This window comes from Vulpes lagopus, chromosome 1 (genome assembly GCF_018345385.1).
Source record: "Vulpes lagopus strain Blue_001 chromosome 1, ASM1834538v1, whole genome shotgun sequence".
Taxonomy (NCBI): Eukaryota; Metazoa; Chordata; class Mammalia; order Carnivora; family Canidae; genus Vulpes; species Vulpes lagopus.
In genome coordinates this window covers 120,754,001-120,892,556 of record NC_054824.1, presented here as the reverse complement: position 1 = coordinate 120,892,556, position 138,556 = coordinate 120,754,001, and the positions used below count along the sequence as shown (strand labels likewise).

General features: G+C 37.5%; 1 protein-coding gene and 1 non-coding gene across 11 annotated transcripts; one reads left to right on the top strand and one right to left on the bottom strand.

The window, feature by feature from the left end:
• The first annotated feature begins 4,258 nt into the window (after positions 1-4,258).
• Positions 4,259-4,363, top strand: LOC121474894. The gene has a single exon (XR_005983567.1). It is a non-coding gene; the product is annotated as a U6 spliceosomal RNA (small nuclear RNA).
• Positions 4,364-20,512: 16,149 nt separating this feature from the next.
• On the bottom strand, positions 20,513-123,354 carry RBBP8 (RB binding protein 8, endonuclease). Of its 10 annotated transcripts, XM_041754547.1 has the most exons (21): positions 123,118-123,354; positions 119,949-120,023; positions 105,659-105,760; positions 101,627-101,832; positions 85,563-85,605; positions 77,989-78,084; positions 67,297-67,409; positions 65,863-65,929; positions 57,030-57,205; positions 54,664-54,768; positions 49,868-49,965; positions 48,198-48,307; positions 44,639-45,539; positions 44,433-44,556; positions 38,915-39,003; positions 37,305-37,422; positions 34,208-34,351; positions 29,361-29,433; positions 25,142-25,238; positions 22,180-22,321; positions 20,513-20,909 (listed from the first exon to the last, which is right to left on the bottom strand). In XM_041754547.1, the coding sequence occupies exons 4-21, from the start codon at positions 101,733-101,735 to the stop codon at positions 20,812-20,814; spliced, it is 2,703 nt and encodes a 900-aa protein (XP_041610481.1). In that variant the 5' UTR covers positions 101,736-101,832; positions 105,659-105,760; positions 119,949-120,023; positions 123,118-123,354; the 3' UTR covers positions 20,513-20,811. The 10 variants fall into 10 exon arrangements, with proteins under 10 accessions (XP_041610481.1, XP_041610474.1, XP_041610507.1 ...); XM_041754540.1 differs by lacking the exon at positions 119,949-120,023; XM_041754573.1 differs by lacking the exons at positions 105,659-105,760; positions 119,949-120,023; positions 123,118-123,354 and adding an exon at positions 105,119-105,212.
• Positions 123,355-138,556: the final 15,202 nt, after the last annotated feature.

Here is a 138,556-nt window from a genome sequence, read left to right as displayed (position 1 = left end):
ATAGCCCCCAAACTGGGAACAGCCCAGATGTCTTACAACAGTTTAAACAAACTGTGGTAGATCCATACTATACCAGTAGCAATAAAAAGGAAGTACTGAGACGGGCAATAATTTGGATAAATTACACTGAGTGAAAAAAGGTAATCCCAAAGGTTACATACTGTACGCTTCCACTTATCTAACACTTGTGAGGTGACAAAACTTTAGAAATGGAAGACAGATTGTTGGCTGTTATGGTGACTGCAGTGGACACCCAAATGTGATAAAATTGTCTAGAATTAAATGCACACACAGAAATGGATACAGATAAGACTGGAGAAATCTGAGTAAGAGAGGCGCGGTATCAAAGGTTAAATCCTGGTGGTGATATTGTGCTACAGTTTTGCAAGATCCTACCATTGGGGGAAACTGGGTGAAGGATCCAGGAGCTCTTTCTGTATTATTTCTCACACCTGCATGTGAATCTATAATTCTCTCATTAAAAAACATGAATCACAAGCACAATACTTTCCTTAAAATGCTTTAAGTCGGGGAAAACTCCAGGCCAAACTCTCAGTTCTTTTATGTATGTATGTATGTATGTATGTATTTATTGATATTATTATTTTTCTTTTTTTTAAGATTTTATTTTTAAGTAATTTCTACACCTAACATGGGGCTTGGACTCACAATCCCAAGATCAAGAGTCACCTGCTCTATTGACTGAGCCAGCCAGGCGCCCTCCCCGCCCCAACTTTCAGTTCTATTATGGGATGCCACATGTCTTTCTCAGAACTTCACATTGCTTAGATTGTGTTTTTCACTACACTGCTCAGATGTATTTACATATTTTTCCCCTAAAACATTTTTTTTCTTTACAGTCCTCACTCCCACCTCCCCATACTAATTATAGTTCTGGATATCAGTCTTCAATGCCCCAACAAACCTATTGAACAAGTGGTAATTTCATTCTTTTTTGTTTTCAAGATTTTATTTATTTATTAGAGAGAGAGGGAAAGAAGGAGGGAGAGCACACAAGCAGAGGGAGCGGCAGAGGGAGAGAGATAGAGAAGTAGGCTCCCCACTGAGCAGGGAGCCTGACACTGGACTTTAGGTACTCTGCATGCTGGTGAATTGACCTGGAGAGAATATGACCCTGAGACTTATAGCCCTCAACTGCTCTCTGGCTCCTAAAATCTCTTCCAAAGAGATTTCCTTTCTTAGAGGTCTTGAAATGATCTAACAGATGATCCATGGAACATTAAAAAGACAATTATTTTTTTTAAGATTTTATTTATTTTAGAGAAAGCAAGAGAGAGAGAACATGAACAGGGTGGGTTGACCCATTTCAGTATATGGCGAAAAATCACATTCATTAATGCCACATCACCAGTCTCATCAAAAAAGTCTTTAAGTAGCAGATACAAGTTTCCCAAGATTCTAATTTTGACTTGAAAGTTCATGTTTTACCATTGGCAACAAATACCAGCCGTTGTTTTCCCTGAGGACACAGACTTACTTCATTTTAGAGAGACTGTGAAATAGTCGAGTCTGAAGAACCATTTCTCTTGGTCCTTTTTCTGAAATGCCACTTCATGCAGAGTTGCTAGTTCAGCTTGCAACTCCACTGTACAAGTGCTTTCCCTCAAGACAACCATCCCCATGCAGAATATGAAAAAGTTGTTGAAATTTAGAGCAATGCCTGGTCTGTCCACTCCGTGGGGAGTATGTGGTATCTTGGACTCTTCTCTCCTTTCTCGGACATTTCACTTTTTAGAAAATCCTTCTCCAAGACCCCGTCCTTCTTTAACAACATGGCAATTGATTACCTGAGAAATGAGTCACTGCCCAGGTGAGGATGACCCTTACACTGTTCAGTGTGGCAGGTAGGCATGTTCACATTTTATTTTTTTAAAAGACTTTATTTATTAATGAGAAACACACAGAGGCAGAGACACAGGCAGAGGGAGAAGCAGGCTCCATGCAGGCCGCCTGACATGGGACTCGATCCCAGGACCCCGGTATCAACCCCAAAGCCAAAGGCAGACGCTCAACCGCTGAGCCACCCAGGGGTCCCGCTTGCTCACATTTTAACAGGAGAGGTCTGGAGTTCTGTAGAACGCTTTAACGTGAGGAAATAGCTCTGTGATGAGGAGCATTTCAGTTTAGGGTCATAGGTAAATGGGGTGATTTCTGGAGCCCTGAAGTTACATCAAGGCTCTTTCCACTCAGCTGAGACAAAGTCAGAGGAATCGAATGATTAAACAATCAGAGGAAGGGGACAAAACCCACATAGCAGTGGTTTATCTCTTTGAGAGATGAAGGCTGTGGTTTTTTTTTTTTTTATCTCAGTTTCTAATGGATAAAAAATATGCAATGTTTACATTGTCAGAGGACAAATAGAGCCATGATACACATCTCAGTTTACACAGCTCATTTCACAGATAATTCTATTTCTAATGTTTCCATGTTGCTTCCCCTTGATGTTAGGACATTACTAAGTAGGTAATGTTTTGGTATTTTAGGGGGCAAGTCTCACCAAGACTCCCCACTGTACTGTTCTGTTTAAGGAGGCTTTCGTGAGTTTTCTAGGCAGAGAATGAAGAAGGGGTGTGCCAGGGAACATCTTTGGATAATTCAGCAGCTGTGTCAGGTTTGCCTGGCTTCTTCCTCTTGTCTGGAAAAAAAATGGGGTGTCCAGGAAGTAAGTTGGGAGGACGGGTAGTACTGCCAAGCAGATCTGTGTACCTGAAATACTCACCAGCTGAGCAATCAGGTTTTTTTTTTTTTTTTTTTAAGATTTTATTTATTTATTTAAGACACAGGGAGAGAGAGAGAGAGAGAGAGAGAGAGAGAGAGGCAGAGACACAGGCAGAGGGAGAAGCAGGCTCTATGCAGGGAGCCCAATGTGGGACTCGATCCTAGGTCTCCAGGATCAGGCTCTGGGCCAAAGGCAGACGCTAAACTGCTGAGCCACCCAGGGATTCCCAGCTATCAGCCTTTTGTGTGTTGCATCTGTAGATGATCAAACTGACTTCTCTTTCAAGTCCTGAAATATGAAACCACGTTGTGCACTTTTTGGAAAATCCTCTTGTGAGTGTTCTAGAATATTCTAGAAGTACTGATTTGGTCTTTCAGTTCTCATCTGGACCTAGGAAGCCTGTTTAATGTCTACCTCTAGTCTCTGCTAAATTCACTGTGAGTAAATAAGTAGTGGTCAATTAATATCTATGAAATAAAATTTATGGAGTTAAATTCACTTTTAAAAAATGATGGAGTCTTTAAAAAAATCACAGTGTATGAAATGACTCTATGGCCAAGTGTTGCTTGCTCTGTGGCCCTCCTCCAGAGTTTGAACGTTTGGAATGTAGGGAGGTTTCAGGGCCTTAGAGTTTTAGTGTCATTTGTTCAATTTTACTTAAAGATCCTGACTTAGGGGCATTCTTGTGTGTCCCATGGGCAGTGACTTCCCTATTGGACACTGCTACCTGGTTAATTGTCGTCTCCTTGCAGCCCTCATCACAACCTGGGACCCCTCCTCCTCTAGTGCTCCTGGGCCTTTGCTCATATGACCCCTTTTCCCTTATGAAAACCCCTTTCCCACTTTGCTCCTCAAGTCTGTCTATATACCTTAACTAGTCTTCAAGGCCCAGCTCAAATTCTGACTTCTCCAAGGAGCCTCCTTTCTGATTCATCCCCGCTGTCTCTTCAATATTCACAATAATGGTACCAACGACTATCAACGATTGAATAGTAACTGTGTGCCAGGCACAATAGGAGACTCCTGCAGCATCTCATTCAGTCCTCATAACTTTGTGGCTGGGAAGCACAGAATGCTCGGAGAGTCAGAGTGCACTGGCCATGTTATACTCTAAGTGACGGGGCTGGAACTCCTGTCCTGGTTTGTCTGGCCCTGACAGCCATGCTTTTAACCCCTTCCAATCTGCCCTCCTGAAAGGTGCTGATTATCTAACTGTGAGAAGCTGATGAAGCTGGGTGGGACCTCAAAGGTCATATTATATAATCCTCATTTATAGATGAGGATCTTAAAGCCCAAAGAGGCAAAGAGACAACAGGTAACACAGTGCGGTGTTAGCAGACTCGGGGTAAGTACCAGCTTTTCTGGTTCTCAGACTCAGTCATCACTCATTCATTCAACAAAAGTATATTAAAGCCTTCTATGTTTAAGGCACTATGTTGGGCCCTGAGCATCATTCCTGCTGTACTGTTTGTGAGTTTAATGAATCTACACAAAAAGCTGTCTTAAAACAGGATCAGAGTGCTCGCTTTGGCAGCATAAAATACTAAAATTGGAACCATACAGAGATTAGCATGGCCCCTGCACAAGGATGACTCGCAAATTCATAAAGTGTTTCATGTTTAAAAAACAAAACAGGGGATCCCTGGGTGGCTCAGCGGTTTAGCGCCTGCCTTTGGCCCAGGGCGTGATCCTGGAGTCCCGGGATCGAGTCCCGCATCGGGCTCCCGGCATGGAGCCTGCTTCTCCCTCCTCCTGCCTCTGCCTCTCTCTCTCTCTCTCTCTATCATAAATAAATAAATCTTTAAAACAAACAAACAAACAACAAAAAAAACAAAAAAACAAAACAAAAACAAAACAAAATGGGATCAGAAAGAGCAAGCCCTTGCCTCCTCCTAGTGTGGCTTTGTGCAGAAGCGCCACACACCACTGCCAGCTTCAACATGGTACCATTGTTGTTGGTCTGACCCACTCTCAGCAGCAGCAGTGTGTTAGAGACTGGAGGGCAGGGTGTTTGCAGGGTCATGTGGAGAGTGCAGAAAAGCACTGCTTATGAGGATAATTCTTTTTTTAAAAATATTTTATTTATTTATTCATGAGAGACACACAGAGGCAGAGACACAGGCAGAGGGAGAAGCAGACTCCATGCAGGAAGCCCGATGCGGGACTCCATCCTGGGACTCCAGGATCATGCCCTGAGCCGAAGGCAGACACTCAACTGCTGAGCCACCCAGGGATCCCATGAAGATAATTCAATATTGTTCAAGTAGCTGTTTTAAGGACAAGCATTAGAAAACAGGAAGCATAACTCCAAGTTTTGCCAACAAAGACTATCCAATTCCAAAAGACTTTATCCCTCTTTTGCTCTTGTGTATGCGTGTGTGTGTGTGTGTGTGTGTGTGTGTATAGAAGTCACCAAGCTTGTCTTAGCTGTCTCCCCTCCTGACATCACTACCTGACTGTATTATTGTCTTTTATTTCACGGTCAGGTATTGTCTAAGGATCCCTGGAAATGCCCAACAAACCCTCTCAAGTGAGCTGACAGGAGTTGGGGGCCACAGTGAGATCCTGTTTAGGAACTTGGAAGGAAAGGAAATGCCATTGTTCCTTGAGATTCAAACAGTAATGTCAGCACATACTAGATCAGAATAAAGATAGACACGCACACTGATGTAATGGAGAGAGCGGGCTACCGGGCCAGCAGTATTGGACTGCAACCTACCACATGCCACCCGAACAAGGCTGTCTGACCCAACTGCACACAAACAGGCCTTTTCCAAGTGTGTCTAGTACGGAAGCACAGGCACAGAAGCAGTAGCTGAGGGACAGGCTCCCTGTTGTTCATTCCATGCTGGTGCAGCCTATGGTGGTTTAGAAAGGCCAGACTTCAGCCTGTAGGGGAGGGAGCCTGACCCTTGGACTGGACCTCTTATGCCTCATGGTTGGGAAACCCAGTCTGCCAGGTAGAGCACATTCTATTTCCAACACCCCTCCAACCCTACCCACCCTCCATATAAACTTCCTGAGAGGTAGGGACAAGAAGGAGGCTATAATTACAACCAATTATCCACTTGCCCTAAGGGGCCATCAGGATTCCTGCCATCCTGTCCTATAATCTATTGTCTCTGTTACTAGAAGCCTCTGGTAATCCTTCCCATCCAGACTGTTCCGTGGGTACAGTTTGACACATCCATAATGTAACTCAAGCTTCCCAGACTCCTCTCTTTTCTATCTACAGCCAAAATTGGTGACCTCATGCACCAAAGGCTTTCAATAGTGCCTGGAGGTAGATGACTCCCAAGCTGGTTTTTCCCACCTTAACTTCTTCCCTGAACTTCAAAGTTGGAAGCCATTCAGTTGGCTACCTCATGCCTCATGCATCTCAATGTCCAAGACCAATTCCTGTCACGCCATCCCAAATTCACTTCTCCATTTTCACCTCGCTATGCAAGTTAGAAACTCTGGAGCCATCCTTGACTCGGTTTCCCTTGCACCCTTTTAAGTCACCTGGTGACTCCTACTGATGCTCAGCTCCATTGCTCAGCCTCGTAAACCACCACCTCTCACCACCAGCTGCATTCATCTAAGACGCCCCACTCCCACTTTTACCCCCTCTCAGCCTTTCCTCACATCAGCTTGAATAATCCTTTTAACAGGTCAGGTCACATCACACTCCATCCCCTAATGGTTTCTCATCTCAGACTAAAAATCTAGTCCTTTCTGGGCACAAAGCTCTACACCATCTTGTCGTTGCTTTCCTTTCTGACCATATTTCCCACCAGATACCCCCAGATATCTGCTCTGCTCCAGATAATGAGGGCTCAGCATACTACGTACTCCTACCTTAAAGCCTTTATGCTACTCTTCTGCTTGGAAACCTCTTCCCCACAGGTATTCCTGTGGCTCAGTGCCTCACTTCATTCTGATTTCCCTACTGAAGCCTTCCCTGAAGGCTCCTATCAAAAGAGCCTATACCACCTTTTAGAATGTAATTCAGAGATAGCAGGGACTTGCTTTCGCTTGCTCTCTGCTGAATCACCAGCACCTACAACAGTGACAGGGACATTGCCACTTACTAATTTTTTTTAGAAATATTTTATTTATTTATTCATGAGAGACACACAGAGCCAGAGTTAGACAGAGGGAGAAGCAGGCTCCCTGTGGGGAGCATGATGTGGGACTCGATCCCAGGACCCAGGAATCACGCCCTGAGCTAAAGGCAGACGCTCAACCACTGAGCCATGCAGGTGCCCACTAAATATTTGTTTTTTTTTTAATAAATTAATTTTTATTGGTGTTCAATTTACCAACATACAGAATAACACCCAGTGCTCATCCCGTCAAGTGCCCCTCTCAGTGCCCATCACCCACTCACCCCCACCCCCGCCCTCCTCCCCTTCCACTACCCCTAGTTCGTTTCCCCGAGTTAGGAGTCTTTATGTTCTGTCTCCCTTCCTGATATTTCCCACACATTTCTTCTCCCTTCCCTTATATTCCCTTTCACTATTATTTATATTCCCCAAATGAATGAGAACATACACTGTTTGTCCTTCTCCGATTGACTTACTTCACGCAGCATAATACCCTCCAGTTCCATCCACGTTGAAGCAAATGGTGGGTATTTGTCGTTTCTAATGGCTGAGTAATATTCCATTGTATACATAAACCACATCTTCTTTATCCATTCATCTTTCGATGGACACCGAGGCTCCTTCCACAGTTTGGCTATTGTGGCCATTGCTGATAGAAACATCGAGGTGCAGGTGTCCCGGCGTTTCACTGCATCTGTATCTTTAGGGTAAATCTCCAACAGTGCAATTGCTGGGTCGTAGGGCAGGTCTATTTTTAACTCTTTGAGGAACCTCCACACAGTTTTCCAGAGTGGCTGCACCAGTTCACATTCCCACCAACAGTGTAAGAGGGTTCCCCTTTCTCCGCATCCTCTCCAACATTTGTTGTTTCCTGCCTTGTTAATTTTCCCCATTCTCACTGGTGTGAGGTGGTACCTCATTGTGGTTTTGATCTGTATTTCCCTGATGGCAAGTGATGCAGAGAATTTTCTCATGTGCATGTTGGCCATGTCCATGTCTTCCTCTGTGAGATTTCTCTTCATGTCTTTAAATATTTGGTTTTTGCTTTTGAAGATTTTATTCCCACATTGGGCTTCCTGCATGGGGCCTGCTTCTCCCTCTGCCTGGTCTCTGCCTCTCTCTCGCTGTCTCTGAATGAATAAATAAATAAATCTTATAAGAAAAAAAAAAAAGTAATGAACCCTGGACTTCTGAGTAAAATAGGCGATATGTTGTGATTTTTTTTCACAATTTTGGTAATAAGTTCTTCAGTTTGAATTTCAGCTTTCAGATATTCTTATTTTAATTAATTAAGTAATATTTTATTTTATTTATTTTTTAAAAAGATTTTATTTTTAATAAGTAATCTCTACACCCATCATAGGGCTCGAACTTACAACTCTGAGATCAAGAGTTGCATGCTCCACCAACTAAGCCAGCCAGGTGCCCCTAATTAATTTTTCAATTTTACTTACTTATTTATTTTTTTAGGTAGGCTCCGTGCCCAACGTGGGGCTTGAATTATGATTCCGAGAGTAAGAGTCGCACACTCTACCAACTGAGCCAGCCAGGTGCCCCTAATTGATATTTTAAAAATTGTTATAAAAATGAAACAATAGTTTTCAAAAAGAATACAGGTATTTCAGGCTCCTAAGTGTTTAACTCTGACTTTATTTTTAAAAACCACATTTAAAACTATTAAAAGCTTGTAATTTAAAAAATGCCATGCAACCATGTTATATATAAAATTTTGATAAATTGAATAGCAAGGAGTTAACTTGTACTGCTAGATTTTTTTTTTAATTTATGATAATCACTCACAGAGAGAGAGAGAGAGAGAGAGGCAGAGACACAGGCAGAGGGAGAAGCAGGCTCCATGCACTAGGACGTGGGATTCGATCCTGGGTCTCCAGGATTGCGCCCTGGGCCAAAGGCAGGCACCAAACCGCTGCGCCACCCAGGGATCCCTGTACTGCTAGATTAACTCAAATTTTGTGGCAACTCACAATAAAGCTTTCCCTACTATCTCTGGGCATATATATTAGAAGTTCTTTAAAAAATGTGGAATTGGGATCCCTGGGTGGCGCAGCAGTTTGGCACCTGCCTTTGGCCCAGGGCGTGATCCTGGAGACCCGGGATCGAATCCCACATCGGGCTCCTGGTGCATGGGGCCTGCTTCTCCCTCTGCCTGTGTCTCTGCCTCTCTCTCTCTCTCACTGTGTGCCTATCATAAAAAAAAAAATAAAAAAAAATAAACTTAAAAAAAAATAAAAAATGTGGAATCAATTAGGAAGTTTACACAGCCATTTAAAAAATTTGGCCTGGTTATGTCTGCTCACAGATAACAGCACAACAAGGACGGTACCCGTCACAACTGTACCACGCATATTGAACAATAGTGAACAAGGCTCTGTTGCATTTGTTACCATCCTATAATCCGTTAGACAAGTGGGTATTAATACACACAGTTTTGGAAAGTTTTGGCTACTTATGTGACTTGTTCTATCTATGTAAGAAATATAAGCCCTTGTTTGGTATTTTTTTTTAAAGATTTTATTTATTTATTCATGAGACACACACACACACACACACACACACACACACACACACACACACAGAGGCAGAGACACAGGCAGAGGGAGAAGCAGGCTCCATGCAGGGAGCCCGATGTGGGACTCGATCCTGGGTCTCCAGGATCATGCCCTGGGCTGAAGGCAGGTGCTAAACCGCTGAGCCACTAGGGCTGCCCCCTTGTTTGGTATTATAAATGATTCACCTTTGCCCTGAAATTGCTTTATTCTTCTTCTTCAAGATTTTGGATTAGTTAATAGAATAGCGTCCTATGTGATACAAGAGAGATGTTAAAAATGTTTTCCATTAACAACAACTTACCTATGTGGATCAAGATAATCTTGATCCTGAGCAATGAAAATATGGAAATATCCTTAATTTTTATTCTTTTTCAAGATATTTATTTATTTATTTATCTATTTGAGACAGAGAGAGGGAGGGCAGAGTCATAGCCAGAGCGAGAAGCAGGCTCCCCGTGGGGAACCTGATGTGGGGACTGGATCCCAGGACTCCAGGATCATGCCCTGAGCCAAAGGCAGATGCTCAACCACTGAGCCACCCAGGCATCCCCAGAAATAACTTTTATACTAAATAAAGCTGGCATAACATTGCAACTGTTATTTATAACTCCAAATTTCAAAGTTTTCTCTTCACCTGTAGAAAAAAAGACAACTAATCACATACCCCCAAATTATTTATGAATGGTTGAATTAGATTATTTCCAGCATTCACTTTTTATCCAGTGATACTTTTTCCTAAATTTTAAGTGATCTCTACAGCCAATGGAGGTCTCGAACTTAAAGCCTTTGAAGAGTTTCATGCTTCACTGAATGAGCACCCCTATCAGGGGTGTGATACTTTGAAACTGCCCATCAGATACTTGCTCAGCAGGACATTTTGCAGTTTTTTAAAAAAAGATTTTATTTATTTATTCATGAGATGAGAGAGAGAGAGAGAGAGAGAGAGAGGGAGGGAGGGAGGGAGGGAGAGGGGCAAAGACACAGGCAGAGAGAGAAGCAGGCTCCACGCAGGGAGCTTGATGCGGGACTCGATCCCGGGACTCCAGGATCACGCCCTGGGCCGAAGGCGGCGCTAAACTGCTGAGCCGCCCAGGGATCCCCATTTTGCAGTTTTTTATCTGTGGTTTTCTTGAGCTTAATGCTAACTTCCTATAAAATCCACTTGATGGGGGTCCTGGGTGGCTCAACTGGTTAAGCAGCTGACTCTTGAATTCAGCTCAGGTCATGATCTCAGGGTTGTGAGATGGAGCCCCCATATTGGGCTCTGCACTGGGCATGGAGCCTGCTTAAGATTCTCTCTCTCCTTCTCCCTCTCCCTCTTCCTCTGCCCCTCCCATCCTCTATCTCTTAAAAAAGATCCACTTGTTAAAATGTCTGAAAATCAATATATTAAGTTCATATTTATCATTTCTGGTGCTCTTCATTCCTACCTGTATTTCCATGTTTTTGTTTGTAATCATTTTCCTTTGACCTCAAGGACTTAGGACACTATTTTAGTGCAAGTCTGCTGGTGATGAATTTTCTCAGCTTTTCTTTGAAACTTTTACTTTTGAAAGATGCTTTGAGCATAGAGTTCTAAGTTATCATTTATTTTCTCTCAGCAATTTAAATTAGTCATCCTACTGTCACCTGGATTCCAGTTTAAGAAATCAGCCATCTCATTGTGAATTATTTGAAGGTAATGAATTTTTCCCTCCTCTGGCTGCTTTTAGATTTTTCTCATGATTTCTGGTGTCTCACCATTATATGGCCAGCTGTGGTTGGATTTGTGTGTCTGCTGCTTGGGATTTGAAGAGTCTCTTGAATTTGTAGGTTAGTGTCATTTGTTCGTTTTAGGAAAGGCTCAACAGAGCTATGCTATGGCTTCTGCCCATTCTCTCCTGAGAGTCCATTTACATGTGCTCATTTGAATTATTCTCATAGCTCATTTGAATTATTCAATGAGTCCCAGGTCTCCTAGGCTCTTTATCTTCCTTTTTTTTTAAGATTTATTTTTTATTTGAGAGAGAGAGCGAGAGCAGGAGCGGGAGCGGGTGGAGGGAGAGGGAGAGAGAATCCCAAGTGGAGCATGGAGCCCTAAGTGGGACTTGATCTCACGACCCCAAGATCATGACCTGAGCTGAAAACAAGAGTAGACTGCTTAACTGACTGAGCCACCCAGGGGCCCCTACCCTTCTTGTTTTTTTAATATCTTTGCTTCAGTTTGGAAATTTTCTATTAACCTATATTCCAGTTTACTGATTTTATCTTTTGCTGTGTCTAAAGTGATCAAGTTCTTAATTTCAGGTATTATATGTTTCAATTCTAGAATTTTTTTGGGGTTTTTTTTAACATATATTTCAATTTTCTGGTGAAATTGTCTTTTTTAAAAAATTGATTTTCTCAGATTTCCTCTTTTCATCAGTGATCTTGAAGTCTTTATTCACTCTACTATCTGGATCACCTGTGAGTCTGTTTTTGCCACTGGGTTTCGGCTATAGGGTCCTGTCTTTTGGCTTGTCTAGAATTTGTTATTTTTTAAAGTAGTTTCCACACCCGCCTTGGGCTTGAACTCATGATTCTGAGATAGAGAGTTGTATGCTTTATGGATTAAGCCAGCCAGGGACCTGTCTAGAGTTTTTTTTTTTTTTTAATGGAATGCTGAACACTCTGAGGCTCCAGATATGATGTTATATTCCTCCACAGAGGACTCCCACTTTCCTCTGTCAGGCAGGGTGGGGACTGAGCATCTCAGTCCCACCAGGGACTAAGCGGAGGGCAAGTGGGGTTACAGTGCTGGCGAGGCAAAGCCTGCCTTTGTTAGCCGATTCCGACATCATAGCCCTCCTGGTCTTTCAATTAGAAGTCTGGAGCATTAACCAGGCACCTTCCTGTGGCAGGTCCTGAACTTTATTGTTGCTTTCTTTAGCAGAATGAGTCTGTTCAAAACTGTTTTTAAAATTTTCTCATTATGGTAAAATATAAATATACCATTTTAATAATTTTCCCCAAAAGAGGATTACAGTATAACTTTTAGCCTCTCATCCTGTATTATTTCAACATTTGATATACATCTTGAGGGAAAAGTTATAATGTAAAGCTTCCAGGGTTGTCCATCCAGCATTGTGAGACTACCAGCAGTTCCACTGGGTTCTCAGCCTCCTCTGATGGACGAAGCCTGGACTGCTCAGCCTCCCATCCCATAGAAACACTGTCAGCTTCCCTCTTCAAGGGATCTCCTCTCCCTGGAACCTTAGAGTCTCTATCTGGGGTTGTTTCAGCAGATCTCTCCTGCATTTAAAGAGTGATTTTTATTGAATGGATCCTGCCTGGAAACCTGAATACCTTTCTCTAAGTTAATTTTAGAGACTTTCTCTAGCTTGCCTTTATCTCTATTTTCCCGAGAATTATTGACTTAAGTTTTTAGGCCATTGCCTGGTCCACTGGAAATCCAAATCATCCTTCATATTTTGAGAGCACTTTTTCTCCCAAATATCTTGTCAAAATAGATTGATGGTCTGAGGTTGGTCTGAGTTTCACATTTATTAGTCCTGCCAGCCTTTGGTGGAAATGTTAATGGACAATGAAAAGGGCCCAGAGTCAGTAAACATGAATGAATGATTATCTGAGGGAATAAGTGAATAAAGGATAAAAGAAAAGAAAAAAAAGGCAGATCTCTTGGGCAAATCTCCAACTGGATGATAATGTGTACTCCTGAGCTTGAGTGGAGAGTAACAATACTAGGGAATGCATTAGGAGAGATATTCCAAGCCAACTGTTAACAGCCCAATAAAATTGTCCTATATTTTGTGGGGTTTTTCTTTTTTGGCCTATGATTCAATAAATTATTTTTTGTTGGGTAAATATCTATTATATCATTGTTGCTGAATTCTTTAATGTGTAAAAAAAGTTCACTTCAGAATTACAGACGAATTCATCTGTTTTTTAAAGTTTTACCATTATAAATACCATGTGGAGCAAGGGTCTCTTCTCATTTCCAGTGGGAGACATTGTCCAATTGATTCTTACTTCATGATATCCCTTCTAAGCACTAAGTTGGTGATAGGTATCATATTCATCTTTCTATCCTCAGCTGCCACAGTAAACTACAATCATGAAGTAGTTGCTTACATTCTCACCCCCATTCCTCCTGCCATCATCTTAGCCTAGCTGCTCTTTATTGTGCTTGGAATATTATAACAGATTACTGAATTTTTTTTCTTGTACACTTGATGCCTGACTACTCCTGACCAAAAAAAAAAAAAAAAAAAAAAAAAAAATCATCTTACAAATATTGCTAACTTGATAATTCTACCTAAATCAATGCATCATTAGCCAGCTCAAAACTTTTTAGTCAAGGGGATGCTGGAAGTTTAAAATTTTGCTTAGTTTTCTGTTGTTTAAGTGAACTTTCTTAGATTTGTCTCATCCTAATATCTGGAACTTTATATTTTTTCAAAGATTTTATTTATGGAACATGTAGGTGGCTCAGTCAGTTAAGTGTCTGCCTTCAGCTTAGGTCCTGAGCCCAGCTGAGCCTCCCATCAGGCTCCCTGCTCAGTGGGGAGTCCTTTTCCCTCTCCTTCTGCCTTTCCCCCTGCTTGTGTTCCTTTTCTCTCAAATAAATATCTGAAAAAATAATAAAAAGTCCTTATTCCTTTATTTTTTAAAAAATATTTTATTTATTTATTCATGAGAGACACAGAGAGAGAGAAAGAGAGGCAGAGACACAGGCAGAGGGAGAAGCAGGTTCCATGCAGGGAGCCTGACGTGGGACTCGATCTTGAGTCTCCAGGATCACGCCCTGAACTGAAGGTGGCGCTAAACCGCAAGCCACCCGGGCTGCCCAAAAGTCCTTATTCCTTTAAAAATATTTTATTTATATTAGTGAGACTGTGCATGTGCATGAGTGCATGCGTGAGTGGGGGGAGGGGTAGAGTGAGAGCATCTCAAGTAGACTCCTTGCTAAGCTGGGAGCCCCATAGAGGGTTTGATCTCACTATCCTAAGATCATGACTGGAGCTGAAACCAAGAGTCCTATGCTTAACTGATTGAACTACCCAGGTTCCCCCGGAACTTTTGAGATTTCTAAATGCTCAGGCTATACCCAAATCAAAATCCAGAAAGGAAGAACCTAAAAATCTCTATTTATTAAGCATCTGGGTGACTTCTTTGATTAAGTACTTGTGATCCTTGTACCAGCAGCATCAGCATCACCTGGGAGCAAGAAAAAAATGTTAATTTTGGGCCCCTCTCTGCTTTGTGGTGGGGTTGATAGTTTTGGTGTAAATATTCTTTCAGGGGATTTTGATGTATACGAAAGTTTGAATAACATCAAACTAACCTCCAACAGTGACATAGGGCAGTGGTTTTTAAATTTGGTTGCACACTAGAATCACCTAAGGAGCTTTTAAAAAAAAGTACTGATGCCTGGACCTTATCCCCAGCGAGTCTGATTCAATTGGTTTGGGGTATGGCAAAGGTTTTACTGGAATATCATGGATAATGAGGCTTATGTCCTCTGCCATCCATAATCATTTCACCATAATTTTGAATTTATTTAGTCTTGCTGATTGGATTTATACGCAAAGGTTTATTAAATTTGGATGCTTGAAATAAACTTATGACTTTAAAATATCATTGTTTATTGGGATTCTGTGTAAGATTTAATTTTAATAAAGGGATGTTACTAATGATTTGAAAACTACAGGACCCGCAGACTCAAGTCTAAACTCTTTAGTCTTTTTTAAAAATTCAATTAGCCAACACACAGAACATCATTATTTCAGATGTAGTGTTCAATGATTTATTAGTTCTGTGTAAACCCACTGCTCATCACATCATGTGCCCTCCTTAATGCCCATCACCCAGTTACTCCATCCCCCATGCCCCTCCCCTCTAGCAACCTTCAGTTTGTTTCCTATAGTTAAGAGTCTCACGATTTGTCCCTCTCTGATGACTGCTCAGTTCTTTCCCTTCCCCTATCATCCTCTGCGCTGTTTTTTATATTCCACATGAGCGAAACCATGTAATTGTCTTTCTCTGATTGACTTATTTCGCTCAGCATAATACCCTCCAGTTCCATCCATGTCAGCGTAAATGCTAACAAAGTATGCATCCTTTCTGATGGTTGTAAACTCTTTAGTCTTGCCTTTAGGACAGAGTGTACTGCTTCTCTTATTGATACCCCCTTAGCTCTGCTCTCTAGCTCTAACACATGTCTAGGAAGTATGCCTTCAGCACTTAGGAAGGGGAAAGAGCACCATAAGGATGTCCCAGACTACATTCTAGTTCTAGCCCACTGGAATCTTGGCAAGTCACTAATTCTCTTTGGGGTTCTGTTTCCTCATTATGAGGGGAGGAGATAAAACCAAGTCTGTCTAGGACCCCTTCTGAATTGGTATGTTATCATTTACACATTTAGGTGAATTTCCCAACTTGGAGTGCATTATCTTTTCCTTTCTGCTTCTCTGGGTTAATTTATCCTGAGGCATAGTTTGAATTCTAATTATCCTTACTATTTTTTTTTTCATTGTCTAAGTTTCTTCAACCTCTTAGGCATCTTTCTATGTTTATGTCTGGCTTCCTACTGAGTAATAACAAGGTCTCACATATTCCTTTGTATCCCCAAATACCTAACACATGGTAAATAAGCAAGGTTTGGTTTTTTTTTTTAGGACCATGAATTACTGCCGCTGCCCATTTTTGCCCAGTGAATCTTTCTTACTGTACCAAAGGTTCTAATTCATATCTTATTCATCTTAAAAAGTTTCTTTTATCAGTCCTTCCTATTTTTCCTCTACTTTCCAGGGAGTAGTCTCTAAAAACAGCTCTCTTCTGGCCTCTGCTGGTGTGACAGCAGACAACCATTTTGTTAATTCTTGTTTAAGTGCATGCTCAAGGACTCAGACGTAAGTAAAGACACTGGAGTTTTGAAAGGAACCATTCTAACAGTATCAATTCAGCAAAGTGAAAGATTTTGAGAGGTCTCTTAAACTGCCACGCTTGCTGAGCACAGACAGCTGGATGGTAAAAATTTGAGATGTATTTCAAAATGCTTATTTCTGAAGTGGTATTTTTCACAATTAAATTCCACAGTTAAAAAAAAAAAATTCCACTCTGTTAAATCAGGATTAACAGAGTAAGATTCTTAGGTGTAGGTTTCTTTTCCTTTTTAAAAGAGATTTTATTTATTTGAGAGGGTGCGTGCACAAGTCTGTGGGGGGATGGTGTAGAGAGGGAAAAGCAGACCCCACTGAGCAGGGAGCGCAATGTGGGACTCAGTCCCAGGACCCATGACCTGAGCTGAAGGCAGACGCTTAACTGACTGAGCTACCCAGGCACCCCAAAGTGTTTCTTTTTCTTAAAGATTTTATTTATTCATGAGAAACACAGAGAGAGGGAGAGACATAGGCAGAGGGAGAAGCAGGCTCCCCACAGGGAGCCCAATGTGGGACTCGATCTGGACTCTGGGATCATGCCCTGAGCCAAAGGCAGACACTCAACGATCAAAGGCTAAGCCATCCAGGCATCCCTATGCATTTTTATTTATTAAAGAGTTTTTAGGGATGCCTGGGTGGCTCAGTGGTTTGAGTGCTTTGGCTCAGGGCGTGATCTCAGAATCTCAGGATTGAGTCCCTCATTGGGCTTCCTGTATAGAAAACCTCAAATTTTAAAAAAGTGCATTTTAAAAACTCATTTAAAGGTAGAGTTGGTCAGGGGCGCCTGGGTGGCTCAGTGGGCTAAGCGTCTGCCTTTGGCTCAGGTCATGATCTCGGGGTCCTGGGATTGAGCCCCATATCAAGCTCCCTGTTCAGAAGGGGGCCTACTTTTCCCTCTCCCTCTGCCCTTCCCCATGACTTGTGTTCTCTCCCACTCACTCTGCTCTTTCTCTAATAATCTTTAAAAAATATAATAAATAAAGATAGAGCTGGTCAATAACAGATAAAAAGGGAGAGGAAAAAAAGGGAGAAGGACCTTAGTTTACCCAACCTCACAGGTTGACTGAAGAGAAAATGAAAAATGCTAGGTATAAATGGTTGGATAGGGCAGCCTGGTGGCTCAGCGGTTTAGTGCCGCCTTCAGCCCGGGGTGTGATCCTGGACCCCTGGGATCGAGTCCCATGTCGGGCTCCCTGCATGGAGCCTGCTTCTCTCTCTGCCTGTGTCTTTGCCTCTCTCTCTCTCTCTGTGTCTTTCATGAGTAAATAAATAAAATCTTTAAAAATAAAATAAATGGTTGGATAACTGTTAAGCTACAGGTTAGACTATCTCTTGCTTCCTGTCTCTGCTTAGGCTGCCTTTTATTTATTCTTTTATTTTTATTAAAAAATATTAAAAAAATTTGAGAGAGAAAGTACTTGAGCAAGTGCAGGGGATAGGGGCGGAGGGAATCTTTCAAGCTGACTCCATGCTGAGTGCAGAGCCTGATGCAGGGCTTGATCCCAGGACCCTGAGATCACAACCTGAATGGAAACCAAGAGTCGGCCACTCAACTGACTGGGCCGCTCAGGCACCCCTTAAGCTTCCTTTTATTTATTTATTTAAAAAAAAAAAAAAAGACTTTATTTATTCATGAGAGACACAGAGAGAGAGAGGCAGAGACACAGGCAGAGGGAGAAGCAAGCTCCATGCAGGGAGCCCGATGTGGACTCGATCCCCGGGTCTCCAGGATCATGCCCTGGGCTGAAGGCAGACGCTCAACCGCTGAGCCACCTGGGCTGCCCCTTAAGCTTCCTTTAAAAAGGGAAATCCATTGGAGATATAGAGCTCTAACTGCACATATGGTGCCTGTTCAAATCCAGGTGTCCCTCAGACTCCTTTAGAAGTACTGGCCTTTAGAAGTACTATACGATAATGGATACAGCTCTGATTCTGGAATTAGGCAATCCTGGGCTCTAATTTTCACCTCTTAGTTATTAGAGGTAGCCCAGTAACAATTAATTATGGTCATTGAGAAACAGGGGAGGTTATTAGGTGGGGCCTTCTGGAAATACTTTTATTTTTTTAAAGATTTTATTTATTTATTAGAGACAGAGAGAGGCAGGCAGAGGGAGAAGCAGGCTCCATCCAGGGAGCCCAACGCGGGACTTGATCCAGGGTCTCCAGGATAATGCCCTGGGCTGAAGGCGGCGCTAAACTGCTAAGCCACCAGGACTGCCATGGAAATAAACTTTTTAAGTTATTTATTTAAGTGATAAATCTCTACGGCCAATGTGGGGCTCGAACCCACCACCCCGAGGTCAAGAGTAACATGCTGTTCTGACTGAGCCAGCCAGGTACCACCTCAATCTAAGTTTATTTGAGTGGAAACTTTTTAAAGAGGGACAGAAACAAATGACATCTTTTTTTCTTTTCCCTTCCTTCTGTTTAGAACATGGACATGATGTTAGAGGTGGCATAGCTACTGCTACTTTATAGTGACAAGGATGAAGGCCACACACAAAGTACAAAAGAGCAGAAAGCTAAAAGAATCTGGGTCCCTGAGGGCATCATGCGGCTGCATTACCAGCCTTGGACTGCTGACCTCCAGACTTTTTAATGTGAGAAAAATAAAACCAGTCATTTGTTGTTTAATCTGTTTTTTAGGTCCATTTTTTTTTCAGCTTAATGTTAAGCTGACACATGAATTCACAAGATTATTTAAGGATTAAAAGAGAAAAATCTATGGAAGAGTATAACACAGTTCCTGGCATATAGCAAAGTTACCACTGAATGGGTGCTATTATTTTGGAGAGATTGGGGACTGCCAGCAGGGAACAAAAATCAAATATAGGATAAACAATTTGGGAAGGGAAGAAAAGTGCTGAATAGAAGCTACAATATGGGGGATGCCTGGGTAGCTCAGTGGTTGAGCATCTGCCTTTGGCTCAGGTGGTGATCTCAGGGTCCTAGGATTGAGTCCCACATCAAGGCTCCCTGCAAGGAGCCTACTTTCCCCTCTGCCTATGTCTCTCCTCTCTTTCTGTGTTTCTCATGAATAAATAAATAAAATCTTAAAAAAAAAACAAAAACAAAACAAGCTACGATAGGGTTGTAAAAAATTCAGATCATGTTTAGAGCCAGGCCATGTGTGTTCTTAAGGGGTCTTGGAGTAGATACTCAGTGTATGTAATTTCTTTTGCTATCCTCTCGGAGAACATAAATTGATATCATGTGTTCATGTGAGAACCTTGATCAACGAAGAAGATGAGACGAGGCAGAGATTTCTAGGAACTCTGAGAACAGTTTTATGTATGTGGTTAGATTTTAGTGAGGCATTCATTCCATTCCGTGTCTCATTTTCTCCTGCTTAAGCAATACTGTCAAAATATGGATTAAAGAAATATTCAAAAAAGACACTGATAAACAAAATGTCACCGAAAATGGGTGACACAAATGTGGTCTGTCATCTTGATGACTCAGACACTAGGTCCCAGAGGAACAGAAGTTTGCTGAATAGAGAAATCTATTTTACTGCCCACTTGGAAGTTAATTAATATCAGTCATTTCAGAAAGACAAATATTACTGAGCTTGAACACATTGGAAGAGAAGAACCTAACAAATTCAGCTTGCAAACTGCACTGGAAAAGTAAAAGTACGATGAAAATAGACTATGTGAAAACCTGGGATATTATGATCAGATCAAAGAATTATGTGAACTTATAGAATATGCAAAAAGAAGAAAGGTTGGTATTTGTGGCTGAGCCTCCAAAGGAATTCACTACAGAATAGTAGCTCATTTCAAGTAAACCAAAGAAGAATGCTGTAAAGTTAAAAGGATTACTAAAATTTAGACTTTTTTTTTTTTTTAAGACTTAAATGTCAGATAGTGGAAAGACCTAAAGAAGAGCAACTGATTGGGACGCCTGGGTGGCTCAGCGGTTAAGTGCCTGCCTTTGGCTCAGAGTGTGATCCTGGATTCCCAGGACTGAGTCCCACATCCTGCTCCTTGCATGGAGCCTGCGTCTCCTCCCTCTACCTGTGTCTCTCATGAATAAATAAATAAAAATCTTAAAAAAAAAAACAAAAAACAAACAACTGATTAAGAGAATGAAAATTTGTAGCGATTCACAAAGCCACTGCTGAATGTAAACACCAAGGGAAGATGGAGTAAAAAGATATGAAAGGCAACAAATCATAGACTACAACTATCATATTTTCAAAATTGTAATAAGGTATTACCAAATAAAGTAAATAAACAACTCTTAAGTTAGAGTGCAAATGAAAGCACCTTACTGTTTTAAAGGTGCAAAGCAAGACAATACAACATAAGCACATCCACATTTTAAATAGTTGTGTGGTGGGTAAATGCCATTTAAAAACACATTCAATAGAAAAATGATTTATAAGTCAGTTTATAGAAGATCAAACAAAATCAATGTTTAATACCAACTTTAACTATAAATAACTAAAAAGAAATGAACTGTCTTCCATCCTGTTTTTGCTTCAACATCTATGTCTTCTGCTCCTTGCCTTTTGGAGAAAACATTGCATTGTAAGGCTGCCGTCTTTTGGGACGAGGACAAGGATCAAGATCTTCCTTAATGTAACCTTAAAAACAAATGACAAATTTAGGAGACTGTATTTGCAACATGTATTTCTCTCAGCATGTACCCAGTAAACATATGACTTATTTAATGCCTTCTAGTTTACATGCTCCTGATTATTAGCCATGCAATGTTAATGAATGAATCATTTCACTACTTATCAAATGTGTTGTATACATTATCTCGGCTAATGCTCACACTCCTTTAAGTAGCCTCCACTATACCTCCTTCACAGATGAGGTAATGGAGACCCAAGGAAGTTAAAGAACTTGTTCAAGTTCACAAAGCCACGAAGTGGAAGAGGCTGACACTTTACTAAATAAATGGCTGTCAAACCTCCAGAACCAGAGCTCTTAAGTACTTTCCTAGTTTGCCTATCAGTTGCAAATGGGGAAAAACTGCTAAACGAGAACTCTTCACTATTACAATAATTCCAGGTGCTTATCAACAAGACTTTCTGTGGCAGTTACTTCTTTAGATGACGTGCCCCTATACTCTTCAATCATCCGATTCTCCTAAGGTATCCTGAATCATGTAGTTTGCACTTTGTCATAACCCCTTAAGGTCATAGTAGGTGTATAAACACAGGGTCTATCCAGATTGTTTAATTCTATTTGATGACCAGGCAGGGTCATCAAGTCAAAGGGAAGGTAATTTGGCTTATTAGTGGGGAAAGTGAAAATATGGTAATGGCTACAAGAGACTTTGCATCTTTTGGAAAAACTATCTTACTACTCAATATCTGGAGCTTCAGAGCTGTATACATTCTCAAGTCATATTAAATGTCAGTGCCAATTTGAAGGCGCTAGTTGCAGCAGTCTTCCAAACAATGGTCCTTTTAACTCAGATATGGTTTATAAATACCCAGCATTCTGGATTAAGTGAGGTTTTAAAATCTAAAATTCAGAGTAGTTGCTTTAAAAAGATACTCTCTTTTTAACGATATAACTTTGCTGGCAACTTTTGTAATGTCATTTTATTAAAAGTCATTTTGATGAAAGGAAAGGATAAACGAGAAATTAACTTTCTGAAATTTGAGTGATAAATGAGGATAATGAATACACAATCGTATTTAAGTGATTATACACAATCTCTGGTTTCAATGACATTACTCACAGTGTTAAAGGTAAGCCTTTTATCTTTAGGAATTTATTTTTACGTCCCAGAACTAGCCTCTGAACAGAAGGTAAAAGGAACCATAGGGAAAAGTCTAATGTTTAGACTTGCATATACACATTATAAAAAAGCCAAAATGTTATAATCTGTACTCTCACCTCTTTCCATACATGTCTGCGTGGAAGGAAAACCAACTTCCCAGAAATTCTCTGGTGTGTTGGGCGGAATGTAGCGGAATCGATGTCTTGAGCAGGAAGCCAATTTCTTTTCTCTTTCTTCTGCTGGAATATCTGCATAATACTAATAATAGAAACTGGTAAGTTTTTTCACTTAGAAATAATAAATGTACTGTTAGGCTTATTGATTACAAACTGGAAGCTAATAAAAAAGCTGTCAAAGTATTCAGCATGTTAAAGGGACGGCTGGGTGGCTCAGTGGTTGAGCATCTGCCTTCGGCTCAAAGAGTGATCCCGCGGTCCTGGGATCGAGTCCCACCATCAGGCTCCCTAGAGGGAGTCTGCTTCTCCTTCTGCCTATGTCTCTGCCTTTCTCTGTGTCTCTCATGAATAAATAAATAAAATCTTAAAACAACAACAACAAAGTATTCAGCATGTTAAGGAAACAACATCCACCGAAGATAATATTAGTAATTAATACTAACAGTAACTAGTGCTGGTCTGTGAAATCTTTGCTCCACAAATGAGAAAAGGAGCCAGGAGCTTGTATCGCAAGGTAAAAGCAATATGCTGCTTTTCTCATTGATAAAGTCTTACAATACAAAAACAAAAACTGCCAGCTTAATAGTGTGCTGAGTGATGTAGTTGATTTGTATACTGGCACAATCTCAACTGTCAGATGAATAACAAAATTGCACTTTGAACAGCACTTTTCTCAGTTGTTATTTGGATATAACATGTGTGTTCTGAAGTAATTTTCTTATTTAAGTAATTTTCTTATCTAAGTTTTTACAAATAAAAGTTTAGCTCTGCAGTTGCAGGTTTCATGACTTCCCCCTTCAGGCTATTTTTTCAATTAGGATCAACGATGTATTGTTTCTTAACAACTGCAAATAAAGAACTTGAACTTCATAAAAACAAGGCTAAAATTTATTTTTATTTTTAAAAAAGATTTTATTTATTTATTCATGAGAGATACAGAGAGAGAGAGGCAGAGACATAGGCAGAGGGAAAAGCAGGCTCCCTGCAGGAAGTATAAAAAAGAAAAGAAAAATTAGGACAGAGGTATATGGGAATTCTCTGTACTTTCTGCTCAATTTTGTTGTGGATCTTACACTTTCAAAAAACAGTTGATTAAAATAAAACAACAGAAGGAAAGCACATAGCAGCTATTTTAGTAGTCCAGAGTGATGAAATGGTGCCTTGGTCCAGGGGATTAGTGGTGGTGAAAGTTAAGTGGGTGGAAATGAGATACACTTTGAAGGTAGAACTGATGGGATTTGCTAATAGATCTGTTACTGAGATACGAAAAGAATAGAGGATAGTTATAAGAGCTTTGGTTTAAATAGCTAGAAGAATGGACTTATAGGAGATTCAGTTGAGTAGGGGATCAGTGGTAAAAACTCTGCTTTTGGAAATGGTGAAATTTGAGATGATTATTACACTTCCATATGTATATTACATATTCCACAGGTCGGAACAGACACTGGGATACATTTTAGCAACTGTCAGCATATAGATAATATTTAAATACACAGGACTGGCACTTTCACTCCTGGTCACGAGAGAGTAACAGAGAACAGATTTATCTCCTATCTTAAACAACAAAAATATTGGAATAAAATATAAGAGACAATGGTTTTTAGAGACTGAATAGCAGACAGCATAAGAAATGATTCCTGAGAAAAAGAAAGCAAATTAACAGTTTGCACTATACCTGTACTATACACTATCCATATGTAACTAACTTTGCTTGGTTATCAAATTTTCTTTCTTTTCTTTTTCTTTCCCCTTTTCTTTCCTTTTCTTTCCTTTCAAGATTTTATTTATTTATTTGAGATCGAGCAAGAGCAAGCATGAGTGGGAGGTGAGGGGTGGACAGAGGGAGAAGCAGACTCCCTGCTGAGCAGGGAGCCCAATGTGGAACTTGATCCCAGGGCTCCAGGATCACGCCCTGAGCCGAAGGCAGATGCTCAACTGCTGAACCACCCAGACGTCCCAAAAGAAAATTTTAAAGGGGGACTAAATCATTAGAGGCAGGCATCTAGTAGCTAACAGATAGCAAGGGAAGTAATTAAAAAAACATGTTTCAGAAAAACACAGAACCTGCATGAGATATTTAGTGATAGGATAATTAGTACTAATTCTACGTCATTAGTCCAAGATAGCCAATATATAAAAGGAAAATGTAATTGTGTTCAAGGATGACACAGAACCTGTTCATCACATTTTGTTTAGGAAGGAGTATTTGGGGAAAAAGTTAAGAGCTTATAGTTATCAATTATTTAGAAAAAAAAATTATGGATACATCTCATTTCCTGAGAGTACTGGTATAATAAATGTTAAAGATTCCTACTAAAATATCAGAATTTTCCCCAACAGCAATAGAATAAGGAAGGGTCTTTGCTATAATATAACACCAGGGGAAAGAAATTAAAACAAATACAAATAAACAGGGAAAAGAAAAACGGCACAAATGTCTTAAGCTGGTAAAATGAATGAGGGCTTAGGCTCCAAATTCACTTAGTGAAAGTCTGAGAGACTGAGGGCTTTCATTTCCATGTATTTAGATCTCTCAAGTCACAGCCAGTGTGCTCTTTAATTATGCATCCTGCTATTCCTGGCTCAAACTAGGTTTCTAGATACAAATATAGTCTCTATGATTTTTAAGTCATGCATTCTATGATCTATAAAGCCATATTTTTTTTTATTTTATTTTATTTTTTTTTTTAATTTTTTATTTATTTATGATAGTCACAGAGAGAGAGAGAGGCAGAGAGAGAAGCAGGCTCCATGCACTGGGAGCCTGATGTGGGATTCGATCCCGGGTCTCCAGGATCGCGCCCTGGGCCAAAGGCAGGCGCCAAACCGCTGCGCCACCCAGGGATCCCTATAAAGCCATATTTTAAAAAATCCACTGGACAGTATTTACATTAGTACTTACAATTTCACATTCCTTGCATGTGTGTCCAAGCAATTTCCTTCTCTCTTCTTTTTTCCGAACTACCTCAATATGAGGAAAATTTTGTAACCTAGTCTCTCTGGAAGAAAAAGGAATTAAATTTAAAAATTAATCCACTGTTACTACAAAGATCTTTGGTTTAGATTTTTAATTAATGAAGGTGAGAGCCTAGAGGAGAAATAATCCCAAAACATTTATTCATTTTACTTGAAATGTTTATTATGTTAGAAAAACATTTTGGGCAGCCCCAGTGGCGCAGTGGTTTAGCGCCGCCTGCAGCCCAGGGCGTGATCCTGGAGACCCTGGATGGAGTCCCACATCAGGCTCTCTGCATGGAGCCTGCTTCTCTCTCTGTGTCTCTATGAATAAATATATAAAATCTTAAAAAAAAAACAACACATTTTTTCATGCATTCTTCTCTAATTACTTATTAGATACCTACTATTTGTCAGGTATTTTTATGTATATTGTTCTCTAACTGAAAAGAAAAAACCCTATTACTTCATAGTTTTGGCTCTGGATGGCAGAAAATAATATATAAAACAACCTAATTTATTATTATTATTTAAAGATTTTATTTATTTATTTAGAGAGAGAACATGTGGGCAGTCGGGAGGAGTCGAGAAGGACAGAGATAATCCCAGGCAGCCTCTGTGCTGAGCATGGAACCTGATGTGGGGCTTGATCTCACAACCCTGAGATCATGACTTGTGCTGAGACCAAGAGTCAGATGCTTAACTGACTGAGCCACCCAGGAGCCCTGAAAATAACCTAATTTAAAAAGAAATGCTGTTCTATTAAAGTCAGGAATTGGTATTCCATAACATAACCAAGAAAGAGAATAACTGCCTGTTAATTCAGTTTTCTTTAAGAACCTGTATTTCTGGGCTAATCTACTCCCCTCCCTCAAAAAAGAGATTCAATGGGATGCCTGGGTGGCTCAGGGGTTGAGTGCCTGCCTTTGGCTCAGGTCGTGATCCCGGGGTCCTGGGACTGAGTTTCATATCGGGCTTCCCGCAGGGAGCTTGCTTCTTCTCCCTCTGCTTAGGTCTCTAGCTCTCTCTGTCTCTCACAAATAAATTAAAAAAAAAAAAAGAAAAGAAAAGATTCACCTGTTTGTATGTTATTTGTCATTTTCTCTAAAAATTCCTTTTGCTGCCTCCACCAACCCTAGATACTTCAAAATGTTAGGAATAATTATTTGTGCTTGTCCTTAAATGGATCAGATCCTACTGAGAACTACTGGGAACTGAAGAGGGTCAAAGCCATGAGGTATGTATTAATGAGGTATAGAGTGTTTTGGGAAGAAAGAGCAAGCAGAAAGTATGGAACTTTTTAATATACTGTATCCTGCTATAAATTTTAAAGCCAAATATAGAAAGTCCAAACTTACAAAATAGGTAAATGAAGAATTAAATGATGGTATATATATTTGTTTATAATAGAAATCTCCCCCAGGAGCTTCAACAGCCTGACTCACAAAATCTGATTTGTGAAACGATTTATTGGTAACATATCTACTCCTCTGAGGCATTCTGATCACATGCCCCTCTAGTTGACAAATACTTTCTCTCAAAAGGAAGCTTTAATTGCTCTAGATCAAAGTATATGAGGTTATAGGTTCTGGGGTGGGGCTAAAACCCAGGAACTCTCAACTTTAGAACAATCTGTAACTTAAAAGGACAGATAAAAATTGCTTTCTTTCAAATAGTTTATGGACTTTTAAAAGCTTTTGCAGAATACATTTTGGCCATATCCTCTCCTTTGTTGTTTATTCTGCTTTTGTTGTTAAAATGCTGTCAGGAATCTATTAGCACTCTGGCATCTGTAGCAGACCTTAAGCATCACCTAAAAGATTACTAAGCTTCTTGTTCTAAAAAACAACCCATCTTCCCAGGCTTTGCTAGTATTGTCTATGGGGAAAGGAATAATGCTAATCTTAAGACTTTTACCATCCTTATGCCTTATACTCAACTCTTAGGTCTCCAGCTATCTAATGGTTTCAGAATAAATAGAACTACACATGCTTTTAAAAAGTTAGTGAACCTTCAATATGAAAAATTTGAAATGACAGTTCTTACTCTGCAATCCTACTTCAAGGAATCTACCCCAAAGATACACAACAATACAAAAAGAGAATGTACGTTATTCACTGCAGTGTTCTGTGTTAGCAAAACTATAAACATCCCAAATACCCATTACTAAGGAAGAAACTATGGTACAAACATAAAATACTATGCAACTAAAAAGAGAAATGTGGAATACCATCATACAAAATTATGAGTGATTTCTAGCATATATACTTAAATGAAAAAATCAAAAGCAAAATGGAGAGAAATATATATAACACCCTACCATTTGTTTAAGGGGAGAGAAAACAAAAATATATTTCTGTATAGATATCTTTTATTTTTTAAAAAAGACTGAAAATCCTCATTTTTAATGAATGGTTACCTTTAGGGGTGGGAGCTGATACAGTAATGGGGACAATGACAGAAACTAGAGTATCTGAAAACACCTTGTTTTGTAGCCTCTGAAACCATGTACGTATTTTACATAATTAAAAAAAATATTTATTTATTCATGAGAGACACAGAGAGAGGCAGAGAGAGAAGCAGGCTCCATTCAGGGAGCCCAACACGGGACTTGATCCCGGGACTCTGGGATCAGGCCCCGAGCCAAAGACAGATGCCCAACCACTAAGCCACACAGGCATCCCTATTTTACATAATTTTTTTAAAAAGAATTAAGATAAAAAGAAAAAATTTCTACAAAATTCAAAAGCAAAATAAAGCAAACCAAAGACTGAATCAGTGACATACCTACACAAAAAATAATTATTTTTTGTGTATTTTTCCAAATGGCTTTAAAGCACAGTGACTGGACTGTACATTTATAATAGTCCTAACTTTTTTCATTTTTATAATTTTTATTGTATGAAAATTTGCAGATAACATGGTTGTTCTAATAGATCTTAAGAACAACCCCCCCCACAAAAACACATTAAACCATTTTCATAAATCATAATTATTGGTGATAATTTATGTTATTCTGAGATTGCTCAATATACTAAAGAATAAATAAAGTTAAAGAGAAATGTTGTTGATAGCATTGAGAGGTGGGATTCTCAGAAGGGGAAAGTAGGTACAGATGTGAGACAAAAGAGGTTATTACATAAAGATCTTGAAGTTGCAGCTATCAATATGAAAAAGTATCGTTATCTTAAAAATCAAAATGAAACAAAAACCTTATTCCTAACTCTGTCCACCCAAAAGATCTAGAAACAATGACTAATAGTAGCAATGAACAACCCTAGTGCTCAGAATAAAACACACAAAACATTTAAATCCATGAGTTCATAATAACACCATAAATAAAAACTCCCTACTCTCATAATCTTGGGATGGAGGCCTGCATTGGGCTCCCTGCTCAGTGGGGGTCTGCTTCTCCCTCTCACTCTGCCCCTCCCCCTGCTCATGCTCTCTCTCAAATAAACAAAATCTTTAAATAAAAAAAACCAAACAAACAGAATTTGCCACCTTTGAACAAAGGGCACAAAGCAGCATCATGGTTCAAAATCAAGATGTTCAGTTTTTCTTTTAAGGTTTAAAAACAAAACCCTCATGTGGGACGCCTGGGTGCAACGGTTTAGCGCCTGCCTTTGGCCCAGGGTGTGATCCTGGAGACTCAAGATCAAGTCCCACGTCAGGCTCCCTGCATGAAGCCTGCTTCTTTCTGCCTGTGTCTCTGCCTCTTTCTCTGGGTCTCTCATGATTACATAAATAAAATCTTTAATAAAACAAAAACAATAACAAAAAAAAACAACCCTCATGCAATAATTCTTAAGCACAACCTAAGGCTTGCCACCTAAAGTCTTATTACTATGTAAGTTACAGTATATAATTTAACAAATTCCTGAAATTTAAATAAAGTCCACAATAAAACAGAACCGGAATAACATTTGTTATAAAAAAGAGAAAATAACTATTGCCATTGTTAGAGTAGTGGTGATATCAATTGCCTTATTTGTAATATTAATTTTTATGCCTGACTCCATCTTTTTTTATGACGATAAAATAAAATAAGTGATCTGCACCTGTTTTTAACCAAAGTAGCAATTTAACAGTTCAGTGATACTCTGACAACGATAGCTCTGTTTTACTTCCAATCACATCACTAGTATTAATCAAGGCCAACTTACCTTTCATCATCCTTAAAATATAGCTCCACAGATGCTTTCTGCTTGACTTTATCTTGTTTATTATCATCATGAACTGTAAACAAAACACACATACCACACACTGAATGAAGAACTAAGAAAAAGTTTTTTTTGCAACAGGAATGACTTATATCAAAACTTCCATTCTTATTGGATTTCATACTGTAGGCTACTGGGCAATTCATTTAAATTTTCTGTAAATTTTTTTTTCGTCTGCTTAATGAGCTGATTATCTTGTTTACCTCAGAATTACTCGAGACAAAAATCTTACCTAGAAAACTATTTTAATTAAAAAAAATTAAAAAAAGATTTTATTTATTCATGAGAGACACACACAGAGAGAGAGGCAGAGACATAGGCAGAGGAGGAAGCAGGCCCCCCGCTGAGTAGGGAGCCCAGTGCGGGACTTGATACTTGAGTTCTGGGATCATGCCCTGAGCCAAAGGCAGATGCCCAACCACTGAGCTACCCAGGTGTCCCTAGAAAACTATTTTAGATTTAAAAACTATATATACGACATATATGTACATATGTGTAGATTACATATAAATATCAAGTATTTTAGACTTTATAAAAAGAGTTAGTCTGATGCCCATTATCATTTGGCATCAGACAAGACAGCTTTTAATAAGTTTCATTTTTAGTCTTGTTGATTTTTATTTTTAAAGTAAGCTCTATGCCCAACATAGGGTTCAAACTCACAACCCTGAGATCAAGAGTCACAAGCTCCAAGTAGGTGGTCCAGTCCTACTGATTTTTATAATGTGTCTTTGAGGTAGATTAACTAGGAAATAGAGGTTAAAAAGTTTTATCAGAAAATTGGTGACAAAATTAGAACAGAAGCTCAGGGAAATGAATCCCAAATTGTCTAGACCCAAATAGCCAACTGCTATTGTGTATTCAAATAATCAAAATTTATCAAGCATCTTGCTAAGTTCTGGCCATGTAATGTCCAACAGAAGAAACCAGGTCTCCTGTCCTCCTGGAGTATATGCCACAGTGAGGGAAAAAGGCATTAAGCAAGTAGATAGCTAAAGCTTATCTGAGGAAGTGGGAACTACTTCAGCCACAAAAAGCAAGAGTGGAGAATGGAGAAGGTTCCAGGTAAAGTTCTTGAGATGGGATAAAGTTTGGTATATTATAAGAACTAAGAAAAGGCCAGTGTGGTTGAGATTGAGTGAAGAAAGGTGTTAGGAAAGATGAGACTGAAGGGGTAGGCAAGTACCATATCATGATGTGCTCTGAAGACCAAAAATAGTTTCCCTGGAAGTTTCCTCCTGTTCTGCTTCTCAAACACATGTTCCCTGCTGTCTCTTCCCTTCCCCTCTAGAGGGATGATTTCTGCCACCACAGCTTAGTTATGCTGGTTTTAAAACTTTGTATCAATGGAATTACATAGTATGTATTCTTTTCCATCTTTTGGATTTTTCTAGCTCAATAGATTTTAGATTATTGCTGAGTCTAATACCCTCCTTTTTGTTGACAAGTAGATGAGTTTACCACAATTTGTATTTCGTTACCTGTTGATGGACATTTGGTTTATTTCTAGTTTTGAGCTCCTACAAATAGCACTATGAACATTCTTGAGCACAATGCTTTAAGAATGTGTTTTCATTTTTTTAAAAAAAAGATTTTATTTATTTATTTAAGAGAGAGAGCATGAGCAGTACGGGATGGGGGAAGAGAAGGAAAGAAAAGCAAGCACCCCACTGAGCAGGGAGCCTGATGTGGAGCTTGATCCCAGGACTCTGGGATCATGACCTGAGCTGAAGGCAGATGCTTAACCGATTAAGCCACCCATGTGCCTCTGTTTTCATTTTTCTTGTTTATATTATATACCTAGGAATGGAATTGCTAGGTACTATGGTGGGTATGTATATAACTTTATAAGAAACTGACAAACCTCAATAAAACTGTTAAAAAAAGCCTTGCTGAACTCTTTTCCATAGCACAATTTTATATTCCCACTAGCAAAGAATGAGAGTTCCAGTTGCTCTTCACTCTTGCTCATGTCAGATATTTTTTTTTCTCATGTCAGATATTACCAGTCTTTTTAACCATTTCAGTGGATGTGAAGTGGTATCTCAGTCCCTCATGTCCAATAATGTTGGGAATATATTTTATTTATTTATTTTTAATTTTTTTTTTTATGTTGAGCATATTTACATGTGTTTACTGGCCCTTCAAATATCTTTTCATTGAAGGTTTTTAAGTAAGAAGATAATACAATCCAACTTACATGTGAAATAAATGAATTTTAATTTTGTGCAGAGAATGGATTGAAAAGGAGAAACAACTGTCATAAAAAGACTAGTCAGGAGGCCTGCAGTTGAAGAGGTGGAGAGGAGAGTGGCTGAGACTAGAGCAGTGGCTACAAAGATGGAGAGAAGTGAAGTGATAGGAGACATTTTGGAGATAGTAGTGCCAGGGTATCAGACTGGGCATGATGAGGAGGTGAAAGGAGAAGTCAAATATGACTCCCACATTTCTATCTTTAGTAATCAGGACGATAGTAACTGAGGTTTAAGGAGACCAGGAAAGGCAGGGGTAGATCAAATTTCGGTAGGAAAATAAAGATTTCTAATTTGAATTTATTAAGTTCAAGGTGTTCATAAGATGTCCAAGAGGTAGCTGGATTCAAGCCTGGGGTTCAGAAGAGAGAGGACAAGGCTAGGAATAATGAATATATAGAAACGTCTTCACATGACTTCCACTACAACACATATTCCTGTTTCCTTCCTATTTCACTAGCTGTAGCTTCTTCCAACTTCCTTTGCTGGCTCTTCTTTCTTTCTCCGATCTTTTAAAGTTGTCATACCCTAGAGGTCAGAACTTGAAATGCTTCTCTGATCTCACTCAGTTTTGTGGCCTTAAGTACCATCATCTACTTGCTGTTGACCTCCTGCCCCCTAAATCATTTCTTTATCCTGGAGGTCCTGTCCAAACTCAACACCCTATCAATTACCTACTGATACTTCCACTTGAATATCTAGTAAAGTATTAACATGTCTGGAGCTAAGCTTTTGGTACCCTCCCTGAAACTTGTTCTTTCTAAAAAAGATGAGGTAGAATTTTGTGATATGACGGTCAAGAAAACGAAATAAATGGACAGTAAAATCCTAAACCATGTGACTGAGAAAAATGAAAAAGTCTGAAAGGTCATTTGGTAAGAAATAAATGGAACCTGGCCTGGATACGTTAAGCTTAAGTTGTTGAAGAGACACAAAAGTAGCATTTGCATTTATATTACATTTTCTCTAAGAATTGCAGGACTGGGATTCATCAGAGAGGTCAAACTAGAGATACAGAGGTAGTTAAGAAAAGCATGAGAAAAATATATGAGAAAGAAACAGAGTCCTGGGATACTCTAGGAAGCAGAAGTTCCCAGAGATCAAAAGAACAGTACAGCACTGACACAAATGATTAAGTGAGAAGAAACTTTGGGATGGTCAGTGTAAGATGTAACTTAAGAAAAAAAAGACAGAAATTAACAATTATGTCTAGTAAAAGAACCCCCCCGCCCCTTAAAGATTTTATTTACTCATGAAAGACACAGAAAGAGAGGCAGAGACACAGGCAGAGGGAGAAGCAGGCTCCATGTGGGAACCCGATGTGGGACTCGATCCCAGGTCTCCAGGATCACGCCCTGAGCTAAAGGCATATGATCAACCACTGGAGCCACCCAAGTGCCCCTTCCTCTCCCCCCCTAAAGTGAAAACAATTAGCAAAAGGCTCTTCTTGGGGGAAAAAAGTAAGCTGAACAGTTGTACATTTTTATTACAAAAGTTGGCCTGATCAAATTTTTGCTATGGACTGAACAAGCAAAAAACCCTGCTGTTTTGTACCTTTGGTTAAGGTCTTTCTCGCTTTGAGCTAATAAGGGCTGTATTTTTAAAAACCTGATGGAAGCACAAGGAAAACATAATCAAGAGAATGTACTATAGCAGAAGGTGTGCTCATTTATAACCTTTGCACTGGACTACAAATTCCCTTTTATTCACAAAAAGAAAATGAGACATTTAACTTTAACTTTCAATTCAGATTATCTACTTGGAGTTTCACTTATTCTTTTGATTGCTACCTTGCACTATAAACTACTGCTTCTAACATAAAGAGTTTTAAAAAGATTGATACATATAGTTACATTATGTTGTTTGGGAAGGAAGGTAAAGCATTCAAACAGAAAATGAGTCTGAATTTTCTATAAAACTTTCTCCTTCCACTGTATTACAATGATTAATTTATTACTTGACAAAAAAAATCTCAAAACTTTTATGAACTTTATGAGTAAGGTACAAAGAAATTTGTAGTATTCAATCAAGATTAATTTTTTAGTTTTTAAAGATTTTATTTATTTGAGAGAGTGAGAGCGCAAAACTGAGAGGGTGAGAGTGTACAAGAGAGCATGAGCGGAGGGAGGGGCAGAGGGAGCAGCAGACTCCCCACTGAGTAGGGAGCTGGACCTGGGGCTTAATCCCAGGACCCTGGGATCATGACCTGAACCAAAGGTAGCCACTTAACCAACCAAGCCACCCAGGCACCTCAATTTCTTAGTTTTGATGAATATTTTATGGTAGTATTTAATATAAGGGGAAACTGAATGAAAGGTACAGAGAATTCTCTTAATTATTTTTTTCCTTCTGAGCTATCTTTTGTAACTCTTTTACTGGTCTGAAATTATCTCACTATCTAAAAGAAATTTATGTAAGAAATATGAAATTTTAATTGTTAATATATACCTCATCAAGCCTTTGTTAACTAGCTCCTTGACTTGATTTACTAAACTGAGTGTAACTGAGGAGCCATAATTAGGAAGAAAATAGTCTTACTCTTTGGTTTCTTTGTGGTAGTTGACAATCCCTCTTCTTCATCTGCCACCTGGGGGAAGCTATCTGCCAAACAGGATTCATATTCTTCATGTGTTGTCCGATCAAACATATCTTCCAAGCTATCATTCATTTTTCTTTCTCCATCTGTGTAAAAGAGCATTGGCTTAGGGCAAGAAGCAAGCTTTTTGCTTTCTATGTAGACCAATGTGAAATGTGTAGTAACTGCCACAAAATACACTTGCCTCAGATGTACATGGGGCAACAATAAACCAAGTCTAGATAGTTACTGTATTTATAAAGACTTAGCGCTTTAAATGTCCCTTACTCATGTGCAGAGAATGCTACTTTTTTGTTGCTGTCATTACATACATAAAAATCTTTTTCTCCCTCTTAGCTCATGTATAATTCATACTATGCAGGGCAGTGCTGGTGGCTCAGTGGTTTAACACCACCTTCGGCCCAGGGCATGATTCTGGAGACCCAGGATCGAGTCCCACGTTGGGCTCCCTGCATGGAGCCTGCTTCTCCCTCTGCCTGTGCCTCATTCTCTCTTTCATGATTAAATAAATAAAATCTTTATAAAAAAAATAGTAATTCATACTATGCTAAAACGAGTCTTACCAAAAACTGTAAGGAATAGAATATGCATCATAATGAATGATGAAAAATACTAAGTTTAAATAAAATGTGTATAAACAGCTGACATTAAAATCTATAGAATCTTGCTCATCTGCTTTTTTTCTAATGTACTTGCAAAAAATGTAATTTCTTACATCATTATTAACCATTTCTTACCATCATTATTGGTAATTGAATACTGATAGAAATAATGAATTCAATTCCTCATTTGAAATGTTAAGTGCTAAATTCATCTTCAGAGTACTAACTACATTTCCTACTATATAATCACATTTTGAAAAACAGCAGTTAACTAAAAAACAGAAATAGATCCAACTGGCTAACAAAGATGATGGAGCAGAAGCCTGCTGAAATTCCTCTCTATAAAAGAATCACTTCCCCAACCCCCAATCCCTCTCTTTCTTTTTTAAACAGAAATAAGGAAAACATTATCAGGAGCTGATACCAGAACAAAATACTCTTAAAACCAAAATATCTTCTTCTTCTTCTTCTTCTTTTTTTTTTTTTTTTTTAAAGATTTTACTTATTTATTCATGAGAGACACAGAGAGAGGCAGAGACATAGGCAGAGGGAGAAGCAGGCTTCCCACAAGGGGCCCGATGCAGGACTCGATCCCGGGACTCTGGGATCATGCCCTGAGCTGAAGGCAGATGCTCAACCACTGAGCCACCCAGGCGTCCCAAAACCAAAGTATCTTCTTAAGAAGAAAGTTACTTAGGTGTCATTCACTATAAAAGGACAATAAATAACTGTTAAAGATTCTTTTAATAGGTATTGTCCTTTCCATGTAGACAGCCAGCTACTTGATCTTATAGTTACTTATTCCTAAAGAACAAAGAATTAAGGCAAAGACTACTACAATTTTTTCTTACATACTGCAGTTAGGGCAGCAAGAGATAGTGTTTATTCTTCTTCTTCTTCTTTTTTTTTTTTTAAAGATTTACTTATTTGAGAAAGAGAGAGAGAGAGAGAGAGTATGTGCATGAGCAGGGGTAGGGGCCAAAGGAGACAGAGAGATTGGGGCAGCAGATCCCTTTTGAGCGGGGAGCCTGACATAGGGCTCAATACAACAACTGTGAGATCACGACCTGAGGTGAAACCAAGAGACAAACGCTTAACAGCCATCCAGGTGCCCCAAGATAAAGTATTTCAAAAGAAGTGAGAATAAGGGACACCTAGGTGGCTCATGGTTGAGCATCTGCCTTTTGTTCAGGGCGCGATCCTGGGGTCCCAGGATCGAGTCCTGCATTGTGCTCCCCAGGGAGCCTGCTTCTCCCTATGCCTGTCTCTCTCCCTGTCTCTCTCATGAATGAATAAATAAAATCTTAAAAGGAGTGAGGACAAGACTGGCTTCAGCCCTGGGCAGGCACATATAGAATATTCAGAACAAGATAGGATATGTACATATAGTCTGATTGTCCTCAGCTACTAGCAGATGATCCCTGGAAAATGTCCTTGCTTTTGGCACTGCATTCTCTGTGGCAGATCCTAACCCCTCAATACATAAGGGTGTAAGTGACACTATTCCTGGGATATTGCTAAGATGGTGCCAACCAAAATCCTTCTGTTCCCGAGTCTTTTAGAAATTCAAGGCTTTATTTTATTTATTTGAGAGAGAGAATGAATGAGCATGAGAGAGACAGAGAGCGAGCATGAGCAGGGGGGAAGGGCAGAAGTAGAAGTAGACTCCCTGCTGAGCAGGGAGCCTGATGCAGGGCTCGATCCCAGGAGCCTGGGATCATGATCTGAGCTGAAAGCAGACGGTTAACCAACTGAGCCACCCAGGCACCACAAAATCAAGGCTTTAGATGAATAATTAATAGTTTGTCACCACAAAAGGCTAAATATCCTTTTCTGTAGAAGCAGAATATGGCAGAGTAACTCAGCATATACACGATTACTCTTAGTTTACTGTTAACTTACACTAATACTTATCAGTAGTCTCCCCTTTTCATACCTTATCAAATTGCTTTGGAAATTCTGCTTTCTCAAATAGGACTCTCAATATTCCCTTTTACAAAAAATTATCTAGGGATAATACTAGGGATCACAGCAAACATTTTCTTAAAAAGGTCAGACAGGAAATATTTTTGGTCTGGGGGCCCAAGAAGGTCTGCAACTACTACTCAGCTCTGCTGTGGTACCATGCATGCAGCCACAGGCAATACATAAACAAGTGAGCCTGTCTTCCAATAAAACTTTATTTATAAAACTGGCAGCTGGTTGTGGTTTGCTGAGCCCTGGACAATTTGAATTCTTTCTGGAAAAAAAAGATTTTGGCTAAAGATATTTTCCCCTTATAATACTGAAACTGAACTTTACTAAGAGAAATCTATTCATCAGAACAAGAAAAAACCCCTGGTTTATGGTGAAGAGGTCACTTCTGGTCATCAGTGCAATGGTATGACTATAAACTTCCCTCTACATTTTTATTAAATTAAAAGAAATCAAATCTTACTTGGACTTTTCTCTCCCTTCTGCTCTTGCTTCTTCATTTTTAAAAGCACAGTTTCACTAACCAATGTGCAGTCCATGTCCACTGTCTCTCCTCCTGCTAATCTTGACTGACTGCCATCCTAAATATTTAAAAATTCAAAAATTTTAACAATTATCCCATATGGCCTTATATTTACTTTTTAAAAATTCTGGTAAAATATACACAGCATGAAATTGACAAATTTTTACCATATTTTAAGTGTACACTTCAATAGCATTAAGTTATATTTATTTTTATTCTTTAGGAATATATATAGATTTAGGTTTTATTGCCTGTAAAACATTTTAGCTTCAATACACAAGTATCCTCTCTCAAGCCCACAAAAAGAAGGACTGCTGCCAAGGAAGGGAGAGATGCATACCACTGACCTCCCTGGGCTTCTCCTCCCTTTCTTCCCCATTTGGCTTCATAGTAATGAATGTCAGTGTACACAAAGAACAACAATTTCATACTGTACCAAGTTAAATACTTCATTAATATGCTCCCAAGTGAAAGAGTACTTTTCAAACTATATAAAACCTAAAAACAAGCCAAGAGTTATTTCCACTAGGAATTTTAATTTATCTTTTTTTTTTTTTTTAAGAGCAGGGGAGGGGCAGATGGAGAAGGAGAGAGAGAATCTTAAGCTGGCTCCATGCCCAGCATAAGGCCAATGTGAGGCCTGACTCATGACCCTGAAATTATCACCAGAGCTGAAATCTAGAGTTGGACATTTAACTGAGCACCCAGGAGCCTGGGAATTTTAATTTTTAGAGAAATATACAGTATTTAAAAAATAGCCACCTGGGAAAATAATTTTTTTCTTGATGGTATGTTATTTTAAAAGTTAATCAAGGCATATGATGAATTATTTTGATAAAACATAAAATTATTAAGGGGCCTGTGGCTGGCTCAGTTGATTAAGTGTCTGCCTACTGCTCAGGTCATGATTCCAGGGTCCTGGGATTGAGCACTGTTATCGGGTTCCCTGTTTAGCAGGGAAATCTGCTTGTCCCTCTGCTCCTCCTAGTTTGCGTGCGCACACTCTAATAAATAAATAAAATCTTTAAAATTATATGTGTAGAAAATTATTAAAATATGTAATTAGCATTTTTCGTTATTTAATACTATAATATTTTTCAGCAAAGGCCTTTCTTTTTCATTTTTTTTTGGGGGGGGAGAGAAAGAGAGAGAGGGAGAGAGACAGAGAGAGAAGAGGGGCAAAGGGAGAGGGAGAGAATCTTAAGTAGGTTCAAAGCCCAGCATGGAGCCTAATGTAGAGCTCAATCTCACAACCCTGAGATCATGACCTGAAATCAAGAGTCGGATGCTTAACCTACTGAGCCCCTTGGGTGTCTCAACAAAGGCCTTTAAAGTCAGAAGGTATTATTACCCTTTCAAAAACATCATAAAGTTAGAAGAATAAGCATTTTCATTTCTTAGTTTTCTGAATAAAGAAATGCAGGTTTTATTTGGAATAAATAAATGCAGGTATGTGATTATCTTAACGTCACAGAGTTAGTTAGGGGAGGAGGATGACTAACAACTTACTAGAATAACCACATGGGCCTTGGTTTTACTTTCTAACTTACCTTTGTATCTACTACAGTAGTATCCATTTTATATTGAGAGAGGTCTGCTCCTGGATCTATGCTCCACTGGATATTTTCAAAGGATCCATCTTCAATAAAGAGAAAAAAATACAATTAAAAATGGATTTTAAACATTCTTATCACTTTAAAACATTATGGGATCCAAAGAATGGGAAAAAAGATTTGCAAATTTTCTATCTGCTAAAGGGGCTGCATCCAGGACATAAAAAGAACTCTCACAACTCAATAAGACAAATACCCCAACTGAAAATAAGCAAAGAATCTAAACAGACAATCCTCAAAGATATACAAATGGCCAATAAGCATATGGAAAGACATTCAACAGCATTAGCTGTCAGGAAAAGGCAAATCAAAACCACAATGAGATAACACTTCATACCCGAAGTATGGCTAGAATAAAAAAGATAATAACAAGTATTGGTGAAAATGTAGAGAAATGGGAACTTTAAGTGCTGCTGATGGGAATGTGAAATACATAGATGCTCTGGAAAACAGTTCCTCAAAAGGTTAAATACAGTTAGCATATGGTCTAACAATTTTACTCCTATATATAACTCAAAAAAGATGAAAATATACATCTACATAAGATTGCACTCAATGTTCTGCTATGAACATTCATAGTAGTGAAAAAGTGAAAAGTCACAAAAAATCATATATGATTCTGTTCATATGAAAACACAATAGGCAAATCTATAGAGATAGAGGGTAGACTAGTTGCCTGGGATTGGGGAAGAGGGAAGAGGAATGCAGAATGATTGCTAATGGGTATTGTTCTTCATGTAGAAAATTCTTTCTTACTCAAGTATAATTAACATCCAATGTTATATTAGTTTCAGATGTACAATGTGATTCAATAGTTCTATACACTTCTCAGTGCTCATCAAGAAAGCGTACTCTTAATCCCCTTTATCTATTTCACTGATTCCCACTCCCCCACCTCCCCTCTGGCAACCATCAGTTTGTTCTATGTATTTAAGAGTCTGCTTTAGTTTTGCCTCTTCTGTTTGTTTCTTAAATTCCACATGTAAGGGAAATCATACAGTATCTGTCTTTCTCTATTTCACTTAGCATTATATACCCTCTAGGTCCATCCATGTTGTTGCAAAATGGCAAGATATTTTTCTTTTCTATGACTCGGTAATATCACACTGTATGTACATAACCGCATTTTTGATTTATCTATGGACACTTGGGTTGCTTTCATATCCTGGCTATGGTAAATAATGCTATAATGAAATATGGGGTACATATATCTTTCTGAATTAGTATTCTCTTTTTAAATTTTTATTTTTTAAATATTTTATTTATTCATGAGAGGCACAGAGAGAGAGAGAGGCAGAGACACAGGCAGAGGGAGAAGTAGGCTCTGTGCAGGGAGCCCGATGTGGGACTCAATCCCGAGACTCGGGATATGCCCTGAGCCAAAGGCAGATGCTCAACCATCGAGCCACTCAGGCACCCCATGAATTAGTATTCTCATACACAGTAGAATTATCGGATCATATGGTAATTCTATTTTTAATTTTTTGGAACCTCTACACTGTTTTCCATAGTAGCTGTACCAATCTGCATTCCTTTTTGTTTTTTTAAGATTTTTATTTATTTATTCATGAGAGATAGAGAGAGAGAGAGAGAGAGAGAGAGAGAGAGGGAGAGAAAGAGAGAGAGAAAAAAGCAGAGACACAGGCAGAGGGAGAAGCAGGCTCCATGCAGGGAGCCTGACGTGGGACTTGATCCCCGGTCTCCAGGATCAGGCCTTGGGCTGAAGGTGGCGCTAAACTGCTGAGCCACTGGGGCTGCCCACCCATCTGCATTCCTCCCCCCCCCCCCCCCCCCCCCCGGATATAAGTGATTTCTATTATTTTTAACCCTGAATGATTTTAGGAAAGTTGGAAAAACAACATTAGAGAAACAGCATTAGAACATTAGAAAAACAACAGAACAATGCCAGCTCTACATTTATCAAGCATGGCTTAGTTTTAAATCCATTATAAACCAATATTGTTTCACTCAGCTTTTTTTTTTTAAACAAATTTATTTTTTATTGGTGTTCAATTTACCAACATACAGAATAACACCCAGTGCTCATCCCGTCAAGTGCACCCCCCCCTTGCCCATCACCCATTCACCCCCCGCCCTCCTCCCCTTCCACCACCCCTAGTTCGTTTCCCAGAGTTAGGAGTCTTTATGTTCTGTCTCCCTTTCTGATATTTCCCCACACATTTCTTCTCCCTTCCCTTATATTCCCTTTCACTATTATTTTTTTTATAATAAATTTATTTTTTATTGGTGTTCACTTTGCCAACATACAGAATAACACCCAGTGCTCATCCCCTCAAATGCCCCCCTCAGTGCCCGTCACCCATTCACCCCCACCCCCCTCGTCCTCCTCCCCTTCCACTACCCCTAGTTTGTTTCCCAGAGTTAGGAGTCTCTATGTTCTGTCTCCCTTTCTGATATTTCCCACACATTTCTTCTCCCTTCCCTTATATTCCCTTTCACTATTATTTATATCCCCCAAATGAATGAGAACATACACTGTTTGTCCTTCTCCGATTGACTTACTTCACTCAGCATAATACCCTCCAGTTCCATCCACGTTGAAGCAAATGGTGGGTATTTGTCATTTCTAATGTCTGAGTAATATTCCATTGTATACATAGACCACATCTTCTTTATCCATTCATCTTTCGATGGACACCGAGGCTCCTTCCACAGTTTAGCTATTGTGGACATTGCTGCTATAAACATCGGGGTGCAAGTGTCCCGGCGTTTCATTGCATCTGTATCTTTGGGGTAAATCCCCAACAGTGCAATTGCTGGGTCATAGGGCAGGTCTATTTTTAACTCTTTGAGGAACCTCCACACAGTTTTCCAGAGTGGCTGCACCAGTTCACATTCCCACCAACAGTGGAAGAGGGTTCCCTTTTCTCCGCATCCTCTCCAACATCTGCGTTCCTAACAATACTGCGCAAGGCTTCCTTTTCCTCTACATCTTTGTCAACATTTGTTATTTGTGTTTTTGCTTTCAGTCATTCTGACAGGTGTAAAGTGATATCTCACTGTGGTTTTAATTTGCATTTTCCTGATGATTAGTGATGTGGAACATTTTTTCTTTTAAAGTCTACATTTTATTTATTTATTCACACACAGAGAGAGAACAAGCAAGTGGGGGGGAAGATAGGGGCAGAGGGAGAGAAAGAGTCTCAAGCAGGCTCCATCATTGTCCTGGGGCTCGATCTCACAAACCTGAAATCAAGACCTGAGTCTAAATCAAGATTCAGATGCTTAACTGACTGAGCCACCCACGTGCCCCATAGAACATCTTTTCATTATGTCTGCTGGCAATCTGTAAGTCTTCTTTGAAAAAAAGTGTCTGTTCAGGTCCTCTGCCCATTTTCAAATTGAATTATTTGTGTTTTTAGTGTTGTCTAAGTTCTTCACATATTTTCGATATTAATTTGATGTGTACTGTTCTTTTGAGGTGATAAAATGTTTTAAACTTAAGATTACAGTGATGGTTACACAACTGAGAATACAAAATAATGGACTTGTACACTTTAGTGAGTGATTTTTATATAACAGATTGTTTTAAAAAAGTTAAAATTGTAGGGACGCCTGGGTGGCTCAGGAGGTTGAGCGTCTGTCTTTGGCTCAGGGAGTGATCCCAGGGTCCCGGGATTGAGTCCCACATCAGGCTCCCTGCGACGAGCCTGCTTCTCTGCCTGTCTCTGCCTCTCTCTCTGTCTCTAATGAATAAATAAATAAAATCTTTAAAAAATAAAATGTTAAGATTCTAATACTGGAGGAGTTTTCAATGTATGTGGACATACATGACACCTATATAAAGCACAGTCACAGAACACAAAGTGGTGCAATATTAACTTTAAATAGGTCATGAAAGGTTAAGTATGTAAACTATAATCCTTAGAGCAACCATAAGAAAAGAACTCCAAAACCAAAAATGTAAAAAAAAAAAAAAAAAAAAAAAAAAATCAGAAATGAGAGTGAAAAAAAGTGTTTTTTTCATAGAAAGACTGAAACTCTTGCTGGAAAAACAATTAAAAGGAAAATAAACCCAGAATGAATGAAAAACTCCACAATGAAGAATAAAAGAAAAAATACTACCTATACAGTAGAGAAGCATTTGGTGGCCAAAAAACAAAGACTCATTTTAAATATAATTTTTCTTCTTCTTTTTTTTTTTAAATTTTTATTTATTTATGATAGTCACAGAGAGAGAGAGAGAGGCAGAGACACAGGCAGAGGGAGAAGCAGGCTCCATGCACCGGGAGCCCGACATGGGATTCGATCCCGGGTCTCCAGGATTGCGCCCTGGGCCAAAGGCAGGCGCCAAATCGCTGCGCCACCCAGGGATCCCTAAAGACTCATTTTAAACACAGCAAAATTATGAAAAGATTAACATACATATTAAGAGCAAAAAAAAGGGGATCCCTGGGTGGCTCAGTGGTTTGGAGCCTGCCTTCAGCCCAGGGCATGATCCTAGAGTCCCAGGATCGAGTACCACATAAGGCTTCCTGGATGGAGCCTGCTTCTCCTGTGTCTCTGCCTCTCTCTCTCTCTCTCTCCCCCTCTGTCTTTCATGAATAAATAAAATCTTAAAAAAAAAAAAGGAGCAAAAAAAGATTTCAAATAAGTTTAAGAACCCACATAAATGTATATATGTGTATGTTTATATAGATACATGTAAATGCAAAGAAAAAGGACAGGCTACCTGTGGACTGAGGAAAAAGGTTTGGATGATGGAGATTTTACTTTATGTACTTAAAAATTCCACATAGTTTAAAATTTGTAAAACTGGGGATGTCTGGGTGGCTCAGTGGTTGAGTCACTGCCTTTGGCTCAGGGTGTGATCCTGGGTCCGGGACTGAGTCCCACATTGGGCTCCCTGCAGCGAGCCTGCTTCTCTCTCTGCTTGTGTCTCTGCCCCTCTCTTTCTCTATCTCATGAATAAATAAAATCTCTTTTTTTCTTTAAAGATTTTATTTATTCATGAGAGACACAGAGAGAGAGAGAGAGATGCAGAGACACAGGCAGAGGGAGAAGCAGGGTCCCTGCAGGGAGCCTGACATGGGACTTGATCCCGGGTCTCCAGGATCATGCCTTGGGCTTAAGGCAGCGCTAAACCACTAAGCCACCCGGGCTTCCCAATAAATAAAATCTTTAAAAAAATTTGTAAAACTTTAGTAAAGAAAGTAAGAAATTACATAAAATAGGTAAATCCACAAAATCACCTATAAAAGTAGGTATTAAAGACTTTCATTCATTTTTTTCAAAAAGCATGAAAGCAGGAAAATTACATGTAAATGAAACCAGTGAGAACATTCTATAAACACAGAAATATGCAGGAAGAAATGTTTTTCCTAAAACAATTCAATATAGCCAAAGAATATATATAGTATAACACTCAAAGCCATTAAAAAAAGAGGGGAAATACTATTTTCTTTTTTGGAAATACTACTTCCACTAAACATACCTTGACTGTTTTGTACAGACTTTGTTTTAGTAACTCTACATGGATTTAACTGAAGAACGGATGTAAGTTCACATGCTCCACGGACCGACCTGGCTATTTTTGTTGGCTCGTGAGAATCAGCTCCCTAAAACAGAAAGAATTATTAGCATCTAGATGAAATCATGAGCAATAATTTTAATAAAAGTACTTGAACATTTAACACAAACCTTCACATCATCGGAAAGATTCTCTGTCTCCAAACTTTCACGTGGACGTAGAGGGATTTTAAAGATGGGATTTTCTTCCTTGATTTGTAATGGTGTTTTATTATCTGGATATGATTTCTCCAAGGACTGGAGGACGCACTCCTGTAAACAGGGCTCCTCTGGGGAATCTCTGGTAAACACAATGCTCCCACTCAAGCCCTTACGGCTTGAGGAAGAGCCCTTTGGAATGGGCTTCAAGGCCTCATAGAGAGTCACTTGCCTGAATCTGATTTTAGAGGTCTCACTTCCTTGGCTTTTCTCTTGACGCTGAATAGCTGAAAATCGATCAGACAGGTCTAGAGGTTTATCCATTACATAGTCTCCTCCGTTCATGGAAGAATGACTATCCAGTAAAAAAGGAAAAGCATTTTCTTTATCAAAAGAGCCTTGGGGGCAGCTTAGTTCATCTTCACTTTCTTCTTCAACTTTCCTCCTTTTGGATGTTCTGCTTCCCAATGATTTCAGGGGCACTGCATGTTTTTCTTTATCATTGACAGTATCTTTAATGTGATCAAAACTATCCTGTTCATTTTTGGATTCACTTATGTTTTTACTGATAAGCATCTGCTTAATTGAAGACGACTGGCTAATAATCTTGTTCACTTCAGACCCAAGATTATGATGTGTGAAAAGGGCACTATCTTCAGATTTTGATCTGTTTTTTTCTGATCTAGAAGTAGAAGTGTTGCTGAAGGGTGCTGTTTTCAGGAGGTTTTTTTTCCCAGTTTCTAAGAGAGAAGGGGATAAACTCGTATTCAAGCCTAAACTACGTTTCACATTAGAAGTAGCTCCAAATACAGGAGATGATACCCGAGCAGTCAATTCTTCTTGAGGAGGAGTCTTGGACTTAGAATCTGAAAATCTAAAAAAAATAAGGAGTGGTAAAACATTCTTCCTACTAAAGAAATAGGATAAACATTCTAAGACAAGCATATGAGAAAGCTTACACTAAAACAGAATCATTAAGAGTAAGGGTCTTAGCCATGTATCAGACTCATGATTAACCAACATTTGAGATAGGGTAGAGTTGTCAGCTTTTCTTCCTTTGGCTGACAAAAGGCAGAGAGAAATGATACAGTAAATATATCTTAATACCTTGATATTCCTATCCATAAATATTTTTCCTAAGTTATTTAAACTTAACTATATAAAAAAATCAAATTTAATAAATTCCACTGGAGACCCAAATTCTTTTGTTGATATGAAATCTCATCATAAGTAACTTCAAAACACAAAATTCTTATACTACAGAATTGAACATAACTTAAGACTGAGCCTCCTTGTAGCAGAGCAGACAGCTGATAGTAGAAAGAGTATTAGGTTAAAGTTTGAAGATGTGGAATGGGCAAGAGCTCTGGCTCTAGTCATTAACAGCTATATGGTATTAAAAAAGGCATTTAACCTCTGTGGACTTGTGTTTCTGTTGACTAAAAAACAGGAGTAATAAAACCTACTTTAATGAGTTACTTTGAGCAGCCACTCTGGAAAACTGTGTGGAGGTTCCTCAAAGAGTTAAAAATAGATCTGCCCTACGACCCAGCAATTGCACTGCTGGGGATTTACCCCAAAGATACAGATGCAGTGAAACGCCAGGACACCTGCACCCCGATGTTTATAGCAGCAATGTCCACAATAGCCAAACTGTGGAAGGAGCCTCGGTGTCCATCAAAAGACAAATGGATAAAGAAGATGTGGTCTATGTACACAATGGAATATTACTCAGCCATTAGAAACGACAAATACCCACCATTTGCTTCAACGTGGATGGAACTGGAGGGTATTATGCTGAGTGAAGTAAGTCAATCGGATAAGGACAAACATTATATGCTCTCATTCATTTGGGGAATATAAAAAAATAGTGAAAGGGAATAAAGGGGAAAGGAGAAAAAATGAGTGGGAAATAACAGAAAGGGAGACAGACCATGAGAGACTCCTAACTCTGGGAAACGAACAAGGGGTGGTGGAAAGGGAGGTGGGCGGGGGTGACTGGGTGACGGGCACCGAGGGGGGCACTTGATGGGATGAGCACTGGGTGTTATGCTGTATGTTGGCAAACTGAACTCCAATAAAAAAAAAAGTTACTTTGATGACAAATTAAATATATGTATCTAAAACCAAAAGCACTTTTAGAAAGCTAAAGTATTACATAAATATAGGTATTACTAGTTAGCGGATGTTCTGAAATTAGTAAATGAGTTACAACACAATCTTAAAAATTAATGTAAGCTTATAGATGCATTTTATACAACACCTAGTTTTTGGAAATACAAACACAGAAGGGATGATTGGGTCTTTATAGAGGTAGAGTAACAAGGCTGAAACTTAAATAATGCTTGATAGAAGAACAGAAAGAGGAACGCCTGGGTAGCTCAGCTGTTGAGCATCTGCCTTTAGCTTAGGGCGTGATCTTGGGATCCGGGATCAAGTCCTGTATCAGGCTCCCTGTAGGGAGCCTGTTTTTCCCTCTGCCTATGTCTCTGCCTCTCTCTGTGTGTTTCTCATGAATAAATAATAAATCTTAAAAAAAAAAAAAAAAGAAGAAAACCTAAAAAATAATATCTTTCTCTCTACAGCAATGCAAAAGGCCCTCAATTCATCATAAAGTAGGGAAAAAATATATAAAGATTTATTTGTTTGAGAGAGAGAGAGTGTGGGCAATTGTGAGGAGGGGAGGGGAGAGGTACAGAAGGAGTGAAAATCTCCAGCAGACTCCCCACTAGGCATGGAACCTGACTTGGGGCTCAATCCCATGACCCTGAGATCATGACCTGAGCTGAAATCCAGAGCAGGATGCTTAACTGACTTCATTACCCAGGCACCTCATGGGGAAATTTTTAAAAAAATTAATTTTTATTTATTTATTTTTTGAAGATTTTATTTATTCAAAACGGACATAGGGAGAGAGAGGGAGAGACACAAGCAGAGAGAGAAGTAGGCTCCATTCAGGGAACCTGAGGTGGGACTCAATCCTAGGACTCCAGGATCATACCCTGGGGTGAAGGCAGGTGCTCAACCACTGAGCCACCCAGACATCCCTGGGAAATTTTTTTTTAAATAAAAATTAAGGGACGCCTGGGTGGCTCAGTGGTTGAGTATCTGCCTTTAGCTCAGGGTGTGATTCCAGGCTCCTGGGATCGAGTTCCACATTGGGCTCCCCGCAGGAAGACTGTTTCTCCCTCTGCCTCTGTGCTTCTCTGTGTCTCTCATGAATAAATAAAATCTTAAAATAAAAATAAATAAATAAATAAATAAATAAATAAATAAATAAATAAATAAATAAAAAAAATTAATACAGGATGTCTGGCTGATGCAGTTGGTAGAGCATGCGACTTGATCTCATCAGGGACTTGAGTTCAAGTCCCAGGTTGGGAATGGAGCCTGCTTAAAAATAAGTAAATAAATATATATCACCAGAATGCCAAACTATATGCTGACAGACAGGAGCAGTTTGATTATATGGAACTCACTATAATGAGATCTCATCAGGAATCTGTAAGTTTTTACCAGTGTCCCAAATTACCTTAAATTATCTTCATTGTTTCTTATAGATTCCTCAAAAGGTTGTTTCTTGTGATCTTCTAGACAGTGATAGAGTTCATCATCAAGAGGGCTCACGGGACCCTGAGATTCCTTTAATAGTAAAACAAGAAGTACATAAATACAATGGAAGATTATTCATTCTTTTTTTTAAAAAAGTTTTATTTATTTATTTGAGAGAGAGAGAGAGAGAGAGAGAGAGAGCACAAGAAGGTGGAGTGGGAGAAGGAGAAGCAGTCTCTCTGTTCTATTGAGTAGGAAGCCCAACTCAGGGCCCGGTCCCAGGATCCTGGGATCATGATGGAGCCAAAGGCAGATGCTTTACTGACTGAGCCACCCAGGTGCCCCAGATTACTCATTAAAGAGGAATGAAATGTTGATATGTGCTGTGATGTGGATGAATCCCACAAACAGACTAAGTGAAAGTAGCCAGATTCAAAAGCCACATCATGTAGGCTTTGATTTACATGAATTATCCAGAATAGGTAAATCCATAAGGGACAAAAAACAGATTGGTGGTTGCCAGGGGCTGGAGATACTGAGGCATGAGGACTGAATGTTTAACAGTTATAGGTTTTATTTTGAGGTGATAAGAATGCTTTAGAACCAGAGAGGTGGTAGCTGTATAATACTGTGAATGTATTAAATGCCAATGAACTGTTAGAAATCATTAAAACACATTAAAAGTTCAAAGGTTAAAAACTACCCACTACCATTTGAAGAGTGATTTAAAACTAGAAAAAAAAAAAACCAGACAAATCCAAATGTAATGAAAAATCAATTCAATTTTTAAAAATTTAACAGCAAGACCATTTTTTAAAAAAGATTTTATTTATTTATTCAAGAAAGAGAGAGAGAAAGAAGCAGAGACACAGGCAGACAGGCAGAGGGAGAAGCAGGCTCCATGCAGGGAGCCCGATGTGGGACTCGATCCCGGGTCTCCAGGATCAGGCCTTGGACTGAAGGCGGCGCTATACTGCTGAGCCACCTCGGCTGCCCAGCAAGACCATTTTATAAGAGCAAATACACATTTACTGACTAAAGCAAAGGAATACTATACTAAAGTTGTATCAAAATAAAACCTAAGATAGAAGAATTCAAGTTTTCTATTTTTAGGGGTCAATTAAGAAAAAAAGTGAATGTGCCTGATGTAAGGAAGTACTAAAACAATGAAATGAAATTCATGTCCCAATCCCTAAGAATTAGATTGCACATGTAAGGACAAAGAACTAAAGCATCTACAGCAGTCCCAAGAATTCAGCCTGTTTTCCAAACCAAACCCCAGTTTGAAGAATATTGAAAAATTACAATAAATTCTGGCACCAACCTTAAGGTTTAAGTCTTCAGTTAGATGGAACAAGGTAGGGATAGGGAGGTTAGAGGAAGCAGGGAAGACAAACTTCCAAGCCATCATCACTTCCCTAAATTTTGACTCAACCCACAACCTTTAATACAAAGAATTCTAAAGACCCAGGTTTTGGGGATGCTGGGGTAGATAATATAAACGGGCCTTTCTAACCACATAAATTTTGTTCTAGGCCTTTATCCCATGATCTTTGGATAAAATAATTTTTCTCTCGCTCAATTCTCTAAAAACTGACCTAAAAAGACACCAATTAATTCATATTATCAACAAACTAAACAATTACTCACAGATTCTTCTTGAACACTAAATCCAAGTGTTTCAGCAACAACTGTAGCTAAATTAAAGGATGACTTAGCAGTAGGACAACTGCTTGTTCCATGTGTTTCTAAGAAAACAAAAACAAAAACCTGCAATTAATACAATTGTAGAAATGAGATGTATTGAAAAATACAAAAAAGAAAAAAAAAAGGCTCAAAAGAACCATTTTATAAGACGGCACTGGACAATTTTAAAATTCTGTGCAAAATATCTATCATAAATAGCAATAAAGTGCAGGTATCTAGCAACTACATTTGCCAAAATTTTTTCAGCTAAGATTTTCTATTTTTTCCTAAATGCACTGAATGCAACAGGCAGATTATTTTTCTTACTGACACTGAAACCCCCCCCCAATTATGTATATTTATGATGGCTTTCTTGTGATCTAAGATATAGCATATTTATAGTATCTTTCATGAAAACATAGTTTGTGGGAGAGATTTTCAAAATTTAAGCTAACATATATTTATACAGAAATTACCTATGTTCAAGTATTTTACAAATTTTTATGTATAGAGTTTCAAATCAACAGGTATTTGCAGAGCACATATTATATATTAGGCATTGTGCTAGGCACTAGATGAAAAAAGGTTCTTGTCCTCAAAAAGCTTAAGGGCTCATACAAGTGAAACAGGTAAAAAGAGAATTGCAATAAAATATGATAAACATTAAAGGCACATAAAAGAGGGGATTTAAACAGAGGAAGGACTCCTAAATCTGCCTTCGGTTATCAAGGAAAGCTATACCAAGTGATACCTAGGCTGACCCCTTGAGAGAAAGAGGAATTTGACAGGTCAACTGGGCTGGGGGAGAGAGGGTAGGCTCTTAAGTATGTGCTTAATACTTAAGCAGGGTTCAGATACATGAAACAAAATTGCATGTTTAGGGAACTACAGTACAGGTGTTTTAATTGCTGGAAATCAAAATGCAAAAGATGTAATAGTATTAGGACATAAGCCCAGCTAGGCTAGTGAGGGATCTCTCTCTCTCTCACAGAGATGTGGAGAGGTGAAGAGTGGAATCCCTACCCTACTGGATTCAACTGGAGTGAATGGGAGATAATACTGAAGAGCTACTGAACACAGACCACTTTTTCAGCTTTGAAGATAAGCTGTAGTTAATGATGGAGACAATAAAGAGAGGGGTTATTTTGAAAAGATGAAAGAAAACGTGCATATTTTGAAAAGAATGAACCTCCAGAGAAGCTGGAGATGTAAGAAAAGAGGACAACTTAAATTAAAAAAGGGGATCCCTGGGTGGCGCAGTGGTTTGGCGCTTGCCTTTGGCCCAGGGCGCGATCCTGGGGACCCGGGATCAAGTCCCACATCGGGCTCCTGGTGCATGGGGCCTGCTTCTCCTTCTGCCTCTCTCTCTCTCTGTGTGACTATCATAAATTAAAAAAAAAAAAAAAAAAAAAAAAAAGAAAGAGGACAACTGAGGGAGCAAAGTCCTGGCAGCAGCATAGGAGAATGGGCTCCAGAAGGCAGATAAGCAAGGATCTGCCACTCAGTGTTATGTCCTCAGCACCCTTTGCCTGACAGTGTGTCTGGACATATGTACACATACTCACACGCCCTAATATGAAATGACTTATCTTTTATTTTTTTATTTTTTAAAGATTTTATTTATTTATTCATGAGAGACAGAGAGAGAGAGAGAGAGAGAGGCACAGACACAGGCGGAGGGAGAAACAGACTCCATGCAGGGAGCCCGACACGGGACTCAATCCCAGGTCTCTAGGATCATACCCTGGGCTGAAGGTAGCAGTAAACCACTGAGCCACCTTGGCTGCCCAACTTATCTTTTATAGATTAAGTTTTGTACTCATATTAAGTGAATAAGTGATTATCCTTGACCAATCCTTCAACCACCAGACTCTGGATCCCAACTCCTCTCACCTTTTCTTTTTTTTTAAAGATTTTATTTATTTATTCATGAGAGAGAGAGAGAGAGAGAGAGAGAGAGAGAGAGAGAGAGAGAAGCAGGCTCCCTGTGGGGAGCCTGATGTGGGACTCGATCCCAGGACCCCAAGGATCATGCCCTGAGCCAAAGGCTCAACTACTGAGCCACCCAGGTGCCCCCCCTCACCTTTTCACGGATGTAGTTACTGTTCTCTTTCCTTAGAATTATTCATTGCTCTCTTTGTACTTGCCCATTCCATCAACATAAAAATATGCTGTAAAGGGGTGCCTATGTGACTCAGTTGACTCAGTGTCCGACTTTTGGTTTTGGCTCAGGTCATGATTTCAGGGTCCTGGGATTGAGCCCAGTGTCTGTTTGGCCCCTTGCTGGGTGGAGTCTGCTTGTCCCTCTCCCTCTGCTCCTTCTCCCTGCTTGCTCTCTCTCTATAAAATAAATTTTAAAAATATGCCGCATATGTTATAATATCTCATCTTTTAACATCCTTACTTGACCCATTTTCTAGCTACTGTCCCATTTTCCCATCCCCTTGGCCACAAAACACCTCGAAGGACCTGTTTACAAGTGCTTTCTCCCATTTCCCTGCTAGCTTCTTGACATTCAAAAGTCTAGCTGAATACCATTACAACCTAATAGTTCATGTTATGAGTTTTAACACTCAATGATCTGCATGTGACCAAATCCAATAGCCAATTTTCAGTCTTCATCTTCTCTGACTTATTGACAGTCTCTGCCACAGTTGACCACTCTCTCCTCTTTCCATGTGGCTTAAAGAACACTACTTTATCAGTTTTTTTTTTTAAAGGATTTATTTGAGAGAGAGAGAGAGACAGAGAGAGAGAGAGAGAACAGGGGGAGAGGGAGAGGGAGAGAAGCAGACTCCTCACTGAGCACAGAGCCTGATGTCAGGCTGGATCCCAAGACTCAAACATCATGACCTGAGCCGAAATCATGAGTTGGATGCTCAATCAACTGAGCCAACCAGGCACCCCTATCTCAGGGATGAGATATCACCTCACTGGCAGCTCCTTTTCTGGCTAATTACTTTGTTGGTTCTTTCTCATTTTCACAATCTCTAAATCACCATCTAGACAACTGTAAATACTGCCTTTAAAGAGATGAAAAATGGTTCTTTGAAGGCAAAAGAATCTTTTTATGCATAAAGCATTTATATGGATATACTCATACACTATATCTGTAGTACTGAAATTCATGGATAAGTAGTTAGGGAAAAAAACGTCTAAAAAGGCTAGTGTGATGGTGAGAAAAATAGCTACGAATCACTATTTTATACAATGAAGCACCCCAGAGCTAAGTACTTGAACTTCTCAATCTACATTCACTTGCTTGGTGATCTCATCCAGTTTCCTGGATTTGATACCACCTTTTTTTTTTTTTTAAAGATTTTATTTATTCATGAGAGACAGAGAGAGAGAGAGAGAGAGAGAGGCAGAGACACAGGCAGAGGGAGAAGCAGGCTCCATACAGGCAACCTGACGTGGGACTCGATCCCAGTCTCCAGGATCACACCCTGGCTGAAGGCAGTAGCTAAACCGCTGAGCCACCCGGGCTGCTCTAGATACCACCTTACATGCTAACAATTTCCAATCATATCTCTATCTTAGACCTTTCTAAACTCACATCCAATTACTCATTCAAAATCTTAACTGAAGTCTAACATGTCAGAATATTCTCAAAACCAAATTTCTGATTTCTAATCACTCCTATTCCTACCTCAATCTGTAAACCTGACACTCTTGGTTTCTTTCCTCTTAGTAAACAGCAGCTCCAAAGAACAGAGTTGCTCAAATCAATCTCCTCTGCACTCACTCTGCCCCAGCCAGAGGCTTCCTTGATGTTCTTCAGAAAGAACCAAACATCCTTATCCCAAGGCCTTTGTGCTCTGATTTCTCTACCTGAGGTGTCCCTTCCCCCAAATCCACATGACTCCCTTGTTTCCTGACCTATCTCTTCAAGTGTCACTTTTTAATTTTGTTGAAGATTAAATATATGTATATATATATATATATACACACACATACATGCACACATATATATTTATTATATATATATTTATTCATGAGAAACAAAGAGAGAGACAGAGACATAGGCAGAAGGAGAAGCAGGCTCCCTCAGGGGCTTGATTTGGGACTCAATCCTAGAAACCCCAGACCACGACCTGAGCTGAAGGCAGACGCTCAACTGCTGAGCCACCCAGGCATCCCGAAGATTTTATTTATTTATTTGAGAGAGAGAGAGAGAGCAAGCACAAGCAGAGGGAGAGAGAAAGGGAGAAGCAGACTCCTCAATGAGCAGGGAGCCCAATGCAGGGCTCGATCCCAGACCCCTGGGATCATGACCTGAGCTGAAGACAGATGCTTAACCAACTGAGCCACCCAGGTGCCCCAAGCCTAAGTGTTACTTTTTTAAAGTGAGGCTTTCTAATATCTCTTGTTACCCTGCTTTACTTTTCATAACACTTGCTTCTATCTAATATTTTCTTTCTCCCTCAACTAGATTGTATACTCTATGAGGTTAAAGGCTTTGTTTTATTCAGTGCCTGGTATACAGTAGGCACTCAGGTATTTGTTGGATGAATGAGTAAAGCACAGGAAAGCCTGTTTACTTAAAATTATTAGCAATTTATATTAATATGGACTGGGATAAATATGAATTAATAATAATAGGATAATATGACTTTCCAATATGAAAAAGATTATCATACAACCAATAATACAAACAAAATCATATGGAAAATACTGTCTAATTCAGATTGTTGGCCACTCTTGGCCACCAGTAACCACAAACTTTAAACTTATATAGTAAATCTCAGTATGTTGCTTACTAGCCACGGGGGATTGACTTTGATCACAAGTGTCAGCCACTAGAATTTCACTTTCATTGGGTTTAGGCTGTGGATGAGTTGAAGGCTTTGGAGCTTTTCCCAGTTCTAAGGGGAAAAAAGAGATAACATAAATAAATATTTATGATATAAAATACCAAAATATAATCCAATACAAACTTGTCTTTAAGTGCATTAGAAGTGATATTTTATTGATAAAATTTTCATATTCTAATAAAAGGTTCACTCTTTTAGTTTCCCTAAGAAACAAAGCCAGAAGTTAGGACAGTGGGAGAGAAAGGACTAGAATAGATAAGCTTCTTCTGACTTAAGTATCTTAGAGTTCTAATTTTTTTTTTGAGTTCTTATGTTTTAATATATCTTTTCCTTTTGTATTTGTTGCAAATCAGTAGGTTCATTTAAAATGAAAACTGCATTATATATCTCGATAATCTTTGTTTTTAGAGTTTTTATTTTCTGGGAAGAAATCCTGAAACATGCTTTATTAGAAATCATTCCAATGTTTAAGGATTTAATTTAAAGAAAACCAGAAGAAGAAGAAAGGGAAACAGACTTATTAATTACAACCAGAAAATAATATTATATCATACTATAAACTTTAAAATAAGCAAGGATAGTTAGAAAGAGATGACCAACTAGTCATTAAATAAGTTTTAAAATAATCTGCATGGCTCAAAAATGATATTTTATAATAAAAATTTTAGATTCCAAGTAAAAATGATCAGAGCAAGATTAAAACAGACAAGTTTTAAAATACTTACAGGTTATTCTCATTTGATGGATAAATAAACCAGAAGCATTTATACAAGATATAAAAAAAGACTTTCCTAATAAAGAAAACTGCTGTGATTTTTTTTTTTAGGTATTCTTACAGATGGATTTAAACATGAGCTAAATTATGTAGATATTTATTTGTAGTGATTCTGTCAGCAGACTAAAAGGCCAATGAATGTTCATTTTAGATTCAAGATCTTACATTTTACTTTAGTTCCTAATTACATGTAAGATTTGTAACAGTTCTTTTGTTTTCCACTAGATGGTGATGCAAGCTCATCTAAAATGGAAAAATAAAATGGTGCCAATTTTCCAACAAAGACTAAGATCTACTTATTATTTTATAAAAATAGCTACTATCAACAATTTATTTATATTATGAGAATACCTCTAGAAGTATGTATACCCCTTCCCTCCAAATGCTTTCCTTGTTACAATTTAGGTTAAAAATGAAAGATTTTGTCATTTATATCAGATCAATTTTTTTTAAGATTTTAAAAAAATTTATTCATTCATGAGAGACACACACACAGAGAGAGAGAGAGAGAGAGACAGGCAGAGGGAGAAGCAGGCTCCATGCAGGGAGCCTGATGTGGGACTCAATCCCGGGATTCCAGGATCATGTCCTGGGCCAAATAAACTGCTGAGCCACCCAGGGATCCCCTACTTCAGATCAATATTAAAAGAAATAAATCATTGCATCACATCACATGATAAATTTCAGGCTATATGCAAAGGTAGTCTCAAAGTATTTAGCAGTAATGGTAAATGTGCCTGGAATTAGAAATCTGTCATGGATAAGTCACAAGGTAGATGTCTCTAGGATCACATCCTGGACTGAAGGCAGTGCTAAACTGCTGAGCCACCCGAGCTGCCCAGTAGATACTTTATAAAGCCAATTTCTTGGTTACCATCAATTACTACAAATTATAACAATTTAGCTTTATACAAATGATAACATTTAGCTTTAACTGGCTAAAGCGCTTGGTAGGAGAAGTTATGGGTACATGGAAAGTACCTTTAGAGCCAGGATAATCTGTATTTGAATTCTGACTCATCTAGTTACTTGACAGGTGACCTTGCATGAGTTATTTAATTAATCCCTCCAAAGAGCATACCTTTCCTCATTATAAAATGAAGATACTGACAGCTACCTTCCAAGCTTGTCAGAAGAATTAAAAAATAGTAACAATGTACTCAAATCACTCACTTATCTGGCACACAGTAGGTGAAAATTAACATTAAGTTCTTTTCAAAAAAAAGTTCTTTCCTCTTTTCCTTCTAATCCTACTCATAGAAATATTTTTTAAATAAAAGCAGAAAACCTATACACTATATTTATATAATGTTGAGCGTTTACATATTCAGATAAGCAACACATGCCTATACATTACATAGGCAGAAAATGCCTTCCCAGTTCACCTCACTAATGGAAGTTAAACTTATAGTTGTGATGTGAATTCCCTGAACAATGGCTGTCTTTCTTCCACTTGATGGAAGAATGGAAAAACTCACCATTGTAGAATATGTTTTTATACAAAAACAGATAACTAAAAGAAAACTCCAATCCTTACCATTTGTACACACAGATTGCTCCAGTTTGGCTTGTGTTTGTTCTATGTACCGGACATGGAGGTTCTCCTTTCTTCGTAGCCGGTTAATGCCAGAAAATGAAAAGGCTGTTATCGGTGAATCTGGAATAACATTTTCCTCAGATTCAAGATCAGCTGGTTGGTGCTGTTGATCATTCCTAGACGAAAATGACAAACGAAAGAAAATAAATTCAACAAACATTTATTAAAACATCGCTATCTAGTATGGACTTATAAAAGAACACAGGTATGAAGCTGTAAGAGATGTAATTCCTTGCATTTAATGCTCCAAATCTAAATACAAGGACTAGAGAAGTATTCAAATGAATGATTAGAGCACCAAGTAGGGAATACTATTGCGAGAAGTGAAGTACAAGAACAAAAAAAGTGAAGTACAAAGTGTGATTGGTGGTACTCTGAGGTGAAATGAACTTCAAATGGCAGAGAAAATGAGCAGAGATTCCACACATTTGAGTAAAGGCATATATAATAATGTGCACCTGGTGTTAGAGAATGGCAAGTTGGAACTACATGAAAAAGAGCCTTGTTTAAGTGTGTTCATAATTTAGAAAGCAAGGAGAGTTAGAAGAGTTAATTAAGGTTTCAAAGCATGGAAGTAATGTGATAATCCAGCAGCAAGATCATAACATGGACTGGGACAGAGAGAAAGGAAGCAAGGAATCAACTAGGCAGTGGCTATAATGGTCCAGGCAAGAGTTTCTGTGGGTTTGGGATGCCTGGGGTGGCTCAGTGGTTGAACGTTTGCCTTAGGCTCAGGGCGTGATCCTGGGATCGAGTCCTACATCGGGCTCCCTCTGGGAAGCCTGCTTCTCCTTCTGCCTGTGTCTCTGCCTCTCTGTGTCTCTCATGAATAAATAAATACAATCTTTAAAACAAACAAGACAAAACAGAGTTTCTGGGGGTTTGAACTAGAAGGTTGAAAACAGCTATGGAAAGGAAGGCCTGATTCTGTGGTAGCAGAATCAACATGACTTGGCAAATGACAAATACAGAGTGATTAATATTAACACTGATAACTACCAACATTTGTTGAGGTTTATGTTGCCAGGCACTAAGTGCTACATGCATCAGTTTAATTATCACAACTGTATGAGCTATTAACATCATTTTCACTATACAAATGAGAAAAAATGAAGATATAGAGTAAAGCCACTTACTAAAATAATAAGTAACAGAAGCAGGATCTAAATCCAGACAGGCAGATTCCTAAGACAGTACCGAGAAGCATTCAATGTGTTATCCTTAGTATAGACCATGAGATAAATAACTGACTACAAGTAGGATTTAAATTTTGAGTTTCCACCACTGCTTCTACCCAGGCCCCTTTACAATCTACTCTCAACATATCAGTCAGAAAAGTCCTACAATTTAGTAATATCATATTACTCCTCCAATAAGCTGCTACCTCTCCCCATTTCTCTGGAAACACAAGACAAAGTCCTTTAAATTATTTACAAGGTCCTACATGATCCAATTGTCCCTTCCTCCTACTACCTCTCTGATCTATTTTTATATTAGACTCTATTCTAATCATCCTTGCTTCCTCAAGGTTCCTTGACCTACCCACCTTAGGTTCCTTGCTCTAGTTCTTCCACCTGCTTGGAATGCTCATCTCTAGATATCGCTTAGCTAGGTAACTCTCTCTTTTTAAAGATTTTATTTGTGTGTGTGAGAGAGAGAGAGAGAGAGAGAGAGAGAGAGAGAGGCAGAGACACAGGGAGAGAGAGAAATAGGCTCCCTGTGGGGAGCCGGATGGGGGGCTTCATCCCAGGACCTGGGATCATGACCTGAGTCAAGGGCAGACGCTCAACCACTAAGCCACCCAGGTGCCCTTAAATATCTCATTTCTTTCAAGTCTTTGCTGAAGTTTTATTTTCTCATCAGTGCCTACCCTGTACGTGCTATTTAAAATTGTAAATAGGCACACCTCTGGGGTGCCTGGCTGGCTCAGATGGTTGAGCATCAGACTCTTGGTTTTGGGCCTCAGGTCATGAGATTGAGCACCATGCATCAGGCTCTGCACTCAGCACCGAGTCTGCTTGAGATTCTCTCCCTCTGCCCTGCTCAGTATTTATGACTTTCAAACATAGTATGTAATTGATTTGTCTACTGCTCACCTGCCAGAATGTAAGCTCTAAGAGCATAAAGAATCTTTGGTTCACTGATGCATTATGTGTCTACAAGAGCAGGCACTTGGTATGTGCTCAATAAATTATTTGTTGAATGAATAAATATGAGAGAATCCCAGATTCCATTAGAAAAAAAATTTGTGCTGATCCAGGCATATGTTTCTGTCTAACTTGATTCAGGACCAATGGCATGTAAAGAGGGTTTGGACTGAATTGTGTTTATCAAGTAAATGATTAACTTGAACTCAATTGACTTTCCTGTGTGCAATGATTACTGACTTTATTGACCAATTCTTACCAGTCTGTCAGGCATATAAGGCTTTATGTGACAAAACCAGTCTATTATATTCATTATTAATTTGTAATATGATTTCAAACAAAAATTAATGAGAATTTTATAAATTATGACCAACAGAGGGTTCTGGGTGGCTCAGTTGGTTAAGCATCTGCCTTCAGCTCAGGTCATGATCCTAGGGTCCTGGGATCAAGTCCCATATCTGGGTCCCTGCTCAGTGGGGAGTCTGCTTCTCTTTCCCCCTCTGCTCCTCCCCTCTGCTTGTGTTCTCTCTTATGCTAATAAATAAATAAAATCTTAAAAAAAAATGACCAATAGAGATCTTTAAAAAATTACAAGATTAATTTTTCCTAACACAGATTTGTATCTTAATTTCCTGGGGAATATCAATATTACTTAGAGCCTATAATCCTATAATCTATATTGAGGAAAATCTTTAGAGCTAATATTTACTTTTAAACTGTCTTATTCGGGATCCCTGGGTGGCGCAGCGGTTTGGCGCCTGCCTTTGGCCCAGGGCGCGATCCTGGAGACCCGGGATCAAATCCCACATCAGGCTCCCAGTGCATGGAGCCTGCTTCTCCCTCCGCCTGCTTCTCCCTCCGCCTGTGTCTCTGCCTCTCTCTCTCTCTGTCTCTGTGACTATCATAAATAAATAAAAAAAAATAAAAAAAAAATAAACTGTCTTATTCTGGAAAAACAGAGTAAGCTAAGGTCATATGAGAAAGCCTTATAAATTAATGGAGTGTAAAATCTATCTGACCTTGCTTTAACTAATCACGTCACAGGCTATCTGCTTATTAGTCATGAAAATTCAACCTGGAACATGAATGAGTCATAAGAAATTGATTTCCTGGCATCATCTATAAGTAGTGAGGATCACAAAAGGAAAACCAAACAAACCCCAAAAACTCCTAGATCTAATTAGAGGAATAAGTAAACAAGTGCTGGCTTTGTTCTCTTTTGTCATAAAAAGGAAAAAAACCAAAATAAGTCCATGTATTAACCAAATAAATCTCTTCTTTAAAGCATTAGGTCTCTGATTTTCTGAGAAACTTTAAAAGTTCACGCTATAGCTTTAGTTATTATGCACACTCATCAGCTTTCTTCTACTTTTCTAACAGCAGAGTAAAATTTTTTTGATTGTTTTATTTGTTGGCTTCCCCTTAAATTCCTTTCAAAACAACTTTAGTTATTTATTCTAAAGACCTATAAAGATCCAGGGTCTCCCTCTGTATAGAGTCTACAAAAAAAGTTTTTAACATTGAGCTTTTCTCCTCTAAAGAACTTAGAGTGAAAACATAAACTTAATGAAGCAGTTACAGTCATCAAGTTTACTTCAATATTCTGATTTTCAGGGCACGTAGGTGGTTCAGTTGGTTGGGCATCTGCCTTTGGCTTGGGCTGTGATCCCACGGTCCTGGGATCAAACTCCACATCAGGCTCCCTGCTCAGTGGGGAGTCTGCTTCTCTTTCCCTCCACCCCTCACTCATGCTTGCTCTGTCTCTCTAGTGCTCTCTCAAATAAATAATCTTTTTAAAAAAAGATTTTATTTATTCATGAGAGAGAGAGAGAGAGAGAGAGAGAGAGAGAGAGAGAGACAGGCGCACAGAGGGAGAAGCAGGCTCTGTGCAGGGAGCCTGATGTGGGACTTGATCCCGCGTCTCCAGGATCACACCCCAAGCTGAAGGCGGCGCTAAACTGCTGGGCCACCAAGGCTGCCCCTCTCCCCTTTTTAAGATTTTATTTATTTATTAATGAGAGACACACAGAGAGAGAGAGGCAGAGACACAGGCAGAGGGAGAAGCAGGCTCCATGCAGGGAGCCTGACATAGGACTCGATCCTGGCTCTCCAGGATCAGGCCCTGGGCTGAAGGTGGTGCTAAACTGCTGAGCCACCCGGGCTGCCCTCAAATAAATAAAATCTTAAAAAAAAAACCCACTACGTTCTGATTTTCAAAAAAAAAGAAAAATCCCCTAAAATACAAACTAGTGAATCTGAGATCCTGCTCTCTTAGAACCACTACAAGTTTATAATATGAGTAATTCAAGTAAGGCTAATTTTAATTCTGAGGAATACTGTATATGTAGCTCTCTCTGGAAGGCATGTGAAAATGATCCTCTTGGTATCATCTCACAAAGAGTGCTAATGAAAGAAATATGTAGTAATATGCCTCAGGGCTCCATCCTCAGGCAGATTTTGCTCAACATTTTATTAATGATTTTGATGCTGGGCACTAATGGAATACTCATCAAATTTGTGGAAGACATAAAGCTGAAAATAAGCCCTAACTTAATACAAGGCAGGAAAAAAAACCAACTATGAAAGACTTCCAGAGGAGGGAATAATGGGCCAAATCCAACAAAGCCAAATAGAACAGGTTAAATGTGTGATTCTAAACCTCACTGAACTGAATCAGAAGAGAGAATCCGGCTTGCCACCCACACAGGCAGCTAATTTTTTGAAAATGCTTTAGCACAAAATTATAGAAGGGGTATACAAACTCTGAAGTGAGGTAGACCTGGGTTCAAATGCTGGCCCTGACGTTTATCAATCACTTTGGGTAAGTCAGTTAATCTTTTTGAAACTTAGTTACCTTATCTATAAAGTATGGTACTGTAAGTTACTACTTCCTTTTTATAGGAAAGCTGTGAAATGGAAGCAGTATACATAAAGATATAATCCAATTTCCAGAATATAGTACTTATTCAATAGTGTTCTTCTTTTACAATGGAGTAGGAAAAATAGTATAAGGTTTCTCTGCAACCTACTCTGAAGCCATGACTCTGAAGCCCTTTATTTTTATCTAAAACAACGCATCTACAAGTAGAGGATAAGAAAGACGGATTTCAAGGTTCTAGTCACAGTAAGCCCAAAAAGGAACAACCAATAATATCTAAATGCTTTGACTATATTAATATAAGTAAAAGAGACAGCGTGTGAGCGTAGAGCGGGTCTGTACCAGGGAGGTACAGAGGAAGAGAATCTCAAGTGGACTCCCTGCTGAGGACAGAGCCCAACATAGGGCTTGATCTTATGACCCTGAGATCATGACCTGAGCTGAATCAAGAGTTGGATTCTTAACCAACTGAGCCACCCATGTGCCCCTAGACTACTGAATTTGTAATTAGGATTTTTGACAAACTAAATCGTTTAAGAGAAATGGTCCTTTGAAGTCTTGAAGTAATGCTGCCTGAGGAACAGTTAATGAACAAAGGACTATTTACCCTAAGGAAGAGTAAGACTCAGGAGGGCCCTGACAGTTGTCTTCATGTGCAAAGTAGAAGAGTAAAATTTGTTCCAGAGGCTCCTGAAGGCAAAATTGGAATAAACAAATAACCTGTAAGTAGAATAATTTCTACACAAACTTGGGAAGAGGTTTTTAATATCTCACTAAAATTAAACAGACTCAGGGGATCCCTGGGTGGCTCAGCAGTTTAGCGCCTGCCTTTGGCCCAGGGAGTGATCCTGGAGTCCAGGGATCGAGTCCTGTGTTGGGCTCCCTGCATGGGCCTGCTTCTCCTTCTGCCTGTGTCTCTGCCTCTCTCTGTCTCTCTCATGAATAAATAAATGGAATCTTAAAAAAAAAAAAAAAAAATTAAACAGGTTCGAGAGATTACATTTACAGTAGAGTATTCAAACAATGGCTATTTGTTAAAGAAGTTATATAAAGAATTCAATTTAGAAAAGAGTGATAATGGGCAGCCCGGGTGGCTCAGCGGTTTAGTGCCTGCCTTCAGCCCAGGGCATGACCCAAGAGACCCGGGATCGAGTCCCAGGTCGGGCTCCCTGGATGGAGCCTGCTTCTTCCTCTGCCTGTGTCTCTGTCTCTCTCTCTCTCTGTCTCTCTCATGAATAAATAAATATGATCTTTAAAAAAAAAAAAAAGTGATAATGAAATGAATCCTATAGCCCTTAAATGTATAGACTGCTTTGACCACTGATCTAGCACATTCATTTTCCAAAACAAAAAGAGCCATGACCTCAACACTTAGCTTATTTAAACTTATATTTAGCTTATTTATTGCTTTCTGTGACTGGTAGAGTTGAATATATGTTATACATATAAGGATACACACACACATTTTTAAAAACTATAACAGCAAATTTTTTTTTCTGAATAATTTCTTAGTACAGTGTACACTTAGTACAGTGTAAGTAACTGTCCTACCATATAACATATCTGTAACATCAAAACCAGTTTAGGTCTCAATTATTGCCTATAACAAGCAGAAGCATAAGTCAAATGTTTTTTCTAAAGTTCAGAGAAATTTCAGGCCCTAATAGCATAATGTTACAGTGGTTTAGGCAGTCAAAGAAAAGATAATACTTGCATTTTTTTAAACTGCCAAATAAAAGTAAATTTGTTTAAGGAAAGCAAGCTACAAAAGAGGTTGGCTTATGAGAATAACAACTCCCTTAAATTTCAGAAGAGAACTTAAAGACATGCTAGATAAACTCCTACACTGTTCTGATTCAGGCATGTCTGAAATTAAAGAAGCATACCTTGAAGCTCATTAACCTGGTTAATCTTAACTGTAATTTCAAACTTTAGCTCTCATTTCTTTTCTAAAATACCAGTGAGCTTCAAGTGACTTTTAGAACACTAAAAATAAAGTAATTCTGAATGAATTCGAGATCATTTTTCATCAAGCAAGTGACATTATCCAGTTTCAATTCACTTCATATGCCTTAGTGTTAGAGGCACTCACCTCTCTGGTCTTACATTAACCTCTACACTCTCATTATCTTGTTTATCTTTGGTATTCATAAATATCAAGGCTGGGGTGTTCAAAATACCATAAGCTACATATTAATCACTTCACAAAACATTAATTAATATAGGTTAACAATCAGTTAATCTGAAATCTTTGGGACCAGACATGATTTGGAATACAGATTTTTTTTTTTAACATGAAGGGTAATATGGAGCATATATAGCTTATTATATAACACCTCCAGTGGAGCCCAAGGCATCATCCTGTAGTCAAGCATGCTGAGACTTTCACAGCAAAGCACAGGAATGCTCACATGAAGTGGGATAAATAAGGACTATATAAATAGCATCCTGTGAGTTGAGGTGAGGTTGCAAATAACATTTAAAACACTTTTGGATTTTAGAATCATATAAAAGATTGTGGATGTATGTTCTAGCCTTACCTCAACATGCAGCATGAGTAAAACTGGAGAGTGCTGACATTTTGAAAATTTCCTTTGCTAATATTTAGTTGACTGATAACATGGGAGGAATATCAAAATCCTATTGGATATCCAGTACTTAAAAGTATATACTGATAAGGATGTTAATTCCACCTGTAAGATGTGTGCCAAAATAATGTGTTACACCTGCATAATTTACCAAAATTTTATCTATCTATCTATCTATCTATCTATCTATCTATCTAATTTAATTTTTACCAAAATTTTGTAGATGTCCACTCATAGGCAATGCAATAGAATCTTTAAAAGCACTATAAAACCATTAAGACTATCCTGAACCTAATTCTTAAAAAATGTTTCATAAAGTTTATTATAAACGGGGACTAAGAATATCTTAGCTCTGACAGATCATATACACAAAAAGATTATTATTTTCTTTTTCTTTGAGATACTGTTGAATAATGGAAAAAATAGAGGGCTTTAGGTCAAAGAATAGATATCAAGCCCTGCATTGGGCTCCCTGCTCAGCAAAAAGCCTACTTCTAAAAAAAAACAAAAAACAAAAAACAACAACAACAAAAAAAAGCCTACTTCTCCCTCTTTCTTTGCTCCTCCCCCTGCTCATCATGCTGTCTCTCCCTCTAAAATAAATAAGTAAAATCTTTAAATAAACAAACAAATAAATAAAAATGTAAGTATTTCAGGGGCACCTGGGTGGCTCAATGGACTGAGTGTCTGACTCTTGATTTTGGCTCAGGTCATGGTCTCAAGGTTGTGAGACTGAGCCCTGCTTTGGGCTCCATGTTTGGTGGGTAATCTGAGATTTTCTGTTTCCCTCCTCAGTCCCTGCTCATGCTCTCTCTCAAATAAATAAATCTTAAAAAAAAATACATATTAAAAAATAATTTTAAAAATTAAAATGCTTTCCATTAAAATGTTCTGATTAAATTATTACTAAATCAAAATGCTTTAAATTAAAATGTTTTTTATGTATGCATTAACCGGAGATACATATACACTCTTCATGTATACTCCCAAAACACAAAAAGTGCTTTTCTTATATTGTTACAGAAAACTGTACCGTTTTTTAAAATAAAATCTGTAACTCTTAAATTATCTTTATAGTTTGTATAGCTAAGTGTAATAAAGGAAGAAAAGTTGAGGGGAAAATATTCAATTTTATGCTGCGATTAAGGAAAGATACTTACTCAATTTTCTGCTGCAGCTGTTCAGAAAGCTTTTTATTTTCTTCCTGGAGAGTATTCTTTTCATTCACTTAAACATAATATGAAAAAGAAGCACATATTATAGCTATATGAACATGTCTGTTAGGCTTTTTTAATAATATCATTAATTATGGAGAAATTAGGATTTCTAGTTCTAAGTCATATGTTAGAGTTAATACTACTGTGCAAGACTAATCCGTTACTAGGTAGTGATTACTACATCCCATATATTGTGCCAGTTCCATGTAACTAATTAACTGATAATTTTATTTTATGCTTTAGGCAAAAGAGAAAAAGTACTTCATGTACTGGGGAGTACAGTTTAATTATCCATACTAAGGTCAAGGGAGCATTCCATCTGTTACTCAGCCCTACTAATTTCAAATACCATTTTAGTAAAAGATATCTTGAAATAAATCTGATAATAACAGTAAAATAACACTGAATAGCAGTATATAATTTTTATAACTTAAGCAGATTTAGGTCCAATTTTCTTCCTTAGTCATACCCTGTTTCATAATTTTGGTATTAGTATTTGTTTGAATCTACCTTGACTAAATTTGTGTTTATTTATTTATTTATTTTTAAAAATTTTTTTTTTTATTATTATTTATTTATGATAGTCACAGAGAGAGAGAGAGAGAGGCAGAGACACAGGCAGAGGGAGAAGCAGGCTCCATGCACCGGGAGCCCGACGTGGGATTCGATCCCGGGTCTCCAGGATCACGCCCTGGGCCAAAGGCAGGCGGCGAACCGCTGCGCCACCCAGGGATCCCAAATTTGTGTTTATTTAATTTAGAAAGCAGAAACTCAACTTTGGGCTATAATTTCCACTTCAATCAGCACAAAATTATTATAAATCCTTAGTATGAAGTCACTGTTAAAGCACATTCTTCACTAGGAGGAATATCTAAGATCATAGTAAATATGACTAAACCTCTACAAAAGAAAGTTAATCATATTCCAAAAACATGTTAATAACTTAGTGGTTTACAAATCTAAACATATTTTCCTTCGTTAAGTAAACAGAATTTTTTTTTTGGCTATCTATAATATGTGAGGTTACTAAACTAACCCTGGTTAACTTTACTAAATACCAATTAAATTATATGAAATAAGATAAAACTAAGGCAACAAACATGGACATGATCAAAGGAAATTTCCTTCTTGCTTTACAGCTGATAAGACTTGAGGGCAAATGTGAACAATGTATATCCCATCTTTTTGTACCCTATTTCTTATTGAAATAAGCATTAAATTAAATCTACAGAAAGGGAATAAAGGACATTTGAACTTTTGCCTACATGAGGAAAAAGGTAGGTAAACAATCCATTTGACGGCAACCAATTTAATAATAGGTTTAAACAACAGTACATTATGTTTTAAATACTTAATGAATAAAGAAAGGCAACTCACTAAGCTCTGTGATAAGTTTAAGATTCTGCTGCCGGATATTTTCAAACTCTTGCTGTTTTTTCCGCATATGCTCCTCAGTTACTGCACAGCGATCACATAATCCTGCTCTTAGCCTAGGACACAAAAACCAAAATATTTTAATTTTTTAAAAAATATTTTATTTATTCATGAGAAACACACAGAGATAGAGAGAGGCAGAGACACAGGCAGAGGGAGAATCAGGCTCCATGCAGGGAGCCTGATATGGGACTTGATCCTGGACCCGGGGATCACGCCCTGAGTCAAAGGTAGATACTCAACTGCTGAGCCATCCAGGCATCCCAAAACCGAAATATTTTTAGAGTAGAACTTATTCTCACCAGAAAGCAAATATGTGAGATGATGCTATGTTAATTAGTGGAAATTCTTTCACTATGTATATGTTTACCAAATCACCATGATGTACATTTTATTTTACACTTTTATCAATTATACCTCTATAAAGCTGAAATTCAAATTTTCAACTTCTAAAAGTTATTTCCTTATATTTGGACTCCAAGATTTTTATACTTTATGAAGCTCTAAAGAACTGACTTGGTAAATAGAGAAAATTAACTAGTTTAATGATGTATTATTCCTTTAACATATTCTAAAATAGGCTGAAATCATGCCACAACATCACTTTCTACAATAGATTATAATTCCAAGTGGAATTCTGTAAATTCTGCCAATTTTATTTATTTATTTTTTAAAGACGTATTCATTCATTCATTCTTGAGACAGAGAGAGGCAGGGACATAGGCAGAGGGAGAAGCAGGCTCCATGCAGGGGGCCTTACATGGGACTCAATACCGGAAGGCCAGGATCACACCCTGGGCCAAAGGCAGGCACTCAACTGCTGAGCCACCCAGGCATCCCAAATTCTGCCAATTTTGAACTCTATCCAAGGGAACTTCTTTATTGAAGAAACTTTCTTTATTGAAGAAACTGAAGAAACTTTATTGAAGAAACTTTATTATAGTCAAAATATGAACTCCAGTCCAGTACCATGGGGCTGAATTATATATTAAGCAAGCTGGCATCTGTATTGCTCAGTACAGCATTAACACATATTAAATGTTCAATGTTTTTAGTTGAATGAATATTAAAGGTCAAAGAATACAAAGTTTAAAAAAAAGGTATTTCATATTTTCCTCTTTTCAGCATAAAAAAACTTAATGTTAGAAAAATTCACAATGTACTATTATGCAAAAAAAGTTTTAAAAATAGCTTTCACTGATTATTTGTTTAGTGCTGAAGGAAAGAGGGAAATACATATATTGCACACAGGGGATGGGGAATGGTACAGAGAAAGGTGTACTTCAAAATGTCAATAGTAGTTATGTTGTAGATACCAGTATTATAGACTTTTTTCCTCAGTGTTTTTCTATCTTTTTCATCATTAACATTTTTATTCAAAGCTTAGTGTAAAGTAAAATTATTACATTTTCTTCATGTTACCCTTTGCTCCTTCCAGTTTTAGAAGAGTAATAAATTAAAGAAAGGCATATTCAGTAGTGGTGAATACAATAAGTAAAAGAAATAACAATGGGGGATGCCTGGCTGGCTCAGTGTTTGAGCATCTGCTTTCAGTTCAGGGCGTGATCCTGTAGTCCTGGGATTGAGTCCTGCATCGGGCTTCCTGAGAGGAGCCTGCTTCTCCCTCTGCCTGTGTCTCTGCCACTCTCTCGGTCTCTGATGAATAAATAAATAAAATCTTAAGAACAAAACAATGGAAATGATAAAATTGGTGATATATATACATATATATATATATATACACACACACACACACACACACTATACATGTCTAGTTAATAATACATGCAATAATTCATATGATATATTTGGTAGTAATTTCATAGTGAGTTTCTGTACGTGAAAAAAGGCAAAGATTAATGTCACCAGCATATTAGTTATTATATATCAACCTTAAGGTCCTTTCAAACCAAACTTTGACAAACAGTAGGGAAACTAACTTAGTACTGGGACCACATGGTATGTAAACTCCTTTCCTTTCCATGTAAATGCAAACTGTTTTGGACACTGTTTATTGATGGATTAAAAAAACAATATATTTAAAGAACATATTAAAAAATATACTAGAATATTAAATGCATTGCTAGAGCCTTTTCTAGTAAAGATAGTAGGGGAATAGCTATTTTGGGGCCATATTTTGTTTAGGTGACACCTGTTGCTCTAATAGGGGAAGTTTTCTACCATTGCCTGCCATAACCCCTCTGTTAGATGCTTCGCTATACCACTCGGAAGTCCCTAAGGCGAGAAGACTGGAATTAAATTAGAAATCAATAACAAGGGAAGCCTGGGTGGCTCAGCGATTTAGTGCCGCTTTCAGCCTGGGGCGTGATCCTGGAGACCCAGGATCCGGTCCTGCGTCGGGCTCCCTGCACAGAGCCTGCTTCTCCCTCTGCCTGTGTCTCTGCCTCTCTCTCTCTCTGTGCCTCTCATGAATAAATGAATAAATAAAAAGAAAAAAGAAAAAGAAATCAATAAGAAAATTTAGAAAATCCATAAATCTGTGAATCTTAAACAATGTACTTCTAAATAAACAATGAGTTAAAGAAGAATCACAAGGAAAATGACAAAAATAGGCCATAACACACATGTACATATAAAGCAATGATCAATAAACAATAAAAAGTTCTTGAATATTAAACACGTGACTATCAAAACAACTTCAATAGTAGGGTTGTTGGAAAATAGAAGTCTTCCAGAACATGGGGGGGTGGGGGGAAACAGAAATCAGAGAAAAGATTATAAAGTATTACTTTATGACCAAGAAAGAAATGTTACAAAAAGAGAGAACATATTAAACTGGAGACAGGAAATAACAGAAAAAGATTGCCAGACCTTTAGAGATACTAGCCTTCAGGTTAGTAACAGGCTGAGTGCCTAACACATTGAAGGGAACACACAAAGCCCCCTCACAAAATTTCAGGATGATAAAAAGATCAAAAGTCCCAGGAAAGAAAACATGTTAAAGAATAACATTAGAATGATATCAGTCTTATCAACATTGGATGCAAAGATAATGAGAAAACAAATGTCTTCAAAGTTTGGAGGAAAATTATTTTGGAAACTAGAATTTTATATCCTTTCAAAATATCATCTAAATCAACAGTAAAATAACATTTTTAGATATGCAGGGACTCTGAAAATTTACTTTCTGTGCTCTTTTCAGCAGATACTTGAGGGTGACCTATAACAAAATGAGCATGAAAAACCAATAAAAAGGAAAAATAGGCCCACATTTCATCAACCATGTTCACTGGTATATCTTCAAGGTCTAAAATAGTGCCTTGGCACAAAACAAGTGCTCCATAATTATTTGCTAACATGAGTAGAAAGAAATCATGGCATTAATGTGGGGATCCAGTGAAGAGAAACTCCAGAATGGCAGTTGTAGAATAACCTAGAAAGTAAATGGTCCAAATCAGTACAGAGTTTTTCAGCGAAAGAAGTATGCCTTCAAGGAAAAGAACAAAAAAAGATTATAATCAATAAATAGAATAACACATTACATAATACTAATGACATGGTAAGGAAAACATGTTTCTTATCTCAATATGAAAAAAGTTGTTAGAACTTCTAGGAAAAACACAGCAAACTCACTTAAATATGTCCAAGTCATAATATAATTATGGGCTGATTTGAGCAAGATATGAAACAGAATAGAAAAGAATCTATGTGGCCTGCACATTGGAAACAAGTCTCAAGTGGCACAGAGGTCATGATACTGGATCTTAGAGAAGGAAATCTTATCCTGGCTCAGCTGAGAGTATTTATAGAGTCAATAAATAAACACTGTTTATAATTTTTCAGCTTCTATAATTAACTTATAAACCAAATATAAAAGATTGAGATCTGGTAACAGAAAACAATGTAACATTTATCAAGCTTGTCATTATTTACACTTAAAGGTTCAGCTGAACAAAGTGGGAAGTAGAAGAGAGGAAGAATGATGCCGGGAAGGGTTAAAGTATCAATACCTTCCTGCAATATAGTGGTGAGTTCAGGGAGATGGTTCAGACATTTTCCTAAAATATATTCCTGTAAAGACATACTTTTACAAAAATGTATGTATTAAATAGTTTGGAAGGTAAAATAGAACTAAAATAGTAACTGTTCAAAAATACGCAAGAGATAAATAGTATACTCATCTTCATAGTAAGAAGTAAGCAGATATTGTCTCAAATTGATAAATCAAGTGTTAGAGTGAAAATACATTATTTATGGGGCACCTGGGTGGCTCAGTCCGTTGAGTGTCTGCCTTCGGCTCAGGTCATGAGACTGAGCCCTGTGTTGGGCTCCCTGCTCAGCGGGAAGTCTGCTTCTCCCTCTCCCTCTGCCTGCTGCTCCCCCTGCTTGTGCTCCCTCTCTTGTTCTTTCTCTCAAATAAAAAAAATAAAATCTTAAAAAAAAAAAAAAGATACATCATTTAGAACTTTGGAGAATGAAGAACTGGGACTGGCATGGGTGGCAAAGAGAAGAACAAAAAAACCTACTGCTTTTATAGTAATTATACAACTTTATACAATGTACACGCCTTACTTGAATAAAAATTCAAAAGGGGGAAAATAAGCTAAATGGTATATTCCTTTTATCATAGCATTTTAATTTATTTTTTTATTTTTTATTTTTTTTATTTATTTATGATAGTCACATAGAGAGAGAGAGAGGCAGAGACACAGGCAGAGGGAGAAGCAGGCTCCATGCACCGGGAGCCCGACGTGGGATTCGATCCCGGGTCTCCAGGATCGCGCCCTGGGCCAAAGGCAGGCGCCAAACCGCTGCGCCACCCAGGGATCCCAGCATTTTAATTTAATAGTAGTACATTCTAGTAAACTTTGTGTGACATCTTTTTGAGAATTAAGGTACTAAAAAAGACATACATCTTGTCTTTCTGCTCTAATACATGTCTTCAGATTCTCAAGCATTTCTAAAGCTAATGGTAAAGTCTGTTTATGCCCTTAAAATTCTAAAGGAAACAAGTCTCTGTAAACTATTCCAAAACCAAGACACTATTAAACTATTTTAAGAGGAAACTCAATTTTAACCATTTGCTTAAAGTACCTGACATTTCATATTTACATTTCTCTTTTAAGATTTGTTCAAATTAATAGCTTAGGGTCCAATTAATAAAAATTCAAATAGTTGACCCAATTGTGGTAAATAATTTACACACAGAATTTTTAAACTATAAAGGCCAAAGAGATGGGGGAATCCCTGGGTGGCTCAGCGGTTTGGCGCCTGCCTTTGGCCCAGGGCGTGATCTTGGAGTCCCGGGATCAAGTCCCACGTCAGGTTCCCGGCATGAAGTCTGCTTCTCCCTCTGCCTGTGTCTCTGCCTCTCTCTCTCTCTCTCTCTGTCTCTCATGAATAAATAAAATCTTAAAAAACAAAAAAATAAAGGCCAAAGAGAACAGAATATTGAAAAGTCACTGATGGGGCTCCTGGGAGGCTCAGTCAGTAGAGCATGTGACTCTTGATCTCAGCATTTTGAGTTCAAGTCCCACGTTGGGTGTAGAGCTCACTTAAAAATAAATAAATAAAAATTAAAATAAAAAATTGAAAAAGTCATTTTTGAAAAACACTGAATGAAGGAGATAAATGGCATTTAACAATTCTAATGGTTATTTAAATGTCATTCTACTAGTTGATTTGTCAGTAAAAACTGAACACTACTTGTTTCTAAGAAATCAAATCTAATATATTAAAATATAATGTATCATCAAAAACAATCCCTCAGAACCCCTACTTTCAAGTTTAAAAATGCCACTTGTATAGACAGTTCTAAAATGTAACAATATTTCCTAACTTGTTCATTACTTCCAGTTTTCTCCAGTCAATTGCCATTCTTTTTTTTTAAATTGGAGTTCAATTTGCCAACATATAGCATAACACCCAGTGCTCATCCTGCCAAGTGTCCCCCTCAGTGCCCATCACCCAGTCACCCCAATCCCCTGCCCACTTCCCCTTTCACTACCCCTTGTTCATTTCCCAGAGTTAGATGTCTCTAGGTTTTGTCACCCTCACTGATATTTTCACTCATTTTATCTCCTTTCCCTTTATTCCCTTTCACTAATTTTTATATTCCCCAAATGAATGAGACCATATAATGTTTGTCCTTTTCTGATTGACTTATTTCACTCAGCATAATACCCTCCAGGTCCCTCCAAATTCAACTGCCATTCTTGATAACATTTGTGAAAAAGAGTCAACTCTTGATTGCTTACAGATCCTAGTTTAAATTTAAATGGATGTGAGAAAATATGCTAGCTCCTATTTCCATCAGCAAAGTTCCACTGCTTTCCTCTTGCCTCTCTTCCACTGATGCTATCAGAAAAAGAAACATAATTCCACTTGTAAGATTAGAAAGCAACATGCTTCCTAAGTCATATTACAGTTTGCTCATAGAGATGAACAAATAAAACCTTTCATTTTGCAATTGGAAAATTTACCAGACTAACAGAATGCTCAATTGTTTACATCCCAAAAAGATTTCCTCAAATTTATTCATTTTCATTCAAAAGGGTTTACTGAACACCTACAATGAGTGCTATACATGCCAATATACAACAGTGGCCAAGATAATGTCATTTGTTTTAAAGAGCTTACAGTGTATTAGAAAAAGGCAATAAAAAAGTAATTATGGCAAAGTATGATTCACATCTCGACAGTGGAAATACATGGTACTATGAAAGTACTTACCAGAATTAAATCCAGTCTAGAAAGTCAGAGGTTTCATGAAGAATATATTTAAATTCAAATCTATGGGACGCCTGAGTGACTCAGCAGTTGGGCATCTGCCTTTGGTCTAGGGCGTGATCCTGGAATCCCAGGATAGAGTCCCACATCAGGCTCCCAGCATGGAGCCTGCTCTCTCTCTGCCTATGTCTCTCATGAATAAATAAATAAATAATCTTTAAAAAAAATCTGAGTAAGACAAAAAGAGGACAGTCTATTATTTGAAAAATAGTTTCACAACCATAAATCCTCTGATTAGAAGTACAAATTCTCCCTTTCAATGACAGGTGAAATATGACTTTCCCATGATTGCCAAAAATGCTTTTAGAAATACTAAAATCTATTAGACAATCATGGTTTAACTACTTTGTTCAGATTTTTTTTTTTTTTAATGCATTCTACTTCTCCACACAATGACTATTTCTTAGATTTAGTGAAATACTTTGTTTCCTTTAAGGAAAGTCTATTACATAAATAGGAGTAGAATATAAACCAGCCACAGAAAATTAGAACTTTTTATTATCTAATTTACTTTTACCAAGTAATTCCTCTCATCTAAACATCTCACAATGTTTTCACATAAGTATAAAAATAAAAATGGTCTCATCCTACAAAGAGTAGTAGCAAGTTTCAGAATTACTGTCTAGAAATTTTAACAAAACACTTTTGCTTTTTAAAGGTCTTGGCAAGGGATGCCTGGATGGCTCAGGGGTTGCGCTCTGCTTTTCCACTTGGGGCATGATACTGGGGTTCAGGGATCAGGTCCCACATCGGGCTCCCTAAGGGGAGTTTGCTTCTCCCTGTGTCTCTGCCTCTCTCTCTCTGTGTCTCTCATGAGTAAACAAAATCTTTAATAAAATAAAATAAAATAAAATAAAATAAAATAAAATAAAATAAAATAAAAAATAAAGGTCTTGGCAAAACATTCATTTGTATAGATTCTTAAAGCTTGCTCTATTTATCATTCTTATGTAACATAAAACTACAATGAAATTTTAAATAAGGCAGAATTTTACCAAATGTTATCTACTTAGACATTTAAAAGTAGAATATAGGGGATCCCTGGGTGGCGCATTGGTTTGGCGCCTGCCTTTGACCCAGGGGCGCGATCCTGGAGACCCGGGATCGAATCCCACATCGGGCTCCCGGTGCATGGAGCCTGCTTCTCCCTCTGCCTGTGTCTCTGCCTCTCTCTTTCTGTGTGTGACTAACATAAATAAAAAATAAATAAATAAAATAAAATAAAATAAAATAAAAGTAGAATATAGTTAGCAATTTAAAGGAGAAATAAAAAACAAAACTTCCCCCAAAAAACCAGACTAGAAAATGGACAATGCTGGGGAGTTAATATTTCAGAGTATCTGTTTTGGTAACTTTAGGTCAAATACAAATACTTTTAAATGATCAGTTAAAGTATAATTCATTTATATCACATTTACAAAATTAAAACAATATACAAGCAAGGCTTCAGGAACACAGAAAATAGGGGGTTTGTAAGGTCAAATTTTACCTCATTATCCATTAACTGTGATTTAGGGACAGTTTCTTCAATCTTTGCCAGCTAAGTTTCCTCACATGTAAAATGGTTTTATCATCTACCTTATAGCATTAATGTGAAGATTAAGTGCTAGATGTCTGGGTACAAAGTGAGCCTTCAATACATATCAATTGCCAGAGTTTTTTTTTTTTTTTAAGATTTTTATTTATTTATACTCATGAGAGACAGAGAGAGAGAAAGAGGGGCAGAGACACAGGGAGATGGAGAAGCAGGCTCATGCAGGGAGCCTGAACTGATGTGGGCCTCGATCCTGAGTCTCCAGAATCACGCCCTGGGCTGAAGGTGGAGCTAAACTGCTGTGCCACCGGGACTGCCCTGATTGCCAGAGTTAAAGCCTAAGAAAGATATGCTCTCCACCATTCCTCCTAAATGCTCCAATACATATCCAGAGAAAACAAGGAAATCCCTCACCACACTAAGAGTACCTAGCTGATGGTTTCCCTTTTGATCCTGAACTGGGGAGAAGGGGGCAAATGACTTTCTAGTTTCCTGATACCTCAGCAGGAGAGAGACTGGGTCTGGCTACTCTACAGACTGGAGTACAAATGGCTGGAATAATGGTCACCAATTAGGAAGGATACTGTAAGTTTTAAAAAATTGTTATTATATACTTTTACTTGTATTAATCTCATTTTATCTTCAAAATAGCCCTGCGGAGAAGGTATGGTTAATGTCATGTCATATGTTCTTGACTTTTCTTCTATTTTGATAATTTTTCTTTCTCAATTTTTTTTGCTGGCTGAATCCTTATTCTTCATTAAACCTTAATTAGTATTAGTATGTCCAAGGATTCAGCCCTAACACTTCTAATTTTCTTCCAATACTCTAACATGTCCTTAGATATCTTACCCAGTCTCTAGGTTTCAAATGCCGTTTATATGCAGATGACTTTCAAATTCTTTTCTCTAGCCCTAATCTCTCTAGTTAGTTTCAGACTCAACATACCTATCTACTTGACATCTCCACATGGATATAACAGATGCTGTCAATACCTGCTCATATCCCTTCGTAATTTCCCTGCTTAAACCCTCCAATTGCTTCCTGTTGCAATTAAAATCCAAACTTTTTGCCTATGATTCTACATAATCTGGTTACTCCCACCTTTCCAATCCTAGCTCCTATCAGTCATTCTCCTACTCATTAAGTTAGAACCACAGAGGACTTCCTATTCTTCAAATATTTCAAAACTCATTTCTACCTAGATGTTTTGCATTTGTCTGTTCTCCAGGTGACTAGCTCTTATCTGTATCATTCAGATCTTAGTTCAAATGGCACCTCCTCAAAAAGGCTATTCCTGACACCTATCCCTTCACTTCCCAATGTCTGTGGTCACTTCATTACATCATATAATTGTATTTCTTCATAGTCCTTACAATCTGAAATCATCTTATTTGTATGACTTGCTCCAAACCTTTGAAAATTAAATATCAGCTTCATGACATACTAGGGATAGTATTATCCCTAGGATGTATAACACCTAGATTGTAGTAAGGACTCAAATATTTATGAATCTGAATTAAGGGCACAGTATAAACCTGATTTCAAATTCACACCTATGATTCCAAAGCATATGGAGCTTTATTCCACAATAGGCTGCTTATTTTAGTAAATGTGCATCATCTGGGACAGGAGTTGTAGAAGACAAGCATACAACTGCAATTTGCATAGGTGCATAGTAGTAGGCTACCCCACCACTAAAGGAACAGTGGCAAACTCAAACCCACCAGCCCTTCTGTAACATATACAAAATAGTAACAAAAGAAAATTATTAATTATAAACACAGGAAACATTATTTGTTATAGGTAGTTCAAAGTTTTAAATAGCACTTATAGTTCAGACAAGAAAATACAGCAAATTCTGGAAGTCTCTTCTAAACCTAGGGTGTTAATCTCATAGGAGTGAAAAACAAAGAAGAATCCCTAGACTCCCCGCAAGTAGAGAAATATGCAGGGAAAAAAGGGCAGAATACGAAGACAAATAGAATTGTGAAGCAGTTGCCACCTACTTAGAGGTAAACATGGAATTAAAGGATCAAATGAATTAGAACATTAATTCTAATTAATTAGTGCTACTCTTACGCTTGTCCTGTATCAAATACCAGATAAAGAAATATTATTTAAAGGGTAAATTGCTGAGATTGCTGTAATTAATTAAAAAAACGAACTTGTAAGAGTAGATCCTTGATTTCATAAAGTATTTACTCAATGTTGACACTGGATAAAGGGCATTTATATAAAGGTTGGGAAAAGGGTACTTTTAGTCCCAGAACTATTTATAAATTAAAAGCAATGTTCTATTAAGGAGGGAAATAACCTCTTACGCAAGAATACCCAAGAACTAGACTCACCGATCTTCTAAAACTTTAATAGTTTCATGGAGGACTTTCTGTTGCTCCCTCAGTTGTTGATTTTTGGTGAAGAATTCCTCTAGTCTCTGTGCATCTCTAAAAGTCAAGAAATAAGTTTTTAAAAAATCCTAATAGGGTAATTATCATAACAGGATTAATTCTACTATAAGAACTCCAAAGTATGGTCTCACATTTACATAACATGTATTTCTTGTATCAAAATAAGTAACTTCAAAGGTAAAGTTTAAATATCTTGTTATAGTTCAAATTATACTAGAATTTGTTACATAGTATTTTTATGTACCATAAAAGTATTGTCCTATTACCAGCCATTCATTATACAATGTTGGAACAGAGGAACAAGTGGATTCTGATGCCATCAGTGGATTTTGATGACTCAATGTTGTCAAAAATGCTATTAAAATGTACACTTACGGTTTTTTATTATTTTGTCTACAGTTGTTAACGTAAGTAACAAGATATCTCCACTCATCTCTATTCCAGTTATGGGAGAGTTCATTTGCAAGGACTAAACACTAATTTGTGTATAGCATGCAGAATAGTACAAGCACATATTAAGTTCTATTTAAGTGTGTAACATTGTGATTTTATAGTCAAGAAAAAACAAAGACATCTAAAATTTTCTCCTAGATTACCTAATTTCTTTACAAGTTAGTGTCTTATTCTATCCCTCCATATTTTTAAAAATCACATTATTATATAAAGTATACATATCATTTAATTCTAAGAAAACCCATTAGGTATTTGACTGGGATTTTCTGTATGGTCTTGAAGCTGAAAAAGATAATACTGTGATTGAAACATCTTCCCCAGTTCTCCCAAGGGTCTAAAATATCAAATGATGACAAACCAGTCCACTTACAAAAAGTAGATGTCAGAATGATTATGTCAAAATGGTTAGACTGTAATATCACTGGTAGCAAAACAGAGTCAAACTAAGTAAAATGCCAGATACCCAATACAGAGGATACTTCATCATGCTGGTTGAACAGCTGATATTGAGTGAGAAATGAAAAATCAATACATCTAAGAATAACTGCCTACTGCACATGGTTTTGGTAGCATATGTAGATATCCAAAACCTGGGGAATAATATGGTGATAGCTGAAACTCATTAATTTGGCAGTTTCTCACTTAATTAAAAAAAATTATCAAAAAAAATTATCAAAAAACCCCACCATATTTTCCAATACTTCTAGAAAATGTATTTAATTCAGATGCAGTACATCAAGCTCTCGCTGATCCTACTTTGCAAGTATTTAACAAATATAACCAAACTTAAAACTTGTCTGAGGGATCCCTGGGTGGCGCAGCGGTTTGGCGCCTGCCTTTGGCCCAGGGCGCGATCCTGGAGACCGGGATCGAATCCCACGTCGGGCTCCCGGTGCATGGAGCCTGCTTCTCCCTCTGCCTGTGTCTCTGCCTCTCTCTCTCTCTGTGTGTGTGACTATCATAAATAAATAAAAATTAAAAAAAAAAAAGATTAAAAAAAAAAAAAAACTTGTCTGAATTAGGGGGAACAACTGAACACATTTTCTAAGTTAACAGATTGTTAGCTGCTAAAAATAATTTGAATTTATTTAATTTAAATCATAAAAATATATCAAATATTACATTCCAGATTCATATATTAAAGACTTAGACACACACACTCTCTCTCTCAAGGAATGAAAAGTTCATAGCAAAACTTTTTTTCTTAAATTATGAAAAGAGAAAACTTGTAAGAGTAATGTAATGTCTGATTTTCCTACATCTATACATTGTTTCTATTTAGAATGATTCAGAACATAATTCAGAATTTGTTTTAAAACCAGACAGACTGATGGCCAAAGTTCAAATTAAATCTAACCTCAATTACTTAATTAAATATTCATGTCAACTCAGTGGTAAACAACAGGTTTCTACTAATTATAAGGATATTTTAACAAATTCTTTAAGAAAACAAATTGATGAATTCTAAATGGTACAAAAATAGTCATGCAATTTCAAAAATATTGAGTGAAAAATAGTTTTCTTTTAAAGATTTTATTTATTTATTCATGAGAGACACACAGAGAGAGAGAGAGGCAGACACACAGGCAGAGGGAGAAGCAGGCTCCACGCAGGGAGCCCAACGTGGGACCCGATACTGGAATTCCAGGATAACGCCCTGGGCCGAAGGCAGGCGCCAAACCACTGAGCCACCCAGGGATCCCCGTTTGTTTGTTTTTTTTTTTAAGAATTTATTTATTTATTCATGAGAGACACACACAGAGAGAGAGAGAGAGGGCAGAGAAAGGCAGAGGAAGAAACAGGCTCCTCACAAGGAGTCTGATGTGGGACTTGATCCTGGATTCTGGGATCAAGACCCCAGCCAAAGGCAGACCCTCAACTGCTGAGCCATCCAGGTAATTACAAGTGAAATATATTGTAAGACAGGTTTACCTTCGAACTCATCCAAAGGAAGTTAGTGACTAACTAACCAACTTCACCTATCTAAGGTAAGCTCAGTGTATCTATCCCACAAGCAACACTTTACTAGAAACTTAGTATCATTTTCCTAGTAGGCAACCTTCTGTTTTTCTGAGGTAAATGAATATTTTAAATAAATAGCATGTAAATAATAACTGGCATGTAAAAGTGGAAAAAACTTTAAGTAATTTTAATCAATAAAATATATAATATATATAAATAATATATAAATAAATTTTATATATTTTAATTAAATTTTATTAAGAAATTAAAAGTATGAAAACAGTCCTGTACAACTGCAGGATTTTTTTTCTTTGTAATTTAAAAATTAAAAAAATAATTTAAAGGGGTTTATTTGTTGGTGGTTAGTTTATTTGTTGGTTTAGAATTTCTAAATTTCTTGGCAGCTAAAGAGGGAATTATCTTTACTATAAAGCTGGATAACTGAATATGGTAAATGTTAATTTTTATATTTCCTCAGTGAAAATTAAAGTAGTTATTATTATTTTTCTTTAAAGAATGGCAGGGGCACCTAGGTGGCTCAGTCAGTTAAGCATTTGCCTTTGGCTCAGGTCATGGTCTCAGGTTCCTGGGATCGAGCCCCACATTGGGCTCCCTGCTCAGCAGGGAATCTGCTTCTCCCTCTGCTTCCTCCCTTTGCTCATGTTCCCCTCTCTCTATCCCATGTTCTCTTTCAAATAATTAAATAAAATCTTAAAAAAAAAAGAATGGCAAATAAATAGGATAATCAGATTCATGAATTGATTATTAAGACAGTTAATCAGTTGGTAAGTAATGGATATACATTGGCAAAGAGATGTAGTCCATGTTCACAAGCAGGTTAAAACAATCAGGTGGACCTGGCTTAAGTATAACTTTTCAAAAACAATCTCACAATATTCAGCTGTTGACATTTTTCCATGTTTAGTTTTATAAATGAATTTGTGTAAGAGAATACCATGAACTACGTGCAAGAACTATCATCAAAGCACATATCTGAAACAACCAAGTGATGAATAAAATATGGTATAATTAATTCCTCTTCTAATTGCTTTTTTCCAGGTGGGAATCTCTAAGGATAGGGAATCCCTATTTTTTTTTTTAAAGATTTATTTATTTATTCATTCATGAGAGACATAGGCAGAGGGAGAAGCGGGTTCCATGCAGGGAACCCGATGGGGGACTCAATCTCGTGGTATCACGCCCTGAGACAAGGGCAGATGCTTAACTGCTGAGCCACCCAGGCATCCCGGGGAATCCCTATTTTATAAATATAGCTATTCTAACAATATGGAGATAAGACATCCTGATTATTCTTACACCCTCACTGTATACTGTAAAATATACCGATATAGGGGGATTATGGTAATATAGTCAAGCTCAAGTTCCGGATCTCACAATGCAAAGATTTAACTTACTACAAAATAGAGCACCTCATGAATTCTCTGATTACTCAGGGAATTCAGTAACTTACCTGCGCTTCCAAAATGTACACCCCAAGCTACCTGAGGTACACAGGTACAAAGCAGTTACAATATATATTAGAAGGTTGCTAAGATGATCAAATGACTCTGTAAACTTACAAAGGCATTATCAGCTATTGAAAAACCAGCTTTGTTTCCATTCTTTAAAATTCAAAGTTGTGATAGATTATTTTTGAGAAAGTAAAATTCAGCAATCATTTACAAATTTAAGAAGTTTTTCATGTGGCTGATTGGTTATAGATACGGAGAAATATGTTTGTGTAAAAAGTCTGTAATAAAAATGTACATTTGTGATAAGCAAATCTAGATGGCTTCTAATTATGTGTTACTATTCAATTGCAGGGAAATGATTCTGATTCAAGGTCTACCTTGTAGTTATAAATCTAGGATTTAAAATAGTAATATACTTTGGGGCACCTGAGTGGCTCAGTGGTTGAGCCTCTGCCTTTGGCTCAGGTCATGATCCCAGGGTCCTGGGATTGAGTTCTGCATCAGGCTTCCTGCACAGAGCCTGCTTTTCCCTCTGCCTATGTCTCTGCCTCTCTCTCCGTGTCTCTCATGAATAAATAAAATCTTAAAAAAAAAAAAAAAGTAGTATTTTAGAAAAGAAAATTACTAGGCCTACACGAAGAATCCATTTTAATAAAACTAAATTCCTTTAAAAACATGTTGTGAATGCAACTTAAAATGTGTAATCAAATCACAAACACAGTAATTTCTGTGTTTCAGCACTGCTTCTTAAAAGTGACCAACATTTTGATTAAAAGATGTCATTCTGGGATACCCGGGTAGCTCAGTGGCTCAGTGTTTGCCTTTGGCTCACGGCCTGATCCCAGATTTCCAGGACCGAGTCCCACATCGGGCTCCTTGCATGGAGCCTGCTTCTCCTCCCTCTGCCTGTGTCTCTGCCTCTTTCTGTATCTCTCATGAATAAATAAATAAAATCTTAAGAAAAAAAAAAAAGATGTCATTCTAATCAATGGTTGTTAATCCAGCATTAACAAGATTAACATGGAACCAAGGTACAATATAAAGTACTCATTTTCTAACTACTAATCAACTCAGAAACATTATACTTTTGATATTAGAAAAGGCCAGAAGTTGGGCGCCTGGGTGGCCCATTCAGTTAAGGGGCTGACATGAGTCTGGCTCAGGTCAAGATCTCAGGGTGGTGAGACTGAGCTCTGAGTTGGACTCCACCCTGAGGTGGAGCCTGTTTAAGATTCTCTCCCTCACTCTCTCCCTCTGCACACCACCCCCAACCCCTGTTCATGTGCTGCACAAGCTCTCTCTAAAAAAAAAAAAAAAAAGAAGAAAAAGAAAAAAGGCCAGAGGGAACAAGTTTGGTATGGTACTTATTTTCTGATTAACAATATTTGTAGCAACCAACACTAGCTGGGCTATAAATAAAAATGAGCATGGCAACAACACAATAAATACATTTTATAACTTTAAATCTCAAATGACTCAAAATATTTTCACCATTGAAAAGAAGTGTATTTATTTCTAAGTAAAACAAAGATGTTTCCCCTTTTTTATTTCAAGTGGATTAAAGAGAAATTTTACTTAAGCAAGAAAATGATCCTGTTTTTCTCTTTTGACACAATTTCAAAATATTTATTTTTAGAATAACTCTTATTGGAAGAATTTACATTTAGAGTTTTCTTCTGCAATTCTTCAGATAATTCTAACATACATAAACATAAGGTGATACCATCAATACTAACTAAAGTACACTAAAGAGCTGGAGTTTTTAATATCCCTATTGCCCACAGAAACAGAAGGTAATTTGTGCCATAAAAGGAAATCATGCCTCAAAAGTTGCACTGGCAACTACTCTCTAAACTGTAGGAATAGGGCTAGTCTAACTATAGTGACATTTTTGGTTGCCTGTCCAACAGCTATTTCTTTCTCATTCCTTGCTAAAAGAATGCTGAATTTCTTAAATATGCAACAGCTGCTTAAAGAGAAGATGATCTCTCCAGATTCAGGGGATGAATATTAATTTTTAATTTTTTTTAAATGTTCCATTTTAAAATAATTTCAGATTATAAGTAAGTTATAAACATAAAACAGAGTACCTGTATATCTATCACTCAACCTCTCAAAATGTTAACATTTTGTGTAACCATGATACAATTATGAACATCAAGAAATGAACACTGATACAATACTCTAAACTAATCTATAGACCTTATTCAAATTTTGCCTATTGTCTCTCTAATGTCATTTTTCTGGTCCAGGATCTAATCAAGGACCCTACACTGCATTTCATGTCATGTCTCCTTCAATCTGGGGCAGTTTGTCCAACTTTGTCTTTCACAGTCTTGACATCTTTGAAAAGTACTGGCCAGTTAATTTGTCCTTCGACTTGGGTTTTCTGCGTCTCCGCATGACAAAAAATGGGCTGGAGTAATGTGCTCTTCTTAGTGCATCAAATCAGGTGTGTGAGATTGACATACCATATTTCTAGTTAACTTTCAGTTTGATAGAGATGAAATTTATAATTTTATATTTCTGAATTTCAGTCATCTCCCAAACATGATTTTCTAGGTATGAAAGAAACTTTCCAATTTTCATTTTCAGATTATAATGGAGAAAAACAACTGGGTGTGTTTTGATGGGTGGTTGTTAACTTCAGATTTTGGTTAGAGCCTTAGAAGCTTTAGGAATATGAAGTAACGGAGGCCCAATGGTATTTATACACTATAAAGCAAATGCAATATTAGTCACAATGATATTAATTTTGTTATGAGCAATAATATTCTATGACTCCATATGTTTCAGATTCCCAGAATGTGGAAGATGTAAAGAACCATAAATAAGATCTGCTTCTGACTTAGAAAATCAGATCTGATTCTAGGCTTAATAACCAAAACAATTTAAGGGACTCTGGTAACTTCACACTGGTTAATAAAGGGGTCTCATTTGTTCCCATTTCCTTTTTTTTTTTTTATGATAGACAGACACACACACACACACACACACACAGAGAGAGAGGCAGAGACACAGGCAGAGGGAGAAGCAGGCTCCATGCACCGGGAGCGTGACGTGGGATTCGATCCCGGGTCTCCAGGATCGCGCCCTGGGCCAAAGGCAGGCGCTAAACCACTGCGCCACCCAGGGATCCCTCCCATTTCTTTTATCAGTTCAGAAATCCCAGAATTATTCTTCTCCCTTCTTGCAGTCCAGGTGTTAATCACAGCTGAGAAAAGAATGTCATTAATAGATCAAAAATGAAAAAAAAAAAAAAAAAAAAGATAAAAAATGAATGTCTAGACCAGCTCTCATCTTAGTACTTCATGGAAAAAAAATTATATATACATACAAACTTATATGTGTGCACATATAAAAATTATATTAAAATATAAATACATGCAAATATTAACTAAGATATTATTCAAAATTAAGTTATTCTTTTTACCTTAGAATTTTCAAAAATTCATTGTCAACTATCCAAGGTCCATGCTGTAAAGCTAATTTCTTATAAATAAGACACTGAGGTTAAATAGAACATCAGTGTCAATTGCTTTAAAAATAAGAAATCAGTGTTATTTTTTTTTTTTTTAATTTATTTTTTTTTTTTTTAAGAAATCAGTGTTATATACTGATACTTACAAAATTCGTTCCTTTTTCAGTTTGGTTACTTTTACTTGTAAACCTGAAAAAGAAAAAAAAAAAACCCACAGTATTTTATTTATACATTCATCATCTCCAAAGCAGTTGATCTGAGTTTCTTTATGAGTCTAATGCTACACTATTAAGTCACTCAACTCTGGGCTCTGAATAATGAGCCAGGTCCCATTAGTTTGGAGAGTGTATTTCCCTTACTTGTACCCTGAGGTCACAAAAGTATATCTGCAACATTACTGCTTTTAGTCTACTATGTGACAGCTAAGTAGAATGAAATTTTCTCCACCTAAAGTGAGTTACTTCCTTTATAATAGCAGGGGCAAGCATATAATTAGAGGTTCACTATAAACGAAGGTCTATGTTCTGACATAGCCTAGGTATTTGCTAACAGTAATCGTGCTTATGTAGGCTCAAGTCTTCTGGGATTAAAATAGATTGTGGCAGGAAGTCCTGGACAGGGAGCAAAACTGCTTACACTAAAGTACTTAACAAAGGACACTCAAGATAGCTGTTCTATGTATTTTTAATTTTAATGGAATCTGACATGAAACACAAGAAAAGATCTCTGCCTATGGAACTCAAGTAGTTATTGTGAAGAAAGTAGACTGAAGGGCACTGAAATTGCAAAGAAGGATATGAACAAAATAGGGTGACATTTCTAATTTTCAGAAATAATAATTAACAAGAGAAAAACAATCATTAAACAAATATGAAAAGCTATCCAACATTACTAACAACTAACTATAAATTCAAACCAAAACAATTACTTAGCAAAATTATGATCATAATACCTAATATGATAAAAGTGTTATGAAGCTATACTCCTATACTTTGCTGGAGATACTACAAATTTGATACAATTCTTTTGGAAAGCAATTTAGCAATATGTAATAGGACTCTTTCATCAAGATCTCATTTCTTAGATTCTAACCTACAAATATAATCCAAACCAGAAAAACTTATAGTCACAAAGGATATTGAACAATTTAAAGCAATATAAAATGCTTAAAATAGGGATATGTTTAAGTAAAATATGATATAAACACTTGATGGAATAATACAGTTATCAAAAGCATTAGGTAAAAAAAAAAATGTCTGTTTAGCAACACTAAACAATTTGGTTTTCTATTTTCTCTATGACCTCTATTTTCTGCAATGTGATTATCATAAAGGAAGGAAAAGGTTTCTGTGTTTACTTTTTCTGATTCCTAAATCAATCTTTATAGTATTTTACAATTTTCCCAATTGTGGATACAAGTTTTACCTCCAGGAAATGTTCAATTGATACGATACAATTTTACTTATTTTTACAGCTTAAAACTTGAATAAACAAATATTATGAAAAGTAAAAAAAAGTTATAAATAATCAACCGTTCACAGCAGCTTTATTCATAATAGCCCCAAACTAGCAACAACTCAAATGTCCTTCACCAAGGCAACTGTTAAAAAGAAAAAAAAAAACTGGTGCATACTTACAGCACAATGGAATATTCAGCAATAAAAAGCAATGAACTACTGATACATGCAACAACTTGGATGGTTTCCAAGGAAATTATGCAGACTGAAAAAAAGCCAATTTCAAAGAATATATCCTATGTGATTGTACTTATGTAACATTCTTGAAAGGAAAAAATTATAAAGAACAGATTATGCGTAGCCACAAACTGGAGGGGTAGGGATAGGAGACAGGGGGTCAGGAACTTTAAAAAGCAGTGTGAGAGATCTTTGGTGGTAGTCACAGGATCTATGTGATTGAACTCCATAGAAAACACGGTGCACACACATATGAGTGAATGCATATAAAATTAGAAGAATCTGAATAAGGTTGGTAAATTGTATCAGTGTCCATCTCTTGGTTGTGCTATTATACTACAGTTATAAAAGATGCCTCCCTGGGTAAAGAGTACAGGACAATTCTTGATATTATTTCTTACAACTTCATGTGAAACCTACAACAAGCTAAAATAAAAAGCTAAAAAAATTTATGGAAAAAGATCAGCCCCAAGAGTTGGAAGACCATTAAAATATGAAACATAATAAGGGGACGGGGTGGCTCAGTCATTTAAGTGTCTCCCTTCAGCTCAGGTCATGATCCCAGGGTCCTGAGATCGAGCCCCACATTGTGCTCTCTGCTGCAGGAGTGTGTGTGTGGGTGGGGGGAGCCTGCCTCTCTCTCTCCCTCCCCCTCTGCCTGTTTTTCCCTAAGCTGGTGGTTCTATCGCTCTCTCAATCTCCCTCTCAAATAAATGAAATCTTAAAAAATAATAATAAAGGAAAATATTTTAATGTTAAGGATTAAAATTGGTACGATTTTTTAATCTTTTCCATTTGTCAAACAAATTCAGGTAACGACAAACACATGAGAACCTGAAATTACTTTAGTAAATCATCAAATCATTTTGAAGAATTAAGAACTTATGACCTGATTAGGCCAAAAACTGAAGTCAGCAGTTTTTCATTCTTTTTCTTCTCAAAGTGTGTGAAAATTTACTTATTGATAGATTTTCTTATTTTTAATTTTAGCTGACTTCTAAAATTCAGTGCAGCCAAACATGAAGTGGATTCTTGCCATGGCCATTTTAAGAAAAGAAACAATGAGATAGAAAATCCACATAAACATCAAAAGAAAATTCTTGGGAAATATGGAAAGAGTACTCTTTTATCTTACAAGCATTCAACACCTGTGAGGCATTTGTTCTGTCACGCAGATCAGCCCTGAAACAGGTTTATGTATGTATGTATATGTGTGTGTGTTTAAATTTTAGCATTTGCTATTCATCAAGTCAATTAGGCATCTACAATTAGAACCCCTATAAAGTGTGCTTTAATCCTGCTCCACACCCATCGGAAGGAATGAGGCTATACAACAATGCAGCTCCTGTATGAACAGGTAGTCTGTTCGGCAAAGTATTTGGGATTGTAACACTGGCAACCTGAGATACCTATTGAGGAAACAGCATTCACAAGACTAAGCACTGTACTACAAATTAACCCTACACTGGCTAACATATGAATATTAGAAGAAATGAAAGAATTAAGGGCCCATATGTATAGTTATAACAATGATACAAATTTATAAGAATTTAGAAATGAGGCAAGAATTTATTATAAACAAAATAAAAATCACTGTTAATTTTTTACTTATGTTAGTTGTCTACCCAGAACAATCCATATATGGTGTACGTATATTGATTGAGTCACTTTATTGATTTATTTTTAAAGATTTTATTTATTCATTCATAAGAGACACAGAGAGGCAGAGACACAGGCAGAGAGAGAAGCAGGCTCCATGCAGGAAGCTTGATGTGGGACTCGATCCCGGGACTCTGGGATCACGCTCTGGGTCAAAAGTAGATGCTCAACAGCTGAGCCACCCAGGCATCCTCATATTGTTACTTTAAAACAAGTTACTTATGGTTTTGAATAAGCCTAATAATACTTTTCTTGACAAATAGTGGTTTTGTGTATATAGCTCAGGCAATTTAATTTCTACCAAAATATTACTATTAGTATTTCTGCAAAGGCCCTAATAAGTTATTTCAATACCAATATAAAATCTTGACTTTATAAGATGTTTTATTTGGTCTTAAGATTTAATTATCTCAAAATGGATAAGTTACTTTCTGTAGACCCAATTGAACTTATAGATGTTAACACAAATGGAGAAATAATAGATGTGAGAGCTGCTGATAGAATTCTTAACAATGAGTATGACACTGATGTCATGGACCAAAATTGCATGCAATTCCTTTCACTGTTTATTTATATAGTCTTAATATAAATGTTATCTTTTAGGAATTTTTGACGAAACATCTGAGGAAATAAATGAAATAGTCCAGAACTGAATCAAGTAATATTTATCCTGTTGTAAGAGAACCTCTACAGTTTCCTATTTCTTTTTAAGTAATCCTCACTCAACATGGGGCTCAAACTCACAACCCTGAGATCAAGAGTTTCATGTTCTGACTGAGCCAGTTAGGCGCCCCTAGTGTTTCCTATTTCTTCAAAAGGGGTTCCAATTTTGTCCTGAAAAACCTGCCTAGTTTTCTAAGAAACTGATGTTCAGATTTACTAAAACATTATTAGATGAGATGCTGACAATAGAACCCGGCATGGATAAGAGACTATTTATTAAAATGGTGCCATTCTAAGGTGCCTCTATACCACAATGGGTGTAGAGATTAATTAAAAATGAAAATCTGGGATCCCTGGGTGGCGCAGCGGTTTAGCGCCTGCCTTTGGCCCAGGGCACGATCCTGGAGACCCGGGATCGAATCCCACGTCGGGCTCCCGGTGCATGGAGCCTGCTTCTCCCTCTGCCTGTGTCTCTGCCTCTCTCTCTCTCTCTCTGTGACTATCATAAATAAATAAAAAAAAAAAATTAAAAAAAAAATGAAAATCTTTAAAAAAGTAAAGAAAAATAAAATTCTGAAAAATAAACATTCTAACTTCTATTTTATTACCTGTGCTTTTAAGTAAACTTGATACTGAAAGATTTAAAAAGAAAAAAAAAAAGATACTGCACCCAAATACTTCATTCAAACCTTTAAAATTTAACAAATTCTGAAATTTCTATTAAATCATATTAAAACATAAAACATGCTCTAACAAATTATCAGTAACATTTATCTGTAACAACTTGTTTTTGACCTGATAGTAGCAGCATTTGCCACAAAAGGAACACAAAAACAATAAAGGGAACAATCATTAAAGGATACAATTATCCTAAGGATACAAGATATAAAAACTCAGTCACAAATGTTTCCAGAATTTTCCAACAAAAATGGTCTCCTTTACATATTGTTTTTCAACAGAGGTTGACTTTATTCTTTCCCAATTTAAAAAGAAATGCATGTAGCTTAATACATTCTTGTGATTAATGTACAAACTGTTTTGTATATGGCATGTTTTAGTTACCATTTTATCATGTTTTGGTCAAATGAGGGAAAAAAACATCTTAAGATACAGTATGGGTATTCAGATGCATGTAAGTGCCTATGGGTGGGTAGACTTCCTTGTGTATCTAAGTAAAAATTATATATTCAAGTACTCTCGTTCAAAACATTTCTTTTCTCTCTTTTTAAAATTGACACAAAGGTTTAAAAGTAATGAGTCAATTTTGATTCCTATATATACTTCAAAACCTGCAAAGTCTGGACAAGTCCATGTTTGATGTCTTTCAAATAGCCTCTTATACTGGTTTCTCCAAGTGGATCCCCCACTTTTAAAAAAAATTAAGTACCCTTCAGGCATGTCTTTGATCTTATCACACAGTTGGAAGATCTAATTTTATATGGAACTATGTGGAATACATTGACAAAGAACTATAGTTTAAAAAGTCTGCTTTCAAAAAGAAAAAAAAAAAGTCTGCTTTCAGCAAACTTGCCTCATCTAACCCCCAATTTTTGTTTTAAAGATGTATTTATTTATTCATGAGAGACACAGAGAGAGAGGCAGAGGGAGAAGCAGGCTCCTCACAGGGAGCCTGATGTGGGACTTGATCCCAGATCCCGGTATCATGACCTGAGCCAAAGGCAGAGGGAGAAGCAGGCTCCTCACAGGGAGCCTGATGTGGGACTTGATCCCAGATCCCGGTATCATGACCTGAGCCAAAGGCAGGCGTCAAACCACTGAGCAACCCAGGCGTCCCTAAACCCAAATGTTTTAAAATAACATTACTTTTTTTTTTTTTTTTTTAAGATTTATTTATTCATGAGAGACACAGAGAGAGAGAGAGAGAAAAGCAGAGACACAGGCAGAGGGAGCAGCAGGCTCCATGCAGGGAGCCCAATGTGGGGACTCGATCCCAGATCTCCAGGATCAGGCCCTGGGCTGAAGGCGGCACTAAACCGCTGAGCCACCAGGGCTGCCCTAAAATAACATTACTTTTTTAAAAATAGTACTCATTCAACACCTTTAAGAATCCAAAATGAAAAAAAAAAAAAATGAAAAAAAAAAAAAAAAAAGAATCCAAAATGATTCTGAAATTGGAAAAAGTACCCTGATTAATCTAGTATTCTAAGGTACCAGAAATTATCTTCTCATCAATTCACACATATATCTAATACCTACCATTCATAAGACACAGATATTAGCTAAACATACTAAAAATTGTTATATTCCTCTCAATATTTTCAGTGTATACAAACTCTCTCTCTTGGGAATGTGATGAGTATTGGGGCATAGCTATGAGCACACAATTGAAAATAATTATTGCCATATAATATTTGTGAGTTTTATATGTTTTATAATCTGATGAATATGGCATGTTGTTTCTTATAAAAAGTGTATTATTTATTTTCCTGACTCTTCCTCATCATAAAATAGGTATCTTCTGAAGACCCTGAAACACTGAGGAACCTGAAGAAGAAATCTGCCAAATATTTTATCCCTGTTAAATTAAGATCCTAAAAATAAAACTGGCCCAATTTTATTTTTATTTATTTAATTTTTTAAAAAATATTTTACTTATTCCTGAGAGACACAGAGAGGCAGAGACATAGGCAGAGGGAGAAGCAGGCTCCCCATTTGGAACCCGATGTCCACATCAATCCTGGAACTCTGGGATCACACAGAAGCTCAACTGCTGAGCCACCCAAGCATCCCCGTGGCTCAATTTTAAATGGGCATATATAAAAATTCTAAAATGATTATGCACAACATGGAAAAGCAAGTAGAGTTTAAATGAAATAACAAAAATAAGTCAGATATAAAACACTATATACACTGATCACAACAATACAAGTGACATAAATTTCTTTTAAAACTAGGAATGAGGGGCAGCCCAGGTGGCTCAGCAGTTTAGTGCCGCCTTCAGCCCAGGGCATGATCCTGCAGACCCAGGATCGAGTCCCATGTCAGGCTCCCTGCATGGAGCCTGCTTCTTCTGCCTGTGTCTCTGACTCACTCTCTCTGTCTCTCATGAATAAATAAATAAAATCTTTAAAACAAACAAACAAACAAAAAAACTAGGAATGAGGGATGCCTGGATGGCTCAGCAGTTGAGTGTCTGCCTTTGGCCCGGGGTGTGATCCTGGAGTCCCAGGATCCAGTCCTGCATCAGGCTCCCTGCGTGGAGCCTGATGGGTAGTAAAGTATTTCAGCATTTTAAATAAATATAAAATGCTGATATTTTCATGTTATGGGATTTAAAATACTGATGTTCATGAAAATATTCCATTGACCAAGCTATAAACTATGTAATTCATTCATATATCATTTTTTTTTTACTCTGTGCCAAGCACTCTTACCTACAGAGATGTAAAGATGAGTAAGATAGTTACTCTGCCTAATAAAAACTTATGATCTTCTTCAAACCAGTTATAAAACAACAGAAAGTAATTATTTGAAGGATAAAGAACTTAACTTTATGCCTGAAGACAGCAGAATGCTAATTCTCTATCAAATGTTTATTAGTAACTAACTCAACTACATCTGGTCCTATTTAAATTACTTCAAAGTATTGTATTTGCTTCACTTCCAGGTCTCAAAGAGTAATAACTTTTATAATATGCAGCAGTAACACTCCCATAATAAACTTAAAGCTGTTCTTATTGGTAAACCTATGTGATACAGTATGAGAAACCAAAAAGAAGATATTGCAGCTCTTTATCAGAAATTGGAAGACTGTTTATTCCTCCCCAGTTTTAAAAGTAGTGCATATAGTGGATTATATTGATGCTATTAGGATTACAAAGACTCTCTTGTATGTGACTTATTTTTGCTATCATTTCATTATGCAATCATATTGTATAAACATTTTCCTTAAAAGAAAAAGAAGGGATCCCTGGGTGGCGCAGCGGTTTGGGGCCTGCCTTTGGCCCAGGGCGTGGTCCTGGAGACCTGGGATCGAGTCCCGCATCGGGCTCCCTGCATGGAGCCTGCTTCTCCCTCTGCCAGTGTCTCTGCCCTCCCCACTATGTCTATCTTTAAAAAAAAAAAAAAAAAAATACAGAACCCCAAAACCCACTGTGTCTTCTTCACTGCTGTATTCTCAGCAACTCCTATCATTCCTAGCATATAATCCAATTACTACTCCCTGAATGAATAGGAAGTCAGTATTAAAACTCAGAATTGTTCCTCAATGTTTTACACTAGATTTTCTGGGAGAAAACCGTATAGTCAAAAGAAGAGCAAATTAATTTTAAAAATTCATATTTATCCTTGGACATATGACCATGAGCATAGTTCACTTTAAAATTAGATCTTTATCACTACAACAATTTTGAATTTCCATTTTTTAAAATATTTGAAGTTAATTATCTGCCTCAGTCAACTAAACAGCTCCAAGAAATTGGGACGAGAAAGGCCAACAATCCTAAAAAGTGAGCAATAAGGTGTGTAACAATTCATAAAAAGTGTTATAAATTCGTAAAATTGTTATAAGTTCATAAAAATTCTTAAAAAATATAAATCACCCTTAAACATAAGCAGACGCTTAATCTCATAAGAGAAATACAAAAATAACATATACAGTAATCAAATATAACATGAAGATGTCTTTTAGATTTAGACTTGAACAACCAACAATAAAGACACCTTAGATAATTGTAGAAATTTGAACTCTTTCATCTATTAGATATTAGATGTTAATAAATTGTTTTGTTAGTGTGATAACAGATTTATTTGGTAAAAAAAAGCCTACGGGAGGGACGCCTAGGTGCCTCAGCAGTTGGGCATTTGCCTTTGGCTCAGGGTGTGATCCTGCGGTTCCGGGATCGAGTCCCACATCGGGCTCCCTCCATGGGACCTGCTTCTCCCTCTGACTGTCTCTGCCTCTCTCTCTCATGAATAAATAAATAAAATCTTTAAAAAAAGAAGCCTACTGGAAATACATACTAAAGTGTTTATAGGGATCCCTGGGTGGCGCAGCGGTTTGGCGCCTGCCTTTGGCCCAGGGCGCGATCCTGAAGACCCGGGATCGAATCCCACGTCGGGCTCCCGGTGCATGGAGCCTGCTTCTCCCTCTGCCTGTGTCTCTGCCTCTCTCTCTCTCTCTCTCTCTCTGTGTGTGACTATCATAAATAAATAAAAAAATAAAATAAATAAAAAAAAAATAAAGTGTTTATAAATTAATTATGTCAGAGATGCCAAAATGGCTGACTGAAAGAGGGATTGAAAAGTAAATGGAATACAAGTAAAATAAGACTGGCCATTTACTGATGATAGTTCAAGCTGAGTGATTAAGTATATAAGAGATTATTATACAGTTTTCTTTACTTTTATATATAGTATTTCCTAAACAAAACAGAACAAAATATTTTAAACTTTATTTAAAAAATTTTTTTAAAGATTTATTTATTCATGAGAGACACAGAGGCAGAGACATAGGCAGATGGAGAAGCAGGCTCCCCATAAGGAGCCCCAATGTGGGATGATCCAGCATCCTGGGATCATGCCCTGGGCCAAAGGCAGATGCTCAACCTCTGAGCCACCCAAGTATCCCCATTTTAAACTTTAAATTAGAAAGGAACATAGAAGAACTCAAACACAAAGGATTATAAAAGGGAGCCTGGGTGGCCCAGTTGGTTAAGAGTCTGTCTTCAGCTCAGGCCATAAACCTAGGGTCCTGGTATTGAACCCGATGTCGGGCTCCCTGCTCAGCAAGAAGTCTGCTTGTCCTTCTTCCTCTGCCCCTACTCATGCTCTCTCTCTGAAATAGGTAAAATCTTAAGAAAAAAAGAAAAAAAGATTATAAAAGTGGTTGCCAGTTTGTGTTGGGGTATAACTTTTTTTACTTTGTGTTTCAATATTTTTAGGAAAAAGTTTAAGCTAAAAAAAAATCAATACATAAAACAACAATAAGAAAATTGATACCTGGACTTTTATTTTATTTTTAAAGATTTTATTTATTTATTTGAGAGAGGGAGAAAGTATGTACTCGAGAGAGCACAAGCAGTGGAGAAGGAGAAGCAGGCTGCCTATTGTAAAGGAAGCCTGGACAGCCTGGGTGGCTCAGAGGTTTAGCGCTGCTTTCAGCCCAGGGTGCGATCCTGGAGACCCGGGATCGAGTCCCATGTCAGGTTCCCTGCATAGAGCCTGCTTCTCCCTCTGCCTGTGTCTGTGCTTCTGTCTCTCTGTGTGTCTCTCGTGAATAAATGAATAAAATCTTAAAAAAAAAAAAAAAAAAAAGAATAGAAAAGAAAAAAGAAAAGGAAGCCTGATTTGGGGCTTGATCCCAGAATCCTGGGATCATGACCTGAGGTGAAGGCAGCTGCTTAACTAAGCCACTCAGGTACCCCAATACTTGGATTTCTAAATGAAATTACACCCTAGTTGGATGAGCAATTCTATATGCTGAAAGAGGGCTTTAATAGAAACATGAAACAGAATGATCAAAGAATGAGACTAGAAGAGTAAGGGATACTTGTATAGTAGAGGTAGTTGAACTCCAACCTTTCATAATAAAAAAAAAATTACAGAGCTTTTAATGTTTATTTCAGCTAGGAATGAAAAAAACTACAATTAATAAGTAAAGACCTCCAACAAAGTTACAGGATACAAAATCAATACATAGAAGTCAGTTGTGTTTCTATAAGCTAACAATTAGAAAAGGAAATGAGGGGTGCCTGGTTGGCTCAGTCAGAAGGGTATGCAACTCTTGACAGAAAAGTATGTGACTCGAGATCAGGGTTGTGAGTTTGAGCCCCATGTAAGGTGTAGAGATTACTTAAAAAAAAAAATTAATGAACTTATAAAGAAAAAATAAATGAAGGAAACAATTCAATTTACAGCAGCATCAAAAAGAATACTTAAAATAGACTTAACCAAGGAAATGAAATATTTAGACAAAGAAAATTACAAAATATTCCTTAAAGAAATTGAAGAAGGCAAATTAAATAGAAAGACATGGCATGTTCATGGGCTGGAAAACTGAATACTGTTAAGATGTCTAAAAGACTACTCAAAAAGATCTATAGATTCAATGCAATCTCTATCAAAATCCCAGTGAGAAAAAAAAAAAAAAAAAAATCCCAGTGAGGATTTTCTTCTTTCTTTCTTTCTTTCTTTCTTTCTTTCTTTCTTTCTTTCTTTCTTTCTTTCTTTCTTTCTTTTTTTAGGATTTTTGAAGTAATAGAAAAATGTCTTAAATCCACATGTAATCTCAAGGGACTCCCAATAGCCTAAATAATTTTGAAAAAGAACAAAACTAGAGATCACATACTTCCTGATTTCAAAACTTAACTAAAAGTTACAGTAATCAAAACAGTGTAGTACTGACATAAAGACAGAAGTGGAGACCAATGGAATAGAATACAGAGCCCAAAAGTAAACTCTCATATATATGATCAAATGGTTTTCGACAATGGTGCCAAGACCATTCAACGGGGAAATGGTCTTTTCAACAAACAGTGCTGGGAATACTGGATATCCACATGTAAAAGAATGAAGTGTGACCCTTACATCAGATACAAAATGTAACTCAAAATGGATGAAAGAAAAAAAAATGGATGAAAGATTTAAACATAAGAGCTAAAACTATAAGATTCTTAGAAGAAAACAGGGGAAAAGCTAAATGATAGATTTGGCAACGATTTCTTGGATAAGACACCAAAAGTACAGGCAACAAAAGAAAAAAACAGGTAAATTGGGCTGTATCAAAATTTAAAAGTTCTGTGCATCAAAGGACACAATGAACAGAGTGAAAAAGCAACCCACAGAATGGGAGAAAATATTTGCAAATTATATTATCTGATAAAAGATTAATATCCAGAGGCACCTGGGTGGGTCAGTTGGTTGAGTATCCGACCCTTGATTTTGACTCAGGTCATGATCTCAGGATTGTGAGATTGAGCCCTGCTTCTTACTCCATGCTCAGTGGGGAATCTGAGATTCTCTCTCTTCTCCCTCTGTTCCTCCTCTGCCCATGCATTCTCTTTTTTTCTCCCAAATAAATAATCTTTTAAAAAAGATTAATATCTAGAATATATAAAGAACTTCTACAACTCAACAACAACAAAAAAACAAACCTGATTAAAAAATAGGCAAAGGACTTGAATAGACATTTCTCCAATGATACAGAAATGGACAATAAACACATGAAAACATGTTCAACATCACTAATCATTAAGTAAATACAAAGCAAAACCACAGTATCACCTTACATCCACTAGGATAGCTATCACTATCAGAAAGAAAAAAGAAAGAAAGAAAGAAAGAAAGAAAGAAAGAAAGGGAAGTGTTGGTGAGAAAATGGAGAAATTATAATCCTCATGCACTGCTGCTGAGAATGTAAAATGCTACCATGGAAAAGAATATAGTAATTAAAAATTAAAAATATAATTACCATATAATTAAGCAATCCCATTTCTAGGTATATACCCAAGAGTTGACAGTAGGATCTTGAAGAGATTACTTATACACTCATGTTCAGAGCAACAATTATTCACAATAGCGAAAGGATGGAAGTAACTCAAATGTCTAATAATGGATGGATAAGCAAAATGTGGTATATACAATGGAATATCATTCAATCTTAAAAAAGAAAAAAATTCTGATGCTACAGTATGGATGAACCTCAAAGACATCATGCGTATGAAATGAGCCAGTCAGAAAAAGACTGTAACATTCCACTTTTACAAGGTGTTTACAGTAGTCAAAATCACAGAGATAGAAAAGTGGCTGCCAGAGGCTGGAGGCAGGTAAATGGGGAGTTATTGTTTAATAGGTATAAAATTTCAGTTTTACAAGATGGAAGAGCTCTAGAAATGGATGTGGTGATGGTTGCACAACATGATGAATGTAATACCACTCAACTGTGCAACTGAAAGTGGTTAAGATGAAAAACTTAATGTATATTTCATGACAATATACTTTTTTTTTTTTTATTCCTGAAAGACACAGAGAGAGAGAGGTAGAATCAGACAGAGGGAGAAGCAGGCTCCTCATAGGGAGCCCAATGCGGGACTTGATCCCCGGACTGGGATCACACCCTGAGCTGAAGGCAGCAGACGCTCAATAACTGAGCCACTCATGCGTCCCCCTCATGACAATTTTTTAAAAGTAACTATCCCCATTCTTCAAAAAGAGATAGTAACTCTCCCTTGAGATAGTAACTATCCCGTGCCAAAAGAGATAGAAGATAAGAATTTTCTAAGATTTCTTAACCATTTAAATTTTCTCATGTTTACTTTGGCTATTCTTTTTTTTTTTTTTTCTAGAAATTAGCAGTTTACAAAAATCATAAAGAGGAAAATAAAAGGAATCAGTATGTGAAACCTCTGTTACGAATTTTTTTTTCTGTTACGAATTTTTAATAGTATCTTATTGTATTTAGCTGGGATGGTGGTCCACAGCAGGCATTGATAATATAATGGTGCTGCTTCAGAAGGATAGCATTCTAATATCTAACACATAATCACTAACACACATTTTCTTTACTATGTGCCAGAAACTCTCCCCAATGCTTTACATATATAAAACTATTTAATACACTATGAAGTAGCTATTATTAGTATCTTTATTTTGTAAATAAGGAATCTGATGCATCATAAAGTTAAATAACTTGTACAAGGCCACTACCTTTGAATGGTGAGATGGCTTTCAAATGGCATCTTAGATGGCAGCCTCCATCCAGAACTCACAGACTTAACAAGTATATCTCTTTCTCAACACAGCACTACTCCCAAACCATAGAAATAGGTGTTGTAGGATTTACACTAAATCCTAAAGGCAAAGCATGATAACAATCCCTTTAGTACATACTGTTTTACATAATCGGAGCTTATCTCCCTTTCTAGCATTATCTCTTATCCACCTGCACAATAAACTCCCATCTCCTGCCTCATTCCCTCTGTGGGCTATACCAACCTGTCTACAGTTTCTTGATTAAAATGAGGCCATTGGGATCCCTGGGTGGCTCAGCGGTTTAGCACCTGCCTTTGGCCCAGGGCGCGATCCTGGAGTCCCAGGATCGAGTCCCACGTTGGGCTCCTGGCATGGAGTCTGCTTCTCCCTCTGCCTGTGTCTCTGCCTCTCTTTCTCTCTCTACGTCTATCATGAATAAATAAATAAAATCTTAAAATAAATAAATAAATAAATAAATGAAATAAAATAAAACAAAATAAAATAAAATGAGGCCATTAACTACCAAACCTTTGCATATGTTGTTCTCTTGACTTCATTCGATTGTAAAGTCTGGTCTGACAGTAAATCTCACATGCACCCCTGTTCTTCCTTTGTGTTCCCAGATAACAGGGTACACTACAAAATCCCTTAGAACTATAACTATATATGATTCATTCTTATTCACAAGTTATGGCAGATGGCAAGTGCACCCCTTCAATAAGTGTCTCCCAAGTACACTGGAGGCATGCAAGAATACTTCTGGGGCTCATGTTTCAGAACCTATTAATTAATGATGAGTCCATTATGATGAAGTTCTGCCAGAAACTACATTTACCACAGGAAAAGTTCCAACACCTAGATTTAGGTGGATCATGTTTTAATGGCACCTCAGCATAACGTAAAAGCTGCAAAGCACTCTACTATTAAACCTATAGTTGGGATCCCTGGGTGGCGCAGCGGTTTAGTGCCTGCCTTTGGCCCAGGGCGCGATCCTGGAGAACAGGGATCGAATCCCATGTCGGGCTCCCAGTGCATGGAGCCTGCTTCTCCCTCTGCCTATGTCTCTGTCTCTCTCTGTGTGACTATCATAAATAAATAAAAATTAAAAATAAATAAATAAACCTATAGTTACAGCAAGAAACAAATGTAATACCATGCATTTCTCATGCATCGAAAAAATGTATTCTGTTACAGAATCAGATAGATAATAATATTACACCTTGAGTTTACCTTTGTATTTTTAAAAAGATTTTATTTATGAGAGCACAAGCAGGGTGAGGGGCAGAGGGAGAAGCAGACTCCCTGCTGAGCAGGGAGCCTGATGCAGGGCTCAATCCCAGGACTCTAGGATCATGACCCAAGCCAAAGGCAGAGAGATGCCTAACTGAGCCAATCAGGTGCCCCTTGAGTTTACCTTTAATTGAAAATTGTTTTATATGGAGTACCTTATAACACAATCACAAATAATATTTATATATTCATCCCAATCAAATACCTCAATCCTCTGCACACTCACTGTACATTGTATAAACCTTTTAGCTCCTATTTCATTACACTGTAATTATCTGCTTATATAACTATATCTCTATTAGACTTCAGGCTCTTTTTTTTTTTTAAAGATTTATTTATTTATTTATTTATTTATTTATTTATTTATGAAACACACACAGAGAGAGAGAGAGAGAGAGAGAGAGGCAGAGACACAGGCAGAGGGAGAAGAAGCAGGCTCCATGCTGGAAGCCCGATGCGGGATTCAATCCTGGGACTCCAGGATCATGCCTGGGGCCAAAGGCAGGCGCCAAACTGCTGAGCCATCCAGGGATCCCCTAGACTTCAGGCTCTTTGAGGGCAAACTGCCATTTGTTCTTATATCTTAGTGCCTGGTAGCAAATAGATTCCCAAAGGCCTAGAGAATAACAAGTAGCATTTCAAAGTCTATAAAGAATCCTGCAAATTGGGATCCCTGGGTGGCTCAGCGGTTTGGTGCCTGCCTTTGTCCCAAGATCAAGTCCCACATCAGGCTCCCTGCATGGGGCCTGCTTCTCCCTCTGCCTGTGTCTCTGCCTCTCTCTGTGTCTTTCATGAATACATAAATAAATAAAATCTAAAAGAAAAAAAAAAAAAAAAAAAAAAAAGGCTTCAAATACTTTTACAGGAAAAAAAATTAAGTTTAAGTTTAAAGCTTATTAAACTGAGATCATAGAGCAAGGAAATAAATGAATTCATAATTTAAATACCAGTCTTCAATCAACAATTTCTATGCCCTTTCCACCATACCACACATATTACTGTAAGTAAATAACTACATATTGTGCAAGAACTACATTCTATAGTAGTTGTCTATAGTTATAAAGCTTAACCATAAATGGGCCACAAAAACTTACAATAAAGGTACTTTAAAAATGAGATCTCAGAACTGTCACACAAAGTTATCACTATTAGTCTCGATAGAATACTATTAGTATTTAAAAAGAAGATTTTACCTTGTACTTCCTTATCATGATACTCCTTTAGTTTTGTCCAAAGTTCCTTAAAGTCATTAGATACATCTACAGAACTAGGGCTTCCACAGTTGCTTCCAGAGATGTTCATCTTGTTAAAATGCTCCACACTTCTATCTGCCTGATATTTTCTGACCTTTTTCTGTTACATTATACAGGTATGAAGTTGTCTTCAACAGTTGAAATACCTGAAACAACAGATGGCAACATAAATGAATTTCGCATTTATCTGTATGTAATTTGAAGTCAGAATATCTTTGAGCCTAGCCAATTCATCTCAAGTTTTCCTTTACCTACAATCAATCACTTTGAGAATTCGGGGGACAGAAGTGAAGAAGATAATTATGGTGAGAACCCTCATGGCAGTTATTTGGTCTTTAGTTAAACTAAATCTTCAGGCAAACTTTCTCTAAGTCCTCCTAGAAAGAAGCAATTACTTAAGTTGAGATGATTCTATTTTTGACAGGTTTGTAGTCATTCATGCTCAGTATTAATTGCTTCACCTTCTAAAATAATTTATTCCTCGTTAAACTTTTTTTTTTCCTCGTTAAACTTTTGAGTTGCCTGGAGTGCAACAAAAACTGGAAAACTTGACATACTTTTGACTTAAACAACATTCACATATACATACCTACATATTCCAAGAAACTCAAATCTTATAAAAGAGCAAGAAAGATGATTGTGATGAATACACCTGAAGATCTGAATACCTTTCACATAACAAGAGAAATCAGTGAGCAAGACACAGGAACAGTAAAGATCTATGAACACAAAAATGTCTAGCAACAAGGCAAAAAGGTAGTAAGGCTATACTGTGTCCCTCTCAGAATAGAGGTGAATGATTATCTGTGTGGCCCCTAAAAGAAGCAATGGTATGCTAAGAACTTCAAGTGGATTCATAAACATTTTAAGATGTGTCCTTAAACTGAAACCAATAACTAACTACTTCTAAAAGAGTAAAACAAGTCTACTAAATTTCACATATGGCTCCTTAGCCAAGGCCTTACTATTGCTAACGTGCCCAAACTGATTTAAGTGTCTCTTACAAACCACTTCTCATGGTCTCTGATGATGAAGCTAAAATAAACAATGACCTTCTTTTTGTAAATGCAGGCTCCATGCCTAAGGTGGGGCTTGAACCCATGACTCTGAGATCAAGAGTCCTATGCTCAACTGACTGAGCTACCCAGGCGCCCCAGCAATGACCTTTCTAAAGGAGCAAAGTGATGAGTGAAGATACTTTAAAAGCACTACAGAAATACTGTTAAAATACACCTTTATTAAGCTTTTTAAAAATTGTGATTAGGCTTTTTTGAGACAGTGAAAACATGTACTGGATTTTAGATAATGTTAGGGAATTATTTTTAATTGTCTTGGGCATGATAGTGTGCTCATGTTAAAAAAGGAAAAAAAAAAAAAAAAAAAAAAAAAGGCAGCCCTGGTGGCCCAGCAGTTTAGCGCCTTCGGCCCAGGGCCTGATCCTGGGGTCCTAACATCTAGTCCATGTCACGCTCCCTGCATGGAGCCTGCTTCTCCGTCTGCCTGTGTCTCTGCCTCTCTCTCTCTCTGAGCCTCTCATGAATAAATAAATAAAATATGTATTTTAAAAAAGTCCTTAGCTCTTGAGATATATTCGGATATGTTTACAGGTAAATTCACCTGTTGTGCATTTGCTTTCAAATACTTCAGCTAAAACAAAAAACGAATGTTGGATGAAATAAGAAGGGCCGCTTTGACAATTATTGAATATAGGGAATGGATGGATATGTGACAGAGTTCGTAATTCTAGTCTCTTTCTTGGGTATATTTATTATTTCCGTAATTAAGTTTTTATTTTTTTTAACACTTTATTCATGAGAGACACAGAGAGAGAGAGGCAGAGGGAGAAGCAGGCTCCATGCAGGGAACCCGACCTGGAACTCGATCCCGGGTTTCCAGGATCCTGGCCCTCAGCTGAAGGCAGGCGCCTTAACTGCTGAGCCACCCAGGTGTCCCAGTAATTAAGTTTTTAAAAGAGGGGTTGGGTGCATGGATTAATACAGCTTTAATTCCAAAGAGGCCTGAATTCTACTATATCTTAACCCTAAAAGATAACAGGCCTATCTATTGTCAAAAAAGCTACCATTTACTACTACGTAAGATACTGGGGAAAAAAAAAAAAAGATACTGTAATGTTTTATAATTATACCTTAAAACCTAATCTTGAGAACTCTGTAAAACAACTACTGTTAATAATTTCATTTAAAAAAATAATAATAATAATTTCATTTTAGAGTTGGAGAAACAGGTTTAAGAGATTAAGTAACTCGCCCCAGGTCATACCGTCAGGTCCAACAAAGGCTACCTGGGACACCGGTAAAGAGGTGGGGGGAGGGGGCTCACAAGTGATGCTAATTAACTACAGAATACTGCCGCCCAAGAAAAATAATTATTTCTCTTAAGTGATAGTTTAAAATAAAGTCTTATTTACCTTGATGAATGATTTAAATCGCGTAGTATTAAATAACAAAAACAATAGTGTAAAACAAGCATTCTTCAATGTGTCTTCAGAAGTAGTTAAAAAAAAAAGGGGGGGGGGCAGCCCGGGTGGCCCAGCGGTTTAGCACCTGCCTTCGGCCCAGGGTGTGACCCTGGAGACCCGGGATCGAGCCCCACATCGGGCTCCCTGCATGGAGCCTGCTTCTCCCTCTGCCTGTGTCTCTGCCTCTCTCTCTGTGTCTCTCATGAATAAATAAATAAAATCTTTTTTTTTAAGTCTTTTTCCCCCACATAAAAACAACTGACTAGCACAACACTAAACTTGGCATTTCTGGCTCGCAAAGCCCTCTCCAACCTACGCTGCACGCCCAGCTCTCCTGTCACAATCTCGCTTTCAGCTGGAACCGCTACCTTGCACGATGACGTGCCTTAATTTCGCAAAAACGTTCACCTGGCGTCTCGAAGTGCCTCCCGCGCTCAAAGGTCCGTAGTAATGTAACTCATTCCCGTGCATCCTGCGGCAGTGTCAGCCACCACAGGGAAGGCGCTCAGAGAATTTCTTTCCTGTCGCACCCACCACACGTTCTCGCACAGGGAGGGCGGCGGCCGCGCCCGGAGTCACACAGGTGCCCGAGGTCAACCAACGGGGACGTGGGCCGGTCCTCCTCCCAGCAAAGCAGAGCTGCAGAGGGCCCGCGGCCGCCAGCTCTCCCGCCCTGCGCCGCGCAAAGCTCCGCCACCGCCGTCACCCAAACTCGCGAAACCCCGCGGCGCGATTGGCGCACAGCGCGCGACGCGCCCCCGGCGCATGCGCGGGGCGGGCTCGGCGCCGGTAGGCCGGTCCGCAGCGCGCGCGGGAAACCAAAGGCCCGCGGGGAGCGCGGGCTCGTCCTCCCTTCGACCCACCTCCGGCCGAAGGTCGCCGGGCCCCAGGCCGGAAGTAGCCGCCACGACCCACCGCTCCGGATTCCGGGAAGGAGATGCCTCTTTACTCACGGCTTCCAAGATTGCCTCAGAGATTCTCGAAAGCCCCCGCGCGGAAGCAAGCACGGCTCCGGGGCTGTGAGGAGGCAGCCGCCCGCTCTTCCTCCCCTCACTAATCCGCCAAGCCCCCTCCGGGAAAGCCGGCCCCTCGGGGAGACTTGCGCTTCCGGAGGCGGGGGAGCGCCCGAGGGCCGCGGGCCAGGCTGGGAGGTGCCCGGCCCCGCCCCGCCCCGCGCCCGGGTCCGCATGACGTCACGCGGGGTTCCCGCTACGTCACGCCGCGCCTCCTGCGGCCGAGCGAGGTGGTGCCCCGTGTGTCCCCGCGCCGCTGCCTGGGACTCGGGAGCCGCTCCAGGAGCTGGCGGCCGCGGCGTTTTTGTTGAGATGCGCTGGAGAAAGCGCATGCTTTTCTGCCTGGGGAACTTCAAGCCCGTGGTGCGTCTGACTTCGGCGCATTTCGGGCAAGCATGTGCGAGAACCTCCTGGAGGTTAGAACCGAGGAGGGAGCGGACTCGGATCCGTCCGCCGTAGTTTCTGCGCTGTAGCTATTACCTGCAGCTCAGTAGTGATGGGAGCGGACAGGACCGGGCGCTGGGGCCGTGTAGCAAGACGAGGTGTATTTTGCTGAGATTGCAGGCAGAGTTCCTGAAGACCCTGAAATGAGACGGAATCAGAAGTGACTAGTATTGTTTGTTGGACCAACAAGCTCTTAGGTAATCTAATGTTTTATTTATTTATTTAGATTTAATGTATTTATTCATGAGACACAGAGAGGCAGAGAGAGAGAGACAGGCAGAGGGAGAAGCAGGCTCCATGCAGGGATCCCAACGTGGGACTCGATCCCCGAACTCCAGGATCACGCCCTGGGCTGAAGGCAGGTGCAAAACCGCTGAGCCACCCAGGGATCCCCTAATTTAATGTTTAAAAAAAAAATCAACAGTGCCTGTGGCTGTTTATAACATTCAAACCGTTGGTATGTTTTCTTATTTATTTTGATTAATAAAAGAAGCGTGTTAGCGTTAACAATTCTACAAATGAAGTTGAAAATAAACAGAACAGGCTAGAATCAACAGGATCTTTTAAGGCGGTTCAGTCCTTTTCTGTAGTACTTCTAAGATCTGGGTGGAAGACAGGATAGTATTAGGAACTTTTAGAGGTTAAGCAGTATTTAGGAGACCATAGATACGAACTGTAAAGGTAATTTTTCCACTCACTCCCAATGTTAAGGGATGACTGTCAGAGCTTACTCCTTTTGGAATGGCACCCACAGGGTGTTTCTATACCATTCTAGCAATGCTATAGGAACGTTGGTTTCTTTAGGGAAGAGAGTTACTGAATCTTCATTACCCTATGACGGTAATCTATCATTTGCTTGTAAATTTTTAAAAATATTTATTTATTCATGAGAGAGAGGCAGAGAGATGGGCAGAGGGAGAAGCAGGCTCCTCGAAGTGTGGGACTGGATCCCCACAGCCAGGATCACGCCCTGACCTGAAGGCGGATGCTCAATTGCTAAGCCACCCAGGCATCCATTTGCTTCTAAATTTTATAAGACTTCATTCATAACACTTTTAAAGAAAATGGGTGAAAAATTGACCGTCACTTCTGATGCAACACAGGAGGCATAATTGCTTGTATAAGTGTTTAGAATGGAAACAGTTTTGTTATAAATGGAAAGAACTTGTAATCAGTTTGTCATATAATAATAGTACACTGGAAGAACAGTGTACTTGTGGTCCAAAGAAAAACTGTCAGAACAAAATGACCTAACCTGTTCCTCTGGCCTCTTCTGAGGTTCCACTGTCCAATGCATTTATACAAGTCAGAATCCAAAGAATCTGGTCCTTGGCACCTTTTTCCCCTTTAGCCCCTGTATCCAACCTATTACCAAGCCCCTTCAGTTTTACTTACCAAATATATTACAAATTAATCCCCTTCTTTCCTTCACTACCACCATATTCCAATATACCACTTTCTCTTACCTGGTCTGCTAGTCTATTTTCCATATCTACCCAACCAACAAACCTACCTAAACTTTTCTCTTCACTGGTGTTCAGAAAACAATGTGAGTATCTATTCTCAATTCATCCATATATTTAAATTTTAAGTTGTATACATTCAAAAAAAAAAATAGGGGCACTTGGCTGGCTCAATCGGTAGACTGAGACTGCCAACTCTTGGTCTTGAAGTCATGAGTTCAAACACCACTTTGGGCGTAGAGCGTAATTAAAAAAAAAAAAAAAAAAAAAAAAGAGGGCAGCCCCGGTGGCGCAGCGGTTTAGCGCCGTCTGCAGCCCAGGGTGTGATCCTGGAGACCCGGGATTGAGTCCCACATCGGGCTCCCTGCATGGAGCCCGCTTCTCCCTCTGCCTGTGTCTCTGCCTCTCTCTCTCTCTCTCTCTCTCTCTCTGAATGAATAAATAAATAAATAAATCTTAAAAAAAAAAAGATAAATTGTGTACATGTATTGTTGGAAAATGGCATATAGTCTAATGGGTAAGTTGGGATCCGGAGACAGACTTCTGGGTTTGAATCGTGCTCTAATACTTCCTTAACAAGTGAGCTTGGACTGATTTTTTAATCTTTCTGTCACCTTTTCTTGCCAGTAAAATGAAGATAATAGTATCAACCATACAGGGTTATGAAGAGTATATGATTGAATACATGTAAACTGCTTAGTACAGTGTTTAGATACACAGGAGGTGTTCAGAAAAAAAAGCTAGCCCTTATTAGTACTTCTGAGCTAACTCATGACTATTATTATTTTTTTTTATTAAAGATTATATTTATTCATTGAGACACAGAGAGAGGCAGAGACACAGGCAGAGGGAGAAGCAGGCTCCATTCAGGGAACCTGATGTGGGACTCGATTCCGGGTCTCCAGGATCACAACGCGGGCTGCAGGCGGCGCCAAACCACTGTGCCACCGGGGCCGCCCCAGTATTATATTTTTGAAGACATTTTTTAAAAGGATGAGAAAAAATGGAAATCTAATATTTTTTCCTCCTCCTACGTACTCTGAGTCCACTTCTTTACATTGTAGCTACTGTGATCTTTCTGAAAAATCTGATCATGCTGCATACTCTGAAGAGTAACTGAACTGTCTATTGTGTCTCCAGGCCTTGCTGACCCTTTAGTGTCTTGCAGGTCTTTGCATGACTTCACTTCTGTTTGGAATTATCAACCAAACCTACCTTTGCTGTTTGCCTAGCTATTTACGAATCATTTTATCTAGTTTTAATAGTCTTTTCTATTAGATCCTCTTATGTTACTATGTACCTTCCCATCTTGCACTTACTAGTTTTTTTTTTTTTTAAGATTTTATTTATTCACGAGAGACACAGAGAGAAAGAGGCAGAGACACAGGCACATGCAGAGGAAGAAGCAGGCTCCATGCAGGGAGCCCGATGTGGGACTCGACCCCGGTACCCCAGGATCACATCCTGAGCCAAAGGCAGATGCTTAACCACTAAGCCACCCAGGCGTCCCGCACCTACTAATTCTAATTAATTAATTCTTTCTCCTCACTAAACTAAATTTCTTGAGGTCAAACCATGTCTTGTCTACCTTTTTTTTGTTGTTGTTTTTTATCTCCCGAAACCCAGTGCCTGCCATAAAGTCTGTACTGTGTGGGTAAACGAATAAATTGGGCATCCCTTAAGGGATTGCTATTTTTTATGTAAGTGGAGAAAATCTTTGAATCCATTTAAAATTCTTAGATTCTCCATGTGAGATTTTATGATGGTCACTTAATAGTGGAAATGGTGGGCATACTCATAGATATTCTCTCCCGATAGGAGCTTTAACCCCCACGTTGTAGAATAAATTATGAGGTCCTAAAGATAAGTGAGAAAACTTTGTGGCTTTGAACAATGTTTCCCGAACTTTTTCAATACTTTGAAAATTAGTATTAGTATTTGTTTTGCATATTGTAATAAAAAAATGAACACACGATATTAGTGAACTGGGCTGAGCTGTCTATAGTCAGAACTATTTTAAGAACAAGACAAAATGCTGTTTGAGAGATAAGAGGGAAAAGAAGTTTTGAGACAAAAGAAAATTATGTTACCTGTCAGCATTTGTGTCAACTTGAACACTTGATTTAATTTTTTAAGTTGTTTACAGTAATTACTAAGTGTTGTTTGTGGGTAAGAGTATATATCAGTTGGTGATCTTGCCCCAAGTGCCAAAATGTTTTGTTTATGATTTGAATTGATGGTGGCAAGATTCCAGTTGGGTTGAGCAGTTTTATAATTGTTTTAAGAATGTATTTAACATTCTACAGAGAATGTCAGTATTACAGTTTTTATTTTGGCAGTCTTAAATGGTCATTAATGTACTTATAACAGACATTAAAGATTATACATTGCTTTCCAATTAGAAAAATTAGCCTTATGTAGTCTGGCCAACTTCCAACTTAGATATGAGAAGCTTGATTTTTACTATGGCTACATATACATTCTTCATTTCTCTTTATAAACTATTAAAGTAGTTTTTTTGTTGTTTTTAAAAGATTTTATTTATTTATTCATTAAATATACAGAGAGAGAGAGAGAGGCAGAGACATAGGCAGAGGGAGATGCAGGCTCTATGCAGGGAGCCCAATGTGGGACTCTATCCCTGGACTCCAGTATCATGCCCTGAGCGAAGGCAGACGCTTAACCACTGAGCCACCCTGGCATCCCTGCTTGTGTTATTTGTATAGCTACTTCATTTCACATCAGTAATGGGCAAAGTTTTATTAGATATATAATTTGCCCAATTTATCTCTTTATACTTGATAAAGATTTCTATACACTATACAATACAGTGTATAGTGAAGTGTGTGAATATAGTGTATATTTGGTTAGTTGCCTACATTTAAATTGACTATAGTGTATATTTGGTTAGTTGCCTACGTTTAAATTGATGGCAGGCTAATATAGAATGATAATGATATGTTACTACAAAATGATTTATTGTGAATGGAAAAGGTCTTCTTTTACTTCCAGGTCAATAATTTTATTATTTGGTGGCTGCTTGACAGTATTTCATACTTAATGCATATAGGTCTATAAAGCCCAGGAATTTTGTTAGTTAGCCCTTAGGTCTTCTAACATAGGCATTTATAAGAACTCCAGAGCTTAACTGCTATGGAGATGATAAAAGAATTTAAGAGTGATCCGTAAGACCATAGAATAGAAAAGTGGGTTTTATTTTGAAAATCTTATAAAACTAAGTAATATTTAACTTTTTATCCAGTATATATAGTACTATACTTGCATTCTATATACATATGTATAATACTAACATGACGAAAGCTGTGGGGACAATATTTAGGTACAATAATGTAAATGGAAAATTTAAGAAGGATTAGCTGTGAGGATAAGTCACTGACAGTTGGATTCAGTTGAAGCAGTCCTTAGTAGGTTCACAAGAGCAAACACATTTAATATTCATTGTTTTGTCCACTTTAAGAAAAATAATGATTCATGTCTTACATGGTATTTTTTCCATCTACGAATTGATGAATTTATTCAATCCTGAAAAATAGTTGTGATCTTTAATGTACTCATGCCTCACAAATTACAGGTTTGTCTTCAAATCACTGGCAGACTTTGTTTCCCAATTTTTCTCTATTCTGTTTGAGAAAAATAGCCTTTGTTTAAAATATCAGCTTTTTGCTTTTCCTAATTCATATGTCAGTCTATAGTTAAGGAAGTTTTGATAGTTACCTTTCCAAAAATGTTTACATTTTAAATTTAGTTCTTAGGGATGCCTGGGTGGCTCAGCGGTTGAGCGTCTGCCATCGACTGAGGTCATGATCCAGGAGTTCCGGGATGAAGTCCCACATCGGTCTCCCTGCAGGGAGCCTGCTTCTCCCTCTGCCTATGTCTCTGCCTCTCTCTGTGTCTCTCATGAATAAATGAATAAATTTTTAAAAATTTAGTTCTTAGAGGAGACCTTCAGTTTTCGCCAATACCTGTCAATTTTACTTAAGTTATAGTCAGAAGTGTTAGAAATTAAATTATGTTTTAACTTTCCTCATACCTTTGGTGACTATTTTTGTGGATTATTTATGATACTAAGACAAATCTAATATGCTTCTTATCTAAAGTGACCATATCCCCGGCTTACTAGCAATAAATCTGGTTAATATCTATTGTTCTGGTTTAATTATTAATAGGGCTCCTGTTTACTCTAAAAAATGTCCTGGTTTGGATGATAAATCATATGGCCAGAAGCTTTAAGGCATTTGAAATATAAACTAATAAAAAAGGGAAGATTTAAATGACTCTTTGTAGTCAAGAGTATTTCATTCACAACTATGTACAGACCTATCTAAATTATTTTTAAAGAATATTGTGGAATAGATAATATAAGCCATAAAAGGGTTGTATTTTTTGACTTATTGATACTACTCTGAAATTCCCTATGAGTTGAGGAGTGGTTTGTTTAATAGGAAATGGATTCAAAATAATTAGCTATAGTAAAATACAAAATACTTTTCCTACATATCTTCCCATTGAGCCTAGAAATAACTGTCATAAAGGTAGAACAGTTTCAGTTTTCATCTTTTTTTTTTTTTTTAAAGATTTTATTTATTTATTTATTTATTTATTTATTTATTTATTTATTTATTTACAAGAGACACAGAGAGAGAGAGAAAGAGAAGCAGGCTCCATTGGGTCTCCAGGATCAGGCCCTGGGCTGAAGGCGGCGCTAAACTGGTGAGCCACTGGGGCTGCCCCGGTTTTCATCTTTTTCACAGAGGTTGAGAAATTAGGTGATTTGACTAACATTATGTGTACAAACCTAGTAGGTAAGTTGATCCAAGACTCCTAACCCAGTTTTCTGGCTATAAATCCTTTATCTGTGCTCTTTCCAGTACAGTATGCTATTTTTGAACAATAAAATCTATATAAAGTTTATTTTGTGCTTTTCTATTTTTTAACTTGGAAACTATTTTTGAGAAAACAACCAAGTAAAGTTTCTAAATTTTGATCAGTAATTATTACCTATCACAAAAATTATTCTGTAAAGGCTAATTTACAGTCCCAGTACATTTTTGTATTTATTTCAGAAAATTTATAAGAGGTTACTAAAAGGAATTTTAAAATTTGATAGCAATTTAAGTCCGTAATTTAGAAAAGAAAAATAAATTGGACTCTCTCCCTCAGGGTTGGAGTGAAGCACCTCCTATATGGACCAGTCTGAGTTCATTTTTTTAGACTTTTTTGCATTAATAATTATACTCGGTAGAAATTATGGCACCCATGTTCTTTTACATGCCTTATAATGGTGGACATTTGAGAGATGAATATAAATCAGCTTCTTTTTTTTTTTAAGATTTTATTTATTTATTCATGAGAGACACACAGAGATACAGGCAGAGGGAGAAGCAGGCTCCATGCAGGGAGCCTGATGTGGGACTCAATCCCAGGTCTCCAGGATCACGCCCTGGGCCGAAGGCAGGGGATAAACTGCTGAGCCACCCACGGATCCCCTATAAATCAACATCTAAAGGAGTTAGCAGAAGCATTCATACTAGCTTTCTGCTGAGTTTAAGCTTCTTCCATGTTGTAAGTTTAAAACTAAGTAGATGGAGGGGCCTTAAATTATGTTGTTCTCTCAGAAGGGACCACAGCAAGGAGTGCTCCAAAAAACTATGTTCTAAATCGATGATGGCATATAGACATTTTCCTGGCCTAGGATACTGTACAAGTCCTGAGCTGGAGACAGGACCCAGGATTTAAGATTTAAGCGCTAGGATTCTCTGATAATCTGCATGTTTCCTAGGCGAGTCTTATTTCCCCCAACTGAAAAATGAGAATATTCATATTGTGTCCAAGGGGTTGTTATAAAAATAAAATAATATATGTGAAACTTCTTAAGGAAAATTTCAGAGAAGTTTGAGGCAATTTGCCTATTGGGAGTAGAATGGTAGAAAGCTTTCCAGGCAGAAGGTATGTGCAAACATTCTGCTATGGGGGATCATTGTAAGTGCTGGAAACTGTAAGTATATAGTAATGTATAGGTTGAATAAATTCTAATTTTTAATAATAATCATACTGAGCAAGAAATCTAACTTCTCTGTGCCTCAGTTATTTATCAGTAATATGAAGATAATATATACCTTGGGTATTTTACATGCAAGATTATTGACAGAATTGAATGATTATAAATGTATCCAAAGAGTGTAAGAAGCTGTGGTTAATAGATTAGAGAAGTACAGCTTAGAGATCTCTTCAATTGCAAAAGTTATGTAATTGTAGCAAAACTATTGAAATGCTATGAAAATTGTGAGATACATAATTGTAGAAAAGTTTAAATTACAGTGTAAGTGCTTTTACATCTTATTTGATTCATGTAACTAAATTTAAGCCAGATAGAATTATTATATTGGTGTTATTTCTGTTATATTCCAAGGGACTTTTTTTTTTTTTTTAAAGATTTTATTTATTCATGAGAGACACACACAGAGAGACAGGCAGAGATACAGGCAGAGACAGAAGCAGACTCCATGCAGGGAGCCCGATGTGGGACTCTATCCCTGGTCTCCAGGATCACGCCCTAGGCTGAAGGCCGTGCTAAACCACTGGGCCACCGGGGCTGCCCTCCAAGGAACTTTAAAAATCATCTAGCTAAACTGCAAAACTGTATAGAAAGGGGAAACTAACTTCTTCATGTGTTTTGGAAATTTGTGATTGTAAGAAATTGTTTACCTAACAGATTTATATTTACCTACTCAGCTTCAGGTGCAAGAAAAGAGGTATTGGCATCAAGTTGGTTGTGATCTGAACTAATTTAGTGAAGATCTGAGAATATTTGATAACTCCTTCTAAAAATAGTATCTCTTCGTAGTGCCTTTGTTCAACAGTGTGTGTCCTCACTTTTAAAAAATTTCTATGCCCTCTTTAGTTCAATTTCTCTATTTTACCTTTATGAATTCGTTAGCTAATCTAACCACTGTCCAAGAGAGTTATTTTATAAAACTCAGATATTTGATTTTAACATAATTCAAGTTAAATGAAGAGATGATATGCTTTTTTTTTTTAAAGATTTTATTTATTTATTCATAGAGACAGAGAGAGAGAGATGCAGAGACACAGGCAGAGGAAGAAGCAGGCACCATACAGAGAGCCTGATGTGGGACTCGATCCCGGGTCTCCAGGATCATGCCCTGGGCTGCAGGCGGCGCTAAACTGCTGCACCACTGGGGCTGCCCAGATGATATGCTTTTAATCAGCTCTTTTTAAAACATTTATATTTACTCCTTCCTCATTTTCTCTAAATTCGGTTTTTATAATTATGCAACAAATAGGATATTTACTTGAGTAAAGCAAATAACTGGCTATTTCAGTTTTCTGTTTTTAATCTACTTGAGTAGAGCCTTCCTCTAATGTATTCTTCAGAGCTATGCTCCAAGATCACATAAAGGTTATAATGAATTAGCTCTTGTAACCAGACCCTCTTGGACATAGTCCAACACAAACTTGTACTATTCAAAATTCTGTGTTTCACTATAATGAGAAGTGTTACTTTAGGGTCCAGTGTAGTCAGTCTGTTTTTAACTATAATTTTACCAATGTAAACTAAACAGTAAAGCCTTTGAATCAATACTGGGCATAAAAGTATTTACAGAGTACATACTGATTTGTTCATTTGGTGCTGTTTGGCCCTTTAAAAATTGGCAGCCAAATTCAGGAAATGAAATGTAGTTTATTAGAAAATGCCTTTCTCACAAAAGATCAAGTTTCAATGCATCTCAGGTTTTGTGGGAATGGATCAAATACATCAGACAAAATTAGGCTAAAGTTCCTCTCTTGCCATTTGAAATTGCTATACTCATTTTTCAGAAAATCCATTTTAGTTGCATATGTATTAGTTTAAATTATATTGGTCAATTAAGGGAAAAGCAGTTTAATCATATTTCTCCTATCACAGTGAGGTACTGGACAGCTCTTGGACTCCGCTGGCTTTAGCCGTTCCAATGGCAGCTGGATTCTTGAAGGTGAAAACTGACAGCCCTTCACCTGGCTTTCTGCCTGGGGGCTTCTCTGAAGCCTTTGGAAACAGAAGTACCCCCTGAAAGTGTGAGGAAATTAGCAACTTATGAGGCAACCCTTAACTGACAGAAGTCAGAACTGATAGATAAATGCTTCTCTCTCATCTTCTGGCAGGCAAGCCTGAGTCAGCTTCATGGCTTGTAAGAAGGGTCCTGGGATTGAGCCCCATTTGCCAGTATAGAAGTAAGCATTCAAGGATGCACTCTTGTTTTGGCTTTCCCCTCCCTCCCATTTTCTTCTAATGCTTAGCTCTTGTTCCCTGGGGATGACTTCTCAAGTAGAGAATTTGCATGTAATTTGGAAGACTCATTTTCCACGGAAAATCCAAACTAAGACATAAGGTTTCCATTTCAGGGGTGCCTAGCTGCCTCAGTTGGTAAAGCATGTGACTTTTCATCTCAAGCATGTGAGTTCAAGCCCCATGTTGGACATAGAGCCAATTCACTATTTTTATTTTTTAAAATTTATTTATTTATTTGAGAGAGAGGGAGAGCATGCAAGAGGGAGGCAAAGGAGAGAGGAAGAGGGGGAAATTCTACTTCAGAGAATCCTGAAATAGATCCCCTGTTGAGCAAGGAGCCCCATGAGAGGTTCAGTCTCACAACCCTGAGATCATGGCCTCAGCTTAAGTCAAGAGTCAGTCAGATGCTTAACCAATGAGCCACCCAGGCGCCTCATCCATTTCACTATTTTAAAGTTATTTTTTTTTTTTTAATTTTATTTATTTATGATAGGCACACAGTGAGAGAGAGAGAAGCAGAGACACAGGCAGAGAGAGAAGCAGGCTCCATGCACCGGGAGCCCGACATGGGATTCGATCCCGGGTCTCCAGGATCGCGCCCCGGGCCAAAGGCAGGCGCCAAACCGCTGCGCCACCCAGGGATCCCCTATTTTAAAGTTATTAATAGAAAATTTAACTTTTGGGGGTATCTTCCTGGTTCAGTTGATAAAGCATGTGACTCTTGATCTTGGGGTTTGAGTTTGAGCTCCATGTTAGACATAGAAATTAATTTAAAAAAAGAAAAGAAAACTTAACTTTTGAAAGTTTGAATGTGTGGATGGGACAGTCAGATTAATTATATGCAGTAATTTGTAAGGATTTTGATACTGACTCAAGACTGATTGGACTTGCACAATTGAGGCTATTTTTCTGGTAGTGGTAACAGTTTGATTTGAAGGAATTTATACACTCTTGCTCAGTCTCTTATAGGGAAGAGAATCTTTTCTTGCCACTTTTCAAACTTTATTGAACATTAGAATAATCTGGAAAAAATATAAATATGTAGATTCATAGGATCTAATGTGATATGTCTAGAATGGAATTTAGCAATCTGCATTTTTAATAAGCATCCTTCAGGTGAATCGGATGGTCTACAGACTACACTTTGAGAAACATTGATACATTATTACAGTGATAATGCTGCTGAGGGTAACCTGTGACTATGAAATAAATGAAAGCCAATTTACTCCACAGGGACTGAATGAGTGTCATGATACTGTTAATCACATGTTCTCATAAACTGAACTAAGAAACCATAGACTGGGTTGTCAGATTGAAAAGATAACCCAATTTTAATTTCAGAGTCATTGTGCTCTTCCTCTGTAGAAATTTGATTTGGTAATACTTACTTGGCTTCAACATTTGTATAAACATGTGGTTTGTTATGATACCAATGAACTGCTGAGAATTTAATTTATGCTAGATGTGTTTAATTTACATTTAGTGGAGAAATTAGAACAACATGCCACTCATCTCAAAGATGTAAACACATCTTAACAAATAAAGCTGTGGGAAAAGAGATTGATATTGTCATGCTGGAATGGACTGAACAGCTTTTCTTGCTGAATGGCCTGTAGCCAGTTTCAAGTGGTTAAATTGACATTATAGTTAAAAAATAGTATACTTACTCCTGAACAACATAAATTTGTTTTAAATTTTGTTAAACAACTGCTTGGAAAATGACTAGAACAGAATTTAACAGCTCATTAAAATGTTATGGAATAGTATTTACCATTCAGTAATTATTATATTATTGAAAATTGATTACAGTATTAATACTTTTAGAGACGTGACTGATTTTACCATCTACTTTCAGTTAGGAGAACTTGCCCTCCAGATTTAGCCCTGTATATGTTAAATGTAAATTTTTAAATAAAGATCCACATTACAGAACTCTGCAATATTGTTCCAGGTTCATAAATGTACTGCGAGCTACATAAAGTTACTGATATTGTATTTCTTAATGCTTCAAGATTCATTTAGAAATTCATTAGATTTAAAATGTTTTCATATTGGGGGGAAGTGTTTCTCACTGCTAATCTAAATCATTGTAGTAACAGACAAAGAAACTTCAAGGGAATTGTTTTAAGATAGAACTTTGAAACTAAAGTTTGCCATGCAAGTTATATTTTCACTCTGTCAGTAATACATAACTTCTAAGGCAATAGTTTTCTGATTACTTTTAAGCCTGTATGTCTTTAAGGATGATCTATAACATCTTCTGTTTCCTAGTTAGTCTTTGAGGCTTAGCAAGTTTGATAGGGCTGATTTATCCAAATTAGTTATTTTATGCAGAAATTTTTAAAAATTCTTTTTTTAAACTAAGCTCTATGCCCAATGTGGGGCTTGAACTCATGACCCCAAGGTTAAGAGTCACATTGTCTACCAATTGAGTTAGCTAGGTGCCCAAATAAATATTTTAAAAATATTTTAAAAATTTATGTTACTTCCTGCCTTTTCAATTGTTTATAGTAATACCCACTCTAAATACATGAAAATATGCAAATTGAATACTAATTCAATAAGTAGTCAAATAAAGCTAAATTGTTTATGTATCTAATAAAATAGTTTTAATAAGAATATTATATAATTAGTGGGCTACATTGGTGAAGTGATATTTTTGTCTCTAGGTATACCATCTACATACAAGCTTTTCACTTTAAAAGAAAAACAATTTGGGGCTTTTGGCTGGCACAGTTGCTAAGCATCTGACTCTTGATTTTGTCTCAGGTCTCTTCTCATGGTCATGAGATGAAGCGTGTCTGGCTCCATGCTCAGCAGGGAGTCTGCTTGTGATTTTTTTCCTTCTGCCCTTTCCCACTGCTCATGCTCAAGGAGAAGAGCTTCCTTCAAATACATAAATCTTAAAAAAAAAAAACTTTCAGGAAGTTAAAGTTGATTGTAAGAGCTCACTAAGATGAGTTTGTGTTATAAGTGAATCTATTTGTTGGTTCTAATATCAAGTCATAATCTGTTTCCTGCTTTTTATTTACACTCTGGAAGATGTGTCAATCAACCCAACTTTATTTATTTTTAAGTTGTTTTTGTTTTTGTTTTTTTAGTAATCCCTACACCCAGTGTGGGGCTTAAACTCATGATGTCAAGATCAAGAATTACATGCTCTACTAAGCTAGCCAGGTACCCCCTTGGCCCAACTTTAGTTAAGCAAGCTCACTATTCTGAACTCCCTTCTGATCCATGATATAAAATTTCATAGTATCTCACATGTGAACTTTGCTTGTTGGTTTCATCTCTTAACCAATGTATCACTAATTTAGTATTACTTTTAGAAAATGTTAAATCCTATTCCATCTTACTTCTTTCACCCACCCCTCTTTGGACTCAACCTCTCTATCATTATCAATCCTCTCTATCATTATTTATTATCTATCTATCTATCTATCTATCTATCAATATCAATCCTCTCTATCATTATTTATTATCATGAGAATGAAATACAATTTAATATTGACCTACAATAAATTTAATTTGGAAGAGAATCTTTAAGAAGAACAAAAATATTCTAGAGCCCTGAAGAAATAATTCAACTAGAAAGAACACAAGCCTTAGAGCATATAGAAATCTTTGGCCAACTAATCTCATGTCTTATAAAATAATAGATACAAATTGCTATGAAATGGCTTTGAAAAACTTAGATAAGAGGCACAAGTAAGTATGATTTGTACCGTCCTTGCCACAATTCCTTCCTTTGGTATAGATGATTGATATTTGAAATTTAGAGTGCCTGGCTGGCTCAATCAGCAGAGAATGCAACTTTTGGTCTCAAGGTTGTAAATTCAAGCCCCACATTGGGTGTGGAGCCTATTTGAAAAAAAAAAAAAAGAGAGAGAGAGATTGTCCTTTATTAAGGAGCCTATCTGCATAAGGAGGCAACCTTTGTTTTTCCAAACACATCCTTTCACATTCTTGCTAATGATTTTCCTCCCCTTTGTATCCTCGAACCATACCCCCTCTTTGCTCATATAAGTTTCATGTTGTCTCATTTTCTTTGGAATTTCATGTTTGTGTGGATTCCCCAAATGCCTATTAAATTGGATTTTCTCCTGTTAATCTGTCTCATGTCAATTTGATTATGAGTCCAGCCAGAAGGACCATAGGGCAGGGGCAGGCATTCCTCCCTGACACTTTCCGAGGTTGCTAATTTAGTTTTTATCTCTCTGACAAAAATAAAGTGTATATTCCTTTTTTTTTTTAATAATTTTTTTTTTTTATGATAGTTACACACAGAGAGAGAGAGAGAGAGGCGGAGACACAGGCAGAGGGAGAAGCAGGCTCCATGCACCAGGAGCCCGACGTGGGATTCAATCCCAGGTCTCCAGGATCGCTCCCTGGGCCAAAGGCAGGCGCTAAACCACTGCGCCACCCAGGGATCCCTAAAGTGTATATTCCAAGCTAAGCTTTGACTTTTCTTAATTAAGCCATTTGTTGAAATTTATTATATAGTCTATTAAAGAGATGGGAAGGATATTGAATTGACATCTGTGGCACCTACCGTGTACTTGCTAGGTGGTTTAGGCAAAGTATCTCATTTAATCCTCCCAACAACTGAGAGAATGGTATTCGCTTCCTTAATTTACAGATGGAGAAAAGAGAAATCAAAGTTAAATAATTTGCAAAGGTAAACTAGATTGTAACAACCAGTATTCAAATACATCTTAGTTGGACTCAAAAGCCTATGTTTTCCAGTATACTACCTTTACTCTTAATTGTAAAAATGAGAAACAAATGGAAGTGATTATTTTTCAGAGTCCACTTGGACAAAACTAAATTTGTGAAAGTTAAGAAGCATTCCTCAGGTACAAGTTTACCTGTGAAAAAATAAGGGGATTAGGAGAATTAACATTTAGTTCTAGAAATCAGAATTGCGATTTTTGAGCCTTTGTTCTCAAGATTTCTGTGGTCCCATTTCCTTGGAATTCCTCAAGTTAAAAACATTTAAAACATTTTTTTGAGAACTTATGTGCAAAGCACCATATTAAGAACCTTACCCCTTAAAAAAGCAGGTTCTGTTACCTCTAAAATGGGTTTTGAACTTTGCAATTCTGGTCTTTATAACCTTACTGAAATTTTCCTGCCGGTTCCAACCAAATCTTAGAAGTACTAACTTCTTTGGCAAATCCTAAACTATATTGATATAAGAGTAATATATATATATATATATATATACACACACACACACATACACACATATATATATGAAAATAAACATTTTTTGTTTATGAGTTAGTAGAAACTTATAATTTTACCTTTTAGAGTTCTTTAGAAAATATAGTTTAGATTTCATGTAATATTCAGAAGACTCCATGTAGGATAGTGAAAAATATTAGTTTGGGCTTGTATTCAGGAAACTGAAATGTTTTGCTCCCAGGTCTACTTTTAGCTTGAATAGTAGTGATTTAACCACATTTGGGGGCTTTTTATTTAAGTGAAGAATGGAGAGTTGGATGCTTTATTTATTTATTTATTTATGCATTATTTATTTATTTTCAAGTAGGCTCTTGGCCCAGCCTGGAGCCCATTGCAGGGTTTGAACTCATGACCCCAGGATCAAGTCCTGAGCTGAGATCAAGAGTCAGACACTTAACCGATTAAGTCACCCAGGTGCCCCTGCACTAGTTATTCTTTAAGAGTTCAAGTTAAAAAATTTCGGGATTCTAAGTGCTTTTTGTTGGAAACATATGAAGAATTTAGGAAGGAAAGAGGTTGCAGTTGTTAAGAAAGCTAGAATTGTTGACAAAAAGAGTCATTGTGTGAAACTGAGAGCCTAGAAATAAGGATAAAGGAATGCATCCCTGACTTAATTTAAAGAATAAAGAGATTTTTAGATGGGTAGAATCCTTTTTGACCTGGGTCCTGAGATAATGTAGGGCTATGTGAAATACACACATGTACACTTACAGCTCCATAATTTGATTTATAAATCCATATGTCCTTAATTTTAGCAAAACATCACAATGCATTAGTATTTTAAAGGGATCAATTTACAGGAAATACATAAAGGTCATATTTATGGACTTTCATATATTTGAAACTGCAAAGTGTATTATATGAGAGCTGTAGAATCCTTTTCCAAAGTATAGTTAGGCAAATTTTACCCAAAGTTTCATGTATATATGAAATATGTATCTAGTTTCTAAATAGCTTTCTTCAAAACCATAAACAAAAAATGTCCACTAAATAAACTGCAGTTCCCACTTAAGTTTATCTTTAAACAGAAAGCCTTGTATTTTAAACATAGTATAGTTTAAATTTTTTTAATTAATATGTATAACAAAAAAAATAATATGTATAACATATTTACCAGAAACACTAAAAGTATACTCTAATGACATATATCTATATCTTGCCTGAAAACTAATTGAAAAGAGAAACTTTCAGCCAACGAAAAATTTTGATCCATAGTCTCCCCTAAAATTGTCAGAATACAAATGTATGCTGAATAAAATTGATTTCGGTTTGTTGAATCAGCATATTCCTTATGCAGATTCAACATACATAGCTTTTTAGAAGTTCAGCTGAATTTTCAGAAGTTTTGTGCAGAATTGCCTGCAATTCTGTGCAAACCTTCCTGCAAACAAAATGATATCTGAACATTATTTCTCACTTAAAAAAATTCTTTATTAACTTCCTAAAGAAACTTTTAGAGCCTTTGAGTTTGAACATCATGACAAAGTGGGGACCTGGGGACAATAAAAAAGATGCATCACTCTTGCTCAGTTTAAGACAAAGTCATATTAAGATGATATATAGACAGCTCTTGACAGAAAAGTATTCAGTATAATTCTGTTTTAAAAAGCTGTTTTAATTCCCAGATAAATTCACTTGTCAGCTGCTATATTAATTCAATGTCCAGAAGATATGTACATTCAATTCAATCCGATATTAATAACTAAGGGAGTAGTTTGGTAACCAAAATAAATGTAAAGGGATTGATTGGTAACTTTGATTTTAAATGACACAAACTACTTAAAATAAAAATTGCATCAGTAAAAAAGAGAGGTAAAAATTATTTAAAAATATAAAGGAAGATCCAAATATTCTTTAACTTAAAAAGTTTTTCAGACCTAATAGGCATGACAAAACCTGTCTTCATTCCTTTCTATTCAGCTCAGCAAGTACTTTTGAGCTCCAATAGTTAATCAGTTACCAGATTCCACAATCTTTGTTTTTCACACTTCTCAATTCTTACTGTGAATTGTTCCTGTATTGTACTTAGGATCACCAAGCAGGCCAACACTATTTTTTATGCCTTAAAAAGGCAATTATTATCATATTCACAATTAGATTTACCATATAAAATTGTTACCATATAGCAACGGCCTATAAAACATGATAGTATATTATCAAAGAAGTAGATGGCTTAACATGAATCATTAAGAGGAAATATATTTAGTAAAAGTATTCAACCCAGCTTTCTTCATAACTAAAGCCATGCCAACTTACAAAAAATAGTGTATTATATACCAAGTAATCTTTATCTAAACAAATCAATGAACTTATATAGAAGTATTATAAAACAATATTTAGCCAACTTGACATAAAAGGTATAATCCAGGCATTATCATGTTAAACATAGATACCTGTTTAAACATCATTTCTTAATTTAGCTTTTCAAAAGTGCATAGAAAATTGAGGAATATAAAAAAAACATGTTAACTTACCCTTCAATTTATTTAGGAAACCTCTGCTCTGGGTCAAAAGCACAAGGTGTTTCACTTCTGACTTCTGAAGCTACAAACTTAAACAGTAAATCAGAGGAAGCCGCTTCTCTGGACCACACTAGAGTTTGCTAGACACTACTGCTATGTGAAAGAGTCCTGCTGCATCTAAGCTATATACAGTGTGCAATGGATAACCTAATATGCCTTTCATTTAACTGGCTGGGCAGGTTTCTACCGTCTGTGGAACATGGAATCAAACCAGAATATGTTGGCATAACAGGCCAGTCAAACCGGTTCTTCTGTAGATCCAGAACCTGTCCAACCAGTCTGCATCAAAGGCTAGCCCAACAAGCTGCAGCGGCTCAACTCTGCTAAGCTTGTATGGGTGAGTTATCCCCACCTCCCATCAACTCCCAACAAACTACTCAGAATGTTGTAGCCTCCAGCAAAATAATTCAGAGTTCTAGTGGGAGGGATAGATCTATGCAGGCATAGCAAGAGTCCATTGTTTTAAACCTCTTATTGTAGATACTGGAGTATCTATCATCTTCAGAGGTAGGTAATCCTTTTAAAAATATAATTCAGGGCTTTCTGCAGATTAAAGCCTCTAGAAAGAGATTATCTACAATGAAGAAGAATCCATAATGCCTGACCTTTTCCACTAGTCCACTTGGCTCTGCTTGGTCTAGTTTAGCCTTGAGAGTGGCCCTGAGACCTAGATGGAGGCATTTCTAAAGGGAGGAAAACAAGGCATAAGTTGACCAGATGTTTGCCTGAATATGTTATCTTCCTTGTACTCTAATGATCCTCATATCATTCCAGTCTAAAGCTGGGAAGACCTCCTATTTCTATATACTAGGACAGCTTGAAGGATTTTTACTTTGAATATTCAACAGTTGAACACAAATTATTGATACCTTCCATGTGCCAGGAACAGGGTTACAGTGGTGTAAAAGAGAAGTTTAGTAAGAGATTGGAACAAGGTCCCAGTTCCCAGTTAAGTATGTGTAGTAATCTTTTGGAAGGAAGAAATAACAGAAGATCATATTTTGACAGAAATTGGTTGTATTAAGAGAGATCATGTGAGATTTGTTCTTCTCATAATATTTGCACATTTATAAACAGCCTTTCCTACTTACTGATACAGTGATTCTCAAACTTTCCTTTTTAAGTTATCATCTGAAGTGCTGATTATGAACAGATTACTGGGCCTTACCTCTTGAAATTCTGATTCAATAGGTCTGAATGTTCTTTAGCACTCTGGTGAATCTGCTGCAGCTGTTGAAGGGACCGTAGGCCCAGATTCCATGCTCAATTTCTTTTCTATATTAAAAATTGCCATATTCACTTTTCTATCTCCAGTGTCTAGAACACTGCCACTTAGAAAGTATTTAGTAAATGCTTATTAAGTAAATATCTACTCAGGCCCAGCACTTGCTAGATCCCAGGGGAGTCATAGCTAGTAACTATGATGTGAATGATGTGAATGAAACTGCATTAAGTACTTTAATTATAATAATTGAGAAAAGGAGCAAGTATGGTTGAGTATGGGAAAGACTTCACAAAGGAGTTTGGTTTAGAAACTTTCTTTTTTAACCATGACCAAAGATTGCTATCTGTAGGATAACAAAAGGTTGAGGAAACAATAAAAAGAATGTCTTTGATTTGATATAGTAATAAAAGCTTTAAAAGTACCTGAGGACATCATGACCTCAAAACTTAGTAATAAGGTTATTTCTAGAGCAGGGGTCAGCAAATTTTTCTACAAGTGATCAAAGAATAAATCTAGGGTTTGTGGGCCATATTGTTCTGTTTCAATTATTTGTCTTTAACATTATAGTGTAAAAGCAGGCATAAGCCATAATCAAAGACTGAGTGTGGCTATATTCCAATAAAACTTTATAAAAACAGGTGACAAGCTGGATTTGATGAGTAGGTTATAGTTTGCTGACCCAGGTTCTAGAGTGAAATGTATAGAAATTAACAAGATTGCTTAATTGGCTAGGAAAATGGGTTTTGGAAGTCCAAAAAACTTGGGTTCCATTCCAATTTTGTTCCATTAAATTAGCTTTGTCGGGCAGCCCAGGTGGCTCAGTGGTTTAGTGCCCCCTTCAGCCCGGGGTGTGGTCCTGGAGACCCAGGATCGAGTCCCACGTCGAGCTCCCTGCATGGAGCATGCTTCTCCCTCTGCCTGTGCCTCTGCCTCTCTCCCTCTCTCATGAATCAATAAAATTAAAAAAAAAAGTCAGTTGTCAACTGACTCATAAAAAAATAATAAATTAGCTTTGTCATGTGAATTAAGCATGTTTTACTCATAAAATATGAATGAAAATCATAATACCTACCCTTTAGAGTTACTGAAAGCTTCAAATACTGTAATTCATGTGAAGTTTTATCCAAAAATCAGTAAAGACCCAATAAAATGTCAGCTAAAAATAAAACTCATTAAATATGATAGTTAAACATATTAGTGTTTATTTCCATTTTTTAAAAAAATTTACTTATTTGAGAAAGAGAGCACAGCAAGAGGAGCTACAGGCAGAAGGAGAGGGAGAAGCAGCCTCCCTGAAAAGCAGGGAGCCCAATGTGGGGCTCAATCCCAGGACCCTGGGATCATGACCTGAGCTGAAGGCTGACGCTTAATTGACTGAGCCACCCAGGCACGCTATTTCTATTATTTTTAAAAGTCCTGCTCCAATGGCAGTAAAGAACCAACAGCATGAACCTTTAAAAATCAAAAAGAATGAGGAAGATAGCGGACAAGAGATGTCCATAAATTTTGGAAGAACGAATGAGGATGAGTGGTGATTGATTTAGCAGAGTAGAGAAAGAGGAAATGTAAGCAAGTTTATCTCTGCTGCAGAATTCTAAGTAATGTTGGGGATTTGAGGCACAAGATACCTCTAAGTAGTCTGGGGGAGTGAGTGGGGCTGGGGGGCTTGAAATGGAAAGATTGGTTAAAAATCTGCTTAAGGAGCAGTTTGGGGCAGCCTGGGTGGCTCAGCAGGTTAGCACCGCCTTCAGCCCAGGGCATGATCTGACATCAGGCTCCCTGCATGGAGCCTGCTTCTCCCTCTGCCTGAGTCTCTGCATCTCTCTCCTCTCTCTCTCTCTCTCTCTCTCTCTGTGTGTGTGTGTGTGTGTGTCTCATGAATAAATAAATAAAATCTTAAAAAAAAAAAAAAAAGGAGCAGTTTGCTCCCTAGATCCCTTCCCCAATGCAGGTGCCTGGAAACTGCTCCTTCTTCAACCTTGAGAGATCAGTGGGAGTTGTTGATTGTTGATGAGAGAGATTGTCCCAAGTTGGTTCTGGTCTTGAGAGTATCAAGCAGAGGTGAGGGTGATTGGTAAAGTACCAAAGTGTAAGCAGTGTGATTATGTTAGTTTTCTATGGCTGCTATAACAAATTACCACAAATTCAGTGGTTTAAAAGGACACAAATTTATTATCTTCTAGTTCTAGAGATCAGCAATCCAAAATGGGTCCCAATGGGCTAAAGTTAGAGTGTTATTCTCCTTTTTGGAAGGTAGGAGAGAATCTGTTTTCTTGTCTTTTCCAGCTTCTAGAAGCTGTTTGCATTTCTTGCCTGATAGCCTCTTCCATCTTTAAAACCAGCAATAGCCAGTCACTCATGTTGCACCATTCTAACACTGACTCTGCTGCTTTCTTTTACCCTTAAACCCAACTGTGAAATCCACGGTAATCTCCCCATTTTAAGGTCAACTGATTATCAACTATAATTTCCTATGCAAATTTAATTCTCTTCTGCCATGTGACATAAAATATTTACAAATTCCTGGAATTAGGATGTGGACAGCTTTGAGAGACCATTATTCTGCCTATGGCAGAGATTAAGTCAAGGTCTCTATATTAAGTGGTGAGACACCCAGGTCCAGTCTTCTGGTAGGCTTCTGAATGCTGGTAACCAGTTTATATTCCTTACTCAGAAAGCAGAAAACTGGATAGTTTATCACAAGAAATTCTCAAAACTCTCATTACCAGAATACAGTGGTTACTAATTAAGGATGATTTTGAGCCCAGGGGACATTTGGCAATGTCTGGAGAAATTTGCTATTGTAAACAACTGGGGGAAGTGGGGAAGAGGTGTGCTGTTGGCATCTAGTGTGTAGGGGCCATGGATGCTACTAATATTGTACAAGGCACTGCATTACATCTTTACTTGTCCTTACACCCAAAATAATTATCTGATCCAAGATGTCAGTAGTGCCAAAGATGAGAAACCCTACTCTAATGTTAAGCTAACCGGTCAACATCACTCTAATATAAATAAATAAATCCTACCTAGGCACACACAGTTGCAAATGAGCATTTTTATTCCTTGTTTTGTGATACAGAGAGCATGTAGCATGAAAGAGGCAAAAAGAAACAAATAATAGATAAAATGAGCTTACAGAAAATAGTCAATGTTGGGAGCAGAATAATTTTTTAAGTATATTAATATCTTCAAAGAAATTAGAGAAGATACTGAGGACATAAAACAAGACTATCTAAAAGTAGAACTTAGGGAGAATAAAAAAGAGATATTAGAAAGTGAAAATATGATAGCAGGAATAAAGTATGCAGGAGTTAGAGGATGAAGTTGAGGAAATCTACCAGAAATGAAAATTAAGAAACTATTGAGGGATGTGCTACAAAATAAGAGTAAATTAAGAGAGATGACAACATGGAAGTTTAGAAATGGAGATAACAGTCCCAAGACCACAGCACTATGTAGAGTTGATGCATGCCAATAAGGTATTGAAGACTCTGTGATTTTTACTTCAAATTTGAAGTGTCATGACTGAGGGAAGGAAGGGGAGGTTGGGAGGAGAGAAGAGAGTGAGAGAGAGGCTACATGGGAGGAGGGAGATGGTTTGGTTTTGGGTGTAAGATATAAATTTAAAAGATTTAAAAATGCATGTGTTCACTTGCTTCACCACTAACCAAGGGTTAATGTTCAAAGATCACAAAATGAGGAAGGTAATCAAACTGTACAAGTACAAACTTGCACCTGCAGAAAAAGTCTGCACAAATATTTATATCTGGCAGTATTCATAAGTAAAGGTTTGCAACATACTGTCCAATAGCTAGTAAAATCTGATCATTGTAAAATTAAAAGCATGTTGCACTTGAATAAGTCCAAATGATGAAACCTGATTTTAAGCTTGCCTCAGTCACTCTCAGTTACCTTTAGTTACTCTTATGTAAACATGAATTAGTTATTTGCCATCCTGAAGCTGGGTTGCTTCATTTATTAAATGAGAGGATTTAATTGGATATATTCTTTAAAAAAAAAGATTTTAAAAGATTTATTTATTTGAGAGAGAGAGTGTGTGAGAGTAGGGATAGGGGCAGAGGGAGAGGGAGAGAGAGACTCTCAAGCACACTCCATGCTGAGCATGGAGCCTGATGCAGGGCTTGATCTCATAACCCTAAGATGGTGACCTGAGCCAAAATCAAGAATTGGAAGCTGAACTAACTGAGCCATTTAAGTGCCTGCCTCCAACACTTAACAGATTGAGCTGCCCAGGTGCCCTGGCTATATCTGTTCAGCTCAACACTTTTATTCTAAAGCTTTTTTGAGGGGATCCCTGGGTAGCTCAGTGGTTTAGCACCTGCCTTTGGCCCAGGGCATGATCCTGGAGTCCCAGGATCAAGTCCCACATCGGGCTCCCTGCATGGAGTCTGCTTCTCCCTCTGCCTATGTCTCTGCCTTTCTCTCTCCCTGTGTCTCTCATGAATAAATAAATAAAATCTTTAAAAATAAATAAAAAGAATTATTAACCACAGGGCCTTGTTCAAATTCCAACATAGGAAATTACACTTAAAAAAAAAAAAGAATAAAGCTTTTTTGAACAAACAAAAAATTCAAAAAATGTGGGAGCAAAAGCAAAATAGACCAATTGAGACATTTTATAGAAAAGCAATTTTAAAATGCAAGCTAATTTTAGGTTGTGTTCTCCAAAAGCTGACACTGAGATATGGACCCAGGTGCAAGTGATTAATTAGAAAGGTGCTATAAAGGATGCCTGGGTGGCTCAGCCTTTGAACGTCTGTCTGTCTTTGGCTCAGGGTGTGATCCCAGGGTTCTGGGATTGAGTTTTGCATTGGGCTCCCTGTGAGGAGCCTGCTTCTCCCTCATCCAATGTCTCTGCCTCTCTCTCTATCTCTCATGAATAAATAAATAAAACCTTAAAAAAAAAGAGAAAGAAATGTGCTATAAAATGAAATCAATAAGGTAGTCAGGAAGGCAGGACAAGAAAGGAGAATAAGAAAAACAAGGGTGGGCAGCCTGGGTGGCTCAGCGGTTTAGTGCCGCCTTCAGCCCAGTGCGTGATCCTGGAGTCCCGGGATGGAGTCCCACGTCAGGCTCCCTGCATGGAGCCTGCTTCTCCCTCTGCCTGTGTCTGTTCCTCTCTCTCTCTCTCATGAATAAATAGATAAAATCTTAAAAAAAAAAAAAAAAAAGCAAGGGTATGATTTCAGCATCAACTTAGTCCCAGGGACCTCCAGAGCATAAATTACAAAGAGAGTTTATCCCACCTGGAGGCAAAGGAGCTAGGCTTTCATACTCTGAACAAGTTACTAGCTACTGACTACTCCTGGGATTTGTAAATTTCACCTCTCTATGAGAAGTGGCTCTAGTAACTCAAGAACATCCCTTTGAAGAAGATTGCAGGTACTATAACATTAAGAGTGAAGCATTATGACTTCTGCTTCCACCCAACATGGAAGTTATGGGAATCAGATTTACCCTACCAGCTGAAAAAAAAAGAAATAAGGACAAAATGTATAAAACAAGGGTTTTCAAGACATTGTATATCAATCAACAAGAATAGTTATCTCTAAGAGAGTAAACAAACAAACAAGTTGAGTTCTGTCAAGTTGGATAAAATTGCAAAACCGAACTTTATACTGCCCTCAGTAAACATACTTTGGACCTAGAAATCCAGATAGGTTAAAAGTTAAAGGATTGAAAAAGATATACCATGCTAATATTTATCAAAAGACATCTGGAATGGTTATATTACTATCAGACAAAATAGGTTTTAGATTAGAGAATACTACAGGGCACCTGGCTGACTCAGTAAGAGTGTGTGACTCTTGATTTTAGGATTGTAAGTTTGAGCCCCACAATGGGTACAGAGATTACTTAAAAATAGATCAGAGAATATTACCAAGGATAAAAAGGGTCATTTCAAAATAAAAGGAAATGTAATCTACATATTTGTGCATCTAATCATATAAATAAAAAATATGTGAAGCCTCTCTCTGTGTCTCTCATGAATAAATAAATAAAATCTTAAAAAAAAAAGTATGTGAAGCAAAAGCTGATAGTGCTAAAGGAAAAGAGAACATATCCATAATTACATTTAATAATTGTAGCTGAGGATTTTAACACCCATTTCTCAGTAATTGTTAGAATAAGTAGAAAGGAAATCAGACTTAACACTATCAACCAACTTGATATAATTGATATTTATAGATCACTTGGCCTAAAAAATACTTAAATACATATTTCTTCAAGTGTATATGGAATATTTACCAAGTTAGACTATAATCTGGGTCCTAAAATAAGTCTTAAATTTAAACAGATTAGAATCCTACAATGTTTTCTGACCACAATGGAACTAAATTAGAAGTCAGTAAAAGACTGGTGTGTGGGGATGCCTGGGTGGCTCAGCAGTTGAGCCTCTGCCTTTGGCTCAGGGTGTGATCCCGGGATCCGGGAAGGAGTCTCGCATCCGGCTCCTTGCAAGGGAGCCTGCTTCTGCCTCTGCCTGTGTCTCTGCCTGCCTCTCTCTCTCTCTCTCTCTCTGTGTTTTTCATGAATAAATATATAAAATCTTAAAAAAAAAGAATAATGTGTGGAAAATCCCCAAATACTTGTAAACTAAATACACTCTTAAATAACTCATGGGTATTTTAAATAAATGAAAGTAAAAATATAAAATATTTAAGTTTGGGAAGTAAATATGTATTTAAATTCAGAATGGTCTAATGTGATGGTGGTAGTAAATCACTTTTAAATCTAGTAAGAAGGCTAAAAGACAAAAGTATTAAAAATAACTATAATTATAATTATCTGTTAATAGATACACAAGGTAAAAAGATGTAAATTGTGACATCAAATACAATGTTGGTAGGAGAGAGTAAAAATGTAGAACTTTAGTATGTGTTTGAAGTTAAGTTGCTATCAAATTAACATAGACTGTTATAACTATAAAATGTTTTATGTAAGCCTTGTGATAACTACAAAGCAAAGACCTATTTTGGATACATACATAAAAGATAAAGTTATCTAAGCATAGCATTACAGAAAATCACAAAATCACAAAGGAAGGGAGTAAGAGAAGAAAGGAACAAAGGAATTATAAGACAACCAGGAAACAGCACAATGGCATAGTGAATCCAGTTTTATCAGTAATTACTTTAAATGTAAATGGACTAAATTCACCAACAGAAGACACAGAGTGGCTAAATGGAGAAACAAACAAAGAAGACCCAACTATATGCCTACAAGAGACTTATGCTTGAAGGGGATACATAGACGAAAGTGAAGAGATGGAGAAAGATATTCCATGTAAATGGAATCAAAAGCAAGAGGGATTGCTATACTTATATAACAAAATAGATTTCAGTCAGAAACTATAACAACAGACAAAGAAGGCCATTATGTAAAAATAAAGTGATCAATTTATCAAAAGGATATAACAATTGTAAATATTTATAACGCAACATCAGAGCACCTAAGTATATAAAGGAAATAACAGATCTGAAAGGAGAAATAGACAGCAATACAATAATAGTGGGGGACCTTATGCATATACGGGCAATTAATTTATGACAAAGGAGCCAAAAAAATGCAGTGGAGAAAGGACAGTTTCTTCAATTAATGATATTGGGGAAACTGGAGAGCCACATGCAAAAGAATGAAAACAGACTACTGTCTTACACCACACACAAATCAACTCAAAATGGATTAAAGACTTGAATATAAACCTGAAACCATAAAAGTCTAAGAAGAAAACATAAAAGCAGTAAGCACCCTGACAGTGGTCTTGGCAATTTTTTAGATTTGACATCAACCACAAAGCCAATAGAAGCAAAATACAAATAAGTGGAGTGCACCAAACTAAAAAGTTGTATATTATTCTGTATATTTGAAAGTTTAAAAATGTTAGATATTAGATCTTAAAAGTTCTCATCACAAGAAAAGAAAATTGTAACTCTGTGTGGTAATGCATGTTAACTAGACTTATTGTGATGATCATTTTGCAATATATACATATAACAAGTCATTATGTTGTACACCTGAAACTCTCAAAAGGCTATATGTTTATATATATAGGTTTATATATATATTTATATATATATTTAAGATTTACTTAAGTATTTATTTTAAAACATTTTTAAAAAATATTTGTTTATTATTTATGATAGACATAGAGAGAGAGAGAGGCAGAGACACAGGAGGAGGGAGAAGCAGGCTCCATGCCAGGAGCCTGATGCGGGACTCCAGGATCGCGCCCTGGGCCAAAGGCAGGCACTAAACCACTGAGCCACCCAGGGATCCCCAAGTATTTATTTTAGAGAGAGAGTGGGGGGAGAGGCAGAGAGAGAAAGAAAGAAGCAGACTCCCTGCTGAGTATGGAGCCCAACACAAGGCTCAGTCTCATGACACCGAGATCATGACCTGAGCTGAAGTCAAGAGTCAGATGCTCAGCCAACTGAGCCACCCAGGCACCCCAATTATATTTCAATTAAAAAAACAAAATGAAGTCAGAGGCTATATCTCCCTTGTTTTACATTATACTCCAATTCCTAGCATAGGATCTGCTTGCCATAGAGCAAACATTCAATAAATACATGTTGCACGAATTTGAACCAAATTCTATTTGACTTAGCAATCTGGAAATATTTCTTCTTTTCTCTAAGCATTAGTTTCCCTGTCTGTAAAATGAGGGCTATGTTCTAGACACTCTGTAAGCTTCTTTTCGGATTTGTCATTATATGGTTTACTTTCCTTAAACCTCAATCTCACTCTCAGTAACATTTCTTACTGATGAAAAAAAAAAGGGGGGGGGGATGCCAGAGTGGCTCAGTGGTTGAACTTTGACTCAGGGCGTGATCCCGGAGTCCCAGGATCAAGTCCCACATCGGGCTTCCTGCATGGAGCCCGCTTCTCCTTCTGCCTATGTCTCTGCCTCTCTCTGTGTGTCTCTCATGAATAAAATAAAATCTTAAAAAAAAAAAGAAAGAAAAAATTAGGGGACTTTAAAACCTTGCTTTCAACAATTGATAGATTATCTGGATAGAAAATCAATAAGGAACATTGGGCTAAATTTACACATTTGATTAGATATACCTAAAAGACATGCACAGAACATTCAATTCACATTGGACTATATGTACCTAAAAGATACACAAGACATTCCATCCAGCAGCAGAATACACGTTATTCTCAGTGCACATAGAACATTCTCCAAGAAGACTTAGCAAATATAAGGAGACTGAAATCATACCAAATATCTTTTCTGACTACACTAGTATGAAGCTAGTTATCAATAACAAGAGGAAAACTAAAAATTTCACAAATGTGTGGAAATTTAGTAATATACTCCTGAACAATCAATGCGTCAAAGAAGAGATTAAAAAGGAAACTAAAAAATCATGAAACAAATTAAAATGGAAACACAACGTATCAAAACTTATGGAATGCAGCAAAAGTAGTTCTAAGGGAGAAGTTTACAATGATAAATGTCTACATTAAGAAAAAAGAGTTCACACTCAATGTGGGGCTTGAACTCATAATCTAGAAATCAATAGTCAGATGCTCTACTGACTGAAGCCAGCCAAGTGCCCCATAAAAAAAGAAAGATCTTAAATAAATAACCTAATTTGATATCTCAAGCAACTGGAAAAAGAACAAAGTCCAGGATTAAGAAGGAAGGAAATAATAATTGGAACAGAAATAAATGAAAGAGAAACTAAAAAGACAGTGGAAAATATCATTGAAACTACGAATTGGTTTTTTTGAAAGCTAAAAAAAATTGACAAACTTCAGTTAGACTAAGAAAAAAAGAGAATAGACTCAAATAAAATCAGGAATGAAAGAGGAGACATTAAAACCAATAACACAATTACTAAGGATCATAAGAAAATGTGAACAATTATAATCTAACACAATAGATAACCTAGAAGAAATGGATAAGGTCTTAGAAACATACAACCTAGGGCACCTGGGTGGCTCAGTTAGTTAACCATCTGCCTTTGGCTTGGGTCATGATACCAAAGTCCCGGGATTGAACACTGTGTCAGGTTCCCTGCTCAGTGGGGAGTCTCCCCCACTCCCCTCTCCTTTTTTCTCTGTCCCTCTCCCTGCTTGTGCTCTCTCTCTCACTCTCTCTCAAATAAATAAAATCTTAAAAAAAAAGAGAAACATACAACCTATCAATATTGAAGCACAAAGAAAGAGAAAATCTGAACAGACTAATACTAGTAAGGAAATTCAATCAGTAATCAAAAACTGCTCAACAAAGAAAAGCCTATGATCAAATGATTTCACTGGTGAATTCTACTAAACATTGACAAAAAATTAATATCAATCCTGCTTCAACTCTTCTAAAAGATTGGAAAGAATACTTCCAAACTCATTTTATGAAGCCAGAATTATCCTGATACCAAAGCCAGAAAAGATACTATAAAAAAGATTATAGGATACCACGGTGGCTCAGTGGTTGAGTGTCTGCCTTTGGCTCAGGTCATGATCCCAGGATCCTGGGGTCAAGGCCTGCATCATGCTCCCTGTAGGGAGCCTGGTCTCCCTCTGCCTATGTCTCTGCCTCTCTGTGTGTGTCTCTCATGAATAAATAAATGAAATCTTTAAAAAATATATAGGCCAATATCTCTGATGAATGTATTTGCAAAAATTCTCAATAAAATATTAGCAAACAAGATTCAAGAGTACATTAAAAGAGACATACACCTTGATCAAGTGGGATTTATTCCTAGTATGCAAGGATGGTTCAACATATGCAAATCAATAAATGTGATACACTATATTAACAAGATGAAGAATATGCATCATATGATCATCTAAATAGATGCATAAAAAGCATTTGACAAGATTCAACATCCTTTTATGATAAAAAATTTCATCAAGTTGGGTAAGGAAGGAATGTAAAGGCCATATATTTCAAACACAGAGCTAACACACTCTATAGTGAAGAGCTAAAAGTTTGTCTTCTAAGATCAGGAGCAAGACAAAGATACCAATTGTCAATACTTTTATTCAACATAGTACTGTAAATCCTAGCCAGAACAATTAGACAAGAAAAAAAGAAAAGCATCAAAATAAAAAAGCAAGAAATAAAATCGTCTCAGTTTGCAGATGACATATTACATATAGAAAACACTAAAGACTCCACCAAAAGCTGTTAGAACTAATAATGAATTCAGTAAAGTTTCAAAATACAAAATCAGTGATATTTCTATACACTAACAGCCAACTCACAGAAAATGAAATTAAGAAAACAATTTTACCAAAAAGAATAAAATACTCAGGAATAATTTACCAAGGAAATTAAAGATCTGTATGCTGAAAGCTATGAAACATTGATGAAAGAAATTGGAAAGATATTCTGTGCTTATACATTGGAATATTATTAAAATGTTCATACTAGCCAGAGCAATCTACAGGTTGAATGTAATCCCTATCAAAATTCCAATGTAATTTTCCCCAGAAATAGAACAAACAATTGTAAAATTTGTATGAAACTACAAAAGACCATGAGTAGCCAAAGCAATTGTGAGAAAGAACAAAGGTGGAGGCATTATGCTTCCTGATTTCAAACTATATTACAAAGTATAGTAATCAAAACAGTACAATATTGGCATTAAAACAGTCACATAGGTCAGTGGAACAGAAGAGAGAGCCCAGGAATAAATCCACATGTATATGATCAATTAATTTATGACATAGGAGTCAAGAACGCATGATGGGGAAAGCATAGTCTCTTTAATAAATAGTACTGGGAAAACTAGACAGCCCCATGCAAAAAGAGTAAAATTAGATTGCTATCTTACATTATAAACAAAAATTAACTCAAAATGGATTGAAGAATGTAAGGGCTTAAACTGAAATCCTGGAAAGAAAAAAGGGGGGAAGTTCATTGACATTGATCTTGGCAATGATTTTTTTTTTTTTTTTTTGGATTCGACACCAAAAGCAAAGGAAACAAAAGCAAAAATAAACAAGTGAGACTACATCAAACCTAAAAGCTTCTGCACAGCAAAGGAAACTGTGGACAAAATGTAAATGCAACCTACTGAATGGAAGAAAATATTTGCAAACCACATATCTGATAAGTAATATCCAAAATGTACAAGGAACTCTTACAACGTGTAGCAAAAGCAAAAACATAAAATCTAAATATATATGGACAAAGGACTTGAATAGACATTTTTCCCAAAGAAGACATACCAATGGCCAGTAGGTACATGAAAGGGTGCTCAACATCACTAATTATTAGGGAAATACAAATCAAAATCATAATGAAATAGCACTTCACAACCTATTAAGTATGGCTATTATTGAAAAGACAAGAGGGGGCACCTGGGTTGTGTAAGCATCTGACTGTTGATTTAGGCTCAAGTCATGATCTTAGGGTTGTGTGATAGAGCCCCACATCGGGCTCTGCTGGGTGTGGAGCCTGCCTAAGGTTCTCTCTCTCTTTCTCTCTCCCATTGCCTCTCCCCCCTCAAAAAAAAGATGAGATAACAAAAACCAGTGCGGGTGTGAAGAAAAGGAGACCTTCATACACAGTTGGTGGGGATGCAAACTGGTACAACCAGTATGAAAAATAGTATGGAAGTTCTTCAAGAAAATAGAATTACAACTTCTATATGATCCAGCAATCTCACTTCTGGGAATGTATGCAAAGGAAAATAAATCATATCCTGAAGAGATATCAGTACTCCTGTGTTCATTGCAGCATAGTCACAAAAGTCAAGATACAGCAACAACCAAAATGTCCATTGATGGACAAAAAAGGGTGATATATATTATTAATAATCACATAAATATATTACATATAATATTACATTGTATATGTAACATATTATTTATGTATGTATTATTCAGTCATGAGAAAGAAGAAAATTCTGTCATTTGTGACACCATTGGTGAACCTGGTGAACAGTAATGCTAAGTGAAATAAGCCAGACAAAGACACATACTGCATGGTATCAATTATATGTGGACTCAAAACAATTGAAGACACAAAAAAAGAGTAGAATGGTAGTTGCTGGGGAGCTGGGTGATTTGGGAAATAGAGAGGCTGATAAAAGGGTACAAACTTTCAGTTAAAATGAATAAAGTCTGAGAAGTTCTATTGTGGGCAAAATGCTACACAAACAGCATTGCATGCAGCAGAGAAATCATCCATGAAAGAAAGAGTCAATCAATGAGGGAAACTTCATTACTTCATTGTTCCTTATTTTAAGAAATTGCCACAGCCACCCCAACCTTCAACAACCACCACCTCGATCAGTCAGCAGCCATCAACACAGAGACAAGACCCTCCACCAGGAAAAAGTTAATATTAAGTGAAAGCTCGGATGATGATAAGCATTTTTTAGTAATATTTTCAAATTAAGGTATGTACTATGTTTTTTTAAAAATGGTACTATTGCATACTTAGACTACAAAAGAGTGTAAATATAACTTTTATATGCACAGGGAAACCAGAACATTCATTTGACTTGCTTGATGATGATACTGGCTTTATTGTGGTGGTCTGGAGCAGACCCTCCAGTATCTGTGACTTATGCTCATAATTCAACCTGTAGCACTGGTATTTGTCATTAAGATAATGTAATTTTTACTTTTGTTACCTTTGTTTCTTAGTGTTTATGAGGGAGAAAAAGTCTTTTTTGCAGCAGCTCAGTTTAAACCAGCAGATTAGCTGATTAGAATTAGGTTTCAATTCTAAATCCCCAGGAGGGAGAATCAGATGGACAGAGGTTAGATTATATATCCATCCCTGAGTACTCAGTTTTGGCCAAGGTCAGGTTTTTCGGTACATATCAGGCTAATGGGGCCCATCCTTATTGACCAGAGGTAATTTCCAGTGAAGTGAGAGCAGGAGCTGGTCAGTTACCTAAAACAATATTTACCATTAAAAAATTGGTATAGGGCACCTAGATGGCTCATTCAGTTAAGTGTGTGCATTTGGCTCAGGTCATGATCTTGGGGTCTTGGGATTGAGCCTGCTTCTCCTCTCCCACTCCTCCTACTTGTTCTCTCTCTGTCTCTGTCAAATAAATATATGAAATCTTTAAAAAACAATTGGTATAAAAACTGTTTAGAATTGAATAAAAAAGAGAAATATGGTATATTTTCCAATTTTTATGTCTCAAACTAACTTTAGTAGTA

Coding starts and splice junctions, on each gene's coding strand:
- RBBP8 (XM_041754547.1), bottom strand. CDS start 101,735: ATGAACATCTCTGGAAGCAACTGTGGAAGCCCTAGTTCTGTAGATGTA. Junction 49,966..54,663: donor AAGTCAATCCCCCGTGGCTA/GTAAGCAACATA, acceptor TTGTTTTCTTAG/AAACACATGGAACAAGCAGT. Junction 48,308..49,867: donor TTAGTGTTCAAGAAGAATCT/GTGAGTAATTGT, acceptor TTACTATTAAAG/GAATCTCAGGGTCCCGTGAG.